The sequence below is a fragment of the Talpa europaea genome, assembly GCF_964194135.1.
Source record: "Talpa europaea genome assembly, chromosome: 2".
Taxonomy (NCBI): Eukaryota; Metazoa; Chordata; class Mammalia; order Eulipotyphla; family Talpidae; genus Talpa; species Talpa europaea.
Genome location: NC_140068.1, coordinates 97,257,262 through 97,401,440, shown reverse-complemented (window position 1 = coordinate 97,401,440; position 144,179 = coordinate 97,257,262). Strand labels below are relative to the sequence as shown.

The 144,179-nt window shown below is 44.7% G+C and overlaps 4 protein-coding genes and 1 pseudogene across 5 annotated transcripts; 2 read left to right on the top strand and 3 right to left on the bottom strand.

The window, feature by feature from the left end:
* Window positions 1-4,104: 4,104 nt before the first annotated feature.
* LOC311187958 (HLA class II histocompatibility antigen, DM alpha chain) lies at window positions 4,105-19,698 on the bottom strand (the record flags this gene model as incomplete). Its single annotated transcript, XM_084259317.1, has 4 exons — window positions 4,105-4,331; window positions 4,589-4,867; window positions 6,110-6,394; window positions 19,581-19,698. The coding sequence occupies 4 exons, from the start codon at window positions 19,696-19,698 to the stop codon at window positions 4,105-4,107; spliced, it is 909 nt and encodes a 302-aa protein (XP_084115443.1).
* Window positions 19,699-23,944: 4,246 nt separating this feature from the next.
* Window positions 23,945-30,805, top strand: BRD2 (bromodomain containing 2; the record flags this gene model as incomplete). The annotated part of the gene is made up of 12 exons (XM_084228375.1): window positions 23,945-23,973; window positions 25,520-25,823; window positions 26,441-26,578; window positions 27,058-27,196; window positions 27,280-27,494; window positions 27,586-27,960; window positions 28,477-28,605; window positions 28,781-29,032; window positions 29,141-29,406; window positions 29,923-30,227; window positions 30,458-30,580; window positions 30,669-30,805. The coding sequence occupies 12 exons, from the start codon at window positions 23,945-23,947 to the stop codon at window positions 30,803-30,805; spliced, it is 2,412 nt and encodes an 803-aa protein (XP_084084501.1).
* A 13,864-nt stretch (window positions 30,806-44,669) lies between these two features.
* LOC311186096 (HLA class II histocompatibility antigen, DO alpha chain) lies at window positions 44,670-47,516 on the bottom strand (the record flags this gene model as incomplete). The annotated part of the gene is made up of 4 exons (XM_084256984.1): window positions 44,670-44,941; window positions 45,037-45,318; window positions 45,681-45,929; window positions 47,435-47,516. 4 exons carry the CDS (start codon window positions 47,514-47,516, stop codon window positions 44,784-44,786), a joined length of 771 nt encoding a protein of 256 aa, XP_084113110.1. The 3' UTR covers window positions 44,670-44,783.
* Window positions 47,517-79,541: 32,025 nt separating this feature from the next.
* On the bottom strand, window positions 79,542-114,730 carry LOC311187949 (RLA class II histocompatibility antigen, DP alpha-1 chain-like; the record flags this gene model as incomplete). Its single annotated transcript, XM_084259316.1, is given in 6 exon segments — window positions 79,542-79,610; window positions 80,612-80,811; window positions 113,481-113,630; window positions 113,828-114,043; window positions 114,046-114,096; window positions 114,475-114,730. Coding segments are annotated over 6 exon segments (942 nt in total), but the record flags the coding sequence as incomplete, so codon positions are not given.
* Window positions 114,731-114,752: 22 nt separating this feature from the next.
* LOC311187940 (HLA class II histocompatibility antigen, DP beta 1 chain-like) lies at window positions 114,753-127,815 on the top strand (annotated as a pseudogene). Its single transcript has 3 exons — window positions 114,753-114,756; window positions 126,524-126,790; window positions 127,537-127,815. The product of its transcript is annotated as an HLA class II histocompatibility antigen, DP beta 1 chain-like (transcript).
* Window positions 127,816-144,179: the final 16,364 nt, after the last annotated feature.

Sequence of the window (144,179 nt, the reverse complement as noted above, 5' to 3'; positions counted from 1 at the left end):
AAATTAAGTAATTCTATTCAGAGGAACTGTATACAAATTTAACTGAGAGAAGCAAGCTGGAAGAAGGCATATGCAATCGTTATACTGATAAGAATACAGACTACATAGAATATATAAGAAATCCCCACAAATCTACAAGAAAATGCAATTTTCAAAATAGATAAAAGATGCGAATCAGCAATTCACAGGGAGCAAAATCTATGAAAAGATGTTCAGCTTCACTAGTAATGAGAAAAAGGCAAATCAATTAAAAAAAGATACCACTTTCCCCCCATCACATTGCCAGCATTTGAAAGTAAAATAATGTTAAGTGTTAGTGACATTAAAAGAAAATGAGAACTGGGCCTCCCCGGTGGCGCAGCGGTTGAGCGCTGGGTTGCAAAGCTGCCCGCGGCCTCTTGCGGCGCCGGTTCGATCCCCGGCTGCTCCCCGGCCACCGGAGGAGGATCCCACATGGTGCGCAGACCTCTCCTGCCACCCGCTGCTCCCCTCAGCAGTGTGCTTCAGTCCTTCTGCCTGCTCTGCTCCCCACTCTGGCTCTGGTGAATTCTCTCACCCTCCCGCACCTCTGACTGTACCCAGTGCATGTATAAACAAAACAAACAAACATAATAAATAAATAAATAAAAAAAAACATGCCTCTATTTAAAAAAAAAAAAAAAAAAAAAAGAAAATGAGAACTACCATGCTCTGTTGGTAGGAGTGTAACCTGTTTATGATCCCCGAATTATAAGAAATTATGAACTCACTACGGAAAAAAAATGAACACAGGAATCAAGGCAGCCTATTCTTACTTTATCTTTTGTTTAAAGATTTATTTTATTTATACAAGAACTGGGGTACAGGCCAGAGGCACAGGAGAGTGAGAGGATTCACCAGAGACAGAGTGGGGAGCAGAACAGGCAGACGGACGGAAAACACTGCTGAGGGGAGCAGCAGGCACGACAGGAGAGGTCTGCCACACCACATGGGTATCTCCCTGGCCAGCCAGAAATTGAACTCACACTACAGAGGCTGCAGACAGCTTCACAGTGCTGCATTCAACCTGCTGTGCCACTGGGGAGGCCCATGGCAGCCTATTCTTGAGAGGAAAGTCTTGGTAGGTGTATTTGAGAGGAATGTGCTCTAAGTCTCAGAGGAGCTCAGAGCAGATCAGTGAGGGCTGGAGGATTAAGGATAGGCTCATGGATGTGGTCAACAGGTTGGATTGACAGCAATGGTTACTGTGAAAACAAACTGAGGAGAAAAAAAAAAGGCATTTGGTGAGAGGAAAAAGGCTGGGCAAATGTCCTAAAGTGAAGACAGACATGATATTTTCAAAGAACAATGATGAAAACAGATTCATTCAAAAACTGGATTCCTTCCAGAAAGAGTGGGTAATATTTTTAAGTAGGAAAGAGACATTATACCGGGGAGGGTCTTGAATGCTTCTCAAGTATTACAAGTGACACTTCACAGAATGTGTAATCAGAGGGCATCAGACCTAAGCCCATCATTTCACAAGTGGGGAATTTGAACAAATATGATTTGTTTAAAGTCATACAGCAAAATACAAGCAGCTTTAAGGCTTGACTGATCAGCAATTTATGGATATATTGGATAATAGATAGAAATCAGGAAGAACTAGGGAACACTAGAGAGAGAAGTAGAATGGTAAAGTGAAGAGAAAAAAGAAAGATATGTCAAGGGAGAAAACACAGTCCATGAAGTTTGATTCAAAGTAGGTCCAGGATAGAAAGCAGGTGATGCTTGTAAGTTTCCCTCTGAAAATTCTTACTGTTATTGAGTGCCTTTTCTCTGTCCTAAACATTATCCTAAATTTTTCTATAGATATTAACTTATTTAAGTTTCACAACAACCTTTGAGGTGGGCACCAGTTATCATCATCTTTTTACAGAAAATGGTAAGGAAGCACAGAGAGGTTGAATAACTTACCCAAGGACACACAGCTGAAATTTGACAGTTAAGCAATTGAACTCCCAGCAGTCTGGTTCCAGAGCCCACTTTTTTTTTTTTTTTTTTTTGTAATGGGAAATGAGGTTCCAGAGGTGATGGGCTGGTACAAATCTGATGTGCTTTTATAGAGCATTCTAAAGACTTTAGTTTTTACTCTGATTGACAAGAAAAGCCATTAAAAGGTTTTAAGCTGATGAGTGGTTTAACAAATGATAGTCCTGTCTGACTTTTGAAAAGACCAGTACAAGTTATGGCATATAGAATAGGGCAATAGCAAAAATGCTATAGAATATGGGGAATACTGTAGAGGGCAGGGGTAGAAGCTAGAGGGGTGATTAATAAGCCATTTCTTTCTTTCACTTTCCAGATCCAATTCATGAGCAAATCCTGCCAGTGCTAACTTCACCACTTCTTCCCACATCTATTACCTCAGTCTGATCATCACTGTTATGTAGATAACTGCAGTGGCTCCAGAGCTCACACTCTTAACCAATACACGTGCTGCTCTGAGATGAGATGGTTCAGAGGGGGTGTCAACCTCTGGGAACAACTGGATCTTTTCCCTGGTACAACATGAAGAACAGACTCCCTCACCAATACTAGTGAGATCATTTTACTCTTAACCGTAATGCCACCTCTTCCTCCAAAGCAAACCCCTGAACCTAAGCAAAGCAAGAAAACAAGCCCATGTAAGGCAATTTCCCCCCACAGTCATATGCCCCACCCCCACCCCCCACCCAGGACGGTCACATTTCCTTGGATAGTCCACTCAGGCCAAAACCCAGCTTGTATGAGCAGTTTGCAGGCTGCTCACACCTAAAGAGCTTGATACACTGTTTTCAAGAACTGACATGACTGAGTTGAGTGGCATCTAAAGGCTTTTTCCCTCACTCCTGAGTTTCTGTTTTCCCAGCTATGCAGAGGGTGGAAGGGAATTACACATTTTTCTAGGCAACCTATATTAGGCATAAACATTTTCACAAATTATAAAGTGTGAGAAACACACACAGTTTCCTTCATCATTATGTAAACAGATTATCAGAAAGCAGCTCTGCCTTCATTTCTCACATATTTTGCACAAACTGATAGGAGAAAAAGTAGTCATGTGGTACTGAGACGGGGACAGGAGTCTAGGGAGGAGTTAGGGGTTTTCCCATTTTCCCTCCTGACTGAGGAGCAAGCTGTGTTCAGGTAAAGGCGTGTCAAATTTGGAATGACAACTCACTCAGGCTGAGATATCCAGAAACAAATACCATGAGTTAAGAAAGAAGTCACGGGGCCTCCCCGGTGGCGCAGTGGTTGAGCACTGGGTTGCGAAGCTGCCCGCGGCCTCTGCGGCGCCGGTTCGATCCCCGGCTGCTCCCCGGCCACCGAAGGAGGGTCCCACATGGCGCGCAGACCTCTCCTGCCGCCCGCTGCTCCCCTCAGCAGTGTACTTCGGTCCTTCTGCCTGCTCTGCTCCCTGCTCTGGCTCTGGTGAATTCTCTCACCCTCCCGCGCTTCTGACTGTACCCAGTGCATGTATAAACAAAACAAACAAACAAATAAATAAAACATGCCTCTATTAAAAAAAAAAAAAGAAAGAAGTCACACTTATACTAAGGAATCAGATTTATTGTCTTAAAACAGGAAGGCATGTGATTGTGAGAGGATGGTCACTCTTGGTTCCCCTGAATGCAAGTCCAGGCACAGCAGAGCCCCCAGCTGAGAAACATGTACACACACACACACACACACACACACACACACACACACTGGAGGAGTCCTAGGAACTTCCGCTCTGAGAAGGCAAGATCCTGCATTGACGGGAGAAATCTGAGCACCTCGTGCTTGGATGGTCAGAACTGTTGGCCTCAGATTCTGGTAGGAAGAATCAGCCTAGGAGAGAGAGAGAAGGATGGAGGGAGTTCCTAGGGGGACCACCCTCCTTCCCAAAGGCCCCCCTGCTGCCTGCAGCACACCTACAGAAGTTGATCTCTCCTTGTTCCCCAATCATCTGTATGCACCCTTCCTTCCCTAGATCCCAGAGTCTCTCCTCTCCCCTTCAAAGCCATTCCTGTGACCTGTGTGTGTGTGTGTGTAACCAGAACCCCATGATGTCCGACACAAGCTTCCCCTCCCAAAGCCTGAGGATCTTCCATGTCCTCTTCATGCCACAGGAGAATCCTGGCATGCCCCCATGTATCTGGCCTGGACACTGGACCTGGCACACACAGCTTGCCCAATCCTCCAGGTCCCCAACATACCACCAGAGCAAGGCCTTTGGGAGTAGGTGATGAGGATTAAGCCGACCATGATGCCAAGCACACCCAAGGCAAAGGCTATCCCACACAGCACATTCTCCAGAAGATCTGAGGGCAATGCATTTCCAGGTACTGGAAAAAAAGAAGAGCCAGTCAGCCTGGAGACTGGGTTGGGCAACCACCCACCCAAGGGAATGATGTGGGTATCTGGGATGACAGAGGAGAAACTAAGGCATGGAAAATTGAGGTTGTCTCCAAGTGAGAATGAACTACACAAGGTCCAAGTGGAGAGAGAAAGCCCTCCCTTGGGTCTGTTGTTTCTCCACCCTTCCCTAAATCCACCCCCCCAACCCCTGCAAGAACCAGGTTTCCAGGGAGAAGGGTCTCACCCCAATAGGCAATTGCTGTGTAGCCATCAATCTCATGAGTCACAAAGCAGGCATAGAGGTCAGAGGCTTCTGGTGTAAAGTTTAAGTAAGAAAAGGCCTGGAAGCTGAGTCCATCAACAGCTGAGATGAAAGTGGGCCCTGTTCCCTCCACAGGGCCCAAGTTATGCTGCCAGTTCACCGTCAGCGTGGGTGGGAAGAGATTACTGACATAACAGACCAGCGTGTTGGGCTTGCCAAACTCCAGGGGCTTCAGCGTGAACAACTCAGCAACAGGGATCCCTGGAGGAGAGGGGGTTGAGGGATGAGAGAAGACAGAGGGAAAGGAACCTCTAGTTAAGCTGGTACCCCCTGTTTCAAAGGGACATAGCATTTGGAAGGAAGCCAGAGAGAGACAGAGTCAATGGGGATGGGCTATGGGAGAAGAGATGAGGGAGGAATTGGAGCTCTGAGGGAGGTCTTGTTCCAGGCAAGACCCAGAGGTGGAGTCAGAGGCTGAGCCCCATCCAGGCCACTAGGACCCATCTGCCCTGACTGCCTGCAGCACTTCCTGTCTAGACCTCACCACAGAATCAAATCACATGCATCTCATCAAAACAAGCACATTGAGGCCTCCCTGGTGGCACAAGGGGTTATGTCTCAGCACTATGAAGCAATCTGCAGTCACTCCAGCACAAGTTTGATCCCCTGGCCAGAGAGGTAACCCACATGGCACAGCAGACCTCTCCTGTCTCGCTGGCTGCTCCCCTCAGCAGTATTTCAGTAGATCCGCCTGTTCTCCCCACTCTGTCTCTGGTGAATCCTTTCGCCCCCCGCACCCCTGACCTACACCCCAGCTCTTATATGCATAGATAAATAAATCTTTTTTTTAAAGATTTGTTTATTTATACAAGAACCAGGGTACAGGCCAGATGCACGGGAGGGTGAGAGGATTCACCAGAGACAGAGCGGGGAACGGAACAGGTAGACTGACAAAATACACTGCTGAGGGGAGCAGAGGGCGAGACAGGAGAGTTTTGCTTCACCATGTGGGATTCTCGCCAGCCAGCCAGGATCGAACCCGCACTGCAGAGGCTGCAGACAGCTTCACTGTGTGGTGCTCAACCACCTGGGCTACCAGGGAGGCCCAATAAATAAATCTTAAAAAAAACCCACACAAGTACATCATCAGATATTCCCATTACCCCTTGCATATTGCTGAGTAGCACAAGTGCTAATAATCAAGACATCATTTGGTCGCTGTTGAAGTCATCACATTTTCCATCAATAGTTTTGAATACTTTTTGAAGGCACTTTTTTTCTGCCTCACAAAAAAACAAAAACAAAAACAAACAAATGAAAAAACCAGAGTACAGACCATGAGTGGTAGAAAATATAAAAGGTAGAATGAGTGGTAGAAAAATAAAGGTGCAGGATCAGAAGCCATCAGAGACAGGGAGCTGGTGTGGAGGGAATAATTCAATGTACAGTGTAATGAGGTTAAGAATGTAGCCCCCTCCCTTTGCCCCCAGAAAGCCCCCTGACCTCTAGACACTGGGATTTGTCCTTCAAAGTATGGGCCTACTTTCTTTGTCAAAAATGAGCAGAACTCTTTGTCAAATAAAATGTTGGAAATATCATCAGACTCCTGAGCCCAGGCAGCGAATTCAGGCAGGCGAGGCACTCGAGTTTTCTGGGAAAAGTCGAAGGAGAAGAGATAGTCCCCATCGTAGGTCTCGGAGAGCCCAAACATGGGAGTCGCGTTCTGGCAGAACATCGTGTGCATGAACGTGTGGTTTTGCAGCTCATGCCGCCACACTGGAGTCAGAGCTGCAAAGGAGACAAGGCAGGGTTCAGAGGGTGGGTGACTCCTCCTCCTCAGTTTAGAAAACATCAAGGGCTGCTTCAGGGAGGAGTCATCAGGCATAACCCCCTCCAGTGTCTGTTATTTAACTCTTCCCTCCTTTGAGGGTGCAGCAGAAATTACAATGGGACCTCTCCAAACTTCCTCTGCCCATATTAAGGCCAACTGCCTAATGTAACTTGGAAGAGGGGCACAATCGAAAGTGACAGATTCAGAATCACAAAGTTAGGGGAGGAGGTGTGCACTGCACAAAAGCAGGCATCCAGACAAGGAGGTGAGAAACTGAAGTTGACCCCACGCGCTGCTCTCCAAGCAATGCATCTTCCCAAAGGGGAGACCTGTGCCTCATTCACAGAAGGTACTGAGAGTGAAAGAATGGACCCTGCCCCATGCCACCCCCAGACACACACAGCAGACTGAAAACCAATTTCCCATCTTCTCATCAGCTTTTCCCTGGCACCCAGGCCTCACTTTCACTCCCTCAGTGCTCCAGATCTTGCAATGACAAGGTTGGGGGAAATAATCCCACAACTCCAGGAAATAATCCCTATTCTTAGAAACTCCTGGCAGGAATCCCCCCCAACCAAAAAGGAAACCCACCAAATACCCAGCACACACTACCCAGACTGGCAATTAAAGTAAGAGGGATCATCTAGATTATTCTTCCATTCTGCACCAGCCCTTACAGAGAAGGAAACTAAAGGCTAATAAAATTAAAAGTTTCAAGAACCGCAAAGTGAGATGAGTAATCTCCTAAGTAGAATAGTGGAAATAACATTCACTCAGTTCAAATATCAGTTCTACCACTTTCCAGCTGCGAAAACTTACACAAGTTACTTCGTCTCATTTCCTTCATCTATAAAATGGACATAATTAACCTCTGCTTGGAGGGATGTGGAAAATGGACTTTTCAAAGCACCTCTGACACCCACCCATCCCTAGAAGCCCTCTTTTCTCATCCTTCTCTAGTTCCTACTATCCCATAATACTTTCACCACTTGCAAAGCCCAAGGCTCTTCTCCATATGCTCTGGATTGGCCCCCCAGACCACGCCTGTGGGGACTGCAGTAAAGAGGAGGCGCTGTCATACCTCCAGATGCGGTCCAGGAGAGGGGTAGCAGCCACAGTAGGTGGAGCAGCAGCGGTGGCAGCGCAGTTCCTAGCCTCCGCTCTAGAACCATCTCTTCGCACCACCATCTACTAACAACAATCTGGCCCGGCTTCCTAAACTCCCCGCCCAGAGTATGTTGCGCCTGCTCACTTCCAATAGGTGGCTTTTTCATTTTGGCTCGACCAATCACAGAAGGGTCGGGTGTAACATCATCAGTCGCTAGGGAGAGACCTGAGACCAGCCACCTCCCGAAGACGTGGCTCTTTTAGCAGGCATGGTAGGGTGGGTACCTGCACTGGGGAGACTGGAGCAATGTCTGCCTCCTGGTGGGGATATCGCGTTAGTGAGACTGTCAGCCTCAACCTGTAACCCAACCAACGGGCTCTTTAGAGCAGCGCCGCCCCGCGGCAGAACACCACGGTGAAGAAGCTCATCTTCCCACGGCAAACCCCAGGGCTCTTCAGACTCCACCTTCTTCTTTCCTATCTCTTCCCTTTCTCAGAAAGGTATTCTCCTTCAGGAGTTAGTTCTATTCCTCCTGCGGAAACACACGATTTTTTTTTTAAGATTTCTTTATTTATTCATACAAGCACTGGGTACAGTCAGAAGCGCGGGAGGGTGAGAGAATTCACCAGAGCCAGAGCAGGGAGCAGAGCAGGCAGAAGGACCGAAGTACACTGCTGAGGGGAGCAGCGGGCGGCAGGAGAGGTCTGCGCGCCATGTGGGACCCTCGCCGGTGGCCGGGGATGGAACCGGCACTGCAGAGGCTGCCGACAGCTTCACAGCCCAGCGCACAACCGCTGCGCCACCAGAGGAGGCCCAACACACGGATATTTTAGTAAGTGTTAGGTACTGGACCTAGTGATATAAATACAAGCTAACCGAGGCATAGTCCTGCTGTCAAAGAGTTTAAAGTCTAGATGGGGAAGGGGTGTCAATAGATGAATAATTACAACGTAATGTATTTGAATAAGAATGTGCCAGGTGTTTGGGAAGTAGTAGTTCTTTGAGGATAGGAGAGTAATAGGTGGGGCATAATCAAGAAGGGTTCTAAGAATCTTGAAGGAGAAACAATTTGACCAGCAGAACGTGAGGTCGAGAAAAGCATTCTTGGCCATGGGTAAGCAAAGGTGCCAAGGTCAGAGGTGAGAGGTGATCAGAGCTCCTGAGGCTGAGGGTGGGCGTGTCCCTGTTTGTTAATGGGGAGGGGAAGGAAGGTGTCAGGATGGGCTAGAAATTTTGGCAAGAGCAGCTCACATAGGTTAGGTTATGCCACAAGGAGGTTTCGGGTTTTACTTAGCAGGTGATAGAGACATTAAAACGGAATGATGACATGATCAGTTTAACACTTTAAGAAAATTGTTCTGACATTTCAAACAATGTAATGGAGCTTGGAAAGAACTGAGGCAAATCTGTTGGTCAAGTGTGTATAGTATATAACATCAAACTCTTAAATGTTGCCCCCCCACACACACACACATACAGAGTCCTCCTGTAGCAATGTAATAGGTAAGAGATGACAAGAGCCTGAATTAAGTCATGAACAGAGAAGATGGTAGAAATTGAATATTGAGATAATTCAGACTTGAGTATAAAGGGCTTAGCTACTGAATAGAGGTGAATGGGTCAAGGATAACACCCAGGTTTCTAGATTGTGTGACTGGGTGGGTGGTCAGTGAAACGGAGTGAGTTGAAATAGAAAACTATAGAAATAGGTTTGAGGAAGAAGAGAGTGAGTTCCGTTTTGCATATGTGCAGTTTAAGAGGTATATGGGTATGGATCTCAGGCATGGTGAAACTTAAGTTGGGCGACATCAGGACATGCTGAAACAGAAGCAGTGGACAAGATCACCTCAGTAGATTGCAGAGGACATAAATCTGCACAGGTTCAAACTCCATGCCTGATCCAGTATCATGCAGGACCCAGTCAGGAACATAAAAATCACTCTAGGTATTTCAGATTGAAAGAACTTAATACAGAGAATTGGTTGCAAAGGTGTTTAAAAAAACAAGAAGTGCAAAAGGGAAAAAGAGAGTGATGGGAGGTACAGATAAGAAAAAGGAATACCTGGAAATCAGGTGCTGCTATTGCCCCTGAGCTGAAACCCAGCTCTGCATTCATTTCTCACATATTTTGCACAAACTGATAGAAATAAAAGCCATCACATGGTCTACACCTGCTGTGGTCTGCAGGAAACACTACCATAGCCAGTTCTGGGTCCACTGCAAAGTTGCCATCTCCATGATGGCTTGATCACTGAAAACGTTCTTCCTCTGCTCAGGAGGCTGGAGTCCAAAATCACCTGTTCTTGCTGCAGTTACGTCTACCAGCAACTGCCATTCTATTTGAAGCTAAAGCAGTAAGCGTTCTGGTTTCATCTGCCTTCTGATACCCTGGCAGTGCCTCCCATTGAGAGACTCTAACAGAAGCTAACTGGCCAGGAATGATGGAGTATGCACCTTGAAGACTCCCAGGCTAAGTAGTCCAGAACACAGTACAAGAGGGTGGGCGTGGTGCTGACACCAGTTAATAATCCAGGACACTGAAATGCAATAATTTCTAAGAATCTGGTGGCACCAGGAGCACCCAGAGAATTGAGAGAACAATGAAGATGCTGGTTCAGAGAAATAGAGGTGTTCATGAAGGGCAAAGTCAGCATTATCAAATGCTACTCAGAAGTCAAGGAAGGACTGAAAGTGTCCTTAGATTTGGTAGTTATGAGATGGTTGACAAATTTATTGAGAGCAGTTTCAGTGTTGCCGTGGGAGTCGACTCCAGATTGTGGTGGGCTGAGAAAAAAGTGGGAGGTGAGGAAGAAACTGTCAGTGTATATGCTGCAAGTCTGATAGAGAAGAAAAAGGGAGAAAGACAGAAGGGGTGGGGGAAGAGACAGTGAGAAAGATCTAATGTGGCAATTAGTAATCTTAGAAAATAATCTCTGACTATCAGCCATCAGTGTTTCTGAGACTCTCAAAATCCATAGTCATTTGAGAAAAAAAATAACAGCCGAAATACGGCCCTGCACAAAAACAACCACATGACCTCCCGGATATTCTGAAACACTAATGTGTATGTGTGTATGGGGGTGGGGGGAATGGTTGGGATAGGATTGGGAAATCATGGTGTTACACTCAAGAAAAGAAAATCACAGAAGATCACTTTCCCAATGCTCCACCCTTGCGGACCAACCCATTAGTAGTTCCTGCAGTGGAAAGAGCCCAGCCCTTGGGAAAGGGGAGAGGAAATTGATGACATCCCCAGATGCCTAGAGTTCCAAACCAGGGGTGGGCAAATTTTTTCCATACACGACCAGGTAATAAATTTTAGCCTCTGTGGGCTGCTCATCTGTCACGAGCCCTCAGCTGCCACATGAAAACAGACACAGGCAACACGTAAATGAGAGGACATGCCTGTGCTCCTAGCCTCTCTGCTTCTCAGACATCCCCTCAGCTCCCTTGTGGACTTTCTTCCAGTTGCTTAAATATTGGTGTTCTCTGGAGTTTTGTTCTTTATTTTTTTTACTGTGGACACTGAAATTTAAATTTCATTTAATTTTCATGAGTCACAAAATAGAATTCTGCTTTTTTCAACCATTTAAAAATGTAAAAATCATTCTCAGTTCTCAGGTCATATAAAAAAACAGATGGTGGGTTGGATTTTGCTCTGCTGAACACTATCTTACATGTGTGGACAGAATTGCAACAGGAGACCCAAAATAAACCCACCCTCCACAGAAGAGCTTGGGTATGGCAAGCTCTTGGGAATGGCAACTAGCTAATGAATACATTGTGCCCCAAGACACAACAGGTTATCTGGAAGGAGGACTGGAGAAAACACAGAAGACTGACTGGAAAGTCTGGGAACAGGTCTAGCCAACACCAGTTTTGGGTGGAATAAAGAGGTAAAAGGATCCAGATTCTCTGGAGTGGTGTGGCAAGAACCAGTGTGAGGAGAAACATAGCCACCCACTTCAAGACTAGGCGAGGTATGGGTTAACTCTGTTCTCTCCCCAAATAACATTTATGACTACCCTTCCCCTAAGTAATTCTTCCTTCAGGACCCTCCAACCTCCGTTAATAGGTATCTCAAAAACAGTCTCTAATTCCTTTGGAGAAATGACAATTGTGGGCAAGAGAGGAGCAAGGCAGCCAGTCTTGCCACCCAGGAACATATTGTCTGTTTTGGTTATTAGGTAAGTTGTCTCTGAATAGAACAGCCCAACACCTCCAAGTCCAGTGGACCTGGCTTTCTAACACTTTCTCCTTCCCTCTCTAGCACTGCCTCATGTATTTTTTCTTGGCAGTCAAATTTTCTGGGGAAAAAAAAAGTGGGCAACCACATCCATATTCACACTTGCCATTTAGTACACCCTGAACAATGGAGTTGTTCATCAATAATTTTGTGTCACTAAATCAAATGCACTCTGCAGTCTGCAACATTTGACACTGTTGGCCAAGTCCTCCTTCTTAAATTGGTCTGGATTTTTGGCATCCCTGGCAGCACTCTCTCCTAGTCCCCTCCGGCCCTGTCTTCTTCCCCAGTCTCCTTGGTGGACTCCTTCCTTCTAGCTACTCGTTACATGTTGGTGTTCCCTGGAGTTTTGTCCTTAAAACGCCTTTTCTTTTCTTACACTAGATATTTGCCCTGAATGGCAATGCCCTGGATGGCATTTACTCCCACATGCCTTCTGTCGTCACCTATTTGCTGGCGTCTTCCAAATTTACCCCTTCAGCTCTGATCTTGCTGATCATGCCCCCAGGCCCCTTTAGGCATCTCCACTGGGATATTGTGCAACTGTAGTTCTCAAATTGAGTGCTCCACAAAAGTGCCCTTCAAGATTATTTTTAATGTGATAGTGGCAATTTTTATTTTTAAATTTATTTCAACATGGATATAATACAACACCAAACACATTTACATAATGATTTTATTATGCAAAAATGTATTATATATAATAAGATTATTTTAGTGGTAAGCAAAAGAAATCCATTCTGGCTAACTTAATTTTTCAAATGCAATTTATAAGGATACTGAGCTAGCTCAGGGAAGCAAGAGGAGTGGAATACGGTAGCCTCAGCAAGGAGAACCACAGGGGCCTTAGCAGCAGGAGCTGAATTGCCATTAATATGTCTCACCTTCAAGGTCTCCAGCCTTGATCTTTCAAGCTTCCCATTGCCGGGGACATCTGGCTGGCTTATATTAGGTGTGTACTTCCGATCAATTAGCTGTGGCCAAGCAGTGTCATCTCGATGTATAAGAGCTAATTCCAGGGAAGGTTTGTACCAAGCAACCACCTCAACTGAACCATCTTCAACATTTGGCATCCCAAATAACAGGGGATCTGAGGCAAAAAGGTGAGGTAAGATCCATTCATTAATGCTCAGATACCATTTTCCAACTTATCACTTGAGTGGTATGTCATCTACTTGATGATCTCTGGTCCGTTATAGTCTTACCACAAATTCAAATGTACTTATATAATTGTGTTTTTATTAGTAAAAATATTTATATCCCACTAACTAAAAGAGGCTTTTTAAAAATTTTACTAAGAAAAGTTTCAGACATACACAAAAGAAACTAATAAATCCCCTTGTACACTCATGAGTTTCAACAACTGCCAATTCTGTCTTTCATTCTTGCTTCATCTATTTTCCTATTTCATACTTTTTGGGGCTGGAGTATTTAAAATAAATTTTGTGATGATACTGGACTAGTAGATATTTCTAAGGGTTATCTGTTAATGGGTAATAACTACGATGTTATCATCTTGACAAACAGAATTTAAAACAATTGCTTAACTTCATTTAACCCAATCTGTGCTAATTTTCCCCATAATTTCAAAAACTAAAACATCCTAAATGAAAAAATAGTGTCTTACAGCTTTCAAACTGTGCATCCATTTTTCAAAAACATCATTTATTTATTTATTCATTGCTTCTGTAGAAGAATTGGGGTGTTGGCCAGAGGTTCGAGGGGTGAGAGGATTCACCAGAGAGAATGGGGAGCAGAACAGGTGGATCTACTGAAATGCACTGCTGAGGGGAGCAGCGGGTGAGGCAGGTCTGCTGCGCCATATGTGCATTAGCTCCCTGGCCGCAGATCAACTCAGGCCGTAGGGGTGATAGTGCTGAGACTTAACCCATAGATTAACCCATTGACTTAACCCAGAGACCTGTGCTTCCATTTTTTTTAAAAATTAGTTTTTTACTCATAAACCCCTGTTGAGGATTCAATAATGAATTCTAATAGGCAAAGTTTAGGAATTACTATCCTGAATGCAAGTCCATCTCAAAATTTATAAAACCTAAACTCATCACCTTCCCTTCCCCAACATGTTCCAACTTCTGTATTCAAAACCTCAATAAATAAGGACTGTCCACCCTTGTTTGTAGTCATCTGTGCTACAAACAAGGGAGTCAACCTTGAAACTTATCTTCCTCAGACCTTCTCATGCAATTGTTTACCAAGTCCTATCAACCCTACCTCTTCATCTCTTCAAGCTATCCTATTTTCTTTCTATTCCCACTGGTTCAGGTCTATATTGGTTTGTTTTTCTTATATTACTACAACTTTCTTATACTTGGTTTCTGTCTCTAATATTATTTTCCAGTGCCACCAAAGAGGTTTTTTTATTAAGTATTTGATCACATCATATTTTCGTATGTACACCTTTAATGGTTCTCTGTAGTCTGCTTTCATTGGTGTGATACTTAACGATCTGAAACATACTTTACCTACCTCCAAAAGTCCTTTGAGAAGATTTCTTGTCTGCTCAGGACAGCTTGTTACCCAGTGCCATTACCATCATTTCTAATGTATTAGTCTCTTCTGTTTACCTGTGTGCTTCATAGTCAACTCACCCCCAGGGCAAGGCACCTAAGTGATTGTGTCCTCTTTTTTGAGCGCCTCAGCATCAACCAAGGAGGTTCATCAACAAGTGACCACTCATTGAATGAAAAAATGGACTGTTAGTTACTGGAGATTGAAGCTGAGTCTAGAAGAGACTTCATTGGATAAACGATAGACCATCCTTTCAAAAAGATATTTCAACAGTAAACTTACCAAGCATGTCTATAGGCTACTCTACACTTTCACCCCCACTACCTTTCCTGTGCCCCCCACCACTTATTTCATTCCATTTTAAGTCCCACCCAACCTCCTTCCAATTGCCCCTTTCTATGCCTTGACACCTCCTAATTCACAGCAAACCTGGCCTCTTCATTCCCACATTTACTCTCATCCCCACCTCAGCATATCTCTTCTTACCCATATTCACCCTTTCCTTTTAGCTGCACTACTGGGATGCACACTACAGCATTCCTCTCAACTGCTACACTACCCTGTTAGATTTACCATCCTTATTACAAAAACAAACAAACAAAAAATGGCTCAAAGAGATTCATTCACTTATTTATTCAGCAAATATTTATTGTGCACCCTCTATGGGCCTGGCACCAGGACACATACCATCATCAAATTTCTAATCTAATGAAAATAAAGAGCTATTAAAAAAATAAGCATACAAACCTATAAAAGCAAACTTTAAAAGCACTATGGAGGAAAAGAACTGAGATACACAAAGACTTACTGTAGGGGGAACTTACTGACACTGAGTACAGTAGGCAGAGCTGGGAAGAATGGGCCAGCAGAGGAACAGCATGTAGAAGGCCCGAAGGCTGGTCAAGGGCTGACTCCTTCAAAGAAGTGAAGGAAGACCATGTGGCTGCAGCAAAATCACTAAATGGGAGAGGACAGCAGATGAGACCTGAGATAGGCAAAAGCAAGACCACGTGGGACCTTGCGCACCACAGCGGAGATGGGTTCTAAGTGCAACTGGTTCTGATGCTGCAACTACTTTATTCTTTCTCATCTCATACGTGAATGTGCGTGCGAAGGTTCCTAGCCAACCTACCAGTCTCTCCAGAGCCCATTTAGGGTGCACAGTATTATCAAATAAATATTCCTACAAAGGTAGCTCTCATTTTCTCTCTCAAAAAAAGTAAACGGCTCCCTCATTTCTACTACCTGGCCTGGGTTTTCTCAGACCAAAGAAATTGCTCTCCAATATTAGTAATGATCCCCAATTACCAACCCAGTGAATTTCCCCCCTTTCTTCATTCTTTCACAGATATCTGCAGGATCTCATTTCCTCATTCAACCAGGGGCTTTAAACTGCGGTCTACATGCCATAAAATTTGGAGGTCCAAGAAGCTGGATGAAATTTTAAGTCACTTGTATTTTCAATATTATCTACCTAACATGCTGACATTTAATTTTATGTGAAGGAATCTTTGGAATATTAGCAGTACCTGTAAAGTTATCCTCACCAGATATTATGTTAATATTTTCGTATCATATACACAGTCATCTCAAAATATCTCTACATCTATGAAAATTATTTTTTTATTTAATATATTAGTTAAGAGTACATGTATTATATTAATAAGTAAACACATACTACAAGATCATTACATTTCTTTAAGTATGTCTATAATTGTATGTATTTACAAATATATCAGACAAGATGAAAAGGCTCTACCATTTGGCTTCTATTACTTTGTTCTGTTTTTCCTTCTTGGTTGATGCTCTTCCATTGGTTCCATTTCCTATTTTGACAAAGATCAATCCTTGGCATACAAGCAAAGTGTATTCTACTCCCTTCCTTATAAACCTCACCTACCTACAAGACTGATTCAAATATCAACTCAAAGATGACTTCCAAATCTACCTCTCCTAATCTTTTTTCTCCAAATTCAACCCTAGATCTTAAATTATCTGCTGTGCCTACCAATCAGGCAGACTGCCTGGATTCCAGACCCACCTTTGGTCACAGTGTGACCATGGGTAAATTAACATCTCTTGCTTCCACTGAAAAACGGGGGTACTGGCAATAGTATTTACTACATAGTATTAACACATCTAAAGCACTAATAGTATTAACATCTAATAGTATTAACACATCTAAAGCACTTATAACAGTGTAAGACGTTTCACATACTCAAGCATATTAGCTATTGCCAATCTCATCTCCTGCAGCCCCCTGACATTTTTATTTGACACTAACAAGTATAATGCTGGCCATTTAGGGATAAATAGATTTCCTAAACTAATGGCATAATTCTGATGAAGTCATTGCTCAAAAATTCATCTCTACTGGATCCAAACTGAGTGGTGCTGAAACCCTTCACAAGATCGACGCCCTCCCCCCCTCCAAATTTACTTTCATCTTCTTATATTCTATTTTGGCCAGAATGGACTGCACTGCAGTCTGTGAAAATGACCTGTGCTGTTCTGCTTCTGCCTTTCCGTTCCAGTATATACCCAACAGCAATGATTTTTGTCTTACTATGATTATTTCCCCAATATTAGGCATGGAGCTCCATAACACATAATTTCAGTCTCAGCTAAGTCACAGTTACTTAAACATCACTTCCTTCAACATTTGCTCACTTTGTCTCATACTGACCAGTACTATGTCAGAAGATGGGGGTATTTAGAGAAAGAAAAAAAAAAGCGCAACATTGTCGGGCTCAGGTCTCAAATTAAAGTCTAATTAAGGGAGAGTAATAATCTTATATAGGGGCTCCCCAGTGGCACAGTGGTTGAGCGTTGGGTTGCAAAGCTGCCCGCAGCCTCTGCAGCGCCGGTTCGATCCCTGGCTGCTCCCCGGCCACCGGAGGAGGGTCCCACATGGCACGCAGACCTCTCCTGCCTCCCACTGCTCCCCTCAGCAGTGTGCTTTGGTCCTTCTGCCTGCTCTGCTCCCCGCTCTGGCTCTGGTGAATTCTCTCACCCTCCCGCACTTCTGACTGACCCAGTGCTTGTATAAATAAATAAATAAATAAATCTTTAAAAAAGAAATCTTATATATGCCACACGCAATGAAAAGTCCAACCATTAAGAGGAAGGGATACCAAAAAATGAACAGTCAGTTAAATTTGAGAGGCAAAAGTAGGTTTTTTTGGATGATGGTATTTGGATTTAGATGGGGGAAAGCCTGTTCCATGGATAGAGAGCAGTATGTGTAAAATACAGTCATAAAACAATATAGTGTGTCTGGGGAATGGTTTGTTATGGCTGGAGTACAGGGTCCAAGAAGAAATAGCCAAACATGAGGCTGGCAAATCCAGGAGAGTGGATTTTATCACATAGGCAATGATGAACTAATATAGGGCTTTAAACAGCATCATGTGGCCAACGTTATATTTTGGAAACTTCACTTCTGGCAGTATTGTGGCAGAGACAAGAGAGGAAAATCTAGAGCAGTACTGGTCAATGGAACTTTCTGTGATGATGGAAATGTTCATTAATTTGTGTTGTCCAATACGACAGCAACTAGCCACATGTGGTTAATGAAAACTTCAAGTGTGGCTAATACAACTGAGAAGCGAAATTAAAAATTGCATCTAAACAGGAAGTCTAATGGATGTAAAGAGAAAAAAAAAATCAAGAATGGACTCTCAGATTCCAGTCTTCATGACTGAATAGCTGCCATCAGCCAGGGAAATAAGGAATAAGAACTACAATGCACACAGATTGCATCAATTTGGAGCCTGTTGAAGTAGCTGAGGATCAGCCACGTGATAATATTTAGTAGCAAGTTCAGGTCAAGAAATTTGTTTTAACTAAAAATAGATTTCAGAGGCTTAGAGTCCTTGAATGATATCAAAGATAAACAGACCTAGATCAAACTGAAAAAAAGTTCTGGTAAACATCCAGGCATAGAATCGAGCTTAGGAGGAAAAGTCCACAAAACTGGCTGGAGAGAAACAGTTGGACAGGAAGGGAAAGAAAGAAGTGAGAGTAGTCACAAAAAATCAAGGGTGTAGAGAATTTCAGGAAGAAAGCATGATCAAATGTCAAATGCTTCAGAGAGGTCAAATGAGGTGAGAACTGAAATGTGCTTCCCCACTTTGCCAATTAGGAGGTCCTTGGTGACATATGACAGAACAGTTTCGGTAGTGGAATAAATGGGGTGAAAAGAGGGGATAAGGCAGAGTAAATAGAGTCTACGAAGTGATGCAATACCTATTTTCTTTCCTGCGGGGAGGAGTAGGCCTGGAGGGAGGGGCTGTTAATAAAGGGACAAGTTAAGAAACCCCATGGGTAGAAAATGGCTATCCGCTCCAGGCAGATCAAAGAAAAGGAATTACCTTAAACCCAAAAGGACTTCTAGTAAGATGGTAAAGGGATACAAACATACCCCAATTTACAGGCGGGATGGAAAACCACCTTTCTGCAAGGTGGCCTTTCTGATCTATTGATGGGGAGTGGGGGTTAGGGATTACAGAATGAAAATCTGGGCCACACTCTGAAGATCAAGGGACAGACTACTGACTATAAACAAGCTACAGGCTAAAACATATATCTATATATCTTGCTCTTGAGAGTATATAAATTTATATATATATATATATATACTTCAATGACAACTGAATGATCGTAACATACCTGGATTTTATGGGATTCAAGATTCAGAGAGCAGAGAGCAAAGCTTCAATAAAAAGTAGAAGAGTGTTACCTTAAATAGTCAAGTATGAGGTAAGAAGCAAGCGATCAGAAGGCTAAAGCCGACAAGGCAGAGGGATCCAGAGACTGATAGGTCTCAAAGTTTCGGCAGATTCAGAGGATATCAGATTGCAAAGCTGCCTAAAACAAAAAGCCAAACAAAACGCCTACACCTAACGCCCACGCCTCACCTCCCCACAGCACCACGAGGGAGAAAAACTCCCTTTCTCGTGGTCGAACCTCACTTCACCCGGGGAGGGGCCCACCCTGTCAACCCTCACATCTCCGGGCTCAGGCTGCATTCTCCTTCACTGACAACGGCTTGGCAGCGCGCGTCTTCCCTGGACTCCAGCCAAGACGTGGCAGCCAGCGCCTTCCACTTGGGGAAAAGGAACCCAGTCAGGCCGCCCGGGGACGCGCCGCGAGGCCGCCGCCAGCGGAAGAGGCCGCCGAAGCAGGAGGTCGGCGCGGCGCACCGCGCCCGCCCCACCCACTGCGCGCGCCCCGAGCCCCGCCGCAGGAGCTGCGGTACCGGCCCGACGCCTGCGCGCTGCGGCTCTCCCCGCGGCCACCGGCGCGGCTTTCCCCTCCCCCAAGCCTGTCGCACCCTTGCGCCTGCGCACTGCACGTTCTCGGGGTGCGGCAGCCATGCTGAACCCGTACGGAGACGCGCGTGGGGGGGACGGGGTCGACGACAGCGGGATAGCAAGCCGGGGATATGGAGAAGCAGCGGCCTTACTGCGTTCTGGGTCTCCGGACAGAGGCCCGGGCCACGTGGGCCCTTTGGCCTTTTGCGCGACCCCCGGAATCTTTGGAAAACTGGCCCCTCGGGCGGGGGGGTGGGGGTGAACAGGGACGGTCCCACGTGACCCGGCCCGGCCAATCTGCGTGCTGCTGACGTGGCCGCGCGGCCCCGATGCTCTCCCCACCCCCCAGCTTGGTCGGGAAGGGAGGGGCTGGGGGCTACGCCCCCTCCCCCAACACAGCTCCAGTTTCCGGGGGGGTGACACCCCAGATTACATCCTCCCCCCGCACGAAGCCGAGGGGAACATTGGAGCCCCTTTGGAAGGTCCCAGGATCCAGGTGAGAAGGGGCCCTCGGGGGGAGGGGGTCTTGTTAGTCATTTAAGTGTTTAACCAATGGTGGGGAGTCCGGGAGGGAGATTCTTGGGGTTCGGAAAAAGAATCCTGAGGGTGGGAGGATTTGTCCTTCAAACAGTTTACAGCCAATGAGAGAGTGGAGGGGGGCGAGGGGAGAGGGCCCCTCGGATGGGGGAGGGGAATGGCCAACCTCGTGCCTCTATACCAATTGGAGGGCAAAGGGGCGTGGGGGCCGTGTCCCCCCCCCCCCAGTCCACTCGTTCCCTGGGGGTCCTGGAGCCGGGAGCCAGGTGAGGTTTCCCTTTGGCGGCCGGAGGGAGGGGTGACCTGGCGGGCCGGGGAGTGGGAGTGGTGTCTGAAGGTCCTACTCGTGCCTGCGAATGCTTGGAGTTGGCAGCCGGGTTGCCAAGCGCGCTGGCTCCCGGGCGCCCACTCCCCCTCTCCCCAGAGGCTGTGGCAGGAGCGCCTCTGCGCCTCCTTTGTGTCGGGGCGGCGAGCCCGCGGCCGTCACATGGCGCGCTGGAGGCTACGCTTCGAATCGCGCGTCCCGATTGTGTGCGTTCACGTGGACGCGGCCTGCGGGGCCCCTGCGCGGGCCTCGTGGCCCCGGCGGGGTCTCGCGGGCGGGTCCGCCCCGGGCCGGGAGGGCTGACGGGCCGAGAGCGGACCCCACAGTGGGGTCCGCTCGGAAGCAGACGCCCGGCCCGAGGTGGGTGCTGGGAGGGCGGTAGGAGCGCGGGCTGAGCCAGGAGGGCGCGAGCTCTCGGACCTGGAACGGTGACAGCTCACGAGGCTTCGGGTTTCTCCGGGTGGCGTCTCCGGCCGCTCCCCTCCCCCACCCCTGAACAGTTCTCCCCTTGTGCCCCGCGGGGGAGGGAGCGGAAAGCGGGGAAGAGTTACTTTTCCAAATTACTGAGTAGCAGTGGCCTCCCCGGTGACTCATGTGGGGGGAGGGAGGACGGGGAGGCAGCGGGAGCCGTGATTTTCCGGAATGCGGGGAAATAAGCCCGGGTACTGTCTGGCTGCCCTTTCGCCTTCCAAGGCCCACTATTTTCTGGGCCGGAGTGTGCCCCCGGAGGGGCCCTCGGTGCAGACCGGCCAGGCCGCGGGTGGGGAAGCGCCGACTTGGGCGGCCGGGCCACGAGGGGGGGGAGGGGAGGAGGCCTCCACAAAGTTGCTGTGTCATTGTCCTCCCCGCGGCGGCCACCCCGGCGGCCCGCTAGTGCTTTGGGGGCCGAGGCCGGGATCCCTGGCGGGGGCGGGGGGAGGGGGAAGATAGGGGGCGAGTCAGTTTTCCCGATGCGCACTTCCCCCCGCTGGGTTTGCCAGACTCGGGTGGTCGAGAAGACAGGAGATTGACGGCCATTTTAGACGCAGTGACCGAGGTTAGGCCGGAGAGCTGCTGCGAACAGAGGGAGGGTGACGTGGTTGGGGCCCAGGGACCTAGACCTCATGAGCCCTTCCCGGGGTGGGGGGGTCTTGGATCGTTGACTTAGATTTTAATAGGCAGAGTCTACTTCCTTGGTAGTCAGATAAGGGGAAGTGGAGGGGGAGACCTGCCGCTAAAGCCCAAGTGGGGGAAATTCTTTCACTCTCCTTTAGGGGTGGGGCGGGAGAGCCCCGGAGAGGGCCTCCTGGATCCTGACCTTGTGCTCCGGCGCTCTATTCAAAGCCAGCCCAACCCTATTCAGATAACCGGATAGTGGGGAGGACTTAGGTGAGCGGGTTGGGGGGAGGGGGAGCAGCAGCTCCCAAAATGGCTCCTGCCCCTCCTCGGAGGCGGACGGCCCGGGGGGAGGGGAGGAGGGGAGAGAAGGGGGGAGGGCTAGTCTGAGCCGCAGCCGCCGCCTCCTCCGCTCGCCCTCCTCCCTGGCGCTGACCGATGGACCAGCCGCTCCGTGGGGAGGACTCCGGACCCCGGTGGGGGGATGGGGGGCTCTGCTGTCCCCCCTGGGGCAGAGGGCGCCTAAGGAGGGGGGTGCGGGCCTGCCCTGGGGGTGGGGAGGGCGGGGAGCGTGGGGAAAGGTCTGAGCTCGCCGGGAGGGGGAGGATTCGCCCCTCGCAGGACTTGTTTTTTCCGCTCTGAGCCAGATACCGGAATGAAGTGTGGGGAGGAGGTGGGTTTCATTTTCTAGAGGAGAGGGGTGCGTTTGGAGATTTTGCTCCACTTTGGGGCCGCCGAGGTTGCGTCGAGCAGGCAGGCATTTGTAGGGTAAGTGAAGGTATGCGCGAGAACTGCAGAGGTAGCTGGGCGTAAGTTTTGGGAACGTAAATTGGTTGCCTTGTGGATAAGAAGCCTTCGGGAGTTTCGATAGGACGTTGAGTTTTGTCATATCCTTTCGATTGTTTGACCTGGGGAAGGTTGGGACGGATTTTAAGACGCGGGCACGCCTGTGTGTTTTCTTGTGGGGCATGGTTAGACGTGTTCGATTCCTTTATTGCTTTCGGGCCCCTTTAGCGCTTACGCGGAGTAGCAGGCCGCGGCTTCTAAGATGGCGTCTTCTTCCTCGTTTCAGATGCTTCGCTGCAGCGGCCTCCCTGACGAGAACGAGCCGCCCGGCGTCCTGTGGCCACACCCTGGCGGCCTCGACAGCTACGCCCCCGCGGCCCCTCCATTTCTCCGGGTCTGGCCAATGGAGGATCTACGAATGGCACGACCTGCCCGGGCCTGGCGGTCGCTTGTCGTACCGGGCTTGGATGCCTGGGAACACTTTGTTGGAAGGGGAGGCGGGGAGAAGGTGCTGCACCCCTGCCACCCTCCCTCTTCCCCTGAAGTCGCCGAACCACCGCGCGGCCAATTGGCTGGGAGATGTGGCGGGTTGCCGCTTCCCTATGGGTCTATGCGGCACTCTTCTGCCTGGTGACCGAAGCTCTGGAAATGGAGGTTGTGACGTCATCGCTCCAGCTGACCAATAGAAGACGCTCCCGCGGAGAGGCGTTCCTCCCCCTCCGACTCTGCTTCTTCACGCGCGTGAGCGAGCGCGAGCGCGCGGAGGGGGTGGGGGAAGTTTCGAGCACGGTGGCGCGCATGAGCAGCGAAGCTCCGCCCCCCTGCCTATATATAAAGGGCTGGCGCGGGGCTCGGCGGCGCCATTTCGCGCTGGAGTGGAGCAGCCTCTAGAAGGAGCTGGAGGATTCTGCCTACCGATAGAGAGCCTTCGAGTCGTCGGGGGCCGCCATTACAATCCACGTCCATCCGCTTGGAAATGGCTTTCGTCTCGGCCTATAGCCGGACCCGGCGGACAGTACAGACCCCATAGAAGCCCCCGAAGCTCCCCTTTTTCGGGCCCCGCCCAGTCCTCGGAGTCTGTCCACCCCCTCTACTCCGCCCTCAAGAGGATTTCAAAGATGGAGGCGGCGGCTCCCTAAACCACTTTTCGTGTTCATCCGCCTCCATCCGAGATCGAAACGGGACATCGTCCGCTCCGGACGGTCCCAGCAGGAAGAGGGGATCCTTGCAGACCAACAGCGGGCAATATTGACGACGGTGTCTGGGATCGGGGGCCGTCCTGGGGTTTGAAGAGTTCGTCCCCCCCTTGCTCACCCGCCTCAGCTGAGGCCGCCGCCATTTTCTTGCTGTCCGCCGCCTGCAGAGCGCGCCAAGCTGCCGGGAGCTCGCCGAGAACCAGAGGAGGAGACTGTTTTCGTGCCGGCGCGGCGGGGGGGGTTGTCGCCTGGAGGGCCAAGGGCAGCGGCCCCCCCTACTTCTCAGGTTATGCTGAGCCGGGCGGTAAGGGGAACTGAGGCCACTAGGACTTCCCGCGCCTGAGGGCAGCGCCGGTTCCCCGCGGTCAAGATGCTGCAAAACGTGACTCCCCACAACAAGTACGTGCACCCCGCGAGCCGCGTGTGGGAGGGGGCCGTGGGGAGGACTGCGGCACGGGCCTGCGGGGCGGCGGGTTCGGAAGGGTGTGCGGGGCCGGCTCCGGCGCGTTGCTCTTTCGTTGCGCGACTGTTGGTTCCCCGGGGCTCGCGGAGGGGGTTGTGCGACGGTTTTGAACGGTGGCGGCGGCCCAGATACTGCGTATGGAGGGAGTGCAGGTTGTCCATTTGTATACGTTACTTTTCCCGCCGTCCTCCGATCTTGACTGAGACGGGCTGGGGCTAGGGGCTAGGTCGGCACCGAAATGTAATGGGGACAGGGCGGACATGGATCGGGGAGCAGGTCGGGCTGGTAGTGGGTCTGGTGTCTAGCGACAGTTTGTCATAGACCTGGCGGGGGAGGAGTCCGTGGCCCCGTCTAGTGCTTTGTGGGGTTGCCATGGTGAACAGAGCTTGGGGACTGGCAACAGGATTTCCAGAGTAGTGTTAGAGGGACCCTTCTCTGAGTCTCTGCGTTCCAGATGTTGAGGGCAGGTCATCAAGTTCTTGGTAGTTAAAGCGCTGAATAGATTTTTGTTTGGGGGTATGTATTTTTTTGGGGGGGGGGAGGGCAGCATTGAGAAGTTTCTTTCAGGGCAGGAGGGAGGAGCTAAAGATCTATAATCCACCTCTGCAGATGTAAACAATGAGATTTAGGTGTACTGTCTTCTTCAGTCGTGGCCTTCGGAAGCACCTGGTCCTGTGGCGCACCAGGGAGGGCGTAAACTTGGACCATTTAGCCTTTGATCTCGAGTTGATGCTACAGTGGGAACTGTTAATGGAACCTGTATTTTTTGACTGGGTTGGGAATGGTCTCTGAGGGAACGTGCTGACCTTGCCTGGTGTATGTCTTTTTGCGGTTTTTTGTGGGGAGGAGCCTGGATTTGTGAATAACTTCTAGGATTTGGCAGCTGGGTTATTCCAGGCTGTGTGAAATATGACAAATGCTCTAAATTTGCTTAATTGGTGGTTTTCCATTAGATATGCTTTGAAACTATGCATTTTGTGCTTTGAAACTATGCAAAGCTTTTAGAGGATACTGGTGTCTCCTGCCCAGATTGAGTTAGGTGTTTTCTTGGCATTTTACAAAATTTTTTTTCCCTGTTTCCCTTTTTCACCGGCTTCCCTCAGGCTCAACCACCATGGCAACCACATAGCCCCTAGTGAGGGGGGAAGCTTGGGCCAGAGTTTCTAGGCTCCACCCATTTGCTTAAGTTTTTTTATCCTTAAGCCTGCTTTTAGATAATATGTTTTATCTGAAACAATCTTTTATGTAAAAAATAAGAAAAAAATATGTGGTAACTATCAGAAAGTAGTTGTATGAAAAATTGGGAACCCTAAACTGTGTTGGGAGGGTACACGATAAAAGCACCAGATTGTAGGCTGCATGTGGTTAAGATCCACTGTCTGTAAGGTTGAGTCCCTAGGATGGATTTACCACGTATTGTAGTTTGCAGACATTTCCTGATTTGTAAGAGATTACCACATCTAATGTTTCCCTTCTCCACAGGCTCCCTGGGGAGGGGAATGCAGGGTTACTGGGGCTGGGCCCAGAGGCAGCAGCCCCAGGGAAAAGGATTCGAAAGCCCTCCCTGTTGTATGAGGGATTTGAGAGTCCCACAATGGCTTCAGTGCCAGCTTTACAACTGACCCCTGCCAACCCACCACCTCCGGAGGTGTCCAATCCCAAAAAGCCAGGACGGGTTACCAACCAGCTGCAATATCTGCACAAGGTGGTGATGAAGGCTTTGTGGAAGCATCAGTTTGCGTGGCCTTTCCGGCAGCCTGTGGATGCTGTCAAACTAGGTCTGCCGGTGAGTAGACAGATTGGGAATATGGGGGGAGGTGTGGCAATGAAGAAGAATGTGTGTGAATGGAGGTGGGCTGCCTTAGTATAGGTGCTGCGGCCCCTAGAGAGTTCCCTCTCCCCTATAGAGCAGATAGCCACCGATTTCTGGATTCTTGGCCCTTTGTAATGATCCATCTGCTTGCTATCTTGGCATCTCTCATTGTGCCCTCCATGTGTCCTTCCTTAACTTTTGTGCCCTGGCTCCATTTTACAGATTCCCACCCCGGGTTGGGAGAGGACCTCGGTGGCCAAAATTCTTAGCTTCTTCCTCTCCCTCATGCAGCCCATGGATAGCCAGCCCCAGAGGTAATGTCACAGGATGGGAAACATTCCAGAGTGGTTGGGAGGTGGGTGGTTAGAGAAAGACAGTAGGTGTCTCCCAGAGGGTGTTAAGAATCTTGTCCCCCCTTTCTTATTTCTCCCATCCTGCAGTTTAATTGGGGCCGCAGTTTAGGGGATTAAGTACTTTTTGACCCAGGGGTTGTGTGTGTGAGAGAGAGTGTTTGTTGGGGTCAGTAGTTTGCCTAGGAGAACAGGTTTTTATATTTTCAGTGCTTCTGACATAGCATTTTTTTTCTCCAGGATTATCACAAAATTATCAAGCAGCCTATGGATATGGGTACTATTAAGCGGAGGCTTGAAAACAACTATTATTGGGCTGCCTCAGAGTGTATGCAGGATTTTAATACCATGTTCACCAACTGTTATATTTACAACAAGGTGAGGGATTTTTCTGTACTTAATTGGTGGGGAAAAGAGAATTCTGTTGATGTTTTGTCTATGTAATGTCAATTGTATACTCAGAATAGACCAGTTGTAGAAAATCTGAGCTTTAAGGGGTACCAATGCATTGTAACATGGTTTCTGAGACCCAGAGTTAAAGGTTATTCAAGTAGAGTATGTTTCAGACTGGGGATGGTTGATCCTGTTTCTCAGACATGTTCAGAGACTTGATCAGGATCTGTTCTCTCTCCAGCTCTCCTTTCCCTTATTTTGCAACTTGCTTGCTTTCTTGTATTTTGAGGGGACAGTTAGGAGAGAAAATGGAAATTCGTGGCCAAGGGTTGTAGATAATTTTCAGCCCTTGTTTGGCAATGTTTTCTAAACACGGTATTAGTACCTAGGACTAGGAATTTCTTTGAGGGAAAATACATTTGTTTTTGCTGGTATTTGAATTTATTCATTTGTTTTTTGTGTAGCCCACAGATGATATTGTCCTGATGGCACAAACGCTGGAAAAGATCTTTCTGCAGAAAGTGGCATCAATGCCACAAGAGGAACAAGAACTTGTGGTGACAATCCCTAAGAACAGCCACAAGAAGGGGGCCAAATTAGCAGGTACGAAGAATTGGAATTTTGCTTGTGGCCACGAAAAGATAGAAGGGATGATCAAACTAATCAACTTTTTTTCTTTTTTTAAGCACTCCAGGGCAGTGTCACCAGTGCCCATCAGGTGCCTGCTGTCTCTTCCGTGTCTCACACAGCCCTGTATACTCCACCACCTGAGATACCTACCACTGTCCTCAACATTCCCCACCCGTCTGTCATCTCTTCTCCTCTTCTCAAGTCCTTGCACTCCGCTGGACCCCCGCTCCTTGCTGTGTCTGCAGCTCCCCCAGCCCAGCCCCTTGCCAAGGTATAGTTCTGCAGACTGTTTTTGGGCAGTGGGGAGGGAAATACAGTGGACCTCTGAGGTAAAAGGCTGCCCTCTTGGTTTTTTTCTGCAGAAAAAAGGGGTAAAGCGGAAAGCAGATACGACCACCCCTACACCTACAGCCATCCTGGCTCCCGGTTCTCCAGCCAGCCCCCCTGGGGGTCTTGAACCTAAGGCAGCACGGCTTCCTCCTATGCGAAGAGAAAGTGGCCGCCCTATCAAGCCCCCACGCAAAGACTTGCCTGATTCTCAGCAACAACACCAGAGCTCAAAAAAAGGAAAGCTATCAGAACAGTTAAAACATTGCAATGGCATTTTGAAGGAGTTACTTTCTAAGAAGCATGCTGCCTATGCCTGGCCTTTCTATAAACCAGTGGACGCTTCTGCTCTTGGCCTGCATGACTACCATGACATCATTAAGCACCCCATGGACCTCAGCACTGTCAAGGTACCCACTGCATGGGGCAGATGGGATGCTCAGGCAGTGATTGGAGCCTAGGGATCAATAAAACAGTCTCTTGGGCATACGGCCATCTTTGATTCTTGGTATTTTACTTTTTCAAAATTAGTAATGGGGGCAGAAGGTCAAGTCTGTAATAAGAGTTCATGTTGCCTGGAGCTTGAAAACATCTGTTGGTTTTTTTTTCTTGTGAGCAACACTATTCGTCTACAGTTAAATCCTGCTTGTTGGGAGTGTTGGCTTAGGGAGTACAGAGGCTGGAAGGGATAGTCAGATCTCCCACCCTCCCCTATCACCTAGAAATGATTTTCTTCTCTAGACATAGATATTTCTTCAACCCACCCAAATGTCAAATGTCTTTGGCTTCAAACTTGAATCCAGGGCATAAATCCTTAAGGTCATCCCTACTGTGCCCTCGAGAGGGGCTACCCTTGCAGTGTCGGGTTGGCAGGGAAAGGTGAGTCTCCCTGCCTGTGCAGCTTCTGATGCTGCCTCCTTCTGCAGCGGAAGATGGAGAATCGTGATTACCGGGATGCACAGGAGTTTGCTGCTGATGTGCGGCTTATGTTCTCCAACTGCTATAAGTACAATCCCCCAGACCACGATGTGGTGGCTATGGCACGAAAGCTACAGGTGAGTGTCAAGGTTGGAGTTTAATGGGTCTTGGGAGAGATTGTCACCTGTGCTGTACACCTTCAGTGGGAGGATCTTCCAGTCTCATAGTTGGTAGATTGGAGCAGTACCACCAGGTGATTACACATAGGGCTCTGTCCATCAGCATGGTTTTTTAGTCCAACTCTCTTTCTAGGATGTATTTGAGTTCCGTTACGCCAAGATGCCAGATGAACCTTTGGAGCCAGGGCCTTTACCAGTCTCTACTGCCCTGCCCCCTGGATTGGCCAAGTCATCTTCTGAGTCCTCTAGTGAAGAAAGTAGCAGTGAAAGCTCTTCTGAAGAAGAGGAGGAAGAAGATGAAGAGGATGAGGAGGAAGAGGAAGAGAGTGAAAGCTCTGACTCTGAGGAAGAAAGGGCTCATCGCCTAGCTGAACTACAGGAACAGGTATTTTGTCAGAATTGAGTTAGCTGGGTAAGACATTTAGGCCTTGGCTGTACACAACTTCCCACTGGTTTATTCTTCCCTTCGTTTTACATCTGATTCTTTTCCTAGCTGCGGGCGGTACATGAACAACTGGCTGCTTTGTCACAAGGCCCGATATCCAAGCCAAAGCGGAAGAGAGAAAAGAAAGAGAAAAAGAAGAAACGGAAGGCAGAGAAACATCGAGGTCGAGCTGGGATAGATGAAGATGACAAGGGGCCTCGGGCACCCCGCCCATCTCAGCCCAAAAAGTCCAAGAAAGCCAGTGGCAGTGGGGCTGGCAGTGCTGCTACACTAGGTCCACCTGGCTTTGGATCTTCTGGAGGAAGTGGTGCCAAGTAAGTTGGAGTGGCAGGGAGGATGCTTTTGCTAAAGTTTCGTATAAACAGCCAGGTATTAAAGGTTGTGAGCACTGGTAATACTCCAAGCTGTCAGCTTTGACAGGGCAATGTCAAAGGAAACCTAGGCAACATGTAAACATAAGTGTAGCTATTGAAATAAAATTTGATTTACAGAAGGAAGTGGCAGGTCAGATTTGTCCTGCTTTTCTAAACTAGTCAGTCCATGAGATTTTTTTCTTGTTTATCATGTGGAATGGGTAATAGTGCTTTAAGAAGCAAAAAGATGCATCCGTGTCAGTATTAACCTATATCTTGTTTAAAGGCAAAAATAAAAATAGGACTGATATGACACTCTGTTTCCTTAATGTTGTGTAGCTCATCTCTGAATTAATGGAAAAGCTTCTTGCAACTCCTGTTAGGAAATCCAAGTTACTATCACTAGGTTGAACAGTGACAGTGAGAACATGTTTGGAGAGACTGTCTCCCCAAATGATAGTTTTCTTTTTTTCATAGGCTACCCAAAAAGACCACAAAGACAGCCCCACCTGCCCTGCCTACAGGCTACGATTCAGAGGAGGAGGAAGAAAGCAGGCCCATGAGTTATGATGAGAAGCGGCAGTTGAGCTTAGACATCAACAAATTACCTGGGGAGAAACTGGGTCGAGTTGTGCACATAATCCAGGCCAGGGAGCCCTCATTACGTGACTCAAACCCAGAAGAAATTGAAATTGATTTTGAAACACTCAAGCCATCTACACTTAGAGAGCTTGAGCGCTATGTCCTTTCCTGCCTACGGAAGAAACCTCGGAAGCCCTACAGTGAGTATGAGATACAGTCCACTAGTTACTACAGCAATTCTCATGCGGTTCTAAGGATAATTTAGAAAATGGTAAGGAGTATGCTTGATGCATTCCTGCTTGGTCAGCTCCTGGGATTGTGAGGTATAACAGTTGACAGCAAATGTTCAAGAAAGGAATTTGGCACTGCTGGGGTGCAATAAAACTAGAGTTCCTGCAGCGGTTTTAGTCCTGATGTTCTCATTTTGTAGCCATTAAGAAGCCCGTGGGAAAGACAAAGGAGGAACTGGCTTTGGAGAAGAAGCGGGAACTAGAAAAGCGGTTACAAGATGTTAGTGGGCAGCTTAATTCCACCAAGAAGCCCCCCAAGAAAGGTGAGTATATTTAAGCCACTGCACATTTACTACATCCGTCCTAATGACTGTTGGAGACAAATGAAGATCCTTTACCTTTGTTCTGCAGCGAGTGAGAAAACAGAGTCATCATCAGCACAGCAAGTAGCAGTGTCACGCCTCAGCGCTTCCAGCTCCAGCTCAGATTCCAGTTCCTCCTCCTCCTCATCATCCTCTTCGGACACCAGTGATTCAGACTCAGGCTAAGGGGCCAAGCCAGATGGGGCAGGAGGCTCCGCAGGACCGGACCCCTAGACCACCCTGCCCCACCCTTCCCCCCCCTTGCTGTGACACTTCGTCATCTCACTCCCCTCCCCCCCACTGTAGGAGAGCTGGCTCTGCAGGGGGAGGGGTACAGGGACATTTCCTGAAGGAAGGACATAAATGGACAAAAATGATTTTTGAGTTCCCAGCCCCATTGAGAGTGACCTCTTGGGCATAGAGCCCCCATTCAAAATGACGGGCGGGGCAGGCGCGCAGGGTGGGAATATTGGGTAAAGTCCCTGATACAGGGTTACCTGAGGCCATAGCTGCCCTGTTCACTTGTAAAGGCCCTGTTTTGAGGTTGTTTGTTCTAATTTATTTTAAGCTAGTTTAGGCTGAGGGGTATGGGGCTATGGTCCCTCAGCCTCCATGGGGAGGGAAAAAGGGGAGCTCTTTTTTTACGTTAACTTTTTTTTTCTACTCTGTTTCCCCTTTTCCTTCTGCTCCATTTGGGGCCCCTGGGGGTTTCAGTCATCACCCCATTTGGTTCCCTGGATTGTCTTTGTCTGTTGATTCTAACTTGTAAATAAAGAAAATATTATTCAAGTTTTGAGTTATGAACATGATTTGTGTCTGTAGTCCTTGAAAAGGAACATGATAGAATTGTCTGAGAATTTGGAGGAATGTATTCCAAAGGTGGGAAAAACTATCTTCTAGGTGTCCTTAAGTTTTTAAACAAGCCAGTAGGCTATTGATGTGACGGATGGAAGGGGCCAACACTGGGTAGTTTGTGCATGGAGTGTCTGCCTGTGGGTGGGTGTGTCTTACTGCTTTCAACTAGGATTGCAGATGTACAGAATCCTGCATGGTTTAATAGAATGCTGATTCTTACAGCTCAGTGAATTGAACAATTTAAAATCACAAGAAGAGGGCCTTGTATGTAGTTCAGGAAACATGAGTTTGGGTTGTGGGGTTTGCAACTTTATAAACAAGTATAAGGCATTGAGTTCGGTTAAATGGATCATAGGAAAACTAAGTTTTGAGAGAAAAGCTGGGACTTGGAAACGCAAAAAGCAGGTGGGTTTCCCTGTAATTTGGCAAGCAGGTATAGGGGGGAATCTGGTAGAGATGGTAGTGAAGACTTTGGAAGCAACACATTGGTTTTTAACCCTTGAGATGAGTTTAAAAACTTGCAGTGTTTTCCTGAATTGTGTGGATTTTTAAATTGAGGCCTGAGCAACAGTTTTCCACATCTTGGGAGTGGCTAATACACAGCTAGGGGTGAGAACCACTTCGTAGTTGTTTTGCAAGCTCTTAGCATTGAAGCAGGAGAGGTTAGGTTTCTGGTGGGGGATCTCTGAACTAAACTTACTGAGCTCTGATCCTTGAGAAGAGTGATGGAAAAGGTCTTGAAAACTCAGGTTCCTAGAGTTAACACTGGGGGGATGGGACTAGAATTACTAAATCTAAAAAGTAAATATTGGGGTGAAATTAGATGTCTATCTAGAGATCTGTCTCATTTCAGAAGGAATATAAGGTATTGGGTTAGCTTGTGGATGAGACTGGTTACAAATCTCTTTTTCTTTTTAAAGATTTATACATACAAGAACTGGGATACAGGCCAGAGTTGGGGTGGTGAGAGGATTCACCGGAGACAGAGTGGGGAACAGAACAGGCAGATGGACTGAAGTGCGCTACTGAGGGGAGCAGCGGGCAAGACAGGAGAGGTCTGCGCCATGTGGGTTGCTCCCTGGCCGGGGATCGAACTCCTGCTGCAGTGGCTGTGGCAAACTTCATAGGTTGCCTCTTAAGCCTTGCACCACCAGGGAGACCCTGGTTACAAATCTTAACTGTAGAATCTACAGTCCAGTTACATCCCATATTTTCACATAGTTTTACGATATATTTATGTAATTGAAGCAATCAAAATATGTTTCTGACTACATTTGGAGGCACCTTAGTTTAGTCCTCTAGAAACTGAACCAAGAACCTTTGTAAAGGCTTCAAGGGATCTGCTCATCTCCTTGACTGCAAAACACACAACTGGGAAAGACAACTTGGTTATAACTCCCACCCTGCCACAGTTGGCTATTTTACACATGGTCATGGATTTCCTGATGAATTGAGTTAGTTTAAAAAAAAAAAGTACTGACAACACAATACATAGACCTGAACAAAAATCTTAAAGAAAAGCTTCTGATGTGAGGTCTTATCTGAGATGTGTCAGATCTCAGGATGCAGTGTGTTTATATCAGGGAGGCAGGGGAATGAACACCAGCAGAAGAACCAGTAAACAACCTGAATACGGTGGTGCTGGAACAGAACAGAAGGGCTAGTACTACCAGATAAAGCCCACAAGTCAGCAGAGCTATGTTAAGTAGGGCATTTAGCCTGCAATATGGATTTGAATATTTGTCCTACAGACCTTAACAATAGCTCACACTTATGAGCCCTTACTATTCCAACCACTATCCTTAAAACAACCTGTAATCTCGCTTGGTTTGTTGATTGGATCAAGAAGATAGGCAGTATATCCCCACTGGACTATTATTCAGCTGTAAAAAAGGATAAAAATGCCACCATTTTTGACAGAATGGAAGGAATTTGAGAGAACTACTTGTAGTGAAGTTCGAATGATAACAATTACTGTAAATTTACATAGCAGACGATTCAATGACGTAAATATTTTTAAAACCCAGTGGACATCAATAAGCACTGAGGAATCTGAAATTAAGTGCGTGTGTGTGGTGGTGGGGTGGGGGTGGAGAACAGGATATAAGGAATGGTGGGAAAACATAAAGGAAGGCAAAGGGAAGCCACACGAGCAAAATGTATGACGACAGTTGCATAAGAGAAGCCAAAAACACGAAAACACTTAAAATACTCTTGATATTAGTAAGTTATTATCTAGTATTTATAGTTTTCTTCAATATTTATTATCTTGATTTTCAAAAAGGGTAGGATTGGTTTTAAGGTGTAGGGAGGCAGGAAGAAGAGTTGATGACAGGGATGATGACCATGTGAAGGCAAGGAGCACATGCTGTTTCCGGAGGCTGGAGAGGCAAGGGTACATGCTAACAGGCGTTGGCAGGAACCTGGTCCTGACAAAACCTTGATTTCCTATATCTAACCTCTGCAAAATCTGTTGTATTTCTAGCCTCCAAATTTTTGTTGTTTTAAACCTCCCTCCCCCCCAAAAAAAACACATCATTTGGTCCTTGGTAAAGTCCCTGTCAGTCTTATTTATCCCACTTAACCTGTGAAGAAATGCTGCAGAGAGATTAAGAACTTGCCAAAAGTGGCAACACAGCCAGGGAGTGCTGGATGTAGAGTTTGAACTAGCAATCTGACAGCAAGGTCAGTACACTAGAATTCCCAAACTATGGGCTGCTGGAAGCCGGGAGACAGTAGGAGACTCATGCTGGATCTGTGAGCCATTGAGAATGTAGGCAGGAATGATCATTTATTTTTTTTAAGATTGATTTATTTATGCATACAGGAGCTGGGACACGGGCCAGAGATGCTGGAGGGTGAGAGGATTCACCAGAGACAGAGTGGGGAGCAGAACAGGCAGACTGACTGAAATACACTGCTGAGGGGAGCAGCGGGTGAGACAGGAAAGGTCTGCATCGCCATGTGGGTAGCTCCCTGGCCCACGGGGGATCGAACTCATGCTGCAGAGGCTGTGGATTGCTTCATAGTGCGGTGCTTAACCCCTTGCGCCACCAGGGAGGCCCAGGGATGATCATTAGAAAACAGTTCTAAGTTATCCCCGGCAGTGGTCGATGCCAGCGTGCGAGGTGAGTGGTTGCAGAAAGGAGATGCAGCAGTGCGGGTGAGGATGCTGAAGAGATGTGAAAGCGGTGTGGAGATGAAATGGATGGGACTATTCGCTGAAAGTTCTTATTTTATCTCCACACCCCACAGTAGGGGCAGAGGTTATTAACCTGTGTATCACTCCGGGTCCCCGCACTTTCCACTGGTGGAAGTTTGATAGTTTGACGACTAACGTGCAGGCACCCGGCCCGTGGCGCTGAACGCAACTCGGTCGAGGCTTCCCTACAGGCGACGGCGCGCCCAGGCTCGTTGGCGCCCCCTGGTGAGCATGTCACCCTGCACCAGCTCTTCAATCGCTGATCGGGATGTTTTTGTGCCGACCTGCCCATCGGTGAGTGCTTTCCTTTTCACTTTCCTATGCTTCAACTCTTGAAACGTGAGCCTTTGTTGTGATGGCGCAGAGGTCCTAACCTCAACCTCTGAAGTGTCTTCTATGGCTACGCCTGGCTCGTTTGACACCATCAGTCCCTAGCTCTCCTGCTCCTCAGACAGCTTCTCACTGCTTGATTCATGTCTCTGCTTCTGCCTGGTGAGATTTTCTCCATGTTTCCATCTGCTGTCCTCTAATTTTTTTGTAAAGATTTATTTATTTATGCATACAAAAACTGGGGTACAGGCCAGAGGTGCGGGGGGTGATAGGAATCACCAGAGACAGAGTGGGGAACAGAACAGGCAGATCTACTGAAATGCACTGCTGAGGGGAGCAGCGCAGCGGGCAAGTCAAGAGAGTCTGCTGTGCCATGTGGGTTGCTCCCTGGCCGGGGATGGAACTCATGCTGCAGTGGCTACAGATAGCTTCATAGGTTGCATCTTACCGTTGCGCCACCAGGGAGGACCTGCCGTCCTCTCCTTGTTTGCACAGTATTTCTAAGCAAGTGTATCTATTCCTCTGGAGGCAACTCCCACCCATAAAATCTGTCCCCGTCCAGATCTTTTTTTTTTTTTTAAAAGATTTATTTATTTATACAAGCACAGTCAGAAGCACGAAAGGGTGAGAGAATTCACCAGAGCCAGAGCAGGGAGCAGAACAGGCAGAGGGACTGAGGTACACTGCTGAGGGGGGCAGCAGGCGGCAGGAGGGGTCTGCGTGCCATGTGGGACCCTCCTCTGGTGGCCGGGGAGCAGCCGGGGATCGAACACGTGCTGCAGAGGCTGCGGGTAGCTTCGCAACCCAGCGCCCAATTGCTGCGCCACCGGGGAGGCCCCCCGTCCAGATCGTGCTGCGAAGTCTCAAGTCTGTTTTTCACCTGCCTGATGGTAGTGCCCCATAGTCTCCTGGCACTCAGCACAGGTCTAGAAAACAACCTATCTCTTTCCCCCAAACATGTCCCTCTGTCAGTAACGTGTTTCTGTAACAAGCACTCATGCAGAACTCACTAATGTGCACAAGCACCTTTACAATGAAGTCCTTGTGATAACAACATGAAAACATCCTTTCAAAGGTGAGGAAATTGAGGCCCAGACCCTTTAGCAACAGTTGTGAAGTAACTACGCAGCAGCATCAGGACTATTAATATGTCATATTGTTGCCAGTTATTTGAGCCAAATGCTGGTGATCCACCATTTCTCACCTTAGCTATCCTATCCCTCCCACTCTCTGTTCCGCCATCGAAGGCTGTTAGGCTTTTCTCTGTCTCCTCTCACCTATCAGTGCCTCCTGAGGCTGGACTGTCACCACGCTCTTAGAATCTTCTCTCCACAGTCTCATTTCCATCTGATCCATCCCCCACGCTGTAGCTGCTGGTGAGACTCTTTAGAAATCTCATCATGTTGCTTATTACCCTACAGGTTTACATTGTTTTGCAAGGCCCACAAAGGTTGTAGCCCTTAGTCTACAAGAGAGTTACCTATAGAAGGCTACCCTTCATTTACCTTTCCTTGAACTTTGGGCTCAACACAGAGCAAAAGATAGGTCCTCCCAGATTCCCCCATGCTGCTTATTGCTGCTGGGCTTTGACACATGCTATTCCTTTCTGGAATAAATATCCTCCTTCATCAACAAATTGCAATAATGGCTAACAATAACTTGTTACTTACACTGTAAATATGTTTCTGACTGTCCTTCTAGCCCCACTCCCCAAATCTCTCTCTCTCTCTCTCTCTCACACACACACACACACACACACACACACACACATACACACACACATACACATCTTCACTACCAACGAACTTCATACTACACACTAGGCCCTCTCCATTCAACCACGCTCCTGTCTCCAGACACCAGCAGGAGTGTCCGACAGTGACTTAAACTGATCTTTGTTGTGGTTGTTCTGCTCACCAAACCTGGAGGACTTTCCAGGGAATAATTAGCCTGAAAACTTCCATTTTCAGTTCACACTTAAGCACTCCCTTCCTCCTTTACTTCCCCTCTTGTGCATACACGTCTCCTACAGCTCCTTTGTAAAGTAGGAACTGTGTCTTATTCTTTATAGCCTTGACCTGCCCAGTACCTGTGAAAACAGCTTATATGTCAGCATACATGAGGTTAAACCACCTCTTAGCATTTGCATCCATTGGGTACCCCAGCACAGGTCCCACCAAGAGGCTATCAGCCCGGCCTATGGACTGGCAGGCCCAGAGCAGAAAGGAGGTATCATCCAGTGTCCCTGGCTTGCCCAGGGTTGAGTTTTCCAGGACATGAGACTTTTAGCAATAACATTGGGGAAAATCTCAGGCAAACTGGGACAAATGGTCACCTCAAAAATAGGGGTTATTTATCACCACTTCAGCCATATAGGGAGATGGTGAGCACTAACATATATCAGGCATTTGTTATTTTCCAGACAGACCCTATGCTTGTCACCTTATCTACACCATCTCACGGTTCTCACTACATTCAACTCCAGATCATCAGATTCTATTGTGCCTACTTAACAGAAGAAAATAAAAGCCTACCAGAAGAATATATTTGTGAATGAACCTGTCTATGTTATGTCAACAATGTGAATGTGTAAATTGCTTATATTTCTTATTTCTTCCCTGCCACCATCCCTCATACCCTTCTTTTTTTTTTTTTTTTAAATAGAGGCATGTTTTTATTTATTTATTTATTTATTTTATTTGTTTGTTTGTTTTTGTTTATACATGCACTGGGTACAGTCAGAAGCGCGGGAGGGTGAGAGAATTCACCAGAGCCAGAGCGGGGAGCAGAGCAGGCAGAAGGACCGAAGTACACTGCTGAGGGGAGCAGCGGGTGGCAGGAGAGGTCTGCGCTCCATGTGGGACCCTCCTCTGGTGGCCGGGGAGCAGCCGGGGATCGAACCGGTGCCGCAGAGGCCGCGGGCAGCTTCGCAACCCAGCGCTCAACCGCTGCGCCACCGGGGAGGCACCCCTCATACCCTTCTGACCCTTTATCCCTCCTTCTTCCCTCTTAACCTCAGAGACATCACTTTATTAGTGTCCACTAGTTTCTAAAAGTATTTTGTGTTGTCAAATCATTTGCTATGTAAATATCCAATGTTTGTCTTTGTCATTCTGACTTGCTTTGCAACACACAATTCCCTTGAACTTCTTCCATTTTGCTATAAGTAGTATTGTAGCCTTTCGTCTTTCCTTATGTCTAAATAGTACTCCTCTGTGTGCATATGCACCTTCTTAATCCAGTCCTCTGTCAGTGGGCACTTAGGTTGCTCCCATGTCCTAGGTTTTATAAACAATTCTGCAATAAACATTGTAGAGTATATAGTATTTGGGTAGATGATCTCATGTGCTTTATTATTTTTTTTTCATGAGCTTTAGAGAGATGCCCAAGAGTGGGATTGCTGGGTCCTATGGTATAAACAGAGGTACATTTAAGTGTTCTAAATCATTGGTTCCAGGGGCCTCTCAGGTGGCACAGCAGTTGAGCGCTGGGTTGCGAAGCTGCCCACAGCCTCTGCGCAGGTTCGATCCCCGGCTGCCGGGCAAGGGTCCCACATGGCGCGCAGACCTCTCCTGCCGCCCGCTGCTCCCCTCAGCAGTGTACTTCTCCTGCTGCTCCCCTCAGCAGTGTACTTCGGTCCTTCTGCCTGCTCTGCTCCCCTCTCTGGCTCTGGTGAATTCTCTCACCCTCCCGCGCCTCTGACTGTACCCAGTGCTTATATAAATAAATAAATAAATCTTTAAAATAAATAAATAAATCATTGGTTCCAAGGGCTATGTATTTCCACTGTACCATCTTGTCTTGGGGGGCCATCAACCAACTCTTCCCTCATGCCCACCCTCCCCCACCATGCCAATAACACTCCCTCTTTGTGGGTACCAGGCCTATCATTTCCAGTGAGGCTTCCCATCAACCAAAGTTGGCCAAGATAAGAATAGCTCCTTGTGCAATAGGAACCAATCATCCTTGCCAAATGTCAGGTATTTTTGTGTACTTGTATAATGAGTAAATATTTATACATATTTATCATGTGTGTTTGCCAAATTAGGACATTGCTAATCTTGTCAGGTAAGCTAATGCTTGATTTTAAGTTGGAGAGAAAGGGATTTATTCTTCAGGGATAAAAATTTTTGCCAGGTGTTCATTTGGAAAAAAAAAAAAAGCGTGTTACAAAGATCTCTTCCATTACCTGTAACTGTCAGAGCTCAGAGTCAGTTGCTATTATAATTTCTTAGACCATGAGAAGTCAGCATTGGCCAATCCATTAATCCTTTCTCCTCTGCCCCTGCGGTATATATATATATATATATATATATATATATATATATATATATATATGTATATCGGAACTGGCTTCCCCATGAAGGCAGGGTGTGGGGGCAGAGATGGTTACCTGTTCTCCCAATTTGCCTTCGTTTCCCATCCCTTTTCATCTCTCTCTCAATGAAGAGCACTTCGAAGGTTTTCTAAGTTTGCTTGTCAACTTTAGCTCTGAGTAACCCCAGGGAAATGAAAACTGAAAAATAGAAATGCTTCTGACATAAGCAGAAAAGGGATCCATTGCAAGGCTGCTAGCCTTGAGAGTTACAAAAGACCAGGCAGTCCTGCATCTCTCTCAGAGTGAGTCTTAGTGCGCTTTGATGGGAAATGAATGACAGTTGTCCTTCCAGGGTCCTGGTTACCATGACATAATGGTCTGATTCTGAGAAAAACAAACCCTGCCCAAACCGTCTACACCCTTTGGTTTCTGCGTCCTTTTTCTGGTTGACCTGCCTCCTTCCACAGACGCTCTCCTGACCTGTCCTCGGCTCCCTGGGGTCCGGTCAATGACCTGATGCGGAGACTGGCCGAGATCCTCTGCTTAGACATCCCCCTAAAACTCCACATCCTGTTCTGGAGTCAGTTCCAACCACAGGGGGCCAACTCACTGACGTGCTGTCCTCAAATCCATCTCCCGCCCCTCTGGCTCATCCCCAGTACTTTCCTCGTGCTCTCCCATCTCTGCCCGCAGAGCTCTTGGCCAGGAGAGGAAAAAAAATGAGTGCAAGAGAGAAAGAGGAGCAACTGAGGGAGCTGTTTGGGGTTGGAAGGCTATTTCAGAGAGTTCTGTGAGTGTGACGTGAAGGCTCACTCAGCATAAGATAGAAAACAAAACAGAAAGGACCTTCTTTTCTCAGAGCTTGGGGAAGCTGAGGGAAGGAGAAAATCAGGGAGTGGGAACTGACTCTTACTGAGTTCTTGATACAGGGCAGGCAGGTTAGAGGGCACTTTTGATAGTTACCTCTTTCAGTGTACATGGCATCACGATTACATGCGCATTATTATTCCCAACTTAGAGATGAAGAAACTCTAACTTAATGTGTATAAGAGCACAGAGCCAGTGAGACAAGATAAAACTGATTTCAGAGTTTATATTCTTGCTTCTATCCCAAAAGTTTCTGATTATAGTTTAGTTATAATCAAAAAAGAATTCAGAAGTGAAATTTAGAAAATACATCCAAATATTGTTAACTCCACCAATCTGAAGTGAAAAATAACGGTGGACACACACACACCTGCCTTTCCATCTACCTATCTGTTATCTATTCAACTAGCTAATCTTTCTAGATGTATAGATTCTATTCAAGAGTCCTCCATGCTGTAGATAATTCCCCCCCCCCCCCACAAATCCTACTAATCGACCTTAGTGAAGGAACTATCAGGAAGTGTGAAGATACAAAGAAGAAATGAAACTATTTCATTCCACAAATATAGGTTAGGGAATTCCCAACAATGACTTTTTGTTCTGTGAAGAGGAACCAGAGGACTTGGGGTTAGGGGGAGGGACATGTATGAGGATGAAAGAAAACCTATATCCTCCTCTTCCAAAATGGGAAGTAAAGAGAGAAATCTGTACACTGAAAAATCAAGATGTAGCAACACAACATATTACCTAGAGGTGAGGTAAGAGTGAGATCAGTGCAATAAAACTGGTTTTAACAATTGAAAGTTATCACTTCTGGGAACAAAGACATGATAGGACAGGGAGTTGGAGACAGGACATTAATTTTAGCAAATCTTGTAGTACTATTTGACTTTTAAAACTATTTGCATAATATAACTTTGTTAAAAATTAAAATCATTCAGCATTATCCAAAGAGAACAAAAACACTAACTTGAAAAGATACATATATGCCCATATGCATTGCAGTGTTATTTACAACAGCCAAGATAAGGCAACTACCTAAATGCCTGTCAATGGATGAAAGGATAAAGAAAATGTGGTGTGTGTGTGTGTGTGTATATATATATATATATATATATATATATATATATATATACACAGTGGAATATTATTCAGCCATTAAAAAGAGTGAAACCGTGCCATTTGCAACAACATGAATGGAACTTGAGGGCATTATGTTAAGTGAAATAAGCTATATAGAGAAAGACAAATACCATATGATCTCACTTACCTGTGGAATCAAAAAGAAAAAAATTTAAGCTCATAGATTTAAAGAAAATATTGGTGCTTGCCAGCGGTGGGGGATGGGGCAGTGGGGGGAGATAGAAATCGGTAAAAGGAATCAAAAGGTTTTTTAAAAAGAAAAATAAAACCAGTAAAGAAATGAATAATGTGCTTAGCGAGAAAGAACAAGCATGCAGTCATGTGGAAAAGAAGGAACATTAAGTTCTGGGTAAGTGGCATTCCTTAACTGTCCCCTGTGAGCCCAGGACCATTGTGCTTCTGTTCTTTCTTACTGGAACATTCGTTCCTCGGATTCCTGCTGTCAGTCTTCATAAGCAAAGTTTCAGTTCAGATGTGTCCTCGAGCAGGCCTCTAGCCCTCCCCTCTGGTCACTCTCCATCAGATCACTCAGGTTTTCTCCACAACTTACATCACAATTTGCAGACTTCATATTTATCATTAAATATCCTTTTTGCTTGAGGTTTATATGTTTCCTTCACTAAGTACAGTTTTGGGGGTGGAGGCTACAGCTGTTTTTTTTCACTCCTGCACCTCTCACCTCTTCCTAGAGAAACAAGAGGTGCTCACTCAGCAGTTGATTGATGAAAGGGTGCATAAATGAGAGAAAGGTGCCCCATCCCCTGGGCTACAATGGGCCTGTTCCATGAAACATCAGCTGGAGATACTAGTATGTTCTCCAGTTTCCTTTTGGAACACTACACAGACATTCCTCCTGTTAGTCAAAACGAGTAACTACATTCAGTTAGTCTTTTTTTTTAACTGTAAAGGAAATGTAATTTTTATTTTTTTAATTAATTTTTTTAACAGAGGTCAGAATATTCATAGTCTGCCACTTCCCAGTCCAGGCACTGGGCCATTTCTCTATTGGCGAAGGAGGGTGGGCTCTGGGGTGAAACAGACCTAAATTCTCCTCCAGCTTTGAGACTTACAATTGTGCTGCTTTGAATAAATTACCAAATTTATTTAAGCCTCAGTTGCTACCTTGTTAAAAATGGAATATGAGTATCCACCAGATGAAATGATTTGGGGATTAAATGCAGTATGTGATACACAGTGTATACCCAGGGGAAAAAAAGTAAAAAGAGAGGCTGGGAAGAGAGGATCTGGAGGCAGCCTGTTCAGCACGCTTTGCAAGAGAACTATGGGGAGGAGATTATGGGGTGGGAAGGTTGGGTTACAGGTCAGAGGGAATTGGATGTCCTTTATATATAAGCGAGATGATATGTAGGGGAAACTCTGCAAAGAGGGAAAGTTTGAAAATACAGGAGACGGGGGAATTGTTGAATGTCTATTCTAACAGAAACTGAAGAAATCAGATCAAATTAAAAAACCTTTTTAAATGCGAGACTATTTACTTTGCAACTAGAAGGGGGAAATGGGTGGGGGAAGTTACATAAATCTGAAGGATCTAGAACTTTTCCTAGAAGTTTCAGTGACTCCTGGATAATGCACACATAATGGAAAAAAGCAGACTTCTGGTCAAAAGAAGACACTTTCAAAGACTTTATTAAACATTAGGAAAGAGCTCTGAGAAATCTCTTTTCAAGGATGCATCAAGTTAACTTTTAAGCAGATCAGCACAGCTGGAGACAGACATATCTATGGTGCCTTCTGAGAACCAACCCATTTTTCTTTCTCTGAAAATAACCCACCCCTCACCTCAAAGGTGGCATCTTGTCCCGCTGGTCACAGACCACTGGGCTGGGATGGACACCTGCCCCAAGTTCAGGCAGTCATTTGTTTTTCCAAAAATTGTAAATTGTGACTAGGAGTCAGCCTGTGGGTGGTTAAAGCTCAGGTGCCATAGGAAGAGCACGGTAGTTGAAAAGGACAGTCAGAAGAATGTGGCCAACAGCAGAGGGTCTAGAGAACACAGACCACGTGGCCCAGAGAGAAAGAGAGACAGAGCAAGGGCAGGAGGGGCTGCTCCCCGTTCTGCTGGTTTCTCAGTTCTGAGTTCTGTTCCCTGTGAGGCCTGGCTAACGCCCATCCTCAGGGGCTGGGCACCACTCCTGTGTAAATATCCTCCCCTTTTGTCAGTGATCACAGTAAGAGGGTTTCTGTTACTGGCCAACACAGTCCTGGACCAAGCCAAAGCTCCTCCACTTCCATCAGTCTTCTGTTGACCCTGCCTTTCTCCCAACTTTTTCTCTCTTGGGAATCCCAGAGGATGCCCATTATCTCTTTAACAGGACTAAATGTTTGCAATTCAAACCCCCAGCTTGTCCCTACTCCTTTTATATGGCTGTGTGTCTTTTAAATTTTGTTCACAGTAACGAAAATCTTTCAGGCCACATAACCAGAGACCATTCAGGGGGAGCCCTCTTAGACTTCCCTCTTATCATATACTCTGCAGATCTGCTCTGCAACTCGCCTGCCTGATGCGGCCGACCCCAGGTTGAGGAAGTAACCACCTTATCCAAGCCTTGAACTCCGTCATGCTTGGGACTCTAGGGAATGTAGAAAAAAGGAAATGATATCGTGACTGGATGCCAATGTCCTCTTCCTACTGAGTCAATTCAGACAAGAGTGGAATTCCAATGAAGGTTCATCTTGCGGCACACTTCTGAAACCTGGTTGGTTGAGGGGAGCTGCAATGAATCAGCTACTCTACATCCCTTTCAGGGAATGGAGTCAAATGGAATGAGGCAGTTGGGCCAGCCTGAGGACAATAGCCAATCCCCAGCACCAAGTGGTCATGCTCAGTGGTCACCACCCAGAATCCCCTCTTCCAGGCCCAGCCTCCCTCATACCCTGGGAGAACTGGCCAAGACCTGGTGAAGAGGAACCAGAACAAGCACCACTAAAGACTTAATTGCTGCCAGCCAGAGCTCAGAGAAGGGGAGAGAGAAAGAGACAGGAGAGAAAGCATTTGTGTCTGCGTGTGTGTCGGGGGTGGGAAGCGGAGTTAGCTGGTGCCCACAAGTACTGAGGCAAAAGGAAGAAACACAGGGCGTTGGTTGATCCACTCAGAGACAGCATGGTGGGGATGTACTTAACAGACCCGCACTGAGCCTGGCACTGAGAGCTGTCAGAAGTCTGGAGGAATCCATAAGGCATCTCCCATAATCCATTTTTCTTAGACGGGTCATTACCTAAAGTAGCAAAAACCCTATGACTGAGTTGTTCAAGTTCACATTTATGGGATCCTATGTCTGAGCACCCACTCCCCAATCCTCACGCCCCACCTCACCTCTGTTTTCTCTTCCCTGCCCACTACTTGTCTCTATCAACCTTCCGACCCAATTCCCCCTGACAGAATCTCTGATTCTCCATCCCCATTCTGTTCAGTCACCCCTTCCCTCCCCTCAGGCCCCTGGGGCTCCACACCTGGGGGCACTGGACAAACATGTGCCTTTGATGATGAGTATGGTGCCCACGAGGAAGCCCAGCAGGCCGAGGGCCAGACCCAGGGCACAGACCAGGGTCTCTGTGGTGTCAGGCCGTGGAGCAGGCACCTGAAGCTCTGAGGGAGAAAGGAAGTGTCAGGGAGTAGGCAAAGGGATTTTAGAGGACAGGAGAGACAGGTTTGTGGAGGATGGGCTAGGAGGGCCTCTGTACCCCAGTGTGTGAAGAGGGGCTCTTCCAGTCCCCAGTGCTCCACTTTGCAGTCATAGAAGTCATCTGTGGAGGGCACGAAGGTCAGGTAGTGGAACTTGCGGAACGTATGATCAGGCTGGGAATAGAAGCTGGTCTGGATCACCCCCTTGGTGATCGTGTGACCATTGCGCAGCCAGGTGATGTTGATCACAGGGGGGAAGATGTTGTCCACAATGCAGACGAGGACATTGGGCTGGCCCAGCAACACTCGAGACTTGGGGACCACGGTCACCCTTGGAGGCACTAGAAGAAAGAGGGTCTGAATCCCAAAGGCTCACCCCTGCAGCAGGCCTCAGTAGGGCCAGCACTGGGAACAGTTGCTCTTATTTAGTCACCAGTGTGCAGGGGATGCTCTGGGATGGTAGGGATGGAGGGCTGGGGGAGCAGAGCAGGCAGAGGCTCCTATGTCTGACATGCCCCTAAGGGGGGTGATCCAGGTGACAAGGGTTATTCCTAAAGAAGAAAGAGGGTGATGGGGACTGAGCACAGGATTCTTGGGTTCTGGAGCTGTGCACCAGAGTGCATAGAGGCCGTGAAGTGGGGAAGAGACTTCCCTGGGCCTCCTCTGCCTGATGGGGTGGAGTGGCAGGGGAAGGGCCAGGTACCGGTGGTGGCTCTGGTGCGGTTGGAACGTTCCACCAAGATGTCCAGATGGGCTTTGATCATGGCGATGCTGTTCAACCCATTCAGCGGGTCAAAGTAGGTGAAGTCGCCAAACTCGGGCAGACGCCACACAGCCTCCTTCTCCTTCAGCTCCACTGAGAACAGCTGTTCCCCATCAAATTCATGGGCAAACTGACCTGAGGCATCAAAAGACTGGTAGAAGGCTGGTCCATAGGAGCCTTTGTGGTCAGCTGTATCGGGTGAGTTCAGGGTCAGGGAAAGAGAGGAAAGTGTGTCAATCTCATTCACAGCATGAGCTCTGTGGTCTCTGAGCCATCCCCCATCCTGGTGCTGTGTGGGTCAGAGCCTAGTTCTGACACTGAGCTGGACCTTGGAGGGTGGAAGAGTTGCCAGGGAGGAAGGAAGTGATGGTGGGTGAAGGCATGTGCCCGACACCCTGGCTCTCAGAGACACTGCTGGGAAGAGGAGAGGCTTGGGATTCCCCAAATTAAAACCTGGCTGTGGTTATCTGCTCCTGCTGTGCTATGAGGTCCTGTGTGTGAGATGAGGGCTGTATGGGGGTGGGATGTGGAGAAAAGGATTCAGGAAAAGTGCTTAGAGGGAGCACGGAGCTATGGCATGGGTGGGAGCAAGGGAGAATAGGCCACAGCTGGCAGGAGTAGACATTAAGATACGCAACACAGAGACCACAGGGTTAGAAAAAGGCAGGCCCAGGTGTTGCGGGGAGCACTAGAAAGGAGTCAGAAGTGTGTCCTAATCCTTCCATCTTTGAGCATTATGGTTCAAAGTGTTTATTCCCATAACTAAAGCTTGGCTTTCTGCAGTTAGGGGGTAGGTTTTAATTGGTGAGATTCCTTTAGAAAGCTAAGAAATGACTTATTCAGGGCCTCCCTGGTGGCGCAAAGGGTTGAGACGCAACCTATGAGGCCATCTGCAGCCACTGCAGCAACAGTTCGATCCCCGGCCAGAGGGCTGACCACATGGCACAGCAGACCTCTCCTGTCTCACCCACTGCTCCCCTCAGCAGTGTATTTCAGTAGATCTGACTGTTCTGCTTCCCCGCTCTGTCTGTGGTGAGTCCTCTCACACACACACCCTCACTTCTGGCTTGTGCCCCAGTTCTTGGGGGGGAGGGGAGGGGAGGGGAGGGGAGGAGAGGAGAGGAGAGGAGAGGAGAGGAGAGGAGAGGAGAGGAGAGGAGAGGAGAGGAGAGGAGGGGAGACACTTGTTCAGTGGGAACTTCATGTGCCCAGCACGATGCCAGGTCCCAAGAAAACACAGACCAAGCAGCTGAGGACCCACTCTCAGGACGCTCATGTCCAGAGCAGGGTAAAGACAGCTACACAGTTAACTACCGACCCGGTGATCAGTGCGTCACCAGAGCTGGACTTCAAAGTGCACGCTCAGGACAGGAAGTGGTAGAGAAGTCAGGGCGCTGGACGCAGTAGAATGGAGATTCAGGCCAGGTGCAGGAGGAATGCGGGGCACCGAGCCTGAAAAAGCCTCAGCGGGACGCTGGCCCGACTGGCCTGAGCGCTGCTTGCATTTTAGGCAGAACAGACATGACAAAGCGAGAGGGACCAGGGCTCCCTTGGAAGTTACCCAGCCTGGGAGGGAAGGGGTGTAGAGGAGGGGGGGGATGGAGAGAAAGAAACAACTCATGTTCGGTTCCTCTGTCTCCCGTAAATCCTGCTCCCCAAACCACCTCTCCTCACCCAGTGTCCCCCGCACTCACCCCTGATGGCCCCGACTTCCTGGGGGCTCAGGAGGGTCATCAAGATGTGGAGGCCCAGGACCAGCCCCCCGCAGAGGATCATTGCCCTCGGGTGCTTTAACTAAGTAAGCCTTTGTCAATATGGGGGTAACAGAACGCGGATGTAAAGAAGTGAACAATCTAGCTTGGGGGAGACCCCTGCCGTAGTTAGCCAATCGGAAAAACTCTTTGACTGACGCAACTGTTGCTAGGTGAAGAATTAGAGTGCCTGGGTGAGAAGTGAAGATTCCTTTGTGGGACCCACCTGCTTGAGGGGTTCGTTCTCAGGGAGGGAGGGCGTGGGCATGGGGGCGGGTGCAAGACGAAGTTTCTGTTTGCGGAGATGGGAGGGGCTTAAATCAACCATTTTTTTCTTTTTATTTATGTATTTTTTACTTCATTGTTCATTTTTAAACACTGTTTCTCCCCACACACCCTCAGGTGTAGTCTCCATAGAATTTGAATCAACTTTTACTACATCCTGCAAAAAGGGACTTTGAAGGGAGAGAAAAGCCCTTCAGAGCTCTCAGCTGAACTCAAACAAAAGCTGAAAATCCTACACCCCCTCTGAAGTTCCTGCAGGCAAATTTGGAATTAAAGAATGTAATGTTACTAAGGGACATTAAAAGGGAAACATTGGCGACATGGTAGAATAAAAATCCTTTAAATCTTTCAATGACTTTAGAAAAGCATTGCTTTGTTGCATTGAGTGAGGAAAAAACGTGTACTTGTTGATGTTTAGTCTAACGAAGAGCTGCCTCCTGGACTGTTCTGGACAGGGAAGAAGGTGCTGGGTAACCTCCATATGTCTCTCTATGTCCTCTGGGTGTACTTCTCCACCTGGGTGGCCTGAGTGGACTGTGTCACCCTTGCTTTTGGCTTCTGGTTGGGCTCCAGCTAATGGGAAACTTTGGCAGAATTTAGAGACACACACAGATATAAAGATAACTGTCTAGTGTCTCACCAAATATGTCATTTATCAAAGATAATGAAATAAATTGTTTTAACTTGGGAGGGATGAAAGAAATCATCTGAGTCTATGGTTTCAAGTCAGGCTACACCAGAGAATCATCTGCTTAAAAATCAGCTTGTTAAAAATACTCCAGAGCTCCATCCTGACCCAATGAGGGACAGACCAGGGCCTGTGTCCTCCCTGGGTGACTCTTAGGCAGCCAGCCAGTGGACTGCCTTTGGGCAAAAACTGCTCTGGTGTTCAATTAAAGGGTCCCTACAGGGAATGAAGCAGATCAAAGCTTCTAACTTCCAGATAACCAAATGACAACTAGCAATGGCCTGGGTGGCACCGTTTTCTTTCTTTTTTTTTTTTTTAAAGATTTATTTATTTATGTATACAAGCACTGGGTACAGTCAGAAGCGCGGGAGGGTGAGAGAATTCACCAGAGCCAGAGCAGGGAACAGAGCAGGCAGAGGGACCGAGGTACACTGCTGAAGGTGGCAGCGGGCAGCGGGCAGCAGGAGAGGTCTGCGCGCCATGTGGGACCCTCCTCTGGTGGCCGGGGAGCAGCCGGGGATCGAACCGGCTCTGCAGAGGCTGAGGGCAGCTTCGCAACCCAGCGCTCAACCGCTGCGCCACCGGGGAGGCCCCTCTTTCTTTTTTTTTTTTTAAGATTTATTTATTTATACAAGCATTGGGTACAGTCAGAAGCACGGAAGGGTGAGAGAATTCACCAGAGCCAGAGTGGGGAACAGAACAGGCAGACCGATGAAATACACTGCTGAGGGGAGCAGTGGGCAGCAGGAGAGGTCTGCTCGCCATGTGGGACCCTCACCAGTGGCTGGGGATCGAACTGGCGCCGCAAAGGCTGCAGACAGCTTCACAGCCCAGAGCTCAACTGCTGCGCCACCAGGGGAGGCCCTCAGTTTTATTTCTATAACTCTTTTACTATATATATTTTTTTCTAGAACTCATCCATTTGGGGGCACCTTTCTCCTCCCTATCTCTAGTTTTTCTTCTCTATTTTCAATTTCTTTATACTTCCATCTTTTATCCTAGGAGAGTTCTTAAATAAGGTCCTCCATTTACTAATTTATATTACAGTCCTCTCTCTCCCTCAATCTATTCCATTAATGTGGATCTGATTTCAACTATTTTATGTTTTCACATTTAGGACTTATGTATAGTTCCCCCTGTATTTGTTATGTTTTTCATATATTAATAGCTTGTCTTTTTTTTTCTTCTTAACCCTTTGCGCCACCAGGGAGGCCCTTTTATAGACTTTAAAAAGCAAATAATCCAAGAACATTTTGTCATTTAGCAGATAAAATGAAGTCTTCATTTTGCATCAGTTTAGTATTTGATATTAAAGCTCTTTTAAAGAAAATTCACAAATAAGCCAATATTAATGATAACAAAATTCTCTTCCTGTGAGCCTTCTACCACTTTCTAAACCCATTTAGATTTTGTCCTACACAATCCTCTTCCTCAGTCTAACAATGAGGATCCAATTATTGTACTTTAAGACAAAACTATTCTCCTTTCCCTTTATAAAAGTACATCCTGTATTCCTTGAATACAGTTATTTTTCTCTGTGATTATTTCTTCCAGCATCTCATTCATATATACTGGTCATAACTATTTTTTTTTAAAGATTTATTTATTTATTTATACAAGCACTGGGTACAGTCAGAGCGCAGGAGGGTGAGGGAATTCACCAGAGCCAGAGCGGGGAGCAGAGCAGGCAGAAGGACCGAAGCACACTGCTGAGGGGAGCAGCGGGTGGCAGGAGAGGTCTGCGCGCCATGTGGGACCCTCCTCTGGTGGCCGGGGAGCAGCCGGGGATCGAACAGGCATCGCAGAGGTTGCGGGCAGCTTCGCAACCCAGTGCTCAACCGCTGCGCCACCGGGGACGCCCTGCTGGTCATAACTTTTAACCACAATATTGAAGCAGATAATAGTGAACTGTCATACACCAATATTTTGTATATAAGCTTATGAATATGATGGGGTTTTTGGAGTGTGGGGTCCTTGGGTTCACTCTGGCAAAGATTTCACTAGAGCTCCCATTTTAGCAGTACAAGGCTAATTTCCCAGGCGAGTTTCTCCACGAGACAAGGACGGTAGTTAAGGGATAGGACAGTAGAAAACGCTTGCATAGACGCAGCGGGCAGGAAGAGCTGCCCAGAAAGGGACAGGTTCGCTCAGAGAGGCCTGCATGGTTGCAGGCGGGCGGCCTTGAGGAGCGCTGCCTCCGCTGAGGGAGGTCAGTGAGGAGAAGTCCCAGCAGGTCAGGTCACGGGCAGGCAGGAAGCTGCTGCCCTGCGAAGGGAGAGAGTTGGTGAAAAGAGGCACCTGCATAGACACAGGTGGGCAAAAAGAGTGCTGCTGCTTGTCTTATTTTTTTTAATGTGTTTTGTTTTTTGTTTTTTTTGTTTTTTTGTTTTGTTTTTTTTTTTGCAGTTAGTGACTATTTTCTAATACTTCTTTTAAGGACAGTTTTTCTTTTGAGATGGTACTGCTTCCTAGGGGGAAGGGTTATCTTTTGATTTTGGCTCATCCATGTCAATATCGTAAATACAAAGGAAGGAAGGACCATAATCCCAGGACGGCATAAAATCACAGTCACCACCCTGTTGGTGCCCCACTGCTGAGTGACACTTCAGGAAAGGGTGTAGGATGAGGCGCATTGGGAAGGCTGGTCAAGCCCACCCCAAGCATAGTTGGTGCAGTGCTGAGGAGTCGGCAGTAATTTGACTGTTCCCATGCCCTCCCCACTCAGGCAGGGCTTTAGCCCAAGTTTCCTCCTGAACCCTAACAGCTGTGTGGCCATCTGAATCCTCCACTGCCCTTAGCAGGAAGAGCAGGCGATAGTTGTTCAGGCCAACACTGTGGAGCAGAATGAAGCTTCTCACAACCACCACAGCGAGCCCTCTACCCCACTAGTTGATGACACCTCTCAGTCTCACCAGCAGTCCCCTACTATTTTCCCTCTGTGGTTTCTCCAGGACTGATTTTTAAGAGTGGGAACCAATAACATAAGCTAATTAATCCTGGCAGGAAGCAGGTCTCTCCATTATTTTCTTGTAACATTTATGTATTAACTAAATTGCCTCCTAGATAGAAAGGGTAGGGGCCATGGTTTACTGAATCTTTGTTACACAATCTCCCCTCTGGCTAACACAGTATTAAATTTAATGCTAGAATAGTATCAAATAAATGCTTGCCAAACAAGCAGATGACAACAAATAAAAGTAAATAAAGTGACTACCCAGTGGTTCTCAGGGGAGATTTTCCAAAACTGGGAACAAAGAAAGACTCAAAAAAAAAAAAAATAGAGTGAAGTGTCTTCTCTTTGAATATGACATTAATTCAATTACTTTAAATTGTCTAAAATGCTAATTTTGACGTAATTGTAGTTGTGTCCATCATGTTCTCTGGAGGACAAGCTGAGGTAGGTGTTAAGAGGTACTATTCATTAATAAGTATTTATGGAAAGCCTACTATGTGCTGGGCACTGTGTCCTGCAGTGGGCACACAACCCTTCCCTCTAGGTCCACGCTGTCCTGTGCAGTAGCTACCAGCCATCCATGTAATATGGCCAGTCTGAATTGAGATATAAAACATAAACGCAGTAAAGTCAAATGCTTTGTAATAATATGTAATGTATAATTACAAATATATGTATATAATCGCATTGATGATTTTTACATGAATTTTTAATTCATTGACAATACTTTGGATATGTTGGGTTTTAAATAAATATTATTATTTTAAAGATTTCTTTATGCATACAAGAACTGGGGTACAGACCAGAGGTATGGGGGTGAGAGGATTCACCAGAGACAGAGTGGGGAACAGAACAGGCAGACTGACTGAAATACACTGCTGAGGGGAGCAGTGGGCAAGTCAGGAGAGGTCTGCTGCTCCATGTGGGTAGCCCCCTGGCCGGGGATCGAACTTGAGCTGCAGTGGCTGCAGATAGCTTCACAGGTTGCATCTTAACCCCTCGTGCCACCAGAAAGGCCCTAAATAAATATTATTTTCACCTGTTTCTTGCAACTTTCTTAAGGCGGCAATTAGATAGTCCAGTTGAGTATGTGAGTCTCATATTTCTAGTGGGCAGTGCTGCTCTGGTTGCTCCTGACTGGCCACCAGTTAGCCATTCACTTCTTTCCCTAGAGTCTTCAATGTATGCAGCCTGATTACAGGGGGACACAGCCATTTCCTGTTACCTAGAGAGTCCATCAGACTATTTCCATTCTGAATTTTAAATCTATTTTGTGTGTATATATACCCTATATATTTACCTACTTTTAATCTGTTTTTACTTCACTGTGCTAGCCTAGCACTGTACTAGGCTCTGGAACCACAATAAAGGTTCTTGCCATCAAAGATCTTTCAATCTGCCACGGAAAGCTGTACACAGAACTGAAAATGATGTGTGTGTGTGGGGGAGAAAATATATTAATATGCAGTATAAATGTTCACATGGTCTTCGACCTTCTGGAGTGATCCCTTCCTTAGTAATTAAAAAGTTTCAAGCACCCAACTGGCATACTAGGAAAGAACTAAGTCTAGTTCTCTCTCCGAATTTCCTGGACAGAGAAGCTATGCAAGCGTGTGCTCACACATGCTGGGTGGCAGATGCCATCTCTCGTCCACCCCCTGGTCTGGGCACGCCGTTTAGTCACTTGACCATCTCTCTACCTTCCTACCTGCCATCGCTTTCCAGGCTCTGGAGTTCTGCTGTGTTGCTGGGAGTTCTGTCTTTGCTTCACCTACAACTCCCCACCCCATCTTCTGACTTCTCTAAAGCCCAGAGCCCCAACCTTTGTCGGATGGGGAAAAACTGAAAACTTTAAGCTAAAATCACTCATCCTTTGTATCTTCAGGTAGTTTGAAATTTACACATTAAAACTCATATATGAAACAAACCTTTAAGAATATGTAACTGGGCTCAATACACTCTGGAGCAACAATTCCAAATGATGGCAGGAAAACCCCAGTGTCGGCCATTTAAAGGTTCAGATGCAGCTCTTCCTGTTTTCAAAAATAGTTTTGAAAAAAATCCCTTTTTTGAGAAAGGTCAAGTGCTTCAGGGTTTCTCATCCTTTCCTCTTTTTGGAATGACATCCCAGGACAGAGGGTAAACATGTTATTATGACCGTGGGAAGCTGCCTCCGGGTGGTATTTTTCTTTATTCTGATGGTTCTCTGCTCCCATGTCACCATGGTCATTGGCCTCCACCCTCTCTCCCTCTGTTGCAGACATTTTTGTGGTTGGTCCAGTGTGTGAGCAGAGCTCCCCACTTTCCACACTGACACCGCAGTATAGCACTGTTCCCACTGTACACAATCTTTAGGTCTCTGTCAGATGCCCCTAGATCCTGGGCCTGCATGGCCGGGAGGTGGCCCTTGGCTCCAGGTCAATTATACCCTCTCCATGGTCACCTGAAAATCAACTTGCTAAAAATCATCTCATCAAATAGTCAACTAATCGGGAATTAATTCATCAAAACATCAATTTTTCAATTTACCAAAAACTTGATTCTTCTCTTTGTAACATTTTAACTTATTTTAGTAACTCACTAAGTGTGTTCAAATGTACAGTCTTTTTTGTAACCACCTTGGTATTTAATCTAAAACAATAAAAACTATTATAAACAATTAGGATTACCTCAAGTTAAAAAGATTTTAATCAGCAAAAATATGTAAGATTAAAAAGACATCCTCAGGCCTCCCTAGTGGCCTAGGGGTTAAGTCTTAGCATTATCACCACCACTGCCTGAGTTTGATCCCCGGCCAAGGAGCTCACCCACATATGGGCAGCAGACCTCTTCTATCTCGCCCACTGCTCCCCTCAGCAGTGTATTTCAGTAGATTTGCCTGTTCTACTCCCAGTCTGTCTCTAGTGAATCCTCTCACCATCACCCCCACACCTCTGGCCTATACCCCAGTTCTTTTTTTAAAAAAATATTTATTTTTTATTCATGCATACAAGAACCGGGGTACAGGCCAGATGTGCGGGAGGGCGAGAGGATTCACCAAAGACAGAGTGGGGAACAGAACAGGCAGACTGGCTGAAATACACTGCTGAGGGTAGCAGTGGGCGAGACAGGAGAGGTTTGCTGCGTCATGTGGGAATCTTGCCAGCAGGCTGGGATCGAGCTTGTACTGTAGAGGCTGTGGACAGCTTTACAGCGCTGCGCTCAACTGCCTGTGCCACCAGAGGAGGCCCACCCCAGTTCTTCTATAAAAAATAAAATAATAAAAAGACATCCTATTAAATGGGAGAAAATATTCATGCAAAATTTATACATCATCCAAGATATATAAAAAATTCATACAAGTCAACAGTTAAAAAAAAACCCAATTAATAAATTGGCATCGGATGTGAACAGACAGTACATCAAAAAGAATGTCCAAAAGGCCAAAGACATGAAAAAATGTTCTTCATCACTTCCAATAAGAAAGATATAGGTCAGGGGCCTCCCTGGTGGCACAGCAGTTGAGTGCTGGGTTGTGAAGCTGCCCGCAGCTTTTGCAGCACCGGTTCAATTCCCGGCTGCTCCCCGGCCACCAGAGGAGGGTCCCGCATGGCGCACAGACCTCTCCTGCCTCCCGCTGCTCCCCTCAGCAGTGTACTTCGGTCCTTCTGCCTGCTCTGCTCCCCGCTCTGGCTCTGGTGAATTCTCTCACCCTCCCGTGCTTCTGACTGTACCCAGTGCTTGTATAAATAAATAAATAAATCTTTAAAAATAAAAAAAAAAGAAAGAAAGATATAGGTCAAAACTGCAATGAAATACCATCTTATGCCCATGAGAACGGCACATATTAAAAAGACCCCCAACAAGTGCTGGAGAGGATGCAGAGAAAGTAGCAGCCTGTTACACTGTAATATACTATAAACTGGTGCAATAACCATGGAAAGCAATCTAGGTTTACCTTAAAAAACTAAAAATAGAAATACCGTACTACCCAGCAATCCCATTCTTGGGCGTCTATCCAAAGGATAAGGAACAGTTAATTAAAAAACTATATGTTTAATGTTCATAACAGCATTATTTACAACAGTTAGGACATAGAGGCAGCCTGAATGTCCACTGATGGACAAGTGGGACAAGAAAATATAGCATAGCCATGCTATGGAATACTATTCAGGCATAAAGAAAGATGAAATGCAACCATTTTGGGCAAAATGGAGGAAGTTTGAGAGGATTATGTCTACTCAAGCAAATCAGAATGATGAAAACAATACTAGGATTTACATAGTAGATATTTTGATAAAGCAAAACACTTACCAAAATTAGTGGACATTAATAAATACTGCGAAGTCTCAAATAACAATACAAGATTAATCAAGGGAATATAATAATTATTATTGCATTGGAAATCAAAGATACCAAGGTTTAATAATTGCCAGCTAACAATTGTTTCATTTCCTGATTCTTTACAAAGTTTTAGTCATTTTATATTGAATTGATGGTTTTATAGCTTGTGAAGATTATTAAAATGATTTACTTAATTTGGCCTTTTGTCTTCCTTTAAATTAATATTCAGTTTACCAAATGTTAAGAATACAAGATGATAATGATTGTGGCAGAGCTTTTTTAATCTCCCAAGTGTCCTCACAAAAACTAAGAGAGTAGGGCCTCCCCGGTGGTGCAGCAGGTTGAGCGCAGCGCTGTGAAGCTGTCCGCAGCCTCTGCAGTGCCAGGTTTGATCCTGGCCTGCCGGCGAGAATCCCATATGGCGCAACAGCAGACCTCTCCCGTGTCGCCCGCTGCTCCCCTCAGCAGTGTATTTCTGTCGTCTGCCTGTTCTGCTCCCCGCTCTATCTTTGGTGAATCCTCTCACCCTCCCGTACCTCTGGCCTGTACCCCATCTCGTGTATAAAAAATAAATAAATCTTTAAAAAAAAAAAAAACTAGGAGAGTCATCAAATGGCGATGGAAAATACCTGCAGAGTCTTTAACAAACAAGGAGCCAGGCACCCCTGAAACTCTAGAATATGAGCAGGTAAGTCCAAACAACCACACAGGAGCTCTAGAGTTGTGTTACGGTATGAGAGGAATGAAAAGGAGTGTCCTGATGTTTTCAGAAACACAGAAATGGCCTATGAATATCCATCACCAAAGGCAGATGATCCCATCTGACATGAATCCACAGCAAAGAACTCTAAGACCCCAGCCTTTTGGTTTTCTCTGACCAACACCTGACTTTTAAGACCCTCACTTTGCTATAGCTACCAAGGTTTTGAAACCTTACTTTCATTTGCAATTCTGTGATTAATATGCTAATTTTCTCGATGACAACAAGTATTTCTGAGTGAATAGGTATAAAACCTCACCCAAAGAAGTGTGAAAAAGAAAGACCTTTAGTAAATTAATATTTTTGTTAAAAAAAATACTATCCCCATACATTTAACAGGGGTTTGTTGACTTCTGTTTCATCCACTAACTTTGGGTTTTTCATTCTTAATGAAAAATCACAGTAATGTGTTTTTCCAAATCAACAGTCTATTTTCTCCTTGAGATTAATTATATCTCTTGAACATAAAAGCAGCATCCAGCACTATGTATTGGAAATGTCCTTGTTATAAACAGTATCAATTATTATGCCACACATCACATGTAATTATTAATTCTGCCCTAGGTAGGAGAGGTACAGAGACAAGACGACGTTTGAGCTGTGCCTTGGAAGATAAAGAAGCGGATGAAGAGGATGAGAGCCATGAGGAGAGCAAACCCACAGGGACAAGGCACAGAGGCATCAAAGTGAGTGCGAGGCATGGAACTTTCTGGTGGTTAAAGTAAATGCAGAAGAGTGGAAAAGACAAGCCTTGAAAACCAGTTTGGTGTCAACCTCAAATGTCAAGTTGTGAAAAACCTCAAATGTCAAGTTAAGAGTAACCGTGTGACTCTATAGTCAATGGGAGGTTGGCACAGGTTTTGCAGTGGAGTCTGGTCAGCCATCTTACTGGTCACGGGATGGACAGTTGAACTGTGGAAAGAGAAGAGGAATAGTAGACGGTTTGGTTGGTTGATTGATCAGTTAATGAATTCTCCCAGGCCCCTTGTGGCTATTCTAGATTTTATCCTCCTCAGACTTCACACTCAACCACCTTTGCCCCCTACTTCACAGAGATAATTAGTTAAGTGGACACCACCAGCGACAGCCTGCTCCAGCCCATGACTTCTCCCAGCTTTTTCTCCAGTCTAGGATGGGGCTGGTCCTGCCCAGCGACCTGAACCCAGCCCTCCATCTGCACCTTCGAGTCCTTCCCTCCTGTCTCCTCCAGGCATTGTCTCAAATATCTTTTCTTCCCTGCCCATTATCTCTAATCAATACTACTTTGCTGGGCCCACCCCGTTTCAAATGTGCACTCAAATCTTCCTTTTCCTAAACACTCATCTCCACTCACCACCTTTCACCCTGTCAACTCTTCTGTGCTCCTCAAAGAAACTCTACACTTAAAAGTCCCATGTCTCACCTCCACACACTCTCAGCCCCACTGCATCAATTATAGGGGGACAGATATTAATCTCTAAGGCCACTCAATCTTCACATGAGTGGATTTCTCTGTTGTTTTCTTCATAGTTGACCTCTCCCACCTTCTAGAAATTCTCCGTATCTGAATTTTGAGACATCCAATTTCCCAGGTCTCTTCATTTCAATCAGATAATATATTCAGGGGCTTATATTCCTCTAACTTCTCATTCTACTCCTCTAACCCATAAGTGCTGGTTTTCTCCAGGCATCTGTTCCCAGTTTAATAAATTCTGCTCAGTCAAGTATCCACTCTTAGAGCTTCAATTTTCAGTCACCTAATTACATCTAAATAGTACAGCACAATCCTTGGTGCCCAGTAGGTGCTTAATCGCTGCCACCTTCCTTCTTTTCTCCAACCCAGCACAAAACCTTTTAATACAGTGGCCTGGTTTCCAACTACTAATGGGAAGCAAAGTCCAACCACACTCCTCCGCTTAGGTTCTTACCCTCATCTTCTGGCCACCTCTTCTCTATCTAATTTTCTTTTCCTTTTTCCACACACTCACTTTCCTGCTTTAGTTCTCCTCATCTGGTCATAATTTAAAATTGAAGAGCATTTCAACATATTTGAGTACCACCTAATCTATTACAACATATTTGTAAGCTTAGCCATATAGTTTTGCTATGCAATCACAAATTTTATAATTTTGTCATCTCTCAAAATCAAAAATCAGTTCATGTTCAACAACTTTTTATGTCCATGTGGTGCTCACTTGATGGAAACTAGCAGCAGGAACTGTCCAGTGCACTGCCTGCCAACCAGCTGCCTCCACTGGGCCTGCCCTGTGGCCCCTCCTGGGTGCTCAGTTGGCCAAAACCAATGGCTATGCAGATCCACACTGCTCACTGGCACATTAGGAAGTAGAGAAAGTTCTCCAGAGAAATAGTTTATCCCAGAAAACAGCTTTTCACTTTCCTGTCACATGCAATGTAGCCCAGAAAATAGCAGCTTCTCAGTGAAACACTTCCTCCCTTCCTCAAAGAACTGCTTCCTGAAGAGTTTTGTGAGGAAAGGGAGCGCCTCCTTTCTTGGTACAGCATATATATATTATTATTTCTAAGTTTTTTAACTTTTTTGTTTCTGTAGCCCTCATTTTATTTTATTTTTTTTAAAGATTTATTTATTTATGCATACAAGAGCTGGGCCAGAGGTGTGGGGGGTGAGAGGATTCACCAGAGACAGAGTCGGGGAACAGAACAGTCAGGTTGATGGAAACACACTGCTGAGGGGAGCAGCAGGCAAGTCAGGAGAGGTCTGCTGTGCCATGTGGGTAGCTCCCTGGCCAGCCGGGGGATCAAACTCGTGCTGCAGTGGTTGCAGACAGCTTCATAGGTTGTGTCTTAACTCCTTGCGCCACCAGGAAGGCCCTGTAGCTCTCATTTTAAATGATGACCTCTCTGAGAGGGTTAGGAAGTCATCTTTGAGAAGGGACAGCAGCAGCCATTAAAGGATCAGCTCCTAAAGGGGAGAACTGGCCACTGAGCAAGAGGGGTTGTAGCTGATACACTCCTCAGCAATCCATTACTGTCTTTTGTAAAGCAAATGTGACCCAGAGGTGACCTCAGAAATGCAGAAAAGAAGAATTATGAAGGGGACCCATGAGGCAACACATTCTGTTTAATTGGATGGGACTACATTTCCTTCCTCGCAGTTTTTGCCTCAGCATGAGGCGAGCAGACTCCCTGGAAGCCATTAGCCATGAGGTCCCTGGAGACACACAAACAAACTTCACCCAAGGATTGGGCCAATCTCCGCAACTGAGGCGGAAAAGTTTCTGCCAACAATCTGAACAGGAATGAACAACGTAGGCCAGGAGGGGAGGCCAGCTTCACCGTCCAGGTAGGTGATGGCGAGGACCAGCAGAATCCAGAGAGGACAGAAATGATATCCAGAGATGGCCCAAGGATAAGGCAGGACCTCAGGACCAGAGCCACCAGGAAGGAAGTGCACACATGGTTTGTGTGGCTCATGCCTTCTTCACATAGGGAACCCTGAGGCCAGCCTGGGCAGCCACTCTTCACGCTTTCTCATGCACACAAAAAAATGAAGAATACAAATCGCCCAAACAACCTACTTTCATTTTTGTCTGCGTTGCTGGTAACATGCCCTTTGAAAATCAACACAGAATAAGAAATAAATGTTGCAAGAAAGAAATTTCAAGATTACTTTCTAAACTGGCCAATGGTCCCTGACTGGTAAATGTGCAGGAGAAACAAGGACCAGCCCATTAAAATCACAGGGGACACTTTGAAGACTGGGAGGTGTGGAGGGTGTAGGGAGAGGCACGTGGCTGCAGGAGAAAACCACTTCTGCCCTAGAAGGGGCAGGGCTCAGGGTTCTGGGGCACAGGCACCAGCACAGGAGGCAGGTCAGAGCGTCTGAGCCAACTAGTGGGATGTTGCCTTAGCCAGGACACTGCAGACTGAGGCTCTTGTGGTGCCCCTGAGGCCTGCCCCACCCCCTTCCCCTGTCCTCCACCACCCGCTGTGCAGGAGCAGGTGAGCTGTGAGGGAAGCAGAACCCACCAGGTGAACCAAGTCATTCAGGCCACACTGCAGGGACAGAGGGGAGACCAGACCCTGTCTACCACCACCCCCTTGCTCCTGAAATCTCCATTCTCTCTTCGACCCTCAGCAAAGTGCCCCAGTATTTAGGGCTAGAGCTGAGACAGCAGCTTCTTCGGGGTTATGTGCTTCTCATGTTCTGCATCCGTCCTTCCAGTTTTTCTTAGTCTTGCTGTTGTTTGTTTCCCAGGTTGTCTCTGTGGCCAGCATCAGCCCGAGGCGTAAACTTAAAGAGCTTCTCAGGTTTTTGCTGTGTCTGTGCCTTTCCACATATCCTCATAAAAGCAGGACATTTAAATGCAAAGTGAAGGATTAAAGCAGGGGGGCATGGCTGTTAGTTCCCTGGGCACCTCTCCCGCTAGAGGAGGCTGCAGCATGGAACCCACAAGCCTGAGATAACTTCAGAGTTCCAGAATAGTCTCACAGACAGGTTCTGCCAGTCCAATTGTTATCTCGGTGGACTACACGCCTGGCCTTTCCTACTTAGCCTTGTTCTGATGTTTCCTTATTATCCTTTTAAATATCCATGGATTTTAAAGTGAAGACTCCTTCATTCTTGATCTGGGTAATTTAGCTAGAAGTTTATGAATGTATGAATTTTTCGTTAAACCAGGTTTTGGTTTCATGGATTTCCTCTGCTTTCCATTCTCTATTTTGGTGATTTCTGCTCTTATCTATTTTTCCTTTTTTCTACTCATTCTGGGTTTACTTTGTGGGTTTTTTTTTTTTCTTTTTCAGTTAAAGCATTTATAGCTGTAAAAAATTCCCCTGAGTACTGATTTAGTTACATTTCACCAATTTGTATGCAATTTTGTCTTCTTTTGCATTCAGTTCAAAATATTTCTAATTTCCCTTTTTGGTCCACAGGTTATTTGGTGGTATGTTGTTTAATTTTCAAATATTTGGGATTTTTCAGATATTATTTCTATTGTTGGTTTCTCATTTAATTCCACCGTGGTCAGAGAACGCACAGTTAAGTCCTCACTAACATGACCCAGTGAGTTCTTGGAACTGTGGCTATAGCAAAACGATGTACAAAGCAGGGCTTCCATTTAGTTCAGTGCCAGCCTGGAATTTTTTTTTTTTTTTTTACTCATCAATGTTATAACAAACAATGTTGAGCAAAACAACCTTATTTGAGGACTTGCTGTACTCTGTAGGATTCAATCTTTTAAATTAATTGGGACTTCGTATGACTCAGCATTTTGTGACTATCTGTTATGCACTTTAGAAGAATGTGTATTCTGCTGGGAGGGAGGTATCCTTTTATAAGAGTCAGTTGGGTCAAAACAATTGATAATGTTCAGGTCATCTGAATACTGCTTTTCTGTCTCCTGTCAATTATGGAAAGAGAATTACTAATGTCACAATTGTGGCTTAAACGATTTTCCTTTAACTCTGGTCAGTTTTTGCTCCGTGCATTTCTGCTGTTCAGTGTGTACACATTTCCTGTTGTTATCTTCTAGATGAATTAAGCTTTCTATCACCATGAGACGCCCTTCTTTATCCTGCGAATCTTCCTTTCTCAAGACTACAATTAATGTGGCCTTCCCAGCTTTTTTTGTGATTCGTATTTGCGTGGTATATATTTTTCTATCCATTAAATTTTACTGTTTTTTTTACTTTTTTTTTCTAGTCTGGGTTTATGTCAGTTTTGGGTTTTCTTTTTCTTTTTTCTTACATTGTTGTCCCCATAGTTCTCCCGCTATCATATCACCCCCGTGAATCATTACCATATTCTCTTGTGTTCCTCCCTCCCCTGTTTTGACTCCCCTTGTTCCCCCTTCTGTCCTGTATGCCTCAGATCTGTGGTCAGCTTGCTAATCTTAACTGTTTCTTTTTTTTTTTTTTTTTTAAATAGTTATTTTTTTTTAACTTTTTTTTTTTTATAGAGGCATGCTTTATTTATTTGTTTGTTGGTTTGTTTGTTTGTTTTTGTTTATACATGCACTGGGCACAGTCAGAAGCGCGGGAGGGTGAGAGAATTCACCAGAGCCAGAGCGGGGAGCAGAGCAGGCAGAAGGACCGAAGTACACTGCTGAGGGGAGCAGCGGGCGGCAGGAGAGGTCTGCACACCATGTGGGACCCTCCTCCGGTGGCCCGGGAGCAGCCGGGGATCGAACCGGCGCCGCAGAGGCCGCGGGCAGCTGCGCAACCCAGCGCTCAACCGCTGCACCACCGGGGAGGCCCCTTAACTGTTTCTTGATCTTTTGTTTGATTTCTCTTATTCTACATATAAACCATTGACATTTATCCTTTCCCTGTGGCTTATTTCACCTAGCATAATCCCTTCCAGCTCCATCCATGTTGCAGCAAACGGCATGCGTTTGTCTTTTTTGATCACTGAGCAATATTCCATTGTGTAAATATATCACATCTTTTTGATCCTTTTAAACTGAGTTTCTTATACATAACTGAATCTTGCTTTACTGCCCAGTCTAAAGAATCTTCCTTTTAGTTGGAATATTTGGACCACTTAATTTTAATGTAGTTATTGATATCGTTAGTTTAGGTCTATCTTGAAATTTTTCCATTTTTCCGTCTAAAATTTGGTATATACCACATTCTTCAGATCTAATCACCCATCAATGGACATTTAAGTTGCTTCCATGTCCTATCTATTGTAAGTAATACTGTTGTGAACACTATGGAACATATGGGCTTTTGTGTTGATGGCTTCATATTGTGTGAATGTGTGCCCAAGAGTGGGATTGCTGGATCATATGGTATTTCCATTTTTAGTTTTTTAAGGTAAATTCAGATTTTTTCCCATAATGGCTATACCAGCTTACATTCCCACCAATAGTATACTATGTTTTCTTTTTCTCTGTATACTCCCCAACACTGTTGGGTGTCTTTAATATGTGCCATTCTCACAGGTATGAATTGGCATCTCATTGTAATTTTAATCTGCATCTCTCTTATTAGAAATGAAAATGAACACTTTTTCATATGTCTTTTGACCTTCTGAATATCTTCTTTGATACATTGTCTGTTCATATCTGCTGCCCATTTACTAATTGGATTGTTTCTTTTATTATTGACTTGCATGAGTTTTTTTTTTAATATATCTAGGTTATTAATCCCTATTCAATTATATATTGTGTGAATATTTTCTACCGTTCAATAGGATGTCTATTTAATCATCTTGTATTTTCTTTCACTCTATAGAAACTTTTTAACTTGAGGTAATCCCAATTGTTTTTTTTTTATTTCCCCGCCATAGGGATGGAGTCACCAAAAATATCTTTATTGCTAATATCCTGCACTGTATCACCAAAGTTTCTTCTATGTATTTTATTGTTGCTACTCTTATATCTAAATCTTTTATCTATTTGGTGTTTATTTTTGTGTACGGTATTAGCAAGTAACCCAACTTCATTCTTCTATGTATGGCTTTCCAATTTTCCCAACATCATTTATTAGAGACTGCCTTCTTCCCATTTTATAGTCATAGCTGCTTGATCATAAATGAGGTATGGCATATATGTGGATTTATTTCTGGGCATTTGATTCTGGGCATTTGATTTATTTCTGGGCATTTGATTTATGTATTTATTTTTGTGCCAGTACCATATTATTTTAATACTATTGCTTCCCAGAAAAAGTTTGAAATTGGGTAACATGATACCTCCATTTTTCTCTTTTTTTTTTTTCTCAGAGTTGTCTTTGCAATTCAAGACTGTTTGTGGTCCCATAGAAATATTAATATTTTTTTCAGTTTCTTTGAAAACAATTGCTGGTATTTCTATGGGGATTGTGTTAAATTTGTAAATCATATAGGCAAGGATAGTCATTTTGATTATGTTGATTCTTTCCATCCATGAGCATGGGATATCCTTCTATCTCCTTATGATGCTATCGAAGTCCTCTAGTTCTATCTTATGTTCTTGCTGTATAGATCTATTACCTCCTTTATTAGGTTGATTCTGAGGTATTCTTTTTAAAGCAATTATAATTGGAGTTACTTTTTAAATTTCTTTTGCTTCTTGTTCATTATTGGTATATAACAAGGCTATGGATTTTTGTATATTGATTTTGTAACCTGCCACTTTGCTGTATCCATTTAATTATTCCTAATAACTTTTTGATGGCATCGCTAGGACTTTCTATATATAAAATATCATAACATCTGCAAATAGTGGTAGTTTCACATCTTCTTTTCTGCATTGGATTCCCCTTATTTCCTGTGTTTGTCTAATAACTCTAACCAAAACCAGAGTACTAAGTTAAACGTAAGTGGTGACAATGGACATCATTGTCTTGTTTTCAGACTTAATGAGAAAGCTTTCCATTTTTCACCATAGAGTGTTATGCTCGCTATTGGTTTATAATATATGGCCTTTACCATATTGAGGTAAATTTCTTCTATTCCCATCTTGTCTAGAGTTTTTATCAAAAATGGATGCTGAATTTTTCAAATACTTTCTCTGCATCTATTGATATCATAATTTTTATCTTTACTTTTGTTGATGATGTTACATTAATTTATGTATACTTACCCACCTAACCATGCTTGAATCCTTGTGATAAATCCCACCTGATCATAGTATATAATTATATACATATAATATAGTGTATAATTATATATATCATATATATAATATAGTGTATAATTATATATATATATCATTTTCTTTTTATCCAGGTTGGAGTCCGTAAACTACTTGATCTATGGATTTAAGTATAGCAGTTCCATTCTGCTTTTGGTTCTTTTTATATATCTTCCATTTCTCTCTTCATTGTGTTCATGTTTCCCTTTAATTACATGTACATAGGTATAGTAATTGTTTTAGCGGCTTTGTCAACTAGTTCTGTGATCTCTGTCATACTGAAGCAGGGGCGGAGAGGACCACAAAAGGGCAACAAGGCCAGAGGCAGGATGGAAGAATGGAACGGCCACCCACCTGCCCAGGCTCTGAGATCAGAGAGCCACAAAAAGCCCCAAAAAGCCCAAAGGTCAAAAACCAAGGGCTATGGCAATACGATACCCACACAATAGGGGCCTACTGGGCTGTAGCCTAGCAAAGGACAGTGCCCAATAAGAGGACAGGTCACTGTCTGTGGGTTCTCACCCACGCACACGATTGCTAGAGACCTTAGGCTCCAGGAACAACAACCATGGGGTTTATTTTACAAACAGGGGAAACAAAGAGCTTACTGTATCCACAAGTGGCAGCTGTCTCACCCAAGTACCATCAGTGATGGTCGCCACCAGTCACCAGGAATGCTGGGCAGAACTAGCCAGTAGTGATGGACACCACTGGTCCCGCAAAGGCGGTGCAGAGAACCAGTGTTCACAGCTCTTTGTGAGTTGCTGGGTTACACCAACAACAAACATCTCTCTGAGACACTAGGCCCAGGGCCTTTGGTGCTCCTTCCAGGCAATGTCAGAGACAGGACCAGGGCTCAGTCTGTGACAGAGTCCTTCGGCTTCTCTCCCCTCCTCAGAGGTTGGCTGCTTGATGCTTCCTTTCTTCTTTCTTTGGAGGCTGGAACCACTTCTTTTTTTCAGGGGCTAGCGGCAGCGTCTCTGGGCTGATGTCATCTTCCTCCTCTTCCAGGGCTGGCGTTGGCTCCCTTCTCCACGGTCTAGCTAGCATCATCTCTTTCACTGGGGGCGGGCGTTGCCTCTCCTTCAGCTCCCTTCTGACCCTGACTTATATCCTCTTTCTGGGTGTCTCACCCACAAGTCTGATTGGACCATTTTTCAATCCTGTGGCTGATTGGATCATTTATCAATCAGCCCATAGCACCTGATTGGTCCATTCCACAATCCAGGAAGTGCGCTTGGGGTGTACTTGTGTGACTTGTAGTGACTCATGGTGAGAGGCTGGGTCCTGGTAACAAAAGTCTGATTGGACCATTTAGCACCAATCAGCTCCCAGCTCACAATCTGATTGGTCCACTGTTACAGTTGCTTTGAGGAGCAACTGCCATAACTGACAAAAAGGCAGTTACTGAGCCCTGAGGAGCAACTGCCACAACCAACTCGTGGTGGAGTAGCGGGTTGAAAGATCACCACTACTCCTGCTGGCTCCCACTGCTGAGGTGGCAGGAGGTTGGAGGGAAGGTTGGAACAGCCACCCACCTGCCTGGGCTCTGAGACCAGAGAGCCAACAAAAAGCCCCAAAAGGCCAAAAGGCCAAAAACCAAACCCAAGGGCTATGGCAATACAATACCCACGCAACAGGGACCTGTGAGCTGTAGCCTAATGAAGGACAGTGCCTGATAAGAGGACAGGGCACTGTCTGTGGGTTCACCTGCACACAATTGCAAGAGACCTCAGACTCCAGGAACAACCATGGGGTTTACTTTACAAACAGGGGAAACAAAGTCCTTACTGTATCCACAAGTGGCTGCTGCCTCACCCAGACAGTGTCAGCGATGGTCACCACCGGTCACCAGGGGTGCTAGACAGCACTGGCCAGTAGGGATTTTCACTACTGTCACGCAGAGGTGGTGTCAGAGACACCCTGTGTTAATGGCTCTTTGTGAGCGGTTGGGTTACCCCAACAACAACAGCTCTTTGAGACACCAGGCCCAGGGCCTTTGGTGCTCCTTCCAGTCGATGTCAGAGACAGGACCGAGGCCCAGTCCGTGACAAAGTCTTTCTTCCTTCCTCGGAGGGCTTCTCTTCCTTCCTCAGAGGGCAGCTGCTGGATGCTTCTTTTCCTTTTTCTTCAGAGGCCAAGACCAGAGTCTTCCTCTTCTTTCTTTTTCCTTGGGGGGCTGCCGGCTCCCACCACTGAGGCAGCTGGATTTGGTAACAATATTATGGTTACATAAATATTTTCCAATGTTGACCCTGACAGATTATCATGATTACATTTCTTTTATATCTGTCAGGAACAACTTTTCTTTTTGCTCTTAAGTTTAATGACTGGAAACCTGTGAATTAAACTAACAAAAGATTATTACCAAGAAAAAAAGCATCAATTTCTATTGATATTTACATATGTGTTGTTCACAGAAAAGGAGTGGTACTCAAAGAAATAGCTTATATACCATTTTATCAAAGAAAATGGGGGTTGGACTTCAAGCAGTGATAAACCACAGGGAGCTGCCTGGGACATATAAGGGGAACTAACAGAAAATAAAGGTTATTTTAGCAAAGTCTATTCATGCAAACTCCTCTCAAAATGGCCTCACCTTCTCCCAGGCAGGAGGCACCTTCACAGAGGGCAGGGAATGTGTGCCTTGCTTAGGCAGGTAGGGAAAGGTAGAGAAGAACTTTTCCTTGAATCAGTTGATTCTCATTTATCTTCAGCTCAAAATAATCCTTACACCACTGTGACATATTTGGAGACAACACATCTAGATCCCCTTCCACATTTTAAATTGAGTTAATAAATTATCTAATATTTCCTTGCCATTGTTTCTCTTTTCCCTCTGTACTTCATTCTTAAATCTCTATCAGAATTCTAAATCTCCTCTGACATCAGTAAGCCTGTAGTTTCATTTTCTTTTCTGAGACACCCATCATGTTCCCTGACTAGCTGCTCCCACCTGGGACAGCTGCACAATTGTTCTCTCACTCAGTTATTGCTGCATAACAAAGATTCCCAAAACCTCAGTGACACAAACAATAAACCTTTATTTTTTCACATTTCTGTGGGTTGGCTATGGCTTGGCTGGAGATCTCAAAACTGCATTATATCTGTCCTGTATCTGTCCTTGCAGTGGACAAGTCAGAACAAGTTCTCCTGGTGATGGCAGAGGTGCAGGAAGGCAAGTAGAAACTCGTGATCCTGCTTAAAGCCTAATTCTGGACCAGGCACCATGTCACTTCCTCCCACATCCACTGACACAAGTAAGTCATGGCTGAGCCAAGCCCAAGTAAAGAGGTAGAAGATATATTCTACATCTTTTGGGAAAAACTAAAAGACAACATGGCAAAAGTAACTGATACAGGGGAAGTTGAGGAATTGGGGCTGACATTGACTACCTCTGTTTTCTTTTTGAAGTGAAATCTGCACTGTGTGAATTCTCTTTCCTGCTTTCCAGTATTGGATCTTCTGTCTTCCTGATCCCATGAATTTCTCTTTCTTAGATTACTTCCTAATTTTGGTGAAGTACATCTCCACTTCTTTGGACACCTTTCTTTCTAAGTAGACTGGAATTTCATGATTGGGTACCTGTGTAGGCCTTTTCTTTTAATTTTCATTGTTGATGGACCATTTCAATCTGAAATCCTATGTCATTCAGTTTGGACAGTTCTCTTGGATGATATCTTTGATAATTCCCCTCTTCTCTGACTTTTATTCTTGGACACATCAATATTTGTAGTCTGGACCTTCTGGATTAGTTCTCTGATTTTCTTATCTCTTCTTTGTTCTAAAGTATGACAGATTTTTTTCAGCTTTGTCTCAGAAAACTTCTATATTTTTAATTTCTGCTTTCATTTTTTTTTCAAAGAACTTTTCTAACTCTGATTATTCCCACTCTAAGCCTCATGTTCTGATTAGACTGATTAGTCTGTGTAGAAAGGTATTTTTTCCTTAAATGTTTGATAGAATTCATCAGTGAAGCCATCAGTGGACTTTGAATATTCTGTGAGAAGTTTTTCAATTCACAAACTTAAATTCTTTAATTGACTCAAGTTTGCTTTTGAGTCAGTTTTGTTAATTTGTGTCCTTCAAGATATGTTTCTATTTCATATTAGTTGGCCAATTTATTAGGATAAAAATGTTCATAATTACCCTTTACTATCTTTTTAATGTCTCACACCTGTTGTGATATACCCACTTACATTACTAATACTGTTATTAGGTTGGTCTCTCTTTTCCTTGGTCCATTTAGCAAGAGGTTTTTCAATGTTTTGAAGAACCAGTATGTGGTGCATTGATTTTCTCTATTTATCCATGTTCCAGAGCCATGACCCCCACTCTCATTACTAATCTTGGGTTTAATTTCCTTTTTCTATATACTTTTTTAAAAGATTTTATTTATTTATGCATACAAAAACTGGGGTGTAGGCCAGCAGTGCAGTGGGGTGAGAAGATTCACCAGAGACAGAGTAGAGAACAGAACAGGCAGATCTCCTGAAATGCACTGCTGAGGTGAGCATTGAGCTCAGGCCAAGTGGCAAGCAATAGCTTGGTAGTGCTGAGACTTCAACCCCTGCACCACAAGAGAGGCCTCTTTTTTCTAGATTCTTACGGTTGAGATCATTGACTTAGAGTTCTTTTCCAATGTATTTAAAGCTATAGGTCATCATCTTAATTACTGCACCACACAGATTTCAATTGTGTGTTTACATATTCATTCAGTTCAAAATATCCCTGTGACTCTTCTTCAATTCCAGTGCATTGAGTAGTGTGTTATTCTCCAAGCATGTGAGATTTTCCAGATTTTTTTGTTAATGGTTTCTAATTTAATTCTGTTGTAGTCTAAGAGTGTATTCTACATGAATTCAACTCTTCTTTTTTTTTTAAATAATAAATTTTATTTTTATATTCCCCATACAATTGCAGCCCCCCCCATTCTGACCCCAATCCCTCCCCTCCCGCCCCCGCCCCCCTAAAAGTGTCTCTGGTTCATAGTTTTTTGTTGATTTTGATTTTCACTTTCTTATAGTTATTCATTTTCCTGGTCCCTTATTTAAGTTTTCTAGATTCCTGCTATGAGTGAGACCATCCGGCATTTTTCTTTTTCTTTCTGGCTTATTTCGCTGAGCATGATCCCTTCCAGCGCCATCCATGTTGCTGCAAATTGCATGTGTTTATCTTTTTTGAATGCTGAGTAATATTCCATGGTATATATGTACCACATCTTCTTGATCCAGTCATCTATTTTGGGGCATTTGGGTTGTTTCCAAAGCTTAGCTATTGTAAACAGTGCTGCTATAAACATAGGGGTGCAGGTGTTCTTTGGAATTGATGTTTCTGTGGCCTTTGGGTAAATACCTAGGAGTGGAATTGCTGGATCATATGGAAGCTCTATGAATTCAACTCTTCTAAGTTTATTGAGACATGTTTGTGAACTAGTACATCTTCTATCAAGTGGAATATTCTATGTGTACTTGAAAACAGTATCAATTTTGCTGTTTTAGGTAGAGTATTCTATAGATGTCAGTTAGGTCAAATTAGTTAGTTCACACTGTTATTCAATGTCTTCTCTATGCTCACTGATTTTTTTTTCTGTCTAATTGTTCTATCAATTACTGAGAGAAGTGCTGAAATATATTCCATTATCACTGTTTATCTATTTTGGCTTTTTTTTTTTTACATGAACCATAAAATTTTTTATTGGATCAAGAATTGCTAAGTCTTGGGCCTCCCTGGTGGCACAAGTGGTTAAGCACAGAACTATGAAGCTATCAGCAGCCACTACAGCACGAGTTTGATCCCCGGCCAGGGAGCTACCCACATGGCGCAGCAGACCTCTCCTGTCTCACCCACCACACCTCTGTTCTGTACCCCAGTTCTTATATGCATAAAAAATAAATCTTTATAAAAAAAGAATTTGCTAAGTCTTAATTAAGAATTGTTCTATATTTTTGCTGATATGATCCATTTATCATTATGAATTAACATTATATTGATTATATTTCTTGTTTTGAAGTCCTATGTATCTAATTTTATATAGCCACCAGTTTTGCCACAGTTAGATTTCTTCCCCATCCTTTTCTCTTTTTTATCTATCTTTGTCTTTAAATTAAAGTAGGTATCTCACATGGTGTGGGATGGACGGAGGGAGAGGGACAGTAGGATAGTAATTAGAACTTTGCTGGTGGCCATGGTATGGTATCATACACGCTAAGAGGTGTGAAAAGTTACACTAAAACTTATACAGTGTTGTAAACCAATGTTACCTCAATAAAAACTAATCAGACATTTAAAAATAAAGTGGGTATCATGTAGACAGCATATAGTTGCCTTGCACTTTTATGTATTCCATAATTTTTTCCTTTTAATTGGAGTGTTTAGACTATATACATTTAATTCAGTTATTGATATGTTTTAAGTCTTCCATTTTATGATTTTTTTCTCTTTGTTCCATCAGGGTTTTGTCCTTTATTCCATCTTTATATCTTAAATAAATTATGTTTAGAAATTCATTTTATATTCTCCATTGGCAAGACACCGGTATCCAGATCTGCCTGAAGTCTCAAACTTTTATCTATATACTTATTTTTGACTGATTGCTGTGATATTCAAAGTATTCCTCTTTAATACATTCTACCTTCAAACAATAAAGCATCACTCCTCTTTACATATATAAGAAACTTACAACATGGTATTTCCTCTCCAATTCTTTGTAATATTGTCACATATTTTAATTCTAGGTATGTTATAAATCCCCAAATATATATTTGTTTTAAACATTATTTTTTATTTTAAAAATTAAGGAAAAAGATAAATTAAATTTTGTATTTATCTGTATACTTGCCATCTCATGCTGTTTTCATTTTAACATCTAGAGAACTTTCATAAAGGACTAAAGTCCTTGCTCAAATGATATGCTTTCCTCCCTGATTAAAACTGTTCTTCTCAAATCCCTGATTAAAAGTTTTCCTGATGATAATTTTAGCTCTCACATGGAGTGATTATAACAGGTACAAATTGGAATGAATGAAGATGGATTTTCTTTCTTATCACATGAAAAAAAAATCCCATGCAAAGTCACTAAGGTTAAGGGAATTGTAACCAACCTTGGGAAGGAGTCTCAGGGGATATGAGTGCTTTAATAAGATCTTGGGAGCCACAAAACAAGGGTGGTGGGAATTGTATAGGGGCTGTAACCTAGATGAGAATGCATACATTGTGCAAAACTGAAAAATGATGTAAAAAAATAAAAAATTAAAAAAAAAAATCTTGGGATCCAGATCTGTCTGAAATCTCTCTTCACACAGACCAGATCTTTCCCCTCAGAGACTCCAACCACTCAGAGACTCCAACCACTGCAGTGTTCAAATCATACACAACCACAGCTCCATCCATGGCAAATTTCCTTCAATATTCTCACCCCATCCCTCCCTACTCTGTATTTAGGGAAGAACCCTGGAATGAGTTAATTTTCTCAGATCCTACTGTCCAGGTGGTGTCAGAACCTTCAGTATCTATACCTAGAATCCATCTTGAAAATAAGCTTTCACAACCCAAATGCCCAGAAATAGATGACTGGACCAAGAAGATGTGGTACATATACACAATAGAATATTACTCAAAAATATCAATCAAAAAAGATAAACTCATGCAATTTGCAACAACATGGATGGAGCTGGAAGGGATAATGCTCAGGGAAATAAGCCAGAAATAAAAAGAAAAATACCAGATGGTCTCACTCATAGCAGGAATTTGGAAAACCTAAATAAGGGACCAGGAAACAGACTAATTATAATAAAGTAAAAATCAAAATCAACAAGTAACTATAAACCAGAGACACACTATGGAGGTGGGGAGAAATTAGGATCAAAATAAGGGGGGTGGAAATTTTATGGGGATTATAACCAAGTTGAAAATGGCATATATTGTGCAAAAATGAAAAATGATGTAAAAAATATATAAAATAAAAAAATTAAAATTAAAAAATTAATAAATTCAGGCTTCAGATACTGCAAAAAAAGAAAGAAAATAAGCCTTCATAAAATATTGCACATATGTGACCTGACCTGACACTTTCAGCAAGAACTAAAGAGCTTCCCAGCTCTGATATACTGACAAACTCATTGGTCTGAAGGATATCTCAAGAAGGACAGGAAGACCAGAGAATGAAGAACCCAGTGATGAAGCTGTCACCACATCAATGCTACAAAAATTTTGAAATTTAATAGTTATCTTTTACATGTTGGGAGCTTTGCTAAGGGAAAGGTGCTGTAGGTGACAAAAAAGAGAGGACTTGGGCCTCCCCGGTGGCACAGCGGTTGAGCGCTGGGTTGCAAAGCCTCTGCGGCCTCTGCGGCGCCGGTTCAATCCCTGGCTGCTCCCCAGCCACCGCAGGAGGGTCCCGCATGGCGCACAGACCTCTCCTGCCGCCCGCTGCTCCCCTCAGCAGTGTACTTCGGTCCTTCTGCCTGCTCTGCTCCCCGCTCTGGCTCTGGTGAATTCTCTCACCCTCCCGCACTTCTGACTGTACCCAGTGCATGTATAAACAAACAAACAAACAAATAAATAAATAAATAAAAATTCATGCCTCTTTAAAAAAAAAAAAAAAAGAGAGGACTTGAAGGGGACCGAAGAGGAAGGAAGATGAGACTGGAGTTTGTAGAGCAGGTGGAATCCAGGTCTTTTCTAAGTTCTCTTCGTTGACAGAGATTTTGCTACCTACAGCAAGACACACACAGTTACTGTCATCCTTGGGTTCAGGACCCGCAGCTCAGGTCCACCCTGCCCCATACCTTCTATACCCGATCCCTCCTTTCCCTGCTCTCTGTGGGCCAGAGACAGGTTTTTCTCTGCAAATGTCCTAGTCTTCTAGGTTAACAACATGAGGAACCAAGGAGTATTCCAAGGTGGTAAAATTTCCCCACAACCTCCAGCTGATTTTAGGGTCAATGCGCATGCTCCAAGTCATGCACTCTCCTGAGAAGTGGAGGTGCTCTTTATTGGGGCCAGAGAAGACGCTCAACTCCAGGATGATGTCAATAAAAGGACAATTGGTTGCACTCTTTGAAGGGATTCCAAAACCAGTGTATATTTTCTCAGCTGACCACCTGACAACTCACTCAGTGCTTCTTCCTTCCTGAAAGTCTTGACTCCCTTGACTTACAATAATTTCTCCTAATTCTTCTGCTGCTCTTTCTTCTCTCCGTTTTCTTTGAGTACTTCATTTTTAGTATTTTAATTATAATTTTTGTATTATTTTTGATTTTTATATAGGTTATTAATTTTTTTAAATGTGTTACACGGCAATAGCTATTCAGATCTTTGCCCATTTCTAAATTGGGTTATTTGTCTTTTATTATTGACTTTTTAAAAAAGTTTTTTTTATGCATACAAGAGCTGGGGTACAAGCTAGAGGTGTGGGGGGTAAAAGGATACCAGCCAGAGATGCTGGAGGGTGAGAGAATTCACCAGAGGCAGAGCCGGGAACAGAACAGGCAGATTGACTGAAACACACTGCTGAGGGGAGAAGCGGGCGAGTCAGGAGAGGTCTGCTGCACTATGTGGATTGCTTCCTGGCCAGTGGGGAATGGAACTTATGCTGCAGAGTCTGTGGATAGTTTCATAGTGCAGTGCTTAACCCCCTGTGCCACCAGGGAGACCCTAAAATTGGTTATTAAAATATAATTTATCTTAGAATTTTTTTGTGCCCCTAAAGTTTGCACCCAAGACCATTGCCTCATCTCTTCATCCTAGTTTCTATACCTCCTCTTAAAGTCTGGCATTCTCTAGGGTTGCCTTCATTCTAAACAGTCCCCTTGGAAAATATCATGGTCTCCCATGCCATCAACAATTACCTACATATGTCTGAACTACTGACAAAATGAATGGTAATCTCAAATGAGAGGTACAACACCAAAGGTATGATCCATGAATCAACTAATTAATAAGGTGAACTCATTAACAGATTTCTGCCTTGAGAAAAACAATATCAAGGAATGAGAAGACAAACCACAGACTGAGAAAATATTTCCAAGAGACACATCCGATAAAAAGAATTATACAAACTATTGGATAAATCTCAAATCTCAAGAGAAAAGAAATAAACAACCCAATTTAAAAACAGGCAAAAGACCTGGACACTCACTTCACCAGAGAAGAAGCACAGATGGCAGATAAGCATGTGAAAAGATGTTCAATGTCACATGTCACTGGAGAATTGCAAATTAAAATAACAATGAGACACCACTACACATCTATGAGAGTGGACAAAAATCAAAACACTGACCACACTAAATGCTTGTGAGGCTGGGGAGCAACAGGAGGTCTCATTCATAGCTAGTGGGAAGGTAAAACAGTGCAGACACTTTGGAAAACAGTTTCTCACAAAACTAAACATACTCTTACCAAATGAGCCGACAATCATGCTAGTTGGTATTTATTCAAAGGAATTGAAAACCTATGCCCACAACCCCTGCACGCTGATATTTATAAGAACTTTATTGACAAAAGATGGAAGCACCCAAGTTTTGTCCTTTAATAGGTGAATGGATGAGTGAACTGTGGTATATCAGGCAATAGAATATTATTCAGCACAAAAAGTAATAAGCTATCAAGCCACAAAAAGACAGGGGGCCTCCCTGGTGGCCCAAGAGGTTAAGCACAGCACCGTGAAGCTATCCACAGTCTCTGCAGCACAAGTTCGAGTTCAATCCCCCCGCAGCCAGGGAGCTACACACATGGCACAACAGACCTCTCCTGTCTTGCCCGCTGCTCCCCTCAGCAGTGTATTTCAGTCAGTCTACCTGTTCTGTTCCTTACTCTGTCTCTGGTGAGTCTTCTCAGCCCCCACACCTCTGGCCTGTACCCCAGCTCTTGTATGCATAAATAAATAAATCCAAAAAAAAAAAAAAGAAATGTAGGAAACTTTGCTCCTATGTGAGAGACATCAATCTGCAAAGGCTAAGTACTAGATAATTCCTACTATATGACATTCTGGGATTGCCAAGGGTTGGGGAGGAGGAGAGGGTGAAAGGCAGAGCGCAGAGGATTTTTAGGGCAATGAGACTATTCTGTATGATACTACAATCGTAAAATGTCATTTAAAATGTGATTGAAAGGCATAAGTAAAATTCTGAATAAATCAAAAAAGATTACATGCTTCAGGATGGAGTGATTTAATATTAAGATGTCAATTACTCCCAAAAGTATGTGATCCCAATAAAATTTCCACATGGAAATATTGAGAAACTTGATAATTTTAACTTAAAATTTATTAAGAATAGTAAGTATGTTTGATTAGCCATGTCAAAAATGAAGAAGAAAAGCTGAGAGAGAAATTATCTTACCAGGTATTTACCGAATACAAGGTAGCGTAATCAAAATACTGTAAGAGTGGGACAAGGAGAGATGTGTAGATCAACGGAACAAAACAGAGCTCAGAGGCAGACTCGTCTATAATGGAAACTTTATATATAAAGGGGGCACCGCAAACCTGTGGAGAAAAGATGAGCCATTTAGAATTTCTTGGGAAAACAGGTGTACTAGGCAGTTAAAAATAAAATAAAACTTGATTCCCATTTAATACCAAACACAAAGATGGTTTAGGGGCAGGATGGGCACAGGGCGGGATCTCTGATTCTATGCAGACAGGTAAAGGAGTAGTCCTGGAGCCCTTGGTGGCTTTTGCAGGCGTTTATTTTACATTTTACCAGGTACACGGCAGGTAAGGGTGCCAGGGGGGTCGGGAGGTTGGCAGGCCTCCCAACCCCCAACAATTCTTCACTCTTTCTGGTTTCCCCGGCGTGACCTCTGTTACTGTGGTGGTGGTTCTCTTCCGCTCTCTGTTCCTGTGCTGTTCCGTTCTCTGCTGGCGTCCCTATAACGACACCCTTATAAGCCCAGTCTTAGCCCAGGTGTACCCACCTACCTATGCCCACATCCCACTCCAGGTGGCCGCCATCAGGCATGCATTCAGGACCGCAGGGATCCATCATCAGTCCTAATGGCGGGAGGGCAGAAAAGCCTGATACCTTTTATTTACCCTATAAATGGATCCTACATAAATTAAAGACCTATATGTTAATTCTAAAACTACAAAAGATACTGTAAGAGAGCATCTTTGACACTTCAGCATGAGGAAAACTTCTTAAATCACAAAAGCAGAACATAAAAATATTGACTAATGGGACTAATTACAAAACCCTATTTATGTTAAAAGAGAGAATTAGGAAGGAGCTGCTAGAAATCTAATTAGGAGAAAAACGATTGTAATGCTTAAAACCAACAAATGACTACTGAAAGACTACTACAACTTCATAAAACAAAGACAGTAGCACAGAGATACATTTTTAAAAGGATTTGAGCCAGCAATTTGTAACAAGCAGCTTACATAGAAAATGAACCAACTGTGAGTAATTAAGAAGCTCATTAAATTAAAACAGCAGAATGATATTATTCTATCACTTGAAATTGGCAAAACTTAGAAACACCGGTGTTGATGCAGATTGAGGAGCTGCAGAAAATTTCAGGAGCTCCTAGAGGGAATTAAGATTAGTGCAGCCATTTTGGCGAGCAGTTAGGCAGTATTTAGTCAGAAAAGGAGTTACATCTTCAATGACCCTGCAAACCCTTTCTAGGGTATATACATTCCAGAGATGTAGGTCCATATGGAGCACAGGAAATATTTGCAATTTGGGAGAACCAAAGGCAATCCAGGTGTCCCAGGGAGTATGTGGATAAGTGGGTACGCACAGTAGAATATTTTGGAACAACTGGAATCAAGAGGTTAGATGCACAGAAATAATCTATCACAAAATACCACTTTGGTTAATTTAAAATATTATATACTGAGTACTAATATATATTATATAGGGTATAAAAAAATAAAAAGAAACTTATCAAATCCATCAGAATGCTTACCTAGGGGATTGAATAGGAGGTTAGATATGGGAGTGGAAACTGGGAATAGAAGAGAATAAATCACAGAGAAAACTAGGAGGTGCCAATGATGACAGCATGATTGACTAAACACTCTGCACCTGAGGTCCAGCATAAATTCATCATCACCATCATCAATTAGATGTAATCACCATCTAATGATCACTATCTTAGCAGGAACAGAAATACAAAAACAGATAAACATAAAAATATGTTACGTGCCATGATAAATAGAAAACTATGGAAACCCAGCAATTTCACTCCTAGGTATCTACTCAAAGAACACAAATACACTAATTTGAAGGGAAACTTGCCCTCCCAGGTTCATCACAGCGCTATTTATAATAGCCAAACTATGAAAGCAACCTAAGTGCCCAAAACAGACATGTGGGTCAATGAGATGTGGTGTGGATACACAAGGGAATACTACATAATAATCAAAATACTACAACATAATCAAAAAAGATACACTACAGCAATCAAAAACGATAGACTCATGCCATGAGTGTGGAAACATGTGGGAACATGGATGAAACTGGAAGGGATTATGTTAAGTAAAATAAATAAGGATAAGACAAAAACCAAATGGTGTCACTTACATGTGGAATCTAGAGAAACCACACACAAGGAGAGAGAAAGCCAAACTCAAAAAATAGCTCTTGAAAACTGACTGTAGAACTGAGATATTTAGAGAGGGCAGGGGAGAGGGAGGGACAAGCACTAAGTGGGAGGGAGCACAATGGACTATGGTACTTTGGTGATGGGAGCACCACCAGTACCAGATGGTACTGGTACCAGATGGTACCAGTACAGGGAGCCATCCTATACTTCCAAATACAAACAACAATGTAAACCAACATTACCTCAATTGGAAAAAAAAAATCAACTATGGAACACCAGGAGGGCCTGTGTGTGAATTTTGCCACTCATTGAGGCACCCATGACACTATGTATACATACATACTATGTGTTTCTATACATATTGTAATCGTGTATAGAAATATGCATGCATCTGGTTTTTGTTTGTTTGTTTGTTTTGCCAGCCCTCAGAATGCTATTGGGATTTCTGCTCAGCAGAACTGATGGAGCTTCTGAGGAAGGAAGCCTCATGGCCATAGGAGGTCTTCAGTACCCTCCACCTATGGCAGAAGGAGCTCCTGACCTCTGCAGCACAGGCCTTTGCTGCACCTGCTACCCTACTGGTGGCAGGACTCTGGCATTTCCCCAGCTTTCGTCCCCTGCCCCCCTCCCCCATATGTAGAAGACACCTGCCTGAGCAGCAAGCAGGAGGGAAACCACAGTCAGTAACCACAGGTGGTAGTGAAAACAAGCTGGTGTCCACCAAAACCAGCCACTCCCCCTTTACCTCCTTGTAACTCTGGATAAATAGCCTTGCCCTCTGCCAAAGAGCGGAACTGTCATCTTTCAGACACCAGTCTGCTGCCCTCGTCAATTTATTGGCAAATTAAACTATTTTCCTTCTCTTCAAAAAAAAAAAAAAGAAAGATGCATGTGGTTCCACTATTACACTATGGGCTCTCTGAGAGTTTGAGCTTGGTCTTTTTCTTCATAATATAGACAATTTTGAGGGAGCCTCCCTAGTGACAAAGGGGTTAAGTCTCAGCGCTATCAGGGAACGACCCGACATGGTGCAGCAGACCTCTCCTGTCTTGCTGCTCCCCTCAGCAGTGTATTTCAGTAGATCCATCTGTTCTGCTCTCCACTCTGTCTCTGGTGAATCCTCTCCCCACCATACCTCTGGCCTACACTCCAGCTCTTCTATGCATAAATGAATAAAAATAAATCTTAAAAAAATAAACAATTAGAATAGTGTCTTGAATCCAAATTTCCTGGATTTGAAGGCAAGCACCACTATTTCTTATCTGTGTGACATTGGCCCCAATGCTTAATGTCTCTGTATAAAATGGTAACAATAATAGTACCTACTTCATAGAGTACCTGTGAGGACAGAATGAGTTAATAAAATGCAAATTCTCAAGCAAATGCCTGGGCAAGTTAAGTACTCAAGAAATTATCAAAACTGCTGCTTTGTTATTATGCAAAGGTCAGCATGCCTTACCAAGCTGAATTCATCCTCCCATCCTTACAAACTACAGATCCCAGTATACAGATTTCTTATGTACTCCAGATCTTTCCCTCTGACTGTGTCCTAAGATCCCAACTCTCAGAAGAACTCATGGGAGCCACAGGTCTTGGCATCACCAATCAAATGCTGAGATTTTGGGATGAGGTGAAGCCAATGTAGAAGCACACCAGGCCCACTGTCAGGTCCACAACACAGATCAAATTCTCTGTTGACTCAGACAATTGTTTTAGATTCAGGGCCTCTAAGGGGGAAAAGGAAGAAATGGAGTCAGAAAGAACAGGGAGGGTTGGGACTAGGACATGTGTTGGTATTTAAGGTCACAGACAATTTGATAGCATGTTAGGATAAGAGAGAGACTGAACTGGCAATTGGGGAAAGCAAGTACAGAGGGTAGCAGGTTCTGAGAGTAGAGGGTGCCAGGGGGGTCATGCAGAGGAAAAGAGTCTCCATATCCCAGTGCTCCACTTTGCAATGGTCGACGTCCTTGACTACCGGCTTGAAGGTCAGGTAGTGGAACTTATGGAACATGTAATCTTTTCTGGGCTGGAAGAGGCTCTCAGAAGCACCTTCTGTGACTGTCTTCCCGTTGTGAACCCACGTGACATTGATCAACTTGTCGACATGGCAGATGAGGGTGTTGGGCTGGCCCAGCTCCACAGGATTCATGGAAAATACAGTCACCTTGGGAGGCCCTGGAAGGAGATGGGATTTGGTAGGTCCCCTGTTATGGAATGAATCCAAAAGTTTCTTCTTTGGAGTGTCACCTACCTCAGACTTTGTGATACCCCTAGGTTACTGGATCAGAGCATGCGTCTTATTCCACTGATCAGCCTCACTCAGCGCAGCCTCTCTCTTGAGTGAGAAGAGACGCTGCAAGCCCTCAGCTGTACTGGACTAAGTCCGTGGCCACCTGGGAAAGAGGATCACTCAGCAGAGGGCATCTGGGTGTCTAATTCTGTGTGTGGCAAAGACGCCTGCCCCTCCCGTCCCAGAAGCAGCAGCAAAGATGTGGGTACCATTTTTGGCCTGAGCGTGGCTGGAATATTTGATTATGTTGTTCAGCTTTTCCGTCATTCTAGCCATGTTGTTCATGCCACACTGAGTCTCAAAAGTCAGGGCCTCAGCAAACTCCTACAGATTCCAGACAGCACCCCTCTTGTGCATGTCCATGTAGAACATCTCATCCTCATCAAACTCAAACAAATTCTCCCGAGTGTTGATATGTCTATACAAATATGGCATAAATTGACACATGATCCTGGCTGGCTGCATAAAAAAGCAGAGGAAGACATGAGAGCTGTAGGTATGAATATGTAAGTGGTAGAGGCCAGAAAAATTAGTAACAACTTACTAATTATAAAAAAGGCAGAAGGAAAAAGGTCAAAGAAAGATGTAGTGAGGAAATCGGGTTAACGCCAAAAGGGAGTTAATACCAAGAAGAGAATAGTTATAAAAAGAAACGAGGGAGGAAGAAATGCAAAAAAGTATCATTGAGAAGTGAAGCTACTTCTGGTATTTGAAAATCTGGGCATCCCAACCTTCCTCAAACACTAATAACAATAATGATAAGTGGTCTTTGTCAAGCACTTGCTATGTATCAAGCCCCGTTCTAAATGCTTTATACATGTGTGCTCTTTTAATTGTCATATTAACCCTATGAAGTAAATACATCACATACTATTTGCAGAAAAGTCAAATAATTTACTGTAGGTTCCACAGTCATTGATGAAACTAACAGAGAATTTTTTCTCCCCATATGTTAAAATATTTCTGACCCATGTGTAAAATTCTTTTTAGAGATGGGGGGGAGGGAATTAATTTATTTTCTATTTAATGAAAAGGGAGAATAAATAGAACATTGAGGACAGAAGAAAATGTCCTTTCCAATTTGAATGCTTTTTACAGTCTGTAGGCTTCTATTTTAGTTTATGAAAATGCAACTTTAGGATGTAGTGTTTGTTTATGATATTTTTCATTTTAGGCACATTCAATTCAAAACAGTGAGTAAAGTTATTTGGGCAATGGTTTCAAACTTTCCTCTTGAATGCATGCTTTTAATTTTCATTTTAAATAAATTGTTGATGAGTTTGAAATATCCATGGGACTTAATTTACCTTGTTACTTAATATTAATTAGTTTATAAGAAGTAGTGATAGGGGCTAGGAAGGTGGAGGAGATCAGGGGAGACACTAAGCTGATATGGTAGGAAATCTCACACACATATTGTTTATGATCTGTCTGCTCTGAGTTAATTTTGCATCTGGAGCAGCGTGGGGAGCTAGCGCTATCTGAAGACCAGCCTCAGCACAGGGGGACAAGCAAGAGGCCTGGTGTCCAGGAGGGTGATAAGGAGCTCGGGGGGCTGTACATCACAGATTCCTGGCAGCGGTGAAGGTCTGCTCACTGCCGAACTGTGTTCATCTCACTATAAAAAGGCAGGTGGAAATGAGATGTTGAGGTGGTTTCTTTAGGGTGCTAACCGCCCCCCAACATCCAGATTGCCAGCTATCTGATTAAAGCGCACTTTAAAAATTCAATTCCTGTCTCTACTTTATTGGCATTTGGTAGTAACAGGTGGCCCAAACTCTGGTCTTCCAGTTACAGTAGTAGAAATAAAAGAAACTGGTCTCACTCACAGCAGGAATTTAGAAAACTTAAATAAGAGACCAGGAAAAAGACTAATCAATACAAAGTAAAAATCAAATTCAACAAGCAACTATAAGCCAGAGACACACTACAAGGGGTGAGGGAAGGACGGGGAGAGGAAGGACTAGAGTCAAAATAAGGGAGGGGTGCAATTGTATGGGGAATATAACCATAATGAAAATGCATACATTGTGCAAAGATGAAAAATGATGTAAAAATTATATAAAATAAAATATTAAAACAAGAAAGAAAAGAAACTATCATAAAATAAATCTGAAAATTTGAAGTTTTCTGGGTTTAGAGTGACAGATGAAGGAGTGAAAGGGGGGCGGCTTATGTGGCCCACCCTCCTAACTCATTGATTTCCTTCACCGTAGCCTGGAATGAGGGTTCCCATTCTGTGCTTGGGCTCTTAGAGCCAGAGGGAAAGTGCTTTTCACAGGAGACTTAGGATCCTCCTGACTCTTAAAATTATGGCAGAATCACCTTCAGAACAAAGGATAAATTAAAAGGGACAAATCATCTAAGAGTTATAGTGAACAAAACTAGATGAATTTAGTTTGTACTTTTTCGATGGTTCGCAAAAAGTTCACAGGGATTTAAAGACCTGCCAGGCTGAGACAAATTATTTTCTTCAACTGTCATTTCATTTACACACCAAAAATGGGTTATAAGTTTACTATATGTCAAGAACATTTAGACACTACTCAAATAAAAATAAGACATAGCTGTGTCCCCAAAGCACTTGCAATCTACTGAAAGAGACAGACAATGGTAGGTAGAGTTCGCATGAATATGAATAAGTGATGTGCACAGCATGCCATCAGATAAAATATGAGGGAAAGTTTCCTGGAAAACATATTACTTGAGTTCAGGCAGTCAAAAAATAGGGGGACACCATTAGTCACACAGGAGAAGAATGCTCAGAAACCTAAGTCCTGAAGTGACATCAGCAAGACGGAGGAGGAGGAAGCTCAGCAGAATAAAGCACAGGAACCAGGAAGAAACCCCCTAGACAAAGGCTACCCCCTTGGAATGGACACACACAAAGAGTGAACCACATCCTGGCTTGTCTAGGGACTGTCCAGGGGAGGGGACGAGTTTCTGTTTTGCCTGACTCAGAATGCTGGTGGGACTAGTGCCAGAGTTTAGAAGCTGCTGAAAACAGAGGCAAAGAAGCCAATTAGAGCTGCAAGTTACAGGCAAATGGGGGGGATGGAAAAGACCTGAACATTTTTTAGCATTCCTAATAGCTCCGGCAAGGTAGATTAGTGTGCATCCTTCCAAAGCACAAAGCTTCCAATGCAAAGACTGGGGGAGCTTCCACTGTGGAATGGCAGCAGAGGAGAAGAGAGAGACCAGAAGGGTCAGATCACAATGGGCTTTACATGCAAAGCTCAGAAATTTGAATGCTATCCTGAAAACTCACAAGAAATCATTAAAGGAATTTAAATAAGAAAATGAAGAGCAGATTTGCAATTCAGGAAGGTGGCAGTGTCACCCAGGAGGAATGGCAGAGGGATTCTTCCCTTCCCAAGGAAGGCAGAGAGCCAGTTAAGAGAAAAGATTAGTTGCCTTTGAAGCAATGAGAAAAGTAAAAAACAAGCACAAAAGAGAAAGAAGTGAGAAGAGAAATGCAATAAACAACATTAGAACTGCTGAGTGATGCAGGGGTAAGAGAGGTGGAGAATTCCCAGGTGACTTGCTTGTTACTATATCGGCCAATATAATCCACTTGATTCCATTGAATGAAGAGATGTCAAAGAATGAGGATGAGGATGAGGCCTCCCTGGGGGTACAGGGCTATCAAGCTATTGCCAGCCATTGTGGCATGAGTTTGATCCCTAGCCAGGGAGCTACCCACATGGCGCAGCAGACCTCTCCTGTCTCGCCCGCTGCTCCCCTCAGCAGTGTATTTCAGTCAGTCTGCCTGTTCTGCTCCCCACTCTCTCTGGTGAATCCTCTCACCCCCTGCACTTCTGGCCTACACCCCAGTTCTTGTATACATAAATAAATAAAATAAATCTTTGGAAAAAATGAAAGAGGATGGGAGTAGATGTTGAGATCAATTTGGAGCATTTGAGTTTGACGCTCCCTAGTATCAGCACAGCAGAAAGGAGCAGTGAACATGAGTCACTCTCCCTGGCTGGGTCCTTAGGGTTCTCCAAAGTCTAGTCTTCGAAGTTCAATAGTTACCTCAAGACATAACCATAGGGGGCCTCCCTGGTGGCGCAGCGGTTGAGCGCTGGGTTGCGAAGCTGCCCGCAGCCTCTGCAGCGCCAGTTCGATCCCTGGCTGCTCCCCGGCCACCGGGGAGGGTCCCACATGGCGCGCAGACCTCTCCTGCCGCCCCGCTGCTCCCCTCAGCAGTGTACTTCGGTCCTTCTGCCTGCTCTGCTCCCCGCTCTGGCTCTGGTGAGTTCTCTCACCCTCCCGCGCTTCTGACTGTACCCAGTGCTTGTATAAATAAATAAATAAATCTTAAAAAAAAAAAAAGACAAAACCATAGGGCCGCCCCTGGTGGCGCAGCAGTTGAGCGCTGGGCTGCGAGGCTGCCTGCAGCCTCTGCAGCGCCGGTTCCATCCGGGGCTGCCAGCGAGGGTCCCACATGGCACGACAGACCTCTCCTGTCTTGCCCGCTGCTCCCCTCAACAGTGTATTTTGTCAGTCTGCCTGTTCTGTTCCCCGCTCTGGCTCTGGTGAATCCTCTCACCCTCCCACGCTTCTGACTGTACCCAGTGCTTGTATAAATAAATAAATAAATAAATCTTAAAAAAAAAAAAAGACATAACCATAGATCTTGAGACAAGAAAGCTTGTGAACCACCCACAAATATCCTGGGAGGGTCCTAGACGCCTGGGAGAAAGGGAGAACACAGGATAGCTCTACCTGCATTTGCTCCCAGGTTCTAACACAAAGAACGCAAATCTCTGAGTTTCTCCAAAGCAGCTACACAAATCAGGGTCTAGGGATGCAGGCGAGACAGGGAGGGATGCAGGCATCAGCTACAGAGTTGCTGTGAGCAGATGTCTAGGGTGCAGAGCATAATCCCCAGAACTGGGTCTGAGTTGAAATTCTGGCTCTTTGGCTTGGTGTGTAGTCGTGGCAAATGTATTGCTCTTGTAGAGCTTGCAGTTTTTTCTCCTCTAAAATGGGGGAAATTTTATCTTCACTGAAAGCTCTTCCAAGGAATAAGTGAGGAGAGATACTCAGTAGGGGTCTGGTGAGCTGTGGCTGCTATTGCTATGATTATCATGAGTGGGAAGGACAAATGAGTCTCCTAAAGCTACAAGTCACAGCAGCCTGCCCCGGCTCTCATCTGCTCCTCTTTGGGGGATTCTCTTGCATCCTCCTGACCACTCACCTCTGAAGACCTCAGCTCCTTGGAGACTCAGCAGGGAAGCCCTGGAGAAGGGTTGTTGTGAGTTCTGGCAGCTCTGAGCCCAGAAACAGAGATGAGGAACTGGGGTGGGGTGGAAGCAGACAAGAGCTCCAAATTGGTAGGCATAGAAAGGAATCAATATACCTAAACTCAAGCAATTCAGCAATAATAGCACTTGAAGCAGGACGTTTCCCAAGCCTGCTGCTTGGGGGAGTCTGCTCCTTAGATTCTGCTGCTTGCTGGAGCGGAGAAGGTGCTGGGTGTACTGCACTGCTTGTCCACAGAGGTAGCCATGGGTACCCTGACCCCCTTCCCAAACAATAAAGAATGTTTATGCTATGATGGATGGGATAGAAATTTCCCCATACAAACTGTATAAAACCCTGCCATTTTTACTCCGGTGTTCAGCCTTTTGATAGTGCTCCCACTGAGCCCGCCAGTGTGACAAATAAATCTCTCTCTCCGCCTCTGAGTGCCCTCTGATTTCTCTGGGAAATTGCCGTAACACACTGACATTCTCCATTGCTATGTAAAGGAAACAGTGCAAGGGGCTGGAAAGGATATGGGAGAATTTCATAGACAGCATAACCAACGGAACAACTGAGACTTGAAATTGTAAGTAACCGAACATTCTTCCCACAACAAATGTTCTATATTATGTGATAGGATGGGTGTTCCCTCATTCATTCCTCCCTCCCACGCCCACCCCAACATTCAGCTTACCTTTGATGGTTATGTACATTATTTTTCTCCAAATGACTTTTATATTTCATTTTTTTAAAGATTTATTTATATTTATACAAGCACTGGGTACAGTCAGAAGCGCGGGAGGGTGAGAGAATTCACCAGAGCCAGAGGGGAGAGCAGAGCAGGCAGACTGACGAAGTACACTGCTGAGGGGAGCAGCAGGCGTGGCAGGAGAGGTCTGCGCGCCATGTGGGACCCTCGTTGGTGGCCAGGGATTGAACCGGCGCTGCAGAGGCTGTGGCAGCTTCGCAACCCAGCGCTCAACCACTGTGCCACCAGGGAGGCCCTATAGTTCATTTTTGTGATTATATACATACATATGTGTGCATGTGTATATGTGTGTATATGTATATCTATATATGTATATGATTAATATACCAATTTTTTTTATCCATTTATACATCAGTGGACACTTGCTTCTACCTTTTTGGCTATTGTAAATAATGCTGCTATGAACATGGGATTACAAATAGTTCTTCAAGACTGTGCTTTCAATTTTTTGACAAAATACCAAGAAATGGACTTGCTGCATCATATGGTGATTATAATCTTAATTTTTCAGGAACTGTTATACTGTTTTCCATAGCAGCTACAAGATTTTATGTTCCCACCAATATTGCACAAGTGTTCCCATTTCTTCACACCCAAGTTAACACATTATTTTCAGACTTTTTGATAGTAGACAGCCTTGTGAGTGTGAGGTGGGGTTACACAGTAGCTTTGAGTCCTTCCAGTGAATTTTAGGACTGCTATCAGGGTGACTATGGCTCATTTTTTTTCAGAGACCTGATTGTTTTCTTTTCTCTGAAGCAGACCTCAAAGATTGTGTTGGCTCGTCTAGAGAGATTATTATCCTCTGACTGTGCCACCTCTCACATCCCTACAGGCAGAATTCTGCTTTGTTTCATTTTTATGTTTTTTATTTCTTTGTTGATATTCCCATTTTATTCAGAGTCCACATCTTCCTTTAGTTCTTGAGCATCTTTAAGACACTTGTTTTACATTCTTTTTTTTTTAAAGATTTATTTATTTATGTATTTTATTTATACAAGCACTGGGTACAGTCAGAAGCACGGGAGGGTGAGAGAATTCACCAGAGCCAGAGCGGGGAGCAGAGCAGGCAGAAGGACCAAAGTACACTGCTGAGGGGAGCAGCGGGCGGCAGGAGAGGTCTGTGCGCCATGCGGGACCCTCCTCCGGTGGCCGGGGAGCAGCCGGGGATCGAACTGGCGCTGCAGAGGCTGTGGGCAGCTTTGCAACCCAGCACTCAACCACTGCGCCACCAGGGAGGCCCTTGTTTTACATTCTTTGCCAAATAAATCCACTGGTCTTTCCCTGAGACATTTTCTGATGGTTTATGTTTTTTTCCTTTGAGTTTTTTTGGCTGAAAATTAGACATTTGAATATTATAATGTGGACACTCAAAATCAGATTCTCCCCCTTTCACAGGTTCTGCTATTCCATCTTTGTTTTGATTTTATTATTTAATTATTGCAGGCTATCTCTATGCCAGGAAGCAGTCTATAAACTTAAGATGTCATCAAACCTTTTGTGAGTCTGTGTCTTTCCCTGGGCATGTGCGGGCGGTGACTTTCTAAGTTACCCTGTATATGCTGTTGCTGTTGAATATCTTAGTCCTTAAATGTCTTTTTCTCAAAAGAGGAAAAGTGAAAGGACAAAAGGTGTTGGTCCTATAAGCCCACTGGAAGCAGCTTAGCAGGCATATGTGACAATGAGGGGTATGTGGAGCATCTGTGTCTGCACCAATATCAGAAGTAGGTCTCTGAATTGAGACATAATGACCCTGATAGCAGTGTTATAAAAGAACCTTGGGTCCCCTATATTTCTCAAAACTAGCAGACTTCTAGGAGGAAGATTACATGGGCAAATGCAAGTTGTAAACATGCCCACCAACAAAGGCAAGTTAGGGATTCCAGAACTCATTCTGAATTCTGGGATGGGTAGCCTAATCTCTCTGTATTATGCCTCTGAATGAATTTTTACACACTAGAATAGCACTTCCTTCACCCAACTGTCCTGTGGGTGTGTGAGGGGTGGCACAGTCGGAGGGGATAACAATCGCCGGTTCCATCCCTGGCTGCTCCCCGGCCACTGGAGGAGGGTCCCACATGGCACGCAGAACTCTCCTGCTGCCCGCTGCTCCCCTCAGCAGTGTACTTCTGTCCTTCTGCCTGCTCTGCTCCCCGCTCTGGCTCTGGTGAATTCTCTCACCCTCCCATGCTTCTGACTGTACCCAGTGCTTGTATGCATGTATGTATAAATCAATCAATCAATCAATCTTTAAAAAAAAATTTTCAAGCTAAGCTTCTGCACAATGAGTGATATCTAATATCAAGCTCACCACCCATGGGTGCCTTTTTTCAGCATCTGTCCAATCCCAGAGATCACAGAAGACTCCTTTGGGCCCTCCGATATTTCAAATAAAAGCTCCACTTAATGAGTTCTCTTTCTCTGACCCCAACTCTCTCCATCTCATCACCCTTCTTCCAGCTCCATAATGGTCCTACAGGTTCCTGAGGCCCTCTGGATGGTGGCCCTCATGGTGCTATGGACAGTGCTGAGTAATCCTGTGGTCCAAGGCGAGGCTAGTCCAGGTAAGGTCAGAGTAGCTATTCCTGGAGGACTCGTTCATAGAAAAATCCCTCTAAGGGACCAGACTCTGGAGACTATAGGGGCTCCTGCCACAGATCAGTTTCCTCAACTGTGAGGGCTGGGCCTTCAGAAGCCTGAATTGTAGAGGGAGGAGATGGGGAAAGAGGAAGCTGGAGAAGCATCTAGATGATACTGAATAATGTCCAGCAGGAGGCAAGGCGAGGCATTACAAGGAGCTGTTCTGTGAGATAATGGACAGTGGGGGTAGTTGTCAAGGAATGCTAACATAGGGTAAACAGAGGCAAAGTGTACATGTGATGGTGGAGACTGAGGAGTGGAGAGGCAAAGGGTGGGTTAGAAGAATGAGAATGTGTAGGCACGTGAAAGAGACATCCTGCCCAAAACATATGCTCCATAATAACTCACTGGTGGAGGAGCTGGAGTCTGGGGAAATGTGGGAGGAGTGGGCAGGGCGGATTCTATAATCTCTCTCTTCTAATCTACAATTCTTCCAACTCCAATAGATTCCCCAACCTCAAACTGCAGAAAAGACCTGAGAGAGGCAGACTTTGGAGGAAGAGGTTGGTTGAATAACCCCTAAAGAGCAGGAGGAGGCAGCAGATGGGCCCCCCAAAACCCAGACTCACAGAGGCAACATCCTTATAGCTCTGACACTTTTTAAATGAGCTCTCCTGACAGGGGTTCCCCCCTTCACACACTCTGTACCCCAGCACTTTACAGCACATTCCATCTGGGCAGTTGCAGGAATATTGTGGAGTGGGGTCTTTGTGCACTTACTCGTCATTTTCATGCCCCAAAAGGAAAGAAAACCAATAGGAAAAATGGGAGGAAATTGGCAGTCAGCAAATCCTCAACAAAAACTTTTCAGTCATTAAGACCTGGTCCAAATGGCTACTCCTACGGAGATTTTCCAGTAGCCAGTGGGCTGCACTAGCCCTTCTCTCCTCTGAGTTTCTTGAGGACTTTGCACGTTAAAACAGGTCACACACTGAAGGTGAAGGGGCCTGACATGCACTGAGCAGAGCCAGACACAGCGTTACATGTTTTTCTCTTGTCAGCTTACTCAGTTCATATAGCAGTTCTTCAGGGTAAATGGTGTTCCTGCCATTTTACATTTCAAGAAATGGAGATATAGCTAATGAGTGGTAGAACTGGGACTTGAGCACGTACCTGTAACATCTCTGTCATATCTTTCAGCAATTACACATTTTAATAGAGCCTACAATGAATGAGAGATACTTCACTTAAATCAGTAGTTTTCTAACTGTGTTCTAGGTAATTCAGAGTTGCTTCAAGGGTCCCACAAACAGTACAGAATTCCTCATATACAAAAAATGAAGAATTCAAATCGCCCAAAACAACCTACTCCCATTTTTGTCTGTGTTGCAAGTAAAATGCCCTTTAAAAATCAACCACAAATAAGCAATAAATGTTTCAAGAAAGAAATTTCAAGATTACTTTCCTAGACTGGCCAATGGTCCCTGACTGATAAATGTGCAGAAGAAAAAGGACCAGCCCATTAAAATCACAGGGGACACATTGAGGACTGGGAGGTGGGGAGGGTGGGGGGAGAGGCACGTGGCTGCAGGAGAAAACCACTTCTGCCCTAGAAGGGGCAGGGCTCAGGGTTCTGGGGCACAGGCACCAGCACAGGAGGCAGGTCAGAGCGTCTGAGCCAACTAGTGGGATGTTGACTTAGCCAGGACACTGCAGACTGAGGCTCTTGTGGTGCCCCTGAGGCCTGCCCCACCCACCTCCCCTGTCCTCCACCACCTGCTGTGCAGGAGCAGGTAAGCTGTGAAGGAAGCAGAACCCACCAGGTGAACCAAGTTATTCAGGCCACACTGCAGGGACAGAGGGGCGACCAGACCCTGTCTACCACCACCCCCTTGCTCGTGAAATCTCCATTCTCTCTTCGATCCTCAGCAAAGCGCCCCAGTATTTAGGGCTAGAGCTGAGACAGCAGCTTCTTCCGGGTTATGTGCTTCTCATGTTCTGCATCCGTCCTTCCAGTTTTTCTTAGTCTTGCTGTTGTTTGTTTCCCAGGTTGTTTCTGTGGCCTGCATCAGCCCAAGGCATAAACTTAAAGAGCTTCTCAGATTTTTGCTGTGTCTGTGCCTTTCCACATATCCTCATAAAAGCAGGACATTTAAATGCAAAGTGAAGGATTAAAGCAGGGGGGCATGGCTGTTAGTTCCCTGGGCGCCTCTCCCCCTAGAGGAGGCTACAGCATGGAACCCACAGCCTGAGATAACTTCAGAGTTCCAGAATAGTCTCGCAGACAGGTTCTGCCAGTCCAATTGTTACCTCGGTGGGCGACACGCCTGGCCTTTCCTACTTAGCCTCATTTTGATGTTCCCTTATTATCCTTTTAAATATCCATGGATTCTGTAGTGATGACTCCTTCTGAGGGCAGAACTCACCAGGTGAACCAAGTTATTTCAGCCACACTTCAGGGACAGAGGCAGCGGCCCCACCCTGTCTACCACCACCTCCTCTTTTCTCCCATGACCTCCATCCTATTTTCTTCCACCCTCAGGGAGGACCCCCAATATTTAGGATAATGCAACGTCACCCAACTTCAACCTCATTTGTATTCTTTTTCTGATCTCTCCTTAGTCACCCCTTGACATGGTAAAAAAAATAGGGGAACATTCTATTTAAAAACAAACTTGCAGGCCAGTTGTAATTAAATTCCTCTCAGCAGTAATTTGATCCTATTACTGGGTCTCAGCCCCGTCAGCAGTGGGAGCGGCAGGAGCAGTGATCTCTCACCCTGCTGCTCCCCCATAATTCAGGTGTGTCAGTTGCTCCTCAGAGCCCAGTAACTGCCATTTTGTAATGGGCCAATCAGGTGTGAGTTGTGAGCTGATTAGTGCTAAGTGATCCAATCAGACATGTGGGTGGGGCACCCTGAAAGAGGATATAAGCCAAGATCAGAGGGCGCTGAAAGAGCCCCTGAAGAAGAGAGGATGCCAGCCTCCCCCCCACCCCGCAAAGAGGAAGAAAAAAGGGGAAGGCTCTGTTCCTGGCCCCTGAAGAAAGAGGAAAAGAAGCATCCAGCAGCTGCTCTCTGAGGAGGGAAGAGAAGCCAAAGGATTCTGTCACAGACTGGGCCTCAGTCCTGTCTCTGACATCGTCTGGAAGGAGCACCAAGGCCCTGGGCCTGGTGTCTCAGAGAGCTGTTTGTTGTTGGTGTAACCCAGCAACTCACAAAGAGCTGTAACACTGGGTGTCTCTGACGCTGCCTCTGCAGGACCAGTAGTGACCATCACTACTGGCCAGTGCCATCCATCACTCCAGGTGACCGGTGGTGACCACCACTGTTGCTAGCTGGATGAGAGAGCCGCCACTTGTTTCCCCTGTTTATAAAATAAACCCCATGGTTGTTCCTGGAGCCTGAGGCCTCTTGCAATTGTGTGCAGGTGAGAACCCACAGACAGTGCCCTGTCCTCTCATTGGGCACTGTCCTTTGCTAGGCTATACCCCACAGGCCCCTGTTGCATGGGTGTCATATTGCCATAGTCCTTGGTTTTGGTTTTTGGCTTTTGGGACTTTTTTGTGGCTCTCTGGTCTCAGAGCCTGGGCAGGTGAGTGGCTGTTCCATCCTTCCATCTGGCCTCCTGTCTTGCTGCCCTTTTGTAGCCCTCTCTGCCCCTGTTTCAGTGTTAGATTTAGTATTTAAATTTCAGGTACCCTTTTTGATGAGGCAGCAGAGGTGACTTTAAAAAACACATTTAAACATTTCAAGTTCCTGCTTATGTTCCTGGCAAGTAGATAATTTTGTTCACTCATCCCCTAATACACAAATATTTCCTATGTGCTATGTTAGATACGCAGAAAGAAATGAAAAAGACAATAGGCATTTGCCTTGAGAAGTTAACCTGTAGAGGATGAAACAGATATCACACCACCCACCTGAATTTGCCCAGTGTGACCAAGAACAGGGTAGTTTCAAAGGGACTCAGACAGAAGCACACAGGTGGTCAGCAATGGGTCTGTACCTGCAAGAACTCTGCTGGTGGCCACCTAGGAAGATGGGCAGGTAATAAAGGCTGCCACATTTTTTAATGTTAAAAACTGCATCACTGGGCCTCCCCGGGTGGCCCAGCAGTTGAGCGCTGGGCTGCAAAGCTGCCCGCAGCCTTGGCAGTACCGGTTCAATGGCGAGGGTCCCACATGGCACGCAGACCTCTCCTGCCACCCGCTGCTCCCCTCAGCAGTCTGTTTCGTTAGTCTGTCGGGTTCTGTTCCCCGCTCTGGCTCTGGTGAATCCTCTCATCCTCCTGCGCTTCTGACTGTACCAGTGCTTGTATAAATAAAAAAAAAAAAATCTTTAAAAAAAAAAAAAAGAAACTGCATCACTAATGCCTCTAGGAAGATGGTGCCCACCCTCACAGTGCTCTGGAGGATATGAAGATTTTCACTGACAAAGGTACATTCCGCACCAATTTTTGCCCCGTTCAATCATATTGAGATAAAATTGACACACAGCACAGTAGTTTAAGGTGTACAGAGTAATGTCTTCATTCATGTGGACACCTTTTGAGGTAAAGTCTCTCTATGACATGTTTGAAAAGTGAAAAGAGACATTCATTTTCAAACTAGGAAGGCCTTCTGACAACAAGCTATAAGAAAACTTCAAGAAAATTTCTGTGCATTCCCAGCATACAACACAACAAAATGGAAGCATATTCTGGAAGTAATACTGGTCCAGAAGGGAGAACACCTAACTGGAAAAGAGAGATAAGGGAAGGCTTGTGGAGGAGGTGACAACTGAGCCATAACTGTCACTGGATGACTCCACTGTCCATGTCCCCAGCTCCTTTGTCCCTGCTGCTCCCCTACCTGAGGCTTTTCCTCCCTGCTGAGATCCTGCTCCTCCCTGGCTCCTCCATCAACTATCACCTCCCCCAGGTCTTCATCACCCCCTTTTCCTGCCCCTGGTGCAGAACTGATTACTTCCTCCTCAGTGACCCCTCCTTTCTGAAGATCACAGAATCACCCCCTGGCACTGAGAGACACTATATATTTGTGTATATATTCCCATGTTTGTTTGCTTACTAACTTCTTTTCCCTTTTAGCCTTGAGTTTCCCTGAGAAGGGTGTTTTTTCTATTATTCAATGCTAAAATGCACTCCAAAAAATCATTTTGTTAGATCCTCATTTCATCGATGAGAAAATTAAATTAAGACTTAGAAAAGTTTTATGATTTGCCTAAGGTCACCCAACTCACTGCTAGAAAGTATTTTAACATCCAGCCCCCAGGTGGAAAACTTAGGGAGGACAGCTAGAACCTTGTACATTAAATAAAGGGTGCATATACCTTTGTGGGAGACACGTGTCCCCAGTGATGCTGGGTTCCAAGATGCGCTAGGATCTGGGGGGCCTCAGAGCTCCCCGGCCTTTGGGCAGGCCAGGAGCAGGGGACTCGGCGGGAGGTCGCGGGAACCGTCCAGGCTGCTTGGCTCAGCCAGTACAGGCTGCTCCGGGAGCTCAGAGGGTGTGCAGGTCGTGAGGTCGCTGCGGCCCAGGCTGAGCGCCGCCTGGCTCCCGGCTGAGCATTACCTGTTGCAGAGACGTTTGGAAAGCTCGGGGTCCAGCGGCAGGCAGCGCCTGGCGGACAGATGCGCCTGTAACCGCGAGGGTCCGCGCGCCTCGACAGCGACGTGGGGCAGTACCTGGCGGTGACCGAGCCGGGGCGGCGGGACGCCCGGGACTGGAACCAGCGGAGGCAGGTGCTGCAGCGGGCGCGGGAAGAGGTGCACGGCGCGTGCAGACGATCTGGACCAAGACGTACCCCCGACGCGCGGAGGGCATGTGCGGGCGGGGCTCACCCGCAGGCCAGGGAGCCCCGGCGCCGCGCAAACCCAAACGACAGCAGGTTGTGGCGAGGGGTGGGAGGGGACTTTGTAGCTGGGCGTCCCTGGGGCAGGGGAGCTAGTCCCAGGCTAGACCAGGCGAGTGAGGAGGGCAAGGAACGAAGAAATGAGGCGAGCTCGCCAGGAGCCCGTCGAACCTGGCAACTGGGTGGCGGCGCGGGCTGGGGTGAGAGGATAACCTCCTGGTGGTGCGGGAGATGGCCGGCAGATGTGTTGTCTTTGCCTTGCTTTCATATCGGGGTGATATATATTAGAGAATATTCCACATGTGCTCGAGAAGAATGTGTAGTCTTATGCTGTTAGATGTAAAGTGCTGTTTATGTCTGTTAGGCCCATTGTCTATGCTATTGTTTAAAACCACAATGTTTTATTGATTTTCTGTTGGGTGTTCTATCCATTATTGCAAGGGGGGTATTGCAGTCTCCTACTATTATTATGTTACTTCTAATTTCTACTCAAATTTGTCAATATTTGCTCTATACACTTAGGTGTCCTGATGTTGTGCACAGTATATTTATAACTCTCACATCTTATTGGATTAATCTTTTTATCATTATCTCATGATCTTCTCTGTCTCTAAAGACAGGTTTTTTTTTAAAGTCTGTTTTTCTGATATAAGTAAAACTAACCTTGCTTTCTTTTGGTCTATATTTGCATGGATTACATTTTTCCATTCCTTTATTTTCAATCTCTGTGTGTCCTTAAAGTTTCTTATAAACAGTATATACTTGGATCTTGGGATTTTATCCGTTCAGCCACTCTATGTCTTTGATTGGAGAGTTTAATCCATTTATATTAAAGTAATTTACTGGGAAGGATTTAAGATTGCGTTTTGTTAACAGTTTTCTGTTTGTCTTTCAGTTCTTTGTCTCTCTTTGTCTTCCTTTGTGTTCTGTTTATTTGTTTGTTTGTTTTTGCATAATAGGCCTAATTCTTTCCTTTTTATTTTGTGTGCCTTGTATAGGTATTTTCTTTATGGTTGCCGTAGGGCTTACACATATATATAGTTATAACAGTCTGTTTTATGCTGATAACAACTTAAGTTCACATGCATAGAAGAATTCTACACTTTGATCTCTCTTCCCATTCGTTATATTTTATGGCTTCACAATTTGCATCTAGTTATATTGTGTATCCATTAGTATAATTGTTGTTGTCATTTTAATGCTTTTGTTTTTTAACTTTTATAGAAGAATTAAAATTGATTTACCTACTTCTGTTATAGGAAATAGTATTCTGTAATGTCTATATATCTGCTTTACCAATGTGTTTAATGCTTTCTTATACTATAATTTAACAATAACTTGAAGAATTCTCCCTAGCATTTCTTATTAGGCAGGTCTAGTGGTGATGGACCACCTTAGAATTTGTTTTTTAGAGAAAATCTTTATCTCCCTTTCATTTTTGAAGAGAGTTTTGCCAGCTATAGTATTTTTTGTTGCAAATTGTTTCTTTTGGCACTTTGAATATGTTCCTTTTAGCCCTTTAGCACCCCATTCTGATCTACAAAATGTTTGCTGAATAATCTACTGATAGTCTTATTGGAATTCCATATATGTGGCAAGTTGCCTTTTTTCTTGTTGCTTTCAAAATTCTTTGTCTTTAACTTTTGACAATTTAACTATGTGTCTCAGCATTGGTTTCTTTGGAGTCATCTTCTTAGTATTCTTTATTTTTTTTTTAAAGATTTATTTATTTATCTATACAAGCACTGAGTATAGTAGAAGAGCGGAAGGGTGAGAGAATTCACCAGAGCCAAAGCAGGGAGCAGAACAGGCAGACAAAGTACACTGCTGAGGGGAGCAGCGGGCGGCAGGAGAGGTCTTCCCGCATGTGGGACCCTCGCCAGGTGGCCGGGGATCAAACTGGCACTGCAGAGGCTGCAGGCAGCTTCACAACCCAGCGCTCAACCGCTCAACCGCTGCGCCACCGGGGAGGCCCCTTCTTAGTATTCTTTAAACTTACTGGATCTGCATGCATATTTCCTTTCCAGATTTGGGGTGTTTTCAGAATTTTTTTCTTCTAATAAGCTCTCTCTCTTCTTCTTCTGAGACTTTGAAAATGTATACATTGATTCATTTGATTTTGTTTGAATCCCATAAGTTTTCTGTGCTCTTCATTCATTTTTCTCTAATTTATTTGTTTGTTTTATTATCCTTTTAATTGTGGTAACATTAGAATTCTCTCCATCAGGGATTACAACAGTAAGGTATCTGCCACCAAATCATCCATAATCCACCACTATAGCTAAGTGCTTCCTCCTTCATTTTTTTTTTTTTTGGCATCTCTAACTAGATGATTTCCAATGAATTGTTTGTGAGTTCACTGATCCTTTCTTCTACTAGACCTAGTCTAATGTTAAATCTCTCTTTTGAAGTTTTCAGTCCATTGTTCTTCAACTCTATGATTTCTGTTAAGTGTTTTTAAAATATTTTCTATCTCTCAGCTGTAAGTCTCACTTTGTTCATACATTGCTCTCCTGGCCTCAGTGAGCATTTTAAATTCTCTGTTGCAATTCAAACATCTTGAATGCTCTGTTGGGTAAGTCACATATCTTCATTTCATTAAAGTTGGTTTCAGAAGATTTGTCTTGTTCTTTTGTTTGTAATGTATTTCCCTGTTTATTCATTTTCTTTGACTCTCTATTGGTGTCTGTGCATTAGACGAAACAGCCACCTCTTCTGCTTTTCACTGACTGACTTCATATAGAAGACTCTAACCAATTAGCCCAGTCAAAGATTCTTGGTGCCTCTGAAATCTGTGTGCATATTCAAATTGCTGTCTTTGCTTTTAGCAACCCTCAGAAGACTAGAGTATGAAAAATTTTATCCATGCCCCAAGAGAAGGTAAAAGTCAGTCCCTTGAGTAGCAACTGTAAAAGTTAGGGTGCTACATAGTCCAGTTTCTTCTCTTCTCATAAAGAAGCTAGGAGCTTGAGTTTATTACCCACTCACTCTGCCCTAAGTCAACAAGAGGAGCTGTGGAAAATGTCTACATTCTTATTCAAAAACACACACTCTTTTAAACCATTGTTTTCCCCATTGTAACCCCAGAATAGCAGGCCCTGTCAGCTCTCAGAGACCAATGAGTTAGAAGCCACTTCACCAGCAGCAGCCGGACAAGTTGAAAAGCTAGGAGTTGAATGTAATAGTCCAACTCCTTCCAAGGTGAAACTGGGAGCTTTATTTTTTTGATGGAGCAAGACAGGAGAGGAGGCACAGAAAATGCTGACATGCCTATTCAAGCTCCTGGGAGAGTAATGATTGCTTGTCTCACCAGATCCCAGAGGAAGGGGAGAAAAAGTCAGACCCTCGGGTAGCTGCAGTAAAAGTCCCTGATAGCTTTCAGAGACAGATAAATTAGAAACAAAACCCTCTTGTTTCAGCTAGAAAAGATGGATGCTAGATGTGTAGTTGAAACTCTTTGTTCCTCAAAAAAATGTTGATAGACTTCCCTCCCAATTAATCGGTATTGTGTTGGGGGAGGGGTATATGAGAAGAGTATGTCTCAGTTTTCATGCCATTTTCATTGGGGATATTTTCTCAACTGATGTACAAGATTCTCTCAATCAGATTCTCTGGATTTCTCACAGAAGGAATGGATCCATGCATAATTGTTAATTTACCATGTCCATGGGGGGAAAGAGAGTCCATAGCTCCCTCTACTACCATCTTGTTGACATCACTCCTAAGGATTTTTTTTTCATAAATAATAAAATGACAGCATCCAAACTGTGTTTTCAGAAAAATGTAAAGTAGTTCGAGGAGAGTAGAAACTGGAATCAGGGAAATAGGATAAGAAAATGCTATTATTATCTAGAGAGATGTAATGAGAGCATTAATTAGAATGAGGAAAAAACAGGGGAGAGGAAAAGAGGAAACTGTAGAAATTATAATGAAAATGCCCAACAGAATTCTAAAACTAATTTAGCAGATGTTTTGTGAACATTCAATAAGGAAGCCTTGGAATACATAGTAATCTCTTGCCTTTGTGAACAGTATTCCACATTTCAGAGATGTAACCATTTGCCTCTAGACATAGCTTCAGTACCTCTTGAAGGCCATTGTGTTGTCTGGGCAAAGCACCTAATGAGCAAATGTTTTGTTTACTGCCCAGGTGCTCTGTGGAAAGAAAAAAAACGTGAGTTGAACTGGCAGATGGGCTATAAGCCTATGGTCACATAGGGGTTTAGTCTCAGTGTTTTCAGGCTGTCACCACTGCAGCACGGGTTCAATCCCCAGCTAGGGAGCTACCCACATGGTGCAGCAGACCTCTCCTGACTCACCTACCACTCCCCTTAGCAGTATATTTCAGTGGCTCTCACTTTTCTGTTCCCCACTCTGTCTCCTGTGAATCCTCACACCCCTGCACCTCTGGCGTACACCCCAGTTCTTCTATGCACAAATAAATTATTTTTTTTTTAAAAAGTGGTTGAAGTAGGGTGAGACTATAAAAGTGATACATCTGCGCACAAGACAAAAATGTCACAAGGAACAATAAATACGGGTATAGGTCAAGACTATTCTTTTTCCTGAGCCAGCCCCACTATAGTCTATTTGTGTACAGAGAAAGTAGAAAGGAAAGAACTAAATTATTAAGAACCTGGAAGCACTGCTTTGGGAAATTACTAGGTACACATGGACATACTCTGCTCTCTGGAGGAAAGAAGGATACTGGTGGCAAGAGAAACTGCACAAGGTTTCTGGAGGTCACAAGAAGTAGGCAGCAGCTTAGAAATTAGTCTACAAGCAGCACAGACGACGAACAAGGAGAAGAGAGGACATCAAATAAAGAAATGCAGTGGTATAGACAAAACCTGATAATTTGTGAATTCTTTCAAAGAACTGAGAAGACATACTGCAGAGGGAAACTTGAGAAAGGACTAGAATTCCTACTGATCAGCATGTAGCAGCTCAGAATATTGGTTTCAAAAATGTCACTGTAAATGTGAATATTTAAGGGGCTTGCAGGGGAGACGGGGGGGGGGGAAATGTTACTTAAAGACTAAAACATATAAAATTTGCTTACTTTTCTGGCGCCTCCCCAGTGGCGCAGCGGTTGAGCGCTGGGTTGCGAAGTTGCCCGCAGCCTCTGCAGAGCCAGCTCTCCCCGTCCACCGGAGGAGGGTCCCACATGGTGCACAGACCTCTCCTGCCGCCCGCTGCTCCCCTCAGCAGTGTACTTCGGTTCTTCTGCCTGCTCTGCTCCCCACTCTGGCTCTGGTGAATTCTCTCACCCTCCCGCGCTTCTGACTGTACCCAGTGCTTGTATAAATAAATAAATAAATAAATAAATAAATAAATAAATAAATAAATAAATCTTTTTTAAAAAATTGCTTACTTTTCTTATTTTTTTATAAAATAAGGTTATTGGGTTAATATCAGAGAATACTGTTACTGATATATTCAATTTTAAGAAAGCATTCAAGAATATTTCACCTCCTCTTAATCAAGGTAGGGCATTGAAAAGATCATTTTGCATCTGGTTGGACAGTCTTTGTCTAAGGACTATCAATGACTTATTATTAAAATTTCTGCTAAATGTGCCACAAAGTGCTGCCTCTTCTAAATCCTTATTTTGTCATTCAAAAATCATTCATATTCCATTTGAAGGCCTATTTCCATCTTTTCAGTACCATTATTATCTACTAGTGTAATTATATCATTTACATTTTAAACATCTAGAAATCAATTCTCTCATGAAAAGCCTCTAAGAAACAATTATCTCAATTGTCACAACTTTTTTCTTTCCAAATCCTAGTCCAGCCTAAAGTGAACATCTCCCCCTCCAGCACTGGAGGCCTGTGCTCACCCCAACCTGCTCATCTGCCATGTGACAGATTTCTATCCAGGCAACATTCAAGTCCACTGGTTCTGGAATGGACAGGAGGCAACAGCTAGGGTTGTGTCCACCAACCTGATTCATAGTGGAGATTGGACCTTCCAGATCCTGGTGATGTTGAGAATAACCCCCATAAGGGAGATGTTTACACCTGCCAGGTAGAGCACATCAGCCTGGACAGCACTGTCTCAGTGGACCGCAGTGAGTTGCTCCCTGACGACGACATAATGTCCACATTCTGAAAAGCGGGGGACACTCTGGCTCTGGGGTCCATTCACCTTTTTTTAATGTGTCTAGATACTCGGGTCACATTTATCTTTGCCCTATACAAGCCCCTGAGATAGTGCAGATCTGGTGGTGATTGAGACTTGCCCATTCCTGGCTTACAGGATGTTAAGGATTCATAAATCTACACCCTTTCAGAAAATCTAGGAAACTCAGACACCTTCCTGAATTGCCCTGACACACAGTAGTGTTCTCTTCCTTGAGCCTTTTAGCTTATTCTGAATCATTTGGAGAGGTAACTGCCAGAATAGCAGTGACTTTCTGAAGTCACACCCTAAATTCCAACCCTCAGGATTTCTTTTCAAGTTTACTCTTTCTCCAAACTGTCTCTTCCTCCCGGTCCTCAAGCTGGTATTCCACATCAGGATCCAGAATCTCCGAGGGAACCCCAGGGTGCAGTAGGAGGTGAGACTGACACTGGGTCTGTTCTTTCCAGGGGCACCATTTAATTCTTCCCAGGAAAAGGTGCTACCTGGAACCATAATCTTTGTGGTGGGACTAGTCTTCCTTACCATGAGCATCTCCCTGTCTATGAGGAGCATGAAAGGTAAGAAAGGCTGAGAGGTGGTTGAAGATTTTTGCCTTTCTGTTGACTTACTCACACCCTTCTTCTCAGAAAAGATGGACACCAAAAGCCATGCCAGAGAATTCTGGAGCTTATTGAAATCAGATGGTCAGGAAGCAACTAAGACCTGTAGGGAGAGAGGAATCCCCAGGGTGGAATATTATCCCAACCAGCTACACGAAGTCTCCCAGTGCTCAGGCCCATGCAGGGAGGTCATTTAGTGGTGGATCAGTCTCCAAGCAGCATCTGCCTTGGAGATGGGATGAAAAACTTTAATGTCTCAGGTGTTTTTATAATTTTTTTTTAATTTTAATTTATTCAAGCACTGGGTACAGTCATAAGCACGGGAGGGTGAGAGAATTCACCAGAGCGGGGAACAGAACAGGCAGATTGATGAATACACTGCTGAGGGGAGCAGCAGGCACGGCAGGAGAGGTCTGTCGCACCTTGTGGGACCCTCGACCCTTGCCGGCGGCTGGGGATCGAACTGGCGCTGCAGAGGCTGTGGGCAGCTTCGCAGCCCAACGCTCAAATGTCTCAGGTGTTTTTATTTTTTATTTATTTTTTTTTTAAAGATTTTTTTTTTTTAAATAGAGGCATGTTTTATTTATTTATTTATTTGTTTGTTTGTTTGTTTATACATGCACTGGGTACAGTCAGAAGCGCGGGAGGGTGAGAGAATTCACCAGAGGCAGAGCGGGGAGCAGAGCAGGCAGAAGGACCGAAGTACACTGCTGAGGGGAGCAGCGGGTGGCAGGAGAGGTCTGCCCGCCATGTGGGACCCTCCTCTGGTGGCCGGGGAGCAGCCGGGGATCGAACCTGCATCGCAGAGGCCGCGGGCAGCTTCGCAACCCAGCGCTCAACCGCTGCGCCACCGGGGAGGCCCTGTCTCAGGTGTTTTTAATGGCTGAATGTGTTCCCTTTCCTCCTCTCACTTTAGGTCAAGGAGGCTCTTGATGAACAGGTAATGCTCTGGCTTTGTTTTCCTCACGGGGGTGGTAGCAGACAGACAAAGTCCTTTCATTGCATTGTGAGTCCAAGGCACCTACTGAGAAGAAAGTCTGAGGCCTGAACTTCACTTTCAACCTCAGTCCTTGGAAGAGTGAGGGAAAGAAGCACTACTTTGTGCCTTGATAAAGAAAGCCCAGAAAAGCTCTAGTTTTCATCAGCTAATGTTCACTCTTCCACCATAATTTTTTCCCCTGGGACTTAGAGAAAAAGGGGTCAACAACCTGGGCTAACTTTCTCATATGCCTCCACAGCACTCCTGATCAACTCCATGTGCCTTGAAACCAGGATTCTTATGTGCTTCTTCAGGTCCCAGGGGCTGGTTCTGGGACACACCCCCAACTCCCCAAGAGGATGTTACAGCCAAATAATTGTAGTGCTGAAACTAGTTTCCATGGTCCTTCTCTTTGAAGTTTCTTTCTTTCATGGAGACTCCAACCATGTTCCTGTCTCCATAGCTCCATAAATAATAAAAACCCAATGTTACTGGAGCCTATATTACAGTAATAATGTGCACCAACAAGCAAAGACAAACTTTAAAACCAACCCTTGAAAACTGACCATAGAGCTGAGGCATCTAAGGTGGGGGAGGGGAGAGCACAATGGACTGTGGTGAGGACTGTGGGTCTTTGGTGGTGGGGGAGCCCCGAAGGCTGTACCTAAGGGGACAGATCCTACATTGTCAAAATATTAACAAAGATGTAAAACAATGGTACTTTATTAATTAGAATACATAATATGCACCGAGCCATCTCTCCCACTGCTTTTGTTGGAGAGTTTTGATGAACAGTAGGAGTTAATGAAGTTCATTGTTGTTTATACATAGGCAAGAAGAAAAACAGGAAGATAGCAATACCCCAACTAGCGGGTAAGGTGGCAAACTGGGCGTGCACCTCCTCTGAGTTTGTTGTCTGTTTCCTGCCCCATATTCGTGTTTGCTCTCTTCATCCCTGTCGATCTGAAACTATGATTCTTAGTTATTCAAGAATGAGAATTGTGTGGATTCCAGGTTCCCTGCCTCACATTCACACAGCACTGATTCAACATGTATCTTATTAAGAACATGTTTGACATTAAGAAATTAAATTGAGGTCAGAATTTAAAATTAGAACTATAATGTAATAAACCCTTTTCTTTGTACACCATGATAATCTAGGCCAACAAGGCTTAGCCTTTTTTTTTTTTTTTAAAGATTTATTTATTTATGCATGCAAGAGCTGGGGTATAGGCCAGAGGTGCAGGGGGTGGAGGTGAGAAGATTCACCAGAGACAGAGTTCACCAGGGGAACAGAACAGGTAGATTGACTGAAGTACACTGCTGAGGAGAGCAGCAGGAGAGACAGGAGAGGTCTCCTGCACCATGTGGGTTACTCCCTGGCCGGTTGGGGAATTGAACTCTTGCTGCAGTGACTGGTGATAACTTGATAGCACTGTCTTTAACCCCTGCATCACCAGGGAGGCCCTGCTTAGCCTTTTTAATGCATCAACTTATAGAAGATATAGACTCATCCTTTAAGTCTGTATGTATCAGACCACCCAACCCTCCTGTTTTAGTAATTCACACAGTGGGAAATACATCCCCATTGTTTAAAAAGACTCAAGCACTCTTTTTAAAATATAGGCTGCTTTTACAATCCAAAATGATTATGAATTGTGTTTTATATTAAGTGATTATAGGTTTTATGTTTAATATTAAATTATTTTTAGAGTTAAGAGAGGGAACACATGTGGTCTAAGTATCCCTTTTTGCACAGAGCACTACCTCCTGATGCACATACCAAGCACTCAGCAAATTGGTGCCCTGGCCTCTCACAAGCAGCCCCTGCGTCTTGCTTGCCCTGGCTCCCATCCCTGGTCAGTTCCCACTGCCATGTTCCCTTCACCCATCTCCCCTCCCAAATCATGCCTTGCATCTGGGACCAACTCACCCCATTTCCAAGAGAGCTCAAAGCAATTGCTAGAATAAGGTAGAAATAAGCTAGAATCCACTGAAAGAATGCAATCAATAACTGATGAAGTCCAGAAAAAGAAACCCAGGCATGGCAAATCAATCATTACTCATGTTAGAGCGAGCACACGGTGCTCCATTTAATCCTCACAATTCAGGGCACAAGGGACAAGGGCACAGTGCTGCTTTTTTTTCCTTTACTCATTCAAGGTGACTGTGAATCAGAAGTGGAGAAAATGAGGCAGGGCAGGAGGGAGCTGGATCCAGGACTTAATTTCCTACCCTAAGAAGGGAGAAGGATTGGAGGTGAAACAGGTTGATGAGACTCAGCCAGACAGAAATGTCAGAAGGGCTATATATATGACTGGGAAAGAAGATGCTAGAAATGCCGTCATGAGAAAATTGTCAGGACCAAGATGGCCAAGAGTCCCAAACTATGTGGCACTTGGGAATAAGAGGAAGGAAAGTAAAATGGGAAAGATAATCACTTTCCTCTTAATGGGATTGTTTGAAAATATGTCCTTTAAGTTGATCATTGAGTATTTTATATTTGTAGTGACAGTGGTGAATGGATAAATATTCTTCAAAATTTCATATTGATTCCTAGTGAAATTAGGAATTTATTTACTTGTTATCAAGTGATATTATTATATTGACCCTTTTATGCCTTTGATCATTTGATAATTTGATAATAATTTGATGAATTTGATAATGATTTGATGTTTCCAGATATTTATCACAATGCAAAAAATATTTAATTATTTCATTTCTAATTCTTTTTGTCTTCTTGAAATTTTTAACTTCTTTATAAGAGATTTCTCTAATGTTTTTTCCACTGTTATTTTCTAAAACTAACTCTTTGCCTTATAACTTCTTTGTTTTATTATAAATTTGTGTAACATTATAATATAAGGGACTTCCCCGGTGGCGCAGCGGTTGAGCGCTGGGTTGCAAAACTGCCCACAGCCTGTGCAGTGCCGGTTCGATCCCTGGCTGCTCCCCGGCCACCGGAGGAGGGTCCCACATGGCGCGCAGACCTCTCCTGCTGCCCGCTGCTCCCCTCAGCAGTGTGCTTCGGTCCTTCTGTCTGCTCTGCTCCCCGCTCTGGCTCTGGTGAATTCTCTCACCCTCCCGCGCTTCTGACTGTACCCAGTGCTTGTATAAATAAATAAATAAATCTTTAAAAATAAATAAATAAACAAACATTATAATATAAGCCCTTAGTATTTACTAATAAAATGATGGAACTGGGGGCCCTCCCCGGTGGCCCAAGGGGTTAAGCACAGCACTGTGAAGCTATCCGCAGCCTCTGCAGCATGAATTTGATCCCCGGCCGTCCAGGGAGCAACCCACATGGCACAACAGACCTCTCCTGTCTCACCCGCTTCTCCCCTCAGCAGTGTATTTCAGTCCGTCTGCCTGTTCTGTTCCCCACTCTGTCTCTGGTGAATCCTCTCAGCCCCCACACCTCTGGCCTGTACCCCAGCTCTTGTATGCATAAATAAATATTTAAAAAAAATAAAATTATGGAACTGATAATATTAAAATTGTGTGTCATATTTACTTGTCATTTTTGTTTTGAATTAGCCATACTTTGTGATAATTAACATTTCTTGATTCCTTACTGTGTGAAAGGCTCTACTTTACATGAGTCACTAGTACTGTTAGTCACAAATGCTGTTATCCCAGTTAGATCTCCCAATAAACCAATCCCAATAAATTATCCTCCATAATAGCTACCTGAAAGAAAGCTAAGTCATGACAGGTTAAATATCTTGTCCATGGTCAGAAAACCAAGAAGTAGCAGAAAAGCACATTTTATTCTAAACTGGTGCCTGACCACTTTACCAGACTTTATCTTCATTCAAAGAGAAATTTCAAGTTAAATAATTTTTATGCTTTAAATTAATTTACCCTTATTTTATTTAATGTGTTACAAACATATATTATGTGTTAGAAACCTATATTCAATTTGTCACTTTGTCACTTTGGTTTTCTGTTTAAGCAAGAGTGTATTTGCCGCATATCAGGGACCAACTATAAATTCTAGGGAATAATTTGATGCTAAATATGACTTAAATCCACAGTTGGAATTCAGATATGAGTAAACCATCTAATGAACAGGGGATCTCCAAAGGGGGTTGCAGATGTCCCTGAAGGACAATAAGGGAAATAAGGCCTGGTAGGATGGCGGGGGAGAGCAGAAGGCCCAGTGGGACCACTACAATAGGATGCTAAGGGAACTTCTCCTGAAGTCACCTCCACCTTAATGATTTCTGCACTCTGGGACAAAGAGGGTCGTGGTGTAAAAGAAGACAATGACTTGCTAAAGGCTCAACCACTTTCTTTTGGGAAACTTGCAAAACAGAGCATCTGCTGCTCTGTGGGGCAGATGGGGGGTGTGGAGAGGGGGCCTCCTGGAGTTTAGAGTCCAGAGGGTTAAAATTCTGGGTGAAATAAGAGGGAGGATTGTCAAAGGAGGTAACAGCTCACAGAGACAATGTGAGGAATAGTTCAGAGTAATCATCCCTTTAGTGAGCACCAAACGCCCTTTTCCCTGTACTTCAGGGAAAGGACGCCAGGCAGAGTGGACAATCTCTAGACCTGCCTCCTGGAAGGATCAGAAGCTGCAGTATTGCCTCATGTTACAGCCCAGGATATGTACTTCAAGGAGATGAAGATACAAAGAGACCAGGGAAGACCCTGGAGTGTCAAAGAAGCATGAGACAGATCTAGCTCTGACCCACAGCAGCACTTATTGATGTCTGGGATTGCTCAGAAAGGATGTAGCATAGGGAAAGTCACAGAGGAGACAGGGTGATATGGCCCACCATATCACCATACTTCAAATTTCAACATGTATTGAGTTCTTCCTATGTGCCAGGCCCTTTCCAGGGTGCTAAGTATGAGGACAGCAAACAGACTGCAATCAGGGGTCTTTGAGGACATCAATCAGTGGTGTTGAGCACAGAGATCAAAGGAACTGAAGCTTTAAAGAAGAGCTGATGCTGGGGACTCCCCTCCATGCTCTTCCGTCACAGAAAGGTCATCACCTGCAGCAGGACAAACAGTGGGGTTTGAGCTCCCAGCTTAGCATTGCATCCTCCAGCCCTGTGCACCTGCTCCCCTCATTTCCTTCCCTCAGAGGCCCTGAGGTGGTCTCTCCAGCAAATGTCACTGCCCCCGATGAGGATTTGCGAGAAAGTGGGCACTCAAATGAGATGTCATTTCCCTCCCTCCAGCTCTGCACAGCCCACGCTGAAACTCTGAAACTCTGAAACTCCAGAGAAAGCGAGGCCCAGCAAACAGATGCTGAAAGTTGAAGGAAGGAAACTAATAGTTTATGCTTGTTACATGAACAATGTGAAACTGGGCACAGTGTGAGAAGTTGCTCTTTAATAGGGCTACAAAATCACTTAATTCAGGCCTCCCTGGTGGCGCAGGTGGTTGAGTGCTGCACTGTGAAGCTGTCTGCAGCCTCTGCAGCGTGACTTCGATCCAGGTCAGCTGGCGAGAATCCCACATGGCACAGCAGACCTCTCCTGTCTCGCCTGCTGCTCCCCTCAGCAGTGTATTTCGTCAGTCTGCCTGTTCTCTTCCCTGCTCTGTCTCCGGTGAATCTTTTCACCCTCCTGTGCATCTGGCCTCTACCCTGGTTCTTGTACAAAAATAAATAAATCTTTAAAAAAAAATCACTTAATTCCATGCCCAGTGGACACTTATTGTAGTTGACAGCTTAGGAACCTCTAATACTGTTAACTATTTTCTCCTTCCTGAGACTTCTACTCTCTTCATTTATGCAATACAACTTTTCTAATTCTCCTGCCTCTCTGCTTTGTTGAAGTCTTTGAGCACTACCTTTCTATCCCTTTAGTATATAGTAAGAATAAGACAGGTAGCATTGATGTAACAAATGCTCTGATAGTTTTTGCTCAGGCTACTTGTGTAACATGAGTCAGCAGGTAGCTCTGCTGACCACAGGTACTCAGGAGCCAGGCTGACACACCTCCATCTTCACAAGGGCTCCCGTCATCACCCCAGCTGAGTGAAGAGAACCTGGTTCTTCACTGGCCCTCAGTGACCCTTCTAGAAGTAGTCAAGTAGCTGCTTGACTGCATCTAACTTGAAGTGGGTTGGACTCTTTAGAGATGGAAAATATTCTATAAATATTAAATAATGAATAAATTTACTCACTTACACCAGATACATGTATTTATAGAACCTACTATGAACCAGGAACTATGCTGGGTAAAACCAGGTAAAAAGGAGCTTCTGATCCCTGAACGGTTTACACCCCAGTCTAAGTGCTAACCAGACCCAAAGCTACTTATTTTCCAATATCAGATAGACACACTGAAGTTGGTATGGCCATAGATGTGTGTACAATCTTCTCCTGGCCTAAGGAAGGCCTCGGGATGCTGGCACAGTTCTATATCTTGACTGAAGCACTAGTTACATGGGTATTTGCCTGGTAGTCATTGCTTGTACATGTTGTTTTGTGTATTACATATGTTTTCTGGTTTACAATAAAAAGATATAAAAAGTGAAGTAAAGAAGGATGTTGGCAATTTGAAGCTAAAACAAGAAAACAACAAATCGGGACTCCCCGGTGGCGCAGCGGTTGAGCGCTGGGTTGCAAGCTGCCCGCAGCCTCTGCGGCGCCGGTTCGATCCCCGGCTGCTCCCCGGCCACCAGAGGAGGGTCCCACATGGAGCGCAGACCTCTCCTGCCGCCCGCTGCTCCCCTCAGCAGTGTGCTTCGGTCCTTCTGCCTGCTCTGCTCCCCGCTCTGGCTCTGGTGAATTCTCTCACCCTCCCATTCTTCTGACTGTACCCAGTGCTTGTATAAATAAATAAATAAAAATAAATCTTGAAAAAAAAAAAAGAAACCAACGAATCAAGCATAAATAGTGAGTTTTAATAATGGTTGTAATAAAGAACATTTAAGTAAGATAATTAGTGAGGCTTTTAGAAGTGAAAATAATGAGATAAGACTAAGAACCTCTCTTAAGGGCAGTATGAAAGATTAAACAATAGGATGTATAAAAGAAAAAACAAAGAGACATAGAGGATAGAAACAGGTGTTCTGACATCTTGATAAAAAGACATGTAGAAAGTGGGGGAAATATCAAAGGGAGACAAAATATCTGCAAAAAGAATAGATTTCTAGACTTTGAAGAAACATGAAATAGTTTGAAATGGTACAGAGTGACAAATAGATTTTTAAACCATTATATTAAAAAACGTACATATCTTGATGTATTGTAAGAACTGTAATTCTAAATACTTGAGGAGAGAGCAGTGCACCTATAAGAAAATAAGAGCAGACCCATCCGTGAAAGAACAAGAATCAGAGAGACAGACAGTAATCACCAGTAACACTTAATGCCAGAATACAATTGGATGTTACTTTCATGGACTTGAAGAAAAAAAATCTTTCAATCCTGAAATTATATCCCAACTAATGTTCACCCCCAACTAATGTTCAAACATTTCAACATTAGATGTTTTGCTTTTTCTAAAGCACCCAAATAAGAAGAACACATCCAAGAGAATGCTACAGAAGTGGAAAGTAAGAAAGATCAAATAATTTAACAAAGTTTATTATTATCTTTATTTTAAAATTATTTTTTAAATATTTTATTTATTTATTTTTGCATAGAAGAATTAAGGTGTAGGCCAGAGATCCCCAGGGTGGTGAGAGGACTCATCAGAGACAGAGTGGGGAACAAAACAGGCAGATTTACTGAAATACACTGCTGAGGGGAGCAGCAGGTGAGACAGGAAAGGTCTGCTGCACTATGTGGGTTAGCTCCCTGGTTAGGGATTGAACTCAGGCAGTGAAGGTTACAGCATAGAGACTCAACCCCAAGGTCACCAGGGAGACCCTATTGTTATCTTAACAGTAGCACTAAATTTTTTAAAAGGTAAGAAAAAAGTGTATTTAAAGCAAACTAAAACTAAAAATGTAGTTAATATCACCATAGAGGAGATATCAGTGTTGATAACAGAGAAACAAAAATACTTCTTTTGTGGGGCAAGGAGAATGTAGGAATTCATCAGGTTTTTTTTAATCAGTAGAGTAAATAAATGTAATTAAGTGTATTATGTTAAACCATCTTGTGAGTATAATTAGAATACATAACTTTTATAACAGCAAAATTTGGCCTAGCTTTTATGAAATAAGAAATGAGAAAAATGAATACAAATAAAGGATATTAAATAAACCATTTTAATAATGTGATAGTGAAGTTTTAATATAATACTAATTGTAATAAATTGAATGGGTTAAACAATGAATTAAAAAGAAGAGACTCTCAGATTGTATTTTCAACAAAATCTAACAAAGTCAAACAGAATAAAAGAATATAGAAAGGTTGAAAATTTAATAATGGAAAAGGGCACTTCAGGCGGATATGAAACAAAGATAGTTGACATAAATTTAATATCTGCCAAAAGAGAATTAAAATTATAAAAAAAACTAGATGAGGGAACAATAATAATCATGAACACATATGTCCCTGAAAATAAAACCACAAAATATAAGAGCAACAAATAACAGAAACACATGGAGAAAGACACTAAAAATTAAAAATTAAGCCATAGGTTTTAACATATGCTCAAAAACTAAGAGCTGAAACCAAGAGAAAACAGAGATATAGACCAAAGTAAAATGATTAAATATTAGGATCAAAGAATTGGTTATATAGAGATTTCTGGAACCAACAAAAAGAATATACACATGAATTCCAAAAACACATGGAATATTTCTGAAAACTTAACACTTATTAAGCCACAAAGGAAGCATCAATATATTCAAATTAATCAGTATCATATAAGCTTTATTCTTTGGCCATAATGTAATTGAATTCTAAATCAATTAAAAAGGACAAATCAATTAATTCCATATACCTAAAACATGCAATTAAAATAACCATGGAAATTAAAATATAAGTGATGGAAAACTTCATATTCAAAGAGAACCTGCCTACCAAAAATGAGCTAATCATTTCCATAAAGAGAATGAAAAAATAAGAATACAGCAAAAGTTTAAAAAAATATGTAAATAATAAAGACAAGGGCAGAATTCAGTGAAATAGAAAACAAAACACAGGGAAGATAAGCAAAATCAAATTCTGATTCAATAGAAAGTTTAAAGAGGTCAATAGACCTCTGGCAAGACTGTCCAAGGAGATAAATGTGATTCAGAATGAAAAAGGACTGATCGCTGTACACACCAAGACTTCTACATGAAAATAACTTGTTATGATCAACTCTTGTCAATAAATCTGAAATTTTAATAAGATGGATACATTTCTGGAAAGATATAAAGGTCAAACTACAGGAAAAAATAAAATGCTAAAATAGAGGATAAATACTGGATGTTGAGTTGGGAGCAAAGAATACCTTCCCAAGGCCTCTGTCCTGAGAACTTTACAGTTGGCGAGTCCCCAATCACATCTCAAGGAACAAGCCCTTCGTCTCTTACACGTGTTGTTCTAGAACATCAAAAGGAACATAAGCTTTCCAAATCATTTCATGAAGTTGTTACACCTTTACTTCCAGATAGCACAGGTAAGGATAGCACAAATGAAGAAAATTATGGAATAATTTCACCAATGCCATTGAATTCAATAGTTTATTATAGAAATAATTCATTTGCTCAAATAAGACTTATCCTAAGAATTCAATGTTGGCTTAGTGTCTAACAAGCTATATATAATATGGCCAACATATCAGATAAAAAAGAAAATTCAGTTAATATGAGCTGAATTCAATTCAATAAATATATGAACAGAATTCAATAAATCTCACCACATTGTAAAGATTATAAACAAAAAATCTGTAGGCAATGTATTTATGGAAAAACCAGATGCATTCCCTTTGAGATGATACAAATAGTAGGATGTCTTTTATTATCATAAATGTCTAACAGTATGAGAAGTTCAAGACACTGATTTGAGGACAGAGGAAATCATGGCTATGAAGATTGTAAGGAAAGAGATAATTGTGGCTGCCAGTGATGTGATCTACACATTGGACAAGACTGCAGCCTCTGGGGTGCAATGCCTGGGTTCCTTCCCACCCAAATTCTGCACCACCCAAGCTGTGTGACCTCAAACAGATTCCTTCACCTCCCTTTTGTAACCCCCTCTCTAACATAGGGAAAGTAACAGTACCAACCTCCAAGTTTAAATAATTGAATACAAAAGAAGCATGGAGAACAGTGTTGGGTGCACAGTAAGCAGCTCATCTGATGTTATCAGATGTTATCATTTTGTTTTTGGCATCTAGTTTAATGACTCCAAATCATGAGGTGCTCCAAGCACCCCGCTGAGGTGTTTCTCCTTCCCATCCACCACCTGGAACATCTACTTGCCCTTAGCACTGTGTCCCCAGCACCCCCACCCCAGGATGACTCACAGTGGCTCCTGCCCCAGCATGTAGAAAGGCCCGCTGGTTCTTTCCACAGGACAATGGTGGCTGTAATGATGCCCGCCAGGTCCACCAGCAGGCCCAGGGCACAGACCACAGTCTCTATTGTCTCAGGCACCTGGATGGGCTCCCGGGCCTCTGGGGCACAGAGGAAAGACAGTCAGAAGAACAGGAGCTTAGCATAGGTGTCAGGGGTATTACCACAAGAGAACCATAAGATGTCAAAGTCTGGATAAAATGACCATAAAACATGAGATTAAGGAAAGCAGGTGCTGAGGGATGGACCATAGAAATACAGCTGGTGTTGGGATGGTGACTGTAGAGGGGGTCCATACCCCAGTACTTCAGGAGCAGCTCGTCCAGACCCCAGTGCTCCACCCTGCAGTCGTAGACATTCTCAGTTGTGGGGAGGAAGGTCAGGTAGTGGAAGCTGTGGAATGTGAATTCTGTGTTGGACAGAAAGATGCCCTCAGCCACACGCATGGCGACACTCTGGTGCAGCCACGTTACATTGAGCACTGGCGGGAAGAACTTGTCTGCATGGCAGATGAGGGCTGGCCCAGCTCCATGGGTTCCTTGGGAAACACGGTCACCTCAGGGGGCTCTGAGGAGAAACAGGACCTGCTGAGTCTACTGCCTTCGGCTGAGTCTCAAAGTTTCTACCAGCCCAGCCCTTATATTCTCTAAATTCTGGGCCACCACTCTCAGGCCCACCCTTCTCTCCCCCCACTCCCACCCCTGGGACTCCCAGGTCAGAGCCATATTGCCTCACATTCCTGGCCTAGGGCCCTCAGCCCCATCTTTTTCTGAAATAGTAAAATGTCTCCTCTGATGACCTAAGTGCCTGACTTTGGGGACCAAATACGGCACACTCCATGGTGGGGCGTCATTCACGAAGGGGCATCTGGGTCTCCCATTGTGTGTGGCAAGGGACTCTCCCACCCTGAAGCTGGACTGCAGAGAAACAAGCAAGGGCAGGTACCATTAGTGGCTCTGGTGTGGTTGGAGCGTTCAATCATTTTCTTCAAGTTCTTCCTTGCCATGATGATGGCAGCAATTCCCCTCCAAGGATCATAGTCAAAGGCATGAATAAACTCCGGCAGGTGCCAGATGGTCTCCATCTTATCCAGGTCCACGTAGAACTCCTCATCCTCATCAAATTCAAACATGTGCTCCCCAGAAGTTCTGTGTGTCTGGACAAACACGGCATACGCTGAGGTATGGTCCACAGCATTGGGAGAAGGGGGGGGTGGTTAGAGGATGGGTAGGAAAATAAAGCAAATTAATAAAGAGAAGTTTATTAGAGACATGGAGGACTAACACAAATCGAGAAGTATAAAACAAAGGGGATGGAAGAAACAGAAATGACTTACTGAAAAATCAAGCTGCTGGGGCCTCCCTGGTGGCACAAGGGGTTAAGCACCATACTGTGAAGCAATCTGAAGCCTCGGCAGCACGAGTTTGATCCCCAGCTGGCCAGGGAGCTACCCACACGGTGCAGCTGACCTCTCCTGTCTTGCCCGCTGCTCCCCTCAGCAGTGTATTTCACTCAGTCTGCTTGTTCTGCTCCCCACTCTGTCTCTGGTGAATCCTCTCATCCTCCTGCATCTCTGGCCTGTACCCCAGCTCTTGTATGCATAAATAAATAAATCTTAAAAAAAAAAAAAGAAAAGAAAATTCAAGCTGCTTCCCTTGTTCCTGAAGTCTTCAGCATCTCTCTCTCCAGTACAATAATAATAGCACTGAGTACAGTAATAAGATACTATTCATTGAGGACTTACTATGTGCTCAATTTGTTCACCACTCTTCATGCCCCCAAGTAGAGCATTATTTTGTGCTTTAGGGAACTGACCACAGGCGTTAAGGCTCCTCTCCAAGGCCACACAGCTCCTGGTAGAAGCAGTATTGAGCCATCACCTGCCCGCCCCCACCCCTCAAGATCTTGGCATCCTTTTGGTCCAGACACATAAAATCAGTGATACAAACACAGAGTTGGTGAGGGGAGAGTAAAATTCAAATCTTTCCGAGTGGAAAATATTTTAAATAGTGAGGGAAATGAAAAGACCTCCAGAGTTAAGGTGCTATTTATAGACTTCAAGTTACTTTCTTAGTTTTAGAATAAAATCTGCAGGTTATATAATTCTATTCATAAAGTTATCATTTTAGGCACATTAAATCTAAAAGTATTATCGTCTACACAACATTTCCAAATTTTCTTGCTGAATATATGCTGGCAAGTGGAGTTCTCATTAGAAATAAAGTTGCTGCATTTAACTGCAACCTGAGATGTTACTGGGATTAGTTCTTCGTTTTAACTGATGTGTAAGAAGCAGCAAGAGGTTGACACCAATAAAAACTATTATTATTACAGTGAAATAACAGAAATGAGAGAGTTTGATGTTGACCGAGACAGAGGATCTAAGGAAAAATCACACTAGGGGGTTCTCTGTCTCCCTAAGTAGTGATTCACCCTTGCAGCCCCAACACACAGAGACTAATCCTCGCCTGAGACTTTTAATGACAAGATTCATAGTCACTCACAAGTGCTTGGGATCCCTGACTGGATTTTGTGGCTAGAGAATCACAGGAAAAAAGTTGAAAGGGAAAAATTGGCTCTGTGGGTATAGTTTATTCACTTCCAATATTTCATTTTTATCATTTTCATAAACTCTTAAAACTAAATATCTGTGCATCCTGAAGCAAACTATACTACAAATACTAATTTTTATTCAGTAAAAAATCTTATTGTGTAGCAACTGTAGACCAGAGACACACTACTGGGGGGAGGGGTGGAGGAGAGGAGGGATTAGGGTCAAAATAAGGGGGGGTGGGAATTCTATGGGGAATATAACCAAAATGAAAATGCACACATTGTGCAAAAATGAAAAATGATGTAAGAACTACATAAAATAAAATAAAATAAATTAAAATGAAAAAAATTAAACAATGATGTAAAACATTTCTAAATAAAAATTTTAAAATAAAGATGACATAAAAAAAATAAAAAAATCGTGTTGTGAATGTTCACTCTCTAGCACTAAAGATTTAACTCAGAAGATCTCCTCCCGATTCTCAAGTTGCTAGAAAATCCAAAGAATGAGACAAAGAAAAGACAATGCTACATGTGTGGTTTATTGTTGCTAAATTATCCCAAGGTGTACACAAGGTGCTACTTAGGAGCAAAAACAGAGTTAAAATCCAAGTGAGCTTGGAGCGAGGCTTCCCAGGAAGCGCAGAGCCAAGAAAGGGGAAAATGGCATTTCCAGCAGGAGCAGCAGGCTCGAAAGCAGCCAGACATGAAACCCGCATGAAGAAGCGTCTGTTCTTCACTATGACTGGAGCTGAGGGGCGATGTTGCAAGGGGCTAATCGTGACCCACCAGTCCCTAACAATGGGGTTTGCATTTTATCCCACCGCCCACAGGAAAATCGTCACAGGACCTTAATAAAGCGAGTAGCAGGACCAGACTGCGCTTGGCAGTGGCACAGGGGGATACTGGATTGGAGGAAGCTAGTTTGGAAAGAAGACCAATAGGACCCCACAGCAGTGAAGGTGGAGATGGGGCGGTAACACAGGGCTGGAGAAGAGCAGAGGGCTTTGAATGGCATTAAGAGATGAGAAGCCACAGAATCTGTAGATGGTGTGGTGGAGTCAGGACACTGGAGTTCACAACGACCACTCCAGATGTGAGGAACTGGGGCGTCAGTGACTAAAAAGACAACGGAGGAAAAGGGTGAGAGGAGACAGAGTGTTCTGTTTGGGACATGCTCAGTTACCTTCCTGGGGAACAACATGGAGTTGGTTTGAGGGCAGCTGAAATAAATGGGTGGGCTGCAGGCTGGTGCCAAGGCTGAGGGTCATGACGGCAAGTTCGGATGAGCTCACCGGAGAGTGTCGGGAGTGCGTAGTCTTGCGTCCTGGCAAACACAGACAATTTTCAAAAGACTGAAAGACAAAAGGCTAAAGAATCGGAAAAAGCAAGGAGGAAGCATACTCATAAAAACTAGGAACAGGGCCTCCCTGGTGGCGCAGCGGTTGAGCGCTGGGCTGCGAAGCTGCCCGCAGCCTCAATAGTGCCGGTTTGATCCCCCGCCCCTGGCGAGGGTCCCACATGGCGCGCAGACCTCTCCTGCCGCCCGCTGCTCCCCTCAGCAGTGTACTTCGGTCCTTCTGCCTGTTCTTCTCCCTGCTCTGGCTCTGGTGAATTCTCTCACCCTCCCGCGCTTCTGACTGTACCCAGTGCTTGCATAAATAAATAAATAAATCTTTTTAAAAAAGTAGGAACAGAAAAATTCCAGAAAGGAGGAAGTGGTCACGTCACGGTATCAGTAATGACGCTGCCATCCACACAGAAGGGATGTGGGTTCTGCTGGTGTGGAGACAGGTAACAGCCTCCCTAGAGAGCACCAAGACGGAGAGGCAAAGGGAGGATGCGGTGGGTTGAGGATTGAATGAAACAAAAGAGGCCAAAGCCACACACTGCAGACGCCTGTGACAGGGACTCTGCAGACGCCTGTGTCAGGGACTCTGCGCTGAAATTTAGGAGACCCACAGAACACATCCAGAGGAGGCCGGGCTCTCCCTCGTCAGCACTGTGCACGGGGCTGGTGAGACATGGGCCAATATCCTTAAGTCTCAGTCTTTTCATTTCTAAACTTAGAATAATAAATGCCTTCCTGAAAGGCTGTTGTGAAATTTAAATGAGGTTTGGCACCATCTAGGGTGGCTGTTACTGTTAGAATGACAGCGAGCAAAAGATTACCTCACAAGAGAGGAAACGGGGGAGAGAAACAGGACACAAAGCAGCACCTGAGGGCCCCCAAATCTCTGCTAGCTCCCCTCTCCCCTCCCCCAGCACTCACCCCTGATGGCCCAGGTCCCTGGGGACTCAGCGGGGCGGCCAGGGTGATGGCCTGCAGGATCATGGGACTGGCCTGGCTCCTGTGTCTTCCAAGTGGCCACTGCGAGGCAGACAGAGGGGAGATGCGGCAGGGCAGGGGGCGCTGGGTCCAGGCTTTATTTCCCTAGAAGGCTTGGAGGTCAAACTAGTTGATGAGACTTAGCCAACGAGAAATGTCAGAAGGAGCATCTCTGTGGCTGAAAAAGAAGATGCTAAAACTGCCAGGAGAGGAAATGAGAAAACTGTCAGAACCAACGTGGCCCAGAGAATCCCAGGCTATGTGGGATTTGGAGGTAAGATGAGGAAAAGTAAAATGAGAAGGGTAATCACCTGCCTCTTACTTGGGTTGTTTGGAAAAAGTCATTTAAGTTGATCCGTTTTATTTGTATTGACATTAGAACTGGACAATTGTTCTTCAAAATTTCATATTGGTTCTTAGTTCCATTTATGAATTCATTGGATTATTATCAAATGACATTTACCATTTTATACCTTTACAATTTTATTTTTTTAAATAATAAAGTTTATTTTTATATTCCCCCATACAATTGCAACCCCCCATTCTGACCCCAATCCCTCCCCTCCCGTCCCCACCCCCCAAAAAGTGTCTCTGGTTCATAGTTGTTTGTTGATTTTGATTTTCACTTTCTTATAGTTATTCATTTTCCTGGTCCCTTATTTAAGTTTTCTAGATTCCTGCTATGAGTGAGACCATCCGGTATTTTTCTTTTTCTTTCTGGCTTATTTCGCTGAGCATGATCCCTTCCAGCGCCATCCATGTTGCTGCAAATTGCATGTGTTTATCTTTTTTGAATGCTGAGTAATATTCCATGAATACCTTTGCAATTTTAGAGAAATCCTTTGATCTTTCTAGACAAATAAGCAGAAGACAAATATGTTTAATTGTTTCATTGCTAATTATCACTCCCTTTATTTCTTCTTCATATAGTGATATGACACCTTTATTTAAATCTTATTTTTAAAATCAATTTTTCTAATCATTTTGCATTAAGTCTAATGGCAGAACCTTCTTTAAATACTCAGTTTCTTTACAGGGTGGTTTGGAACTGTATTTCTCTGGTAGTTCTTGTTAAAATGATAAAACTTCTATTATTGGATTAAATAATATGTTGTATTGCATGAAGAGGTTTTTGGTGTTCTGAGCTAGCCTTGCGTTGTAATAATGAACATTTCTTAATTCCTTACTATAAAAGACTCTGTTTTAAGAGATTTACAAATGCTGCATATTAGCCCATCCAGATTCCCCAATAAACCAGTGACAGACTCTATGGTAGTCTCCATTCTACATGAGGGAAAACTAAGTCACAACAGGTTAAATAACTTGTCCATGGCCACAAAGTATCAGGAAAGAGAATTTCACTCTAGGAAGTCTGTATCTGACCACTTTACTATAAGCATCCTTTTTCCTAATAGAAAACCTAAGTTAAATAATTTTATATTCTCTTATTCAGTTCATCAACATTTTATTTACATATCTAGGAAATCTGTTGGAATATATTCATTTTGTCATTTTCTCTTTTAGATTTTGTAATCAGAGGGAATATATTTACATCATTTGAAGATTTAGCTGTAAATTTGTTTGTTGGGGATAATTTGATATTTCAAAACTAGAAAACATGCATATTAAATTGCAGAAAGAAAGGATGGCCTTTGATAATTTCATTGGTCTATTCAAAAACTCCAAAACATGTGTAAGGCATTTATAAGTAAGCTCTCGTTGGACCTTCACAGAGCCACTAAGAAGGCAAATGCCACCCTCCACACTTCAAAAATGAAGAAACTGTGACCCAATAAAAAGAAATGGGCTTGAAGTTGTAAGCATCCATGCCTTACCTGATAGTAAAACCCAGATGCCTCATTCCACATCCTTCATACCTCAAAGGGCTAAGGAAGCCCCGAGAGAGCAATGCTGCCCGGACACTGCGGACACCTGCTAGAGCCCCCAGGACTAACTCAGAACTTGGGCAGGTGGTGTATCCCCCTGATCTTCATTACCATGCTTACGACTCACTCCATCCCAGAAAACATCCACCAGGGGTGCAGGCAGCCACCATCGAGGACGAATGCCATGCCTGGGGAGATTTTCCTAAGGAAGCAAAACAAAATAATCAAGCCTTATGACTCACCCAGTTGCTCAAAATGAGGATCCTTTTCCTTATTCTGTCTTCAGTGACTCTTACACCTTGAAGAATGACATGATTTGCACCAAATCTCTGCCTGGAGAAGGATGATTCCCACTTATTGGTTCATTTTTGGAATCTGGCCATACCCAAGGGGGTGCAGAAGCCTGGCCTGGCTTATCAGCGTTGACATCTTAGCAGTGGGGCCCACGGCGGTGAGCTGCTCTGACTGCAATTCCTCAGTCCCTGTCCTTGCCCAGCGCCCAGGATGGTGGTCCTGCAGGTCATTGGGCCCCCTGGATGACAGCTCTGACTATGACCCTGGCAATGCTGAGCTCCTGTTTGGCTCAGGGCAGAGACATCCCAGGTTAGTGCAGAGTTGCTGCTCTTGGAGGGCCTGCCTCAGGGGAGTGCCCCGGGGCTTCCTCATGTGGGCCCACTCCCTGAGAAAGGCTTTGGGGCTCCAACATTATCCAGGGGCCTCAACTCCCTCCAGAGAAGAGTTCCAGGTGTGCCTCTGGTCCCAGTGGTTTCTGATGGTCTAGAATGATTTAGGAGGACAACATTCTCACAGAGGGGTCATCAAGATGACATGTTTGGGCCTCCCTGGTGGCACAAGGGATTAAGCACTGCACTATTAAGCAATCCACAGCCTCTGCAGCACAAGTTCGGTCTCCTGCCACCCAGGGAGCAACCCAGCATGGTGCAGCAGACCTCTCCTGACTTGCCCACTGCTCCCCTCAGCAGTGTGTTTCAGTCAGTCTGCCTGTTCTGTTCCCCACTCTGTGTCTGGTGAATCCTCTCACCACCCACACCTCTGGTCTGTACCCCAGCTCTTGTGTGCATAAATAAATAAATAAATAATTTATTTAAAGTAAAAATATTTACTTTTTTTTAATTAAAAAAAAAGATGACATGTCAATATCAAAGATCAGAAAGGGGAAATTATGGTTGGTCTGCACTGTTTCAGGACCCCAAGATCATGTTGTAGAATCTGTGCTCCAGGTCAGGTTCTTCCACAGAACCAGGCAGGACCCCTTCCCTAGAATAGTGCTGGTCAATGTGAGGTGCCAAGGTGAGTAGTGAGGACAAGCCGTGGCCCACCCATCCTGACATTCATTTTTTCTGACATTCATCATTTAAATGGAGAATTTGACAAGGGCAGCTCAGCTGTGGGAATCGTGCCTACAGATGAGAGAAGAAAGTGAGTCTTAGAGAGCAGGTGAGAGTTGTGGGAGTAGCTGAGAAGGAGGTGAAAGGAGAGGTAGCACAGGAAAATGCTCTGGGAACAGGGACACTGCTGTATGCTGATACAAATACATTGGAAATCAGGATTTGGGGCTTCTTTGAGGTGAATAGTGAGCAGAGTGGTGTGCGGTTGTAGAAGTTGTGGGTGAGGTGGAAAAGCCAATGGGTTCAGATCAGTAAGGAATGAGATGGAGTCTAGTCACCATGTGAAAGAAACTGCTGGGGGAATGGGAGAGGAAGGGTAGGCCCAGAGTCCTCTGCAATTTTGGTGCTGAGAGAAATGTGGAGTCCAGGGTAAGTCTCCAAGGACTGAGCAGATGCCCCCAGTTCCTTTTTATGCCCCCAACTCATCACAGTTTCCTCAACTTCCAACAGAGCAGAAATGAGAAGGGACAAAAAGAGGGTGTGGGTTATGGTGAAATTGTTGAGAAAACACAATGACTACTGGGTCATGAAGAAAATTGTGGAGAAAGAGAATATCCAACTCATGGGTGCAAATATTATTTATTTTTGCATTTTTATTTCATTTGATAATATGCAATTATTATACAAGATGAAATATGCAACACAGGGCCTCCCCAGTGGCGCAGCGGTTGAGCTCTGGGTTGTGAAGCTGTCCGCGGCCTCTGCGGTGCAGGTTCGATCCCCGGCTGCTCCCCGGCCACCAGAGGAGGGTCCCGCATGGTGCGCAGACCTCTCCTGCTGCCCGCTGCTCCCCTCAGCAGTGTACTTCGGTCCTTCTGCCTGCTCTGCTCCCTGCTCTGGCTCTGGTGAATTCTCTCACCCTCCCGCACTTCTGACTGTACCCAGTGCTTGTATAAATAAACTAATAAATCTTAAAAAAAAAAAAAAAGAACTATGCAACACAAAAAGGCAATGAAATCACCACGATAAAAGCCATGAGTGGCTCAAGAGAACAGCACTATGAAGTAAACCGCAGCCTCTGAAGCACGAGTTTGATACCCGGCCGGCCAGGGAGCTACCTACACGGCACAGCAGACCTCCCCTGACTCTCCTGCTGCTCCCCTCAGCAGTGTATTTCAGTCAGTCTGCCTGTTCTGCTCCCCACTCTGTCTCTGGTGAATCCTCTCACCCCCCGCATCTCTGGCCTGTACCCCAGCTCTTGTATGCATAAATAAATAAATATTTTTTAAAAAGAAATAAGGAAGGAAGGAAGGAAGGAAGGAAGGAAGGAAGGAAGGAAGGAAGGAAGGAAGGAAGGAAGGAAGGAAGGAAGGAAGGAAGGAAGGAAGGAAGGAAGGAAGGAAGGAAGGAAGGAAGGAAAGAGGAATTAGAACTTCTGGGTTTAAGCTATATTTTAAAAAGAGAGACAGAGAGAGAGAGAGAGAGAAGGGGCCTGAGAGGAAACTGCTTAGGAAAGCAGGGGTCACATCTTAACAAGCCTCACATAACAAGTTAGGAAGACAGGACGTCATCCTGTGACCTTGTAAGTTTCAGGCTTAGGCAAGGGATGAATGAAAGGAGGCAAAACTGAGGCTGGAGAAACGTTAGGGGCCACCGCATTCACCCAGGCTAGGAAAGAGCGACCTGACTTACCTATTATAGTGGACAGGAGGACAAAGTGGGAACAGGGAGAGATTCAAGAGGCAAAGTATCAGGTCCTGCTCACTGATCAGAAATAATAAGAGAATGAGTTCTGTGACTGAGCTCTCAGCTAGAGGAGGGGGTGAGTAAGATTCCCTTTCACCAAGAACCGGGGGCAGAGCGGGTGTGCAGGAGGAAGTCGTGAGTTTTATTTGGACCAGCTGATGATGAGGCTCCTGTGGGATGTGCAACTGGAGGTGTCCGGGGACAGATGTAGAATTTAAAAAAGAGCATAGGGCTGGAGCAACACATAATTGGCTGGTACGTGTGGAATAATGTGAGTGAAATAATCCCAGTGGAGAATGGCCAGAGTGTCAGGAACACAGCAGAGGGCACGCAGACACTTGAGGGATGTGAGCAGGTAATTAGATGCAGCAGACACTGGTCTTTGTCAGGGCAGCTTGGGGGGGGATGGGGGAGGGGGGTCAGTGTTCACTTTAAAGTGCATGGGTTTGGAGCCAACCTGGTGGCGCAAGGGGTAAAGCACCACACTGTGAAGCAATCCGTAGCCTATGCAGCACGAGTTCAATTCCTAGCCAGCCAGGGAGCAACCCACATGGTGCAGCAGATCTCTCCTGCCTTGCCCGCTGCTCCCCCTCAGCAGTGTATTTCAGTCAGTCTGCCTGTTCTGCTACCCACTCTGTCTCTGGTGAATGCTCTCACCTCCCGCATCTCTGGCCTGTACCCCAGCTCTTGTATGCATAAATAAAAAATCTTTTAAAAAAAGGAAAAAAGAGAAATACATAAAAAAAAAAATAAAGTGCATGGGTTTGGGCCTCCCTGGTGGTGCAAGGGGTTAAGATGCAACCTATGAAGCTATCCACAGCCACTGCAACACGAGTTCGATCCCTGGCCAGGGAGCTACCCACATGACACAGTGGACCTCTCCTGACTCGCCCACTGCTCCCCTCAGCAGTGTATTTCAGTCAATCTGCCTGTTCTGTTCCCCTCTCTGTCTCTGGTGAGTCCTCTCACCCCCCACACCTCTAGCCTACATCTCCATTCTTGTACGCAGGGATGGATAGATCTTTGAAAAATAAAAAAATAAAGTGCATGGGTTTGAGGAGGAATGGTCAGGAGAGGAGAGAGTGGAACTGGCAAATGTCCAACACTCTTAAGGCACTTGAAACTGAATTCACCTGAGAGATGGGGTGCAGCCAGGCAAGAGCAGAGCGCAGAAAGAACACGCACTGGGTGTTATCACTGCGGCTTTATGAACAAAAATCTGCATGTGATCACAACTGCTGTTAACTGGGCCAGTACTGCGTTCCAGAGTTGCATGTAACCTTCTTGATCCCAGTTAATCCACACAGCGTTGTCAGGGAAACGGCCTTGTTCCCATTTCACTGCTGAGGGCACTATGCCTCCTCGAAGTTACACAGTTAATAAGTCATTAAGGTAGAAAAGCAAGCCTGCTCTCCCCAGCATCCATGTCCTTCAGCATTACACTTACTGCCTCTTGATGCCGTGTCAGGAACGTGGAAGCCCCTCCTAGCCCTAAATCCTATACACAGACTTTGCTTCATAGGCTCCCTCATATTCTTTTTTAAGATTTATTTTTATTTATGCATACAAGAACTGGGGTGTAGGCCAGAGGTGGGGGTAGGGCTGTGAGAGGATTCACCAGAGACAGAGTGGGGAACAGAACAGGCAGACTGACTGAAATACACTGCTGAGGGGAGCAGTGGGCGAGACAGGAGAGGTCTGCTGTGCCATGCGGGTCAGCTCCCTGGCTGGGGATCAAACTCATGCTGCGGTGGCTGGTGATAGCTTGATAGCACTGAGACTTTAACCCTTGCACCACCAGGGGTTAACTCTCATCCATGTCCTTATCATCTCCTGTCTATTGTAAAAACATCTAACCTACCCTTACACTCCCCACGGATGGCCTTCTTCGTGTGCAGGTCAGCTAAAATCTCTCACTGGCTTATAATAATCTGTTCCCTGTAGGAAAAATCCCCAAACTCCTAACTCTGCACAGTGAACAGACAGCACCACCCTCCTGTTCTCATCTCCTGCCACCGCAGCCACTCCCTTGCCACTTTCCTGCTGCTCCTTCTGGTCCCTGGCACCTCTGCCCTGAGCGCCTTCCCCAAAGCTCCCTCTGTAGGATCCTGCCCTCCACCTCCCCAGAGGTACTGTCAGCTCCCTCCGAAGCCCTCATAAGTCCCCTTGCCTCTGACTCTCAGCAAATTTAAGCTGCTCTTCATGTGCTCCCTGCCCCTGCAGTCACACCTCTGTGAACCCATGGTCACTGTGTCCACATTGTGTCCACACTTCCAGATCTTAAGGTTCTCTCAGGTGGGCCTCTGTGCGATTAGTGCCCAGAAGGACGTCAGAGATTGTTAAACCCCCCTGTGACTGGGTAGGAAAACTTTGGACCGGGAGTTTCTATGAGTTGTACAAGATCACACAATTGGATATAAGAAAAATGCATATTTTATAATTTCACCCTGGAAGGTGACAGGTTTAGATGTAGTTAGAAAAATACCTTTACAGGGCCTCGGTGGTGGAGCAAGAGGTTAAGACGCTTCACTATGAAGTTTTCCACAGCCTCTGCAGCACAAGTTCGATCCCTGGCCAGGGAGGTGACCCACATGGTACAGCAGAACTCTCCTGTCTCACCTGCTGCTCCCCTCAGCAGTGTATTTCAGTCAGTCTGCCTGTTCTGCTCCCCACTCTATCTCTAGTAAACTCTCTCACCCCCCACACCTCTGGGCTGTACCCCAGTTCTTGTATGCATAAATAAATCTTTAAAAAGAAAAATACCTTTACATCAACAGTGATAAATAATATTGTACTGAGTTATTCACTTGCCAAGAAAGAATAACAAAAAGAAGCAAAGAGAAAGAGACAGAAAATGCTGAGAAGAGAGTGACCGCAAAGCTTTTATGTTGGCAACGACCTGGTCAGCGCCCCTCAGGCCAAGAGAAGAGTGAGTCCTCGGCCTGGACACTCTGCAGGAAAGAAGAGGGAGAGTCAGGAGAATAGAGGCAAAAGTTCAGGACTATGTGGCCCTGCACACAGCCCCTCGACATCAAAGGACCTAGAGGGAAGTAGGCCTGGCGTTGGGGCATCAGGGGTCAGAGGGTCCGAGCAGGCCCGGCCTGAGGCGGCACCGCTCTCACTCTCCACAGAGCTGTACGTGTACCAGAGGAGGGTCAACTGCTACGAGTTTAATGGGAACCACGACTTCCTGGAGCAATATGTGTACAATAGAGACATGTACGTCCAATTTGACAGTGCCGTGGGGATTTTTGTGGCTGTAAATGAATTAGGACGGGAAACTGTCAAGAATTGGAACCACCAGAAGAAGTTCCTGGAAATGAGACAGCGCTGTGGACACGGTCTGCAAACACACTTACGAGCTGGTCTGGACAAGGGCTTCATGCTGAAGCGCAGAGGTGAGGGCGCAGCTGGGAGAGAAGGTCCCGGAAGGGTGGGCTTGGCAGCAGGGCCAGCAGGTTCTGTCAACTCCAGGCCCCATGTGCCCCAGGCTGGCAGACCTGAACCCAGAGGGCTTCCTGGTGTGTCCCGCACAGACAAGCGTGGGAAAAGCCAGCCTTCTGCTAATCCAACACTATGGAACTAAGAACACTGGGTTTGTGGGTCTTGCTACAAACTTTTTTTTCTTTTGGCAGAGAAGGCAGGAGACATTTAAGTTAAATGAAGAACAAATCAGGCTGCTTTATTTCTTCTCTTTTTTTTAATGAAGATGTCAGACTGATGGATCAGAAGGATGCTATTGGCTGAATATATTCTGATTCCAAGATAATATTTGGCAGGATTATACATCCTTTGTACAAGCTAGGAAAGTGTAAAATTAGGTAGTTTCACAGCTGAATCAACATTTCTGTTCAAAGACTATTAATCACCCGTTTATACATTTCTGGCAAAAGTTTCTAAAGTGCCAGCTTCCACCCTCTTCTATTCCTCTCTGCTCTTTCTTATGCATAAAAAGGTTGTTCTTGGAACATTTGCATATTTTATTCTGTTTTTCCTACTTTGTTCCCCATCTTCTGCCTCCAGATAGCTTTCTAGATGACATCATCATCTTTAATATCTACAAGTCAACTTTGCAAGAAAACAGTTAAATGCACTGCTTGAGCTGTCTCAGTTGTCATAATAAGATTCTTCTCCCCACTCTTAGTCCAACATAAAGTGAACATCTCCCCCTCCAAAGGGGGGCTCCTGAAACACCCCAACCCACTCATCTGACACGTGACTGATTTCTATCCATGCAACATTCAAGTCCGCTGGTTCCTGAATGGACAGGAGGAAACAACTGGGGTTGTGTCCACCAACCTGATCCATATGGGGACTGGACCTTCCAGATCCTGGTGATGCTGGAAATACTCCCCAGCAGGGAGACATCTACACCTGCCAAGTGGAGCACCCCAGCCTGGGCAGTGCTGTCATTGTGGAGTAGAGTGAGTTACTTCCTGATGGCCCTCTCGCCCCTGGGCTCTGGGTGCATTGCACATTGGGGGTCACAACAACCTGTGTTTTTCCTACTGACTGTGGCCTGGGTTGTGTGCAGTGGGGATCCAGTGATTCTAGGATGCAGTTATCCCCGCCCTGGTGGGTCCTAAAGAACCTCTCCTTGTCAGAAAATTTCAGAAAGGAGAACACACATGGCAACTGGCTTCTTCCTTCAGCTCTGGAGCTTGGACTTCAAGGCTGATGTAAAACCAGATTTGCCTCCTGTGGAAGTCTCCACTCTGTAACCCAGAATTTGGGTGCTTTCCATATCATTCCTTCTTCATCCTCTCTCCAAGCTTGGTTTTTCCCTGTCCTTTTTCTTTCTGTGGTATATACCAGATCAGGCTCCAGGGTCAGATGGACACAGGTCTGTCCCTGTGGCAGGTAGAGGTAAGACTGACCCTGGCTCTGCTCTTCCCAGAGGCATAGTCAGATTCTGCCCAGAGCAAGATGCTGGTTGGAGTTGGGGGCTTTGTTTTGGGGTTCATCACCTTTGTGTTGAGCATCATTCTCCATTTTCGAAACCAGCAAGGTAAGAAACTTCTGGAAAGTGGGTTGGCATTGCCTTTCCACTGTCTCATTCTCCTATTCTTCATTGATGAAGTTGAGACAGAAGAGCAAAGGTGGCCATTGAACTCAGATTCTGATAAGGCCAAGACATCCTGTAGGGAGCAAGCTGCCTGGCCCAGTAGGACACCCGAGACCACTAGTAACTTATTCTGCAGGCTGGTCTTTCAAGCTTACATCTACCAGTTGGGCCTGCTCTAGTTGTCACTGACATGGGGCATGGGGTGCAAATGTTTGTATAATTTTCTAAAATGTTCTTGATCTTTACTTTCAAAATTACTGAATTCATCTTCCTTTTCACTTTCATTTCAGGATGATGAGGACCTCAGCCAGCAGGTAGTATTTCCATTCCCTTCGTCCTTGTTAGGCTGTAACTCATGTCATTGCCACACAAGTTGGGAGCATTTAATGAGTGCCCTGTGTTCAGGACCGATCACAGGCAGTGCTCTGAGGATGAGGGTGGGAGGGGATGCTCAGAGGCTGGCCCCTTTTCAAGTTGAGCGAAACTGCCCCAAATTCTTGGGCCTCCCTGGTGGCACAAGGGGTTAAGCACAGCACTATGAAGATATTGCAGCCTCTGCAGCACGAGTTCCATCCCCAACCAGCCAGGGAGCTACCCACATGGCACAGCAGACCTCCCCTGTCTTGCCCACTGCTCCCCTCAGCACTGTTTTCACTCAATCTGCCTGTTCTGCTCCCCACTCTGTCTCTGGTGAATCCTCTCACCCTCCACACCTCTGGCCTGTACCCCAGTTCTTGTATGCATAAATAAATAAATCTTTAAAAAAAAAACTGCCCCCAATTCTTAGTCCCATATTCATCTTTGGGTAGGTACAAGCAATGAGCACTATTTTGCTCCATTTCTGAAGGAAACACCAGAAACTCTCCTCCATTTCTCATCAGGCCAACACCCAGCCTCTCTCTATACTTTTTTTTCCCCTCTCTCCCGGGACTCTCCAGGGAAAGGAAATGCAGCCTCTGAGTTGGGTGGTTTCAATTCTTCTTCACAGGACTCCTGAGCTGATCAAACGTCACCTGTAGCTGTGAAACAGTGTTCCTGACACTTATGTTGTCCAGCACCCCCACATCCAAAAAAGGCACTATAGCTGCTTCTGTGCCCCTGATGTCAGTTTCTGAGCCTCTGCATTTTTGTTTCATGGACTTCTTCGTTGTTGGGGTCTCCAGTCTCTAGAGTGCCCTTTTCTGAGGAATATAACCACTCAAATCCAATGATGATCCTCCTTTCTTCTTGAGACGAAGGAGACAGTTGTGGGGCCATGTTTATGCTTGAAAGGTTCTGAGATCACTGGGTCCAGTAAAGAACCTGGGGCTTCATCAGTATTTCTCCCAGGTGTGCAGAAATAAACTGCTTGATGGTGATCGAGTTTCCTTACTGAATAAGAAGGCAGCTGATAGTGGTCTCCTAATATGCTGTATTTCATTGTAGATGCCCAAATTCACTCGATACTCTTACCAATAAGGAGCAGAGCCATCACTCCTAGTAACACAAGATGGAACAGATATATGATTATGCCATTGAAATTCATACACAATGGATAAGGCTGTCAATTATTAAGAAAATGCTTTCCAAGTGTAAAAATCAACATAAGATTATAGCCATAAAGAGCAGTTATAACAGCATAACAATAATTTTTATGTTATTTTTGCATCAAGTTATATTTCACTCCATAACTCTATGTGCCCCAGATCACCCTAAACTCCCTACCCTCTGCTTCATTCAGTGGGAAGAACATCTCCAGTTTCAAATGGGTGATCTATATCTGCATACCAGCTTTTTCAGAGATCTGCTTTTATTTTTTTATTTTATGTATTTTTACATCGTTCTTCATTTTTTTGCAATGGATGTTTTCTCATCTCGATTATAGTCCCCATGAAATTCCCACCACCAATTCATCCGTGTACCATCACCAAGAGACCTACTTTTAGAATATAGTTTATTGCAATTTAGTAAAACATATCAAATGATATGAGACCAAGACAGAAGTATTTCACAGGATGGTGTGCCACCTGCACCCCAGTTTTATATAACAATCATCAGGAAAACTTCTCATTCCTAAAATATTCATAGATTAATACCAACTTTCAAAATCAGCAGAGCTTTAATTAAGTTTAGAATTTTCCTTTCTAAACTGACCTTCTTACATTTGAATAAAGAAAATCAATTTGGGGCCTCCCTTGTGGTGCAAGGGGTTGAGCACACCACTGTGAAGCTGTCCACAGCCTCTGCAGCATGGGTTCAATCCCCAGCCCACTAGGGCACTGCCCACATGGCACAGCAGACCTCTCCTGTCTCACCCGCTGCTCCCCTCAGCAATGTGTATTTCAGTCAGTCTGCCTGTTCTATTAAAAGAAAAAAGAAAAAAGAAAAAAAAAGAAAATCAATTTGACTAAATTTATGTTCATAAATCATGAGTGTAAATCTGATTTTAAATATTATGAGATACCAATCCCATGAGTGGCTGTCATGGGGCTCCAGGGCCACCCCACGGTGGATGACTCACTAGCGGGATTCAGGGACTCACTGTGCAGCTGTGCTCACAGCTGTGACTCTTTATAGTGAAAAAATAGAAAGCAAAATCAGCTCAGGGAAAAGGCACATGGGGTGAAGCCTGGAAAAGCCCATGCAGACTTCTAATGGTCCTCTCCCTTTGGAGGGAAGGGGGATTTTCAGGTCAATGAAATGGTCAGGCTTTTACAACACTGGCCTCTGTGACTATCACCTGCGGCCTTGAATGCAGAGGCCCTTGGCAGCGTGGGCGGGGGCACAGGTGCCTGATGGTGGACACCTGGAGTGTGGTGCGGGCGAGCATGAGTGGGCGCACCTGAGCCTGGAGGCTGAGGCTGTAAAGGGCGGCGTCACTCAGAGACAAAAACCTGCTAGAGAGGACAAGTGACTAGAGAGAGGCAGAACCACTGGAAGACACCGCAGAGAGCCCAAAAGGAAAGAGAAAAGATTCCCCAGGACTGGGAGACCTGCCAGCCTCCTGCCATCCCCCCGTGCTTTGCCAGCCTGCGGGCTTGCCCCACAACAATTGGTATGAAAGAGCATTAAAGTCTGAAAAGCCACTGAGGTCTCCAGGACTCTGGTTTATCCATCTGCCCGAATCGATAGTGGTAAAATGCTATTTTTTATTGGAAAACAAATATCAACTAGGAATATATTTTAGGCAAATTGTGCCATGAGGAGACTTTCTGTAAGTGGCTAAAACAAAGTTTAAAAAGCAAGTAAATGAAAACTGACCATAGATCTGAGGCACACAGCAGGGGAGTGGGAGGGAGAAGGGTCAAAACAGGGAAGGGACGAGCACAGGGAACTGTGGTGCTGGTTCACGGGTGATGTGGTGGCAGAACTACAGGAGCTACACCGGAGGGGAGAAATCCAATGCTGTACAAAAATGAATAACAATGTAAAAAAATTATTAAAATAGAAAAAAATAGGGGCCTCCCTGGTGGCACAAAGGGTTAAGATGCAGCACTATGAAGCTATCCACAGCCACTACAACATGAATTCAATCCCCAGCCATGGAGGTGACCCACATGGTGCAGCAGATCTCTCCTGTCTCACCCACTGCTGCCCTCAGTGGTGTATTTCACTAGATCTGCCTGTTCTGCTCCCCACTCTGTCTCTAGTGAATCCTCTCACCCCCCGCACCTCTGGCCTGCACCCCCAGCTCTTGTATTCATAAATAAATCTTTTTAAAAAATAATAAAAATAAACAAGTAAATTTTTTTTAATGTTTCTAGTACAGGACAATGGTTACCAAAAAATACTGTGTGAGTACCTATAAAATAACCCATTTTGCCACAGTGCAACTTTTTTTTTTAAAGATTTATTTAGTTTTATACAAGAGTTGGGATACAGGCCAGAGAGTGAGAGGATTCACCAGAGACAGAGCAGGGAGCAGAATAGGCAGATGACCGAAATATACTGCTGAGGGGAACAGCAGGCATGACAGGAGAGGTCTGCCATGCCATATGGGACTCTCCCTGGCCAGCCGGGAATCGAACCTGCACTGCAGAGGCTGTGGACAACTTCATAATGCTGCGTTCAATCCGCTGCACCACTGAGGAGGCCCCACAGTGCAATTTTTAAGAACATACTGTTGATAGTGCAGTTCTGCTGTTGATAGCCTCAGTTCAAGCAGAGTGACAACTCCACACTTCAACAACAGTTCCTAAAGAAAGCTACTTTTAAAAATAATTTAACCCACATGTTCATTTAACCAACTCCACCTTAGCTGTGCAGAAAGCTTACATATTCCCAGAGTAAGCACACGCAACGTGTTACCTGATCAATTTTCTAAAATAAGATTTCTGGACAATGACAAGATAAGGGAAGAAAACATGGACACACGAAGTCCTGATTACTACCCATACATATTTTTTGATGGTAGGGGAAACCTTTTACAGATAAGTTACAAAGAAAAGGCAAATAAACAATTTGCACAAGAAATGTGACACATTCTGTACAATGGTTTCACTTTGTTGACATCAATTGTGCAAACTGATCAGCATTTACTTTTTTTTTAAAGATGTATTTACTTATTTATACAAGCACTGGGTACAGTCAGAAGCACGGGAGGGTGAGAGGATTCACCAGAGCCAGAGCGGGGAACAGAACAGGCAGACTGACAAAATACACTGCTGAGGGGAGCAGTGGGCAAGGCAGGAGAGGTATGCGCACTATGTGGGATCCTCGCCGGTGGCTGGGAATCGAACTGGCGGCCGGGGATCAAACCGGCGCTGCAGAAGCTGCATGCAGCTTCACAGCCCAGCGCTCAACCATTGCACCACTGGGGAGGCCCTGATCAGCATTTACTTGACCACCATCATCAACATCTGCTTGCCTGACCACTTCATCTGTTAACGTCTCACCCAGCTTTGTCATCATAGCGAAGCAGTGCTGCACTGAAGGGGCCATCGTGTTCTCACCAAACACACAACTGCTTCTCTGACTTCTTCACTGCCTATGCCTTTCATTTTTCTTGCCATTATTGTCAGAAAGCCTGGGAAGTCAATTGTGCGGTTACCATCAGCATCTACTCCATTAATCGTGTCCTGTGATTCGGCTTCTGTGATTCTGCCTGAGAGACCTCATTACAGATCCCATTTCCTTTGCTCTTAGGGCTCCAGCACCAATCCTGTCAGGTAATGGAAAAGCTTCTTTGAATTCTGCAATCTGTCGGCTCTTCTGTCAGCTGTTCAGTCAGACCGCGAGCACTAGGGTCTTTGAGACACGACTACGCAGTCCAGCTCCCATTTTTATCAAAGAAAGTCTTATTTTGAAATAGAAAACATTCTTAAATCCTGGTTTTCTTTTCTTCTTCTTTTTTTTTTTTCGCAGAAGAATTGGTCTATAGACCAGAGGTGCAGGGGCTGATAAGATTCACCAGGACAGAGTAGGCAACTGAACAGGTGGATCTACTGAAATACATTGCTGAGGAAAGCAGTAGGTAAGACAGGAGAGGTCTGCTATACCATGTGGGTTAGCTCCCTGGGTGGGGACGGAACTAAACTCAGGCTATTGAGGACTTTACCCTAAGCCACCAGGGAGACCCAAATTTTGGTTTTCTACAAAAACAGTGGCTATTGCATATAGACACAGAGCTAAATTCATATGGTTATTTTTCATTATTATACAGATGCTTTATGAGTCCTATCAGCATTTAAGCGGTTTTGAAAAGCTGAGGTGACAAACTAAGGATGCACATAAAAATGTTCTATTTTGTGACAGTTTTGTTTTCTCAGTGCCATGAGAAATTACATATGCTTTGTTTTGTGACATTTCTAGTACAGAGTAGAGGTAGCCCACCTCTCAGTGCCCCAGAGGGGACAGAGAAATTGTAATTCAATATATGCACAATAGGTCCTCTTGGTTAAAAGAGAAAGGTAGTCTTTGTTCCTGAAGAATTTCGCATCCAAGGGTTTTGACTATGAGTGAGTCTCATTGCTTGTCCTAAGATAAGGGTTTCACTATTTGGGTTTTTGAGAAGAAAAAAAGAAACAAACAATGCTTGTCAGCAAAGGACTAAAAATCAAAGTTTAAGATGTCTAATGTTTAATTTAATATTATCTAGAGTCACAATTAAAAGGGACTTAGTTTAGGGCCTCCCCTGGTGGCACAGCAGTTGAGCGCTGGGCTGCAAAGCTGCCCACAGCCTCTGCAGCGCCAGTTTGATCCCTGGCCGGCCACATGGCACGCAGATCTCTCCTGCCTCACCCGCTGCTCCCCTCAGCAGTGTACTTCGTCAGTCTGCCTGTTCTGTTCCCCACTCTGGCTCTGGTGAATTCTCTCACCCTCCCGTGCTTCTGACTGTACCCAGTGCATGTATAAATAAATAAATACGTCTTTTTTTTAAAAAAGGACTTAGTTTAAAAACTATGTTGACTGTTACCTTGGAGTCCTAAACATTTCACCCTCTGCCTATAAAGCAAAACCAATGATTAATTTAGGGTTTGACAAGGAGAAGGAGGTCTCCCTGATTTTCTATTTGACCAGGAATTCTTCCTAAGGTGGTGTCACCAGTCTAGACTCATAAAGCCTTGTGTTAACTCAGAATTCTAACCATCAGATCAGGTTTTAAAGCTTGCCTCTTGAGGGTAGAGTTTCGGCCAAAGGAAACAAGTAGGTAAAAGATTTAGTATTGCTTTCCTCTTTCCCTTTTTATTGGAAAGTGTAAGGAATTTAAAATGTGGGGTGTATTAAATTCCCATCATAAATATTCTAAGGTTTTCAAGGAAAAGGCCAGATTACCCATTGCAAAGACTGAATTTGAATAGTTATTTAAAGCTGGAGATTATAAAATAGGATCCCATCTCCACCTAGTGGCCAGCAGTGGAAACTCTTAAAAGAGAGGCTTTTTTTTTTTTTTTTTTAAAGATTTGTTTATTTATTTATACATGCGCTGGGTACAGTCAGAAGCACGGGAGGGTGAGAGAATTCACCAGAGCCAGAGCGGGGAGCAGAGCAGGCAGAAGGACCGAAGTACACTGCTGAGGGGAGCAGCGCGCGGCAGGAGAGGTCTGCGCACCATGTGGGACCCTCCTCCGGAGGCCGGTGAGCAGCCGGGGATCGAACCGTCGCTGCAGAGGCTGCGGGCAGCTTCGCAACCCAGCGCTCAACCGCTGCGCCACCGGGGAGACCCTAAAAGAAAGGCTTTTAAGAGAACAAGAAATAAGGAATAAAAATAAGGGAATTCGTTAACAACTGGGAATATTCTTTAACGTTGTTAATGAAAAAAATAGAGAAAAATCTGGGCACACAAAAGTCAAAATAAATATGGCCAAATGTGGTAGCTTAGGCAGTACCTCGCTTCTGTGGTTCGGCTATGCCTTTAACGGTGACCAAGAAAACATACTAATTGTTGCTCTGTCACTTAACAAACCTTAATATTATATAATGTTGAAGTATATACTTTAATTGAAGGAACATTGTTTACAACACTATATAGGTTTCAGGGCTGCATCATTATAGGTCAACACATCTGTATATAGTACCTTATATTTACCAAGAAATTTCCATCCTTCATCATATAATTGACCCCTTTTACCTGATTTACCTACCCCTTGCTCCCCCTTTTCCTTCTGGTAACCATTAATTTGGTCCTATAATTAAAGGTTTGTTTTTCTTTTATTCACTTCACTCATTTCTTTCTTTCTATACCACATGTGAGTGAAATCATACAGTATTTGCCTTTCTCCATCTCCATCTCTTAGTATAACACCTTCTAGGTCCATCCATGTTGTTGCAAATGGCTGGATATCTTTTTTGTGTGTGTGTGGGACCCTCGCTGGCGGCCGGGGAACCAACCGGCGCTGCAGAGGCTGCGGGCAGACACACAGCCCAGGGCTCAACTGCTGCACCACCAGGGGAGGCCTTGGATTTCATTTTTTTTATGCAACTGAGGTCCAATTATATTTTTATTAAATAATTACTTATATTTTAAATTATAATTTGTGTCTTAAATTGTACTTTAAAATAACTGAATATAAAAACATGCCAACACAAGGCAACCTTTTAATCGACTTTGGAAAGGTCTTTGAGACAGTCCCCGTGGTTGTGAAAAGTGAGACCAGCAGAAAACATGGCCAGGATTGTCCAGTAGAACTTCTGCTCTGATGGAAATGTTGTATATCTCAGCCAACAGAACAGCCCTACCCACAGGCACTTTTGAGCACTGAAAATGCAAGAGTCTAAGCAACAAAAGGGCTGAATTTGTCATTTGATGTTAAATTACTTAACCTTAAGCTATTATAGCCACATGTGACTAGTGGCTACCATATTGGACAGGCAGAGTAGAGTTTATACTCTTTTCTCTAGAAGTCTGTAAGCATTATCCTAGTGACTTTTAATGGAGGCAGGACTCGCTGCAGAAGAAACTGCTAGAGAATTGAAAAATGAAATAATGGAGAAAGATTTCCCCTGAGTGCCTGAGCAAAGATCTGAGTGCCCTGAGCAGCCCCACCCCACCCCCACTGCCATTGCTCCTGGAAGAAGCTCCCCCCACCCCTGCCCCAGCCACCTCACCATTGTCACTGGAAACATAAGCCTCCCAAGACCAAGCCTCAGCAGCCTTGGCCAGTTCCCCCCACCCTACCCCAAGAGCTATGGGCACCAGCCACGCACTGCACACCACGGGAGGTTTGGGGAACAGCAAAATGGTTCAGTGGGAGGGATGGCTGTGGTTTCAACCACAGGAATGACGGCAAGGGAGATGAATTTATACATCAGACTGTCAGAAAGAAAGAATAAACCCAGGAAGTGCCTTCACCGTGTAGGAGACAGAGACTTTTTGTTGGGGGGCCTGGGGGAGCATGTTTTTTTCTACATGTCTTTGAAGATTTTTAAACTGTTTCATATCTGGTCAAGTTGAGATTTTTAAGAACCTCATTTTTAATTGGTAATTAAAGTTTACAACTTGACTAAAAAAAAGTCAACAAGCTGCAAGCACCTGTTAATAAAGGTCTTGAATTATTTTTTTAAAAGAAAGTAAAATGAAAAGAATTTAAGAACAGAGAAGAGGGAAACTGTGTCTTATCTGGCCATGGCTCATTGGATTTGGGGATATCAGAATCCTGAAACATAATAGACCCATTAGTGAGTTCTCACAATTACAAAAGAGGTTAAGGAAGTATCTAAAACAGTCCAATTCCCCCAGACACAGCAGCTACAGCTGTAGAAGTCATCTTGGCAACCTCTCAACTCGCGCCTTTTAAAAGAACTGGGAACCCAGCCAAAGGGAAACACCAAGACAAAGAGCTTATCAACTGCACGAACGTATTTGTCTCAGTACATCCAGAAAGGGGGTGCTGCAACACACTGCCTTTGATTCACCCTCTGAGTCAGAGCTTTGTCCTAAAGCTCTAGCCATATCCTCTCCCAGCACAAACAGCCCCAATGCCCTTTCCTCCAAGTCTGTTACCATACTGGATCTTCTAGAGACACTGTGCTCCTTTAAAAGGCTTTGGACAAAAGACAATGTTGCAGAATTCTAGGATTTGGGGGATACAAGATCTACAGCAACTTTAGTCAGGAAAAGCTAACCTAATAGGGGAGCCATTTTGAACATTAGGGGATGTGGAGGAGAAAAGTTTCTAAGGGGATAGGTTGTAACAATATTAAAAGAGGTTACAGAATACCCGCTCAAAACAAGTTTCCATGGTGATTTCATCAGCCTCTGGATACATTACTTGGATTAATATTGAAATTCTTTCTGGAAAATGGAAATGTTCCCACTTTCAACGCCTGGAATTGCACTCACCCACCAAAAAAATGCAAATCTGAAAGTGTCCAGTCTGCAGGGAGAATGTGTAAAATAACAATTATGGTAACACAGTTAATGAAGAACCTTGAGATAATGCATTCCATCAATAGAACCCTTTAACAACTCTGTTTAGCCAGTCAAAAGGCAAGAGGGTCTTGGAAGTTAATTGCGAATTACAGCAATGTTTTTAAAAAGGGCTGATTCTTGAGTACTACTTACTTACTAGGTGCCAGGGACCGTTCTAAGTACTCTACATATTCTTCACTCATCTAATTATAAACTCATCTAATTATAAAATAACAATTAAAATGTAGTCAGCACCATACCAGATGTCATTTCCATAGGAAGAGACCTTGCTAATCAATCCTCCATCGACTTGCTCACCGCTGATGCACTCTTTTTTTTTTTAAGAAATAGAAACCCTATTATTTTATTTTATTTTATTTTATTTGTTTGTTTTTGTTTATACATGCACTGGGTACAGTCAGAAGCGCAGGAGGGTGAGAGAATTCACCAGAGCCAGAGCAGGGAGCAGAGCAGGCAGAAGGACCGAAGTACACTGCTGAGGGGAGCAGCGGGCGGCAGGAGAGGTCTGCGCGCCATGTGGGAACCTCCTCCGGTGGCCGGGGAGCAGCCGGGGATCGAACCGGCGCTGCAGAGGCTGCGGGCAGCTTCGCAACCCAGCGCTCAACCGCTGCTCCACCGGGGAGGCCCTAGAAACCCTATTATTTTAAACTTTTTAAAAAAGATTTATTTATTCATGCATACAAGAACTGGGGTGCAGGCCAGATGTGCGGGAGGGTGAGAGGATTCACCAAAGACAGAGTGGGGAACAGAACAGGCAGACTGACAAAATACACTGCTGAAGAGAGCAGCGAGCGAGACAGGAGAGGTCTGCTGCACCATGTGGGTATCTCACCGGCCGGCCAGAATCAAACCCATGTTGCAGAGGCTGCAGACAGCTTCACAGCCTGCGCTCAACCACCTGCACCACCAGAGGAGGCCCAGATGCACTCTTTTCAAAGGGGATAAATCACATTTATCACCAGCAGCTTGCTTTTACTTGGCTGCACCAACAAGTCACATTTACTATATCACCACTCTTTGACCCTGCCCTAAGGTCTAATCTAACAAAGCAGAATGTAAACTGATTACCTAAATCCAATTCAAGTATTAAAACTGTTCATTACACTAGTATTAAGACTGTTCATTACACATCAACCAGGAGTGACTTGAAAACAATGGTCCCCATAAAGACCTTTTTAAGGATGGTAGAAATATCCTTTATCTGGTTGTGATGATGATCACGTAGTACTTGTCAAAAAGATAAAGCTAAGAAAGATAAATTATTCTGTACATAAATTATCTCAGTAAACCTGGTTTTCAATAAAGCAATTGCACCCCAAAACTGTCTTTCATGTTGAGTTTACAGTGAGAAGGAAATGAACCATAAAACCACAAAACTTGCAGCAAATTTTTAAGGAGAAAAATTCTACCCCAAATTAAATAATTTGCCCTTGAAATTCTCTCCCCCCAAAAGAGGAACAGAATTAATTGGCATGTTGACTTCTGAAGCCAGCATAGCCCCACAGCTGTATAATTTGAGTGTCTTTATTGAATTGCTAAAGGTGGTTCCGAGTTCACACAGGCACTTAAATGGCAAGACACCTTATGTTGCCAGGAAATGCCACATTCTTTCTGTCCACCACAATTGTTGAAACCAAAAGACAAAGGACAGGGATTGAATCTTTAATATGCACTTTAATTAGATCAGTAAGCTCATGGGGGAACAGTTAGGCATCATGCTCCCAAAGAAAACCTCCTAACACCTCATCTCTGACAGGCTAGTGTAGAGTGAGTTAAATAAAGTGAAGGACCCTCACTCCACGCAGTGAACAACTTTTGGCAGTTTTGTGGTGGCCCATCTCCCTGGCAGCTCCCCACCACTGCCACCTGCGTATCTCTCCTTCTGGGATGGCTCAGGTCTCTGACAGAAATGGCACCCATCACTCTTGCAGGCCCTCAGAGCAAAGAGGTCACAGGTCACATAATGTGAATACATGCAGATTCCTAAACCGTGCAGGGGGACCTGCTCACTCCCTGCCTAGCCCCTATCACTGAGAGCTGGGCTAATATAGCAGCCTCTGAGTACCTATGGCTATTTCGATTAAATAAAATTAAAAATAAGTTCCCTTAGGTGCACATCACACATGTGTAGTGGCCACCCTACTGGGCGGCATGGGTGTAGATCTCTATCTTCACAGGAAATCCACTGGACAGCTCTGCTTTAGAGCCCAACAGGCATGTAGGCCACTGCGTTCAATCACTTGACTATTGAGTTCAATGACTTGACTATTGAATACATAAGCGGCACATGTCTCTGTCAGTTGGCTGACATCTCTAACAAAACAAAATCATCTTGAGATGATATATATCATAACTTTCCCTGATTCTCCAGCAAAGCAGTGACTGTCTCAGACACTCAGAGGCCAGGACAGCAATAGAGGTAATTCAAGTGGAGTTGGGGAGGAAAGTTGCTGCTTGGACGTGGCCGCCAGCTCTAGGTGCCACCCCGGGGTACCTGCCAAAACTTCAAGAAATCACAAGTGGGATTTTTGCCAAAATGTAAACTAAATCACTTATTTATTTTTGAACTCCTGTTTAATAGTTTATCTGTAGTCACCACCTAAAGGTGAATTACATTGGAATTCTCTCCCCTCAGGACAAAAACTATGTTCTTAAACTGTGGATTCTTTTTTGTTTGTTTGTTTGTTTTCATTATTTAAACTTTTGATTTTTTTTTAAGAATTTTTTTTATTTATGCATACAAGAACTGGGGTACAGGCCTGAGGTGTGGGGGGATGAGAGGATTCACCACAGACAGAGTGGGGAGCAGAACAGGCAGATCTACTGAAATGCACTGCTGAGGGGGGCAGCCATGAGACAGGAGAGGTCTGCTTCGCCATGTGGGTAGCTCCCTGGCAGAACAGGGATCCAACTTGTCCTGCAGATAGCTTTATTGTGCTGAGATTTAACCCCTAGCTCCACCAGGGAGGCCCCTAAACTGTTGATTCTTATGGAAATTTTGGTACTGCTTTATTAGTAAAAGCAGCCACAGCAGTGACTCCTCACCGACCCCCCATTTCCAGATCTTACTCAAGAACTTGTTTGCAGAAGTGGGGGAGCAGAGAATGATAATTGAATGATAATATTCATAATCCCACGATTCCTTAATAGAAATGTGCACTACACTTGGGCACATGGACTTTGAGTGTATCAGTTTCCCATCCTCCTTTCCAGTCACGTGGGACCACACTTAAGTCCTGTCCAAGGCGCTGTAAGCAGAACAGGCGTGTGCCACCTCTAGAAAGTGGTCTTATAAAAAGGGAAATGGGCCCCTCTTTCCCTTCCTTCTTCCTGCTGATTGGGGCGCAACCATGAAATGTGGTGCTCGAGCAGTCATTTTGGACGTGGGAAGGAAAAGCCATGCTCAGGCTGGTGGAACCCGATAGAAGGAACAAGAATCTCTGACACCATTAAACACCACAGCAGCCCTGGGGTTCCACGTGAAAGAGAATAGTCTGTTTCCATTAAGCTGCCATTGTTCTCAGTGTTTTTCCACAGTTAAGCACAATCTTGACCAACACATCAGCAAATCTCATTCACAGCACAAACAGAACAAGAGCAGGATCGTGGAAGTACAAAATGGAGCTGTGGCCTCAATGCATGCGTCAATCTCAGGCATCAGAGGCTGTGACCCCCGGAATGCCTTCCTCCACTGCCCGGGCAGGACGCTCACTCACAGCTCTCTCACAAGCCCTGTCTCTTGGTAATCACACAGTGTCTTGCCAGTCATTGGCACCTTGTCCGTGGCACCCAGAAGGAGGAGCAAGTGCAGTTGGCAAGCCCCAGAGGCTGTGATGAATGACAGGACAGGGGAGGAGCCCCAACACTCTGGTGTGTACTGGTGGGCACTGGTTGAGTTTGGGATCACCTATAATCATTTCAGAAAGGATCTGGTACAGATTTATTAGTAATAATACATAAATAATGCAATTTGGTGATGGCTATACGTTTCTCATTTCCCATGTTGCCTCTATATCTGCTGGGATGAGACTCAGTATCTTCAAAGCATTTGCAATACCACAGATTTGCTCTTTTTTGAAGATACAGCAAGGCCGTAACAGCACTTGCACAGCTAAGTGATGCAGACATGTCTATTGCATCTTCTCTTTATTGATGAATGTCATGTTTGACAGTGACTTGAACAGAACAACAACAGCTATAATTTAAAATGTGCTTAGTTTACCTAAAGAAAATATGTCAGAGTCTGCCCAGTGGTGCCACAAGTCCCTGACTTCAGAACCAATTCAGTCTAAATGACCACTGTTGAGTTGCTCCCTGCCCAGGGCAGGAAGTTCAACTTGGACTTTCCACCTACTGATTCAACTGGCCTGGGGCAGACACTGTGGTTTGGCTGCCCCCGCACTCATCCTGGCCACTCTTTCCTCTTCCCAGCCTTCCTTGCAGTTAGGGGGAGGCTGGATGACCCAAAAGCAGAAGCTTGCTGAAGAAACAGATGTGGCCGCCACTGTCAGTTCCTTCTTCTGTCTTGGATGTTGAAGTGATATCTAGAGTGGCAGCGGTCACTTTGAGGACATGAGGGGACAGCGTGAGGAAGGGAGGGAAATGTGAGATGGCAGAGTACAAATACGCAGTCTGGGCCTCGGGGAGCTTCACTGAGGGGTCAAGCCAACACCAGCCACTGTCTTCCTCAGATTTCTTGTTACTTGAGAAAAATTAATTACTATTTGTTTTAGCCAGTTGTTCAGGTTTTCTGTGCCTGCTCTTGCAGCCTTTTCTTCTGGACACAGCAGGTTCCAGGAGCCCCTTTCAGATCTAGAACACTTGGTTCCCTTTTTCACTCTGCTCTTCTGCTTATTTCTTGTGGTGTTTGAGCAGAAAGCTTCAACTCAAGCTTGAGGTCATCTGGGGAAGCCTTCCAAAAGTGCCTTCCCCAAGCCTCACACCAGATGAGTTGAATCCACATCTCTGAGGGTGGGGACAGGCATGAATACTTTTAGGGGTTCCTCTAGATTACTCATTCCCAACTGTTTTCCTCATGACACTTTATACTCTTAAAAATTATGGAGGAGGGCCTCCTTTAGTGGCACAAGGGGTTAGGATGCAACCTATAAAGCTATCTGCAGCCACCGCAGCACAAGTTCGATCCCTGGCTGGCCAGGGAGCTACCCACATGGCACGGCAGACCTCTCCTGACTCTCCCGCTGCTCCCCTCAGCAGTGTATTTTAGTCACTCTGCCTGTTCTGTTCCCCACTCTGTCTCTGGTGAATCCTTTCACCCCCCACATCTCAGGCCTGTAGCGCAGTTCTTGTATGCATAAATAAATAAATCTTTTTTAAAAATTATGGAGGACCCTAAAAGGTGTTACTTATGTTTGTTGTGTTGTTAATATTCACAATATACAGAGTTAAAACTGAGCAACATCAATATACATTTTTAAATAGAAATAATAAGCCACTTTTTATGTTTTCACAGTAAATTTTTTCATAGTAAAAGTAAACAAAAATAATTTAGATGAGGACATCAATTTTTAAAGACTTAAAGGATTTTTATCAACTTTATTTGGATTGTGATTCAAAGAAATACACACCAAAAAAAAAAAAAAAAAAACAGAAACAAAAAAAAAAAACAAAACCTCTAGAAGGCCTGAGAAGTGAGTAAATATTTGATGATGATGGGAATAAATATTAATTTTTAGATGTAATAATAGAATAGTGATTGGTTTTTTTTAAAGATTTATTTATTTATTTATACAAGAACTGGGGTACAGGCCAGATGCATGGGAGGGTGAGAGGATTCACCAGAGACAGAGCGGGGAACAAGAACAGGCAGACTGACGAAATACACTGCTGAGGGGAGCAGCAGGCGAGACAG